The following is a 104,500-nucleotide window of genomic DNA, read 5'->3' on the forward strand; positions in this document are numbered from 1 at the left end:
GTTGTTTTTTTTTTTGTTTTTTTGTTTTTGAGACGGAGTCTCACTCTGTCGCCCAGGCTGGAGTGCAGTGGCGCAATCTCGGCTCCCTGCAAGCTCCGCCTCCCAGGTTCACGCCATTCTCCTGCCTCAGCCTCTCCGAGTAGCTGGGACTACAGGCGCCCGCCACCACGCCCGGCTAATTTTTTGTATTTTTAGTAGAGACGGGGTTTCACTGTGGTCTCGATCTCCTGACCTTGTGATCCGCCCGCCTCGGCCTCCCAAAGTGCTGGGATTACAAGCTTGAGCCATCGTACCTGGCCTGCATTTCTAGTTCATTGCTCTGAATCTATCACTTCCCAAATCAACACGGTTCATCAAACATCACACTCTTCATATGACACAACCTAGCAGAAGGTTTGATGAGGGCGCTGTGTTGCCTGGGTCAAGGGAGCTACAAGGGGTAATGAAAGCTGTGAGTAACGATACAGTTCTTCATGTTCATGCTAACTCTTCTTGTGGTCAAGCAAGATCCTGGAGTCAGTAGCTTGAATAAAAATGGTTAGAATGTGTGTGCTTTGGTGGATAAGGAGGCTGAGCACAGGAGGAAACTAAAAATTGTTGGCTACTCCCAAGACAGACTGTGTGTAAGTGGTTTGCTTATATTATCTCATTTGATTGCTACGACAATACTGTGAGGTTGGTAATAAGCCCATTGTTACAGATGGACAACTGAGGCTCCGAGAGCTTCAGTAACCCATGTCTAAGGCTGCATAGCCAATGATGGGTAAAATGGGGATTCAAACCTACATTTGAGCCTAAAGCTTCTTGTTTTCTTCCACCAAGTGAAATAAGACTTTGTAAAGGCAAAAATTCTGAACAGTGCCTCTTGGGTTAACAGAAATCATGATGACTTTGCCAGCAAAAGACTCGGAGGAACATTGAGTACACAGCCTCTCAGTTCTAGGTAGGTCATATGTGTCAGCCAGTAGGTTGAGTTTATAACAGTCACATCGTGACCTGAACACTCTCCCACTCCACTGCTGAATCAACTATATAGAATCTGGCAGGGATGACATATAACTACCTTAGACAGGTGTAAGGGAGGGGAAAATACAGACAAAAAGACAACAAAAAGGAAGTTTGCAAGAAAAACAAAAAAAACTGAACTAATCCCTAATGCATCTGATTGAGGCTTCTGCAAAACTACCAGATGCATTCAGATCAAACTAATTATTAAGAAATGCAAAGAATTGGATGCTCTCTTAGGCTGAAACAAAACAAAACAAAAAAGAAATGCAAAGAAAACTTAGCTCCTTGGAGCTGTCCTAAATTCATTTACCATGCTTGAGCTTGTAACATTGATCCAGGTGACTCCCAGTTATAGTGCTCACCTTGTTCCCTGTAGGTATGTGCCAGGTGATGAGGAGACATACTGTCTGGGCTCTTCAGACAGTCTCCTTTCTCCCTGGAACTCAGAAAATTCCTACTACCTGCAGTGTGCAAAGGCAGCTGGCCAGGGAAGGGTGCTGGCTCCAGGTCCTGGGGCCCCTCCCTGGAGGGAACAAATGCCTCTCGGATTGCAGCTGCAGAGAGAGGAGAATCGGGGAATGGGATGGTGTGCTGCAGAGGCAGTGGTTTGGACAGCGGCTGGGTGACTCATGCCCCAGGCAGCTTTTTACAGGAGTTGCAAATTCCAGTAATAGCAGATCAGGAATATCTCTCGAGGGACACCCTACCAATCGAAGGTGCCTCTTGCACCATCTTGGCAGCCCTGAGTGGGCATCTGAATAGCTTATCTATTCAGATCCTTTGCCAGATCCCAAAGGTTCTCCTTGCTTTGGCCCCTGGACTTCCTGAAACCGGGCGGTTATTCTCCCCAGAAGTTGGAGGAATTGGATAATATTGTCTACAGACACCACACCTGAATCTTATCCCTACTACTACAAACAGGGATGCTATTTTCTTGTCCTGTGTCCTGGATGGTGAATAGAGTATCTTGTGCCCTTCCAAAAGCCACTCTATGGGCACCTCCCCTCTGTCTTAGGTTCCTGGAGGCTAAAACTGTGTAGCCGCCATCAATGAGCATCCTCTCTCTGGCTTTTAGTTGGGTATACCCTACAGGCAGCCCCAGCAGGAAATAAAAAGGTGGGAGGAGAGTGAGGTCATTTCTCCTGGCTTTCTCTTTGTGGAGTCACCACAAGCTGACTGTGTCCCTTATGAGAATAATCCAGCCCTCTCTAAACAATATGGGTCTCTCCAGGTTCTGGTAGCCACTCTCTAGGTTCTGGTAGCCTTCCTTTGTCCATTCAGGCCCAAGGGGACGACATCTCCCCTGTTCCTAGTCTCCCCCTGTTACTAGTCTGTTACTAGTCTGTTACTAGTCTGGGGTACCAATATCCTCCTTGGAGTTTTCTTCAATCCTGTTCAATCCCTTTATTAAACCCTCTTCAGGCTGGACGCGGTGGTTCACGCCTATAATCCCAACACTTTGGGAGGACAGGCAGGAGGATCACTTGAGGCTAGGAGTTCCAAGACCAGCCTGGGCAACATAGCAAGACTCCATCTCTACAAAATATTTTAAAAATTAGCTAGGTATGATAGCGCACACCTGCGGTCCCAGCTACTCAGGAGGCTGAGGCTGAAGAATCACTTGAGCCCAGGAGTCGAAGGCTGCAGTGGGCATAATTGCACCACTGCATTCCAGCCTGGGTGGCAGAGCGAGACCTGATCTCAATAAATAAATAAATAAATAAATAAATAAATAGCAAGCCCTCTTCAAAGGACCCAATGTGGAAGCATATCATTTCCCCACTGCTGGACACCTGAGCAATACTAATAGTTTAGGTAGATGCAAACCTCACCCGCCTCTCCTCTTTCCTGCTATTGCTATTACCGTAGCTACATGAAGTAACAAGATTTAAGCCTTGTTAAGGAGAGGTGAGCAGAAACTATGTCATGCCACTTAGAATAAAACCCAAGTTCCTTACCATAGCTTAAAAGGCTCTCCAAATTCCTCTCCCTCCACACTCCCTCTGGTCTGTCCCAGACACAACTGGCCTTTTGCCATGCTTGAAGCCAAGCTTATAAGCTTATTCACACATATAAGCCTTTGTACTTGCAGTTTCTTCCTTCCCTCTGCGTGCTACTGGGTCCTGGGTGAGGGCTTATCTTAGGTTGTCAAGTTGAATCCTTCCTCCTGCAAACTCCCTGAGGCAGACTCTTTTTTCATTGTTTTGTTTTTTTTTGGTTTTTGGCGTCATTGTGTTCCAGGAGCTGCAAACTCAAGTGTCTTTGGAACATGACAGGTAACAGAAACAAGAGAAGGGGCCAAGACTAATAAAAATCATTCAGCCCTGTTGGTCTGGCTTTTGTTTTTCCCCTTTTGACAGAGACGTGGGAGCAGAGAAATATTTCCTTACTATAAACACTCACACACACACACACTCATTGACGTACTCATACACAGTGCAAAGAGGATGAGAATGGCAAGTGACAATTGTCACTGGAGCTGGAGAGCAAAAGGGACTGGGTGAGCACTGCAGCAAACCACACACCAGCCAATTTGCTGTTTTGCAGAAATCTGACCCAGGGTAACCAGATATTGCTGTTTTCCAAGAGAAACTGAAAATCTAGATTTTTATATGGTGTCTCCTAATTTTTAAATGTTGGCAATTTTTAAAACCCTCTGCAGGCCACATTAAGCATATCTTTGTGCTGGATTTAACGCAGAGGCTGCTGGTATACAATCCCTGCTGTATGTTCAGTGGGCTTAGCATAGTATATGCTCAATAATTATGTGTTGAATAAATGAATAGCCTTCCCAGTTGACTTCTCAGCATTTAGAAGTAGCTGACAGGTAGTTCACCTCCCCTCTGTTGGGAACATTTTTTAAAAGTAGATTCAGAACAGGAAGAAGCTTCTCCATTATAGCTGGAAGCTTTAAGGTATAGCTGCTCCTGGACTCAGACACAACCCATCAGAAATTTCTTGAAGATTAGATTTCTGTATCACTCAGACTGGGGCTGGTGTATGAATCAGTAAGTAATGACATGGCCATGTCTGTTTTTTACAGCCAGCATCCGTTCTGATGGTTGGCACCATGGTGTACAGATTGTTAAGTAATTGTAATATCACCCCCAGCTGGGTGCAGAAATGGAAACCTATTACTGGTCATAGTTTGTTACCACCAAGAAAGGCTCATGGAGGTGGGAAATGATGCGTGTTGTCAAAACAAGATCTAGTTCACTTAGGTGTTGAATTCTATTCCAGGTTTTATAGAGGGCTGATTCTCTCAAATCTCTTATTGGAATCTGGCCACGCTTCTCATTTCTATTTTTCCATCTGGGAGACATACAGGCTCTCACACCTAGTTTCCATGCCCAGCCAAAGCTATTGCAAAGCTCCTAGAGAACATGGAATGACTGGAGACATCCGGATAAAGGTCACGAGGTGGAACAAGTGCAGGGTGACCCAGTGGAAGGCAGTGGTGGAAACAGGTGATGGCTTTGGGAAGAGGTTCTAACTAATTCACTTTCCTCAGTGTATAAAAGCAAGCTTTTCCCCAGGCTTCACAAACAGCAGGCTCATGTCTAGCTCTACCTACTTGCACCGTAAGCAGGAAGTTCATCGTCTGTTCAAACGCTAAATAGATGTTAGCAGCACTTTATTGGATCAGCTCAAGGTGATTTCGATTTGTTCTGGGAACACATTCATCATCTTATAACACATGTGTGTGTGGCTCTGCTTTCTGGACAGATAGAATTACGCCTGTGTATGTGTCAACCAACCAAATTAAATCATGCAATGTGATAAACCCATTTGGAGGGCTATTCCCTTTCATTTATTCTAGGGAAATAATATTCTAGGCAAACTTATTCCCTAGAATTTGTGACTCAGGTTTAACTTCATGTTTCCCAGAGCAAAGCTTCCCAACTTTTATTTGGGGCAGTGGTTTACAAAGTTATTTTAGTCCTAGGATCTTTTATAATAGCTTCCAAATACAGAGGCCAATATATAAAGCTGAGAAAGGTCAAGCAGATCAGAGGGAAGAACTGGGAAACCTGGTCATTTCCTCTGCCCCTCTCTCATTGCCAACTTGCGGGGACTACCAGGAACCTCTGGAAACACACTTGAAACAGCTGCACTTGCAAATCTACAAATAGCTCAAGCTGTGTTGGAAACTCACAACTCAAACTTTCAAAAACAAAGGGTTAATTTTACCGTGTCAAATTGCCTTCTTATAATTTATAATCTCATAATATTTCCAACATTCCTTAAGAAAAATAGAACAAATATTTATGTACCCATCACTCAACTTTATCAAATCTTAACATTTTGTTTTGGTTATTTTTAAAGGAGTAAAATATTACAAATATTGTTGAAGCCCCTTTATGTGCTCCTCCCAAATCTCATTCTCCTTTCCTCCTTCCTTCCTCCTCAGAAATAACCACTACACTGAACTCGTATTGATCATCCCCATGAAAGATTTTTCCTATAAATACATATTAATATGTACATTTTCCCCTAGTGAGAATATGTATATATGCAGTGGCTCATGCCTATAATCCCAACACTTTTGGAGGCAGAGACAGGAGGAGGGCTTGAGCCTAGGAGCTTAAGGCCAGCCTAAGCAACATAGCAAAATCCCATCTCTACAAAATATCAAAAAATTAGCCAGGCATGGTAGCACGTGCCTATAGTTCCAGCTACTCAGGAGGCTCAGGTGAGCCCAGAAGGTTGAGGCTGCAATGAGCCAAGATCATGCCACTGCACTCCAGTCTAGGCAACAGAGCAAGACCCTATCACACACATACAAAAAATAATAATGTTACAAACATCAATCTGCAATTTGCTTTTCTAGCTCAACATTATGTGTTGGAGATTTATCCATCTTGATGCATTTAGCTCTGGCTCATGCACTTTAACTACTACGTCATATTGTGTTGTATGAATTTTTTTTTTTTTTTTGAGACAGAGTTTCACTCTTGTTGCCCAGGCTGGAGTGCAATGACGTGATCTCGGCTCACCGCAACCTCCGCCTCTGGGTTCAAGCAATTCTCCTGCCTCAGCCTCCTGAGTAGTTAGGATTACAGGCATATGCCATCATGCCCAGCTAATTTTGTATTTTTTTGTTTTGTTTTGTTTTTGAGACGGAGTCTCGCTCTTTCACCCACGCCGGACTGCAGTGGCGCGCTCTAGGCTCACTGCAAGCTCCGCCTCCCGGGTTCACGCCATTCTCCTGCCTCAGCCTCTCCGAGTAGCTGGGACTACAGGCGCCCGCCACCACGCCTGGCTGATTTTTTGTATTTTTAGTAGAGACGGGGTTTCACCATGGTCTCGATCTCCTGACCTCGTGATCCGCCCGCCTCGGCCTCCCAAAGTGCTGGGATTACAAGTGTGAGCCACCGCGCCCGGCTGCTAATTTTGTATTTTTAGGAGAGATGGGGTTTCTCCATGTTGGTCAGGCTGGTCTTGAACTCCTGACCTCAGATGATCCCCCCACCTGGGCCTCGCAAAGTGCTGGGATTACAAGCTGAGCAACCACGCCCGGCCTGTTGTATGAATTTGTGTGTGCATTTTCCTTTTTATGAATGCTGCCTCAAATTTTTCACAAAATGTTGCAACAAGCATTCTTGTGCATGTATCTACTCTGAAAACTTCTCTAGGACCCAGTGCAACACACACACACACACACAAAGTAAAACAAAGTTTCACAAAACAATTGTCTTACTACACTTTCAGAAATTTTCTCATAATGTATATCATAGTTCTTTTTACCAGGTTGACATATCCCTTCCATTCCTAGTTTGCTGAGAGTTGTTAATCATGAATGGGTGTTGAATTTTGTCAAATTCTTCTTTTTTCACAAATAGGACTTTTTATCTCCCACTTATTGTAAGTCCGAACTTTAAACAGATTCTTGGACTGGTGGTTCATATCCATCAGCTTGCTCATCTTTAGCATCTATCTTGTCCCCAGTGGCTTTTCCAGAACTACTTCCTTCACCATGAAGCTCCATGAGTTTTCTCAATTCATACTTGGGCTTCTTCAGCATTTTTCTTTTTTTTCTTTTTTCTTTTCTTTTTTTTTTTTTTTTTTTTTGAGACAGAGTCTCACTCTGTCACCAGGCTGCAGTGCAGTGGCATGATCTTGGCTCACTGCAACCTCTGCCTCCCGGGTTCAAGCGATTCTCCTGCCTCAGCCTTCCGAGTAGCTGGGACTACAGGTGTGCGCCACCATGCCTGGCTAATTTTTGTATTTTTAATAGAGACAGTGTTTCACCATGTTGGCCAGGATAGTCTCGATCTCTTGACCTCATGATCCACCTGCCTCAGCCTCCCAAAGTGCTGAGATTACAGGCGTGAGCCACCACGCCCAGCCAGCATTTCTACTTTTCTAATGAAAACATCATGGAGAGGATAGATTGGCAAGCCTTTTCTATGTCTTTTCCAATGCTGTCTGGAGTCTATTTATTGACTACTTCTTTCAAGTCATTAGTCTGCACCTCTCAGGTCATGATTTCCATCATCCTCTTCCAGATTTGGTGGACCTGTTGATGCTAAAGATAAGAAGTCTTCCATATTTGATTGTTGCATTTTTTAGTAAAACCAACACAGAACAGACATAGCAAGTAACCACTGGTAGTCTTGACATCAACATGAGCTTCAATCACTGTCTGCGATTTTTGACCATGGAACACATTTTGTCATGGGTAAGATCCATGCCGTGGAAGTTAGTTCAGGGCAGCTTTTGCCCTGAACATCTTCAGCAATCACTTGAATTTTCTAAATGCAACTTCGTCATTCTGCAAATCAGCAAAACTCACTTCAAACACATGACCCTTGAAGCCATCAGATGCAATTTTGGATCCTTGGGTCCTGGTGACTAGCGTCTTTCCTATATTTCTTATACTGAACATAGCAGGTGCTTTCACATTGTACAAATCTTCCTTAGAAAATGGATCAACCACTTTCTTCTTGGCTCCCTTTTTGCCACCTTTCATAAGGCGCTTGTTCCTGCCAACCGCCATGATGCTGCTCAGAAAGCCAAAAGGGGATTATAGGGGTTTTTAAAAGAAATTCTGTCAATAAGGTAAACTACGATAATTAATTTTCAAATGTTGAACCAACCTTGCATTCCTGAGATAAGCCCCACTTGGCCATAGGATGTTGCAATGAGTGCCAAGCTGCAAATATGAGGGCAGAGTTCTCCACAAGACTGCCCTCACTTCAGATACCAGCAGCACATCTAGGGGTCCCTAGGGCCATCCTCATTTCATACTAGCTGGTGACAAGTTTGAGCATCCCAAAAGACTTCCTCAGGTTTGATAACTCAGAAAAACGAGTCACAGAACTCAGGAAAGCAATATACTTACAATTACAGTTTTATTACAGCAAAGCATAGAAATTGGAACCAGCCAAAAGAAGACACACATAGAACAAAGTCTGAGAGGGTTTGAAACATAAAGGACACATTGATCTCTGGGCATCAAAGTGTGGCAATACTCTAAAAGTATGGCTAACCAGGAAAGCTTACCCAAGCTTCAGTGTCCAGAGTTTTTATTGTGGTTTCATTATGTAGATACGATTGATTGAATCATCAGCTATATCATTGAACTCAATCTCCAGTCCCCCTCCCTTCCCTTGAGATGATACCATTTAGCTCAAAGTCTCAGCCCTCTAATCACATGATTGGTCTTTCTGGTGTGGCCAACCCCCATCCTGAGTTATCGCATTATTACAAACCATCAAGTAGAGCCTGAGAGGTCTACCACAAATGCACAAATAACAAAGACACACTTATTATTCAAGAAATTATAAAGGTTTAGGGGTTAAGAACTGGGGACAAAGACAAGCTAAATTCTTCATTATACACACGTTATGTTTCCTAATGTTGCTTGACTTGATTAGTTATTATTTTGTTAATGATGCATGTGTCTGTACTCATGAAGAATATTAACCTGTAGCATGGTAGGTTTTGACAGATACCCTTTATCCAATTTTTTTAAGTTTTCTTTTCTTTTTTTTTTTTTTTTTTTTGAGATGGAGTTTTACTCTTGTTGCCCAGGCTGGAGTGCAATGGCGTGATCTGGGCTCACTGCAGCCTCTGCATCCAGGTTCAAACAATTCTCCTGCCTCAGCCTCCTGAGTAGCTGGGATGACAGGCGCCTGCCACCATGCCCAATTAATTTTTTGTTGTTGTTGTTGTATTTTTAGTAGAGATGGGGTTTCACCATGTTGGCCAGGCTGGTCTCAAACTCCTGGCCTCAGGTGATCCACCACCGCGGGCTCCCAAAGTGCTATGGTGTGCACCACCACACCTGTAGTGTGAGCTACTGTGCCTGGCCTAAAGTTTTCTTATATTCCCAGTTTTCTAGGAGTTTTAATCATAAATGGATGTTTGACTTCTGTCAAATGCTTTTTCTGCATCTGTTGAGATCATGGTGTCATTCTTCTCCTTTACTTTGTTAATAGAATGAATTCTATTAAAATACTTTCTGATGTTGAAGAATTCTACATTCTTGAAAAATAGTATTTAATGTGAATAAAATTTTTCTTTTATTTAAAATTTTTTTGAGACAAGCTCTCACTATGTTGCCCAGGGTGGTCTTGAAATCCTAGTCTCAAATAATCCTCCCACCTCAGCCTCCCAAGTTGCTGAGATTACAGGTGTGCGCCACCATGCCCGGCTTTAAAAACCATTTTAATATCACAAATAACATACTAATACTTATTTTTTAAAAGTTAAACTTACTTTTTAAAAGTTAAGCTATTTCCAAATATTTGCAAATGTAAAGCATATTCCTGAAAAGATGAATAAGAAATTTGTTATAATGGCTGTCTTAACTAAAGAAAACCAAGTGGTTGAGGGATAGGAGAGTGACGTGGTCCCAGCAACTTTCTGCATGTTGTTCCGGAGTATTTAAACACCATTGAAAATATTAAATTAAAACATCACAAAAAATGCTGGAGTTTCCCTTGCCTACTGCTCCCAATTCCTTGTTCCTTCTTGGTCCCCCCTGAAGTTACAACTCTTATGAATTTGGTATGCTTCCTCTGAGGGATATTATTTGCATTTATGAACATGTAATTATTTTGCATTTTATATAGGAGAACATACTAGTGTGTTCTTCTAGTGCTTTCCCTGCTTTTATATAAATACATGTGTATACCCACATGTGTACAGGTGTGTGCTATGTAGATAAAATCATACCACAATCATAATTCTGCTTTTTTTTTAATTTTTGCCCTATTATTTATCTAGGAGCTTTATCCACGTTGCTATATATACATCTAGCTCCTGCTTTTAATAGCTTCACAGTATTATGTAATATGAAAAAACAACTATTCTTTCATCTATCCCAGAATCCCTCTAGGTTAGATATAGCATAGCGAAATTGTTGGTTTCAGTGTATACACATTTGTTGTTGTTTTAAGGAATACTACCAAATTGCTCTCCAAAGTGATCATACCAGTTTCTTTAATGCACCCAAGCACATCTCCCACCCTCCCTCCCTCGCTCTCTCTTTCTCTCTTTCTTTCTTCTTTCAGAGAGTTTTGCTCTGTCACCCAGGCTGGAATGCAGTAGTGCAATCTCAGCTCACTATAACCTCTGCCTCCTGGGTTCAAGCAATTCTCTTGCCTCAGCCTCCAAAGTAGCGGGGACTACAGGCGTGCACCACCACACCTGTAGTTAATTAATACAAAAATTAATACAAAAATTTTTGTACTTTTAGTAGAGATAGGGTTTCACCACGTTGATCAGGATGGTCTAGGACTTCTGACCTCAGGTGATCCACTGGCCTCGGCCTCCCAAAGTGCTGGGATTACAGGTGTGAGCCACCACAGCTGGCCGCAAGCACATTTTCCACTGACTTGCTGCAACCTTGATTGAGCAAGGCATGTTTTCTCTCTGGGCTCCTATCTGTAGGAGGAGGGAGTTGAGTGGACCCCGTGAGGGTATGAGACGGTGTAATGATAGGTTGTGTAGTCTCAGAGTGGGTAGGATGACTGCGCTAAAGAAGGCAGCAAGAGCAGGAGGATGCAGGTGGCAGCCAAGCCGAAGGCAGGCAATTCAGATGCCCTTGGTCCTCCTCTCCGCCTGTCCATGAGCACAGTGACAATTTATCTGGAGCTCTCACCCAAAATCCCCCTCTGAAAGGCATGGATATCCTTTTCTGCAGAATTCACCTACTAGGGTCTCCCAGGGGTTGACAGAGGCCCAGGTCATTTCCATTTATTGAGACTCCAAGCTAATTAAAAAGATGAAGAAATAGTAAGCAAGGTTAACAAAATTGCGTGTATAGTAATATTGCCATTGAACAAATAAATACTAACAAATGCAGAGCAGTGGTCTACAGATATCATATAATCACACTGGTCAAGGACAATTATAGGATTAATAGACAATATTAATTCATAATACAGTACAGATAAGATGGTGCAGGAATGGAACACACATTTACAATATGAAAATATCTTTTTGGCCGGGCGCGGTGGCTCACGCTTGTAATCCCAGCACTTTGGGAGGCTGAGGCGGGCGGATCACGAGGTCAGGAGATCGAGACCACGTTGAAAGCCCGTCTCTACTAAAAATACAAAAAATTAGCCGGGCGTGGTGGCAGGTGCCTGTAGTCCCAGCTACTCGGAGAGGCTGAGGCAGGAGAATCACTTGAACCTGGGAGGCGGAGCTTGCAGTGAGCCGAGATCGCGCCACTGCACTCCAGCCTGGGCGACAGAGCGAGACTCCGTCTCAAAAAAAAAAAAAAAAAAAAAAAGAAAATATCTTTTTTTTTTTTCAAACCTGCCAGAATAATGCTGTGATAGAATGTATGAGTGCCCCTTTGGAGAATTCTAAGTTTGAGCAACTTTCTGAATGTGAGATGAATCAAATACCCCCCACCCCGTTTTCTCCACCCCATCCAGGCTCAACCACTCTTAGGCTGACAGTGAAGAGAGACATCCCGTTTAATGTTTCTCAATCAGATGCCTGTGTTGATTATCCACACTTTGAGCAAATTTGTGCATATTATGGTTTCCCAATGTATGTGTTTTGGTTTATTTTAGTAGAATAAAAGAGAAAAAATGTTCTTCCTCTTTTGGAGTTGAGAAAAGGGGAGAAATGACAGAGATGAAGTAGAGTCTAAGACATGGAAGAGGTGTATTCTGGGACATGGGAGAGGTGTATTCTGGGACATGGAAGAAGTGGGTTCTGGGACATGACAAACTGGGTTCTGGAACAGGGAGGAGGTGGATTCTAGGCTATCACAGCAGAGGCAGATTCTTAGGTCAGGGACCAGGTGGATTTTGGGACAGAGATGAGAGGTGGGTTCTGGGACATGGTGGAGGTGGCCTCTGGGACAGGGAGGAGGTACATTCTGGAACAGGGTGAAGGTGGCTTCTGGAACAGGGAGGAGGTGGGTACTGGGACAGGGTGGAGGTGAGTCTTGGAACAGGGAGGAGGTGAGCTCTGGAACAGGGTGGAGGTGAGTTCTGGAACAGGGAGGGGGTGAGTTCTGGAACAGGGAGGGGATGAGTTCTGGAACAGGGAGGAGGCGGGTTCTGGCACAGGGTGGAGGTGGGTACTGGGACAGGGAGGAGGTGGGTCTTGGAACAGGGAGGAGGTGGGTCCCAGGACAGGGAGGAGGTGGGTTCTGGGACAGGGAAGAGGTGAGTTCTGGGACAGAAAGAAGGTAGGTTCTGGAAGAGGGAGGAGGTGGGTTCTGGCACAGGGTGGAGGTGGGTTCTGGAACAGGGAGGAGGTGAGTTCTGGAACAGGGAGGAGGTGAATTCTGGAACAGGGTGGAGGTGAGTTCTGGAACAGGGAGGAGGTGAGTTCTGGAACAGGGAGCAGGTGGGTTCTGGAACAGGGAGGAGGTGGGTTCTGGGACAGGGAGGAGGTGGGTTCTGGAACAGAAAGAAGGTGGGTTCTGGAACAGAAAGAAGGTAGGTTCTGGAAGAAGGAGGAGGTGGGTTCTGGAACAGGGAGGAGGTGGGTTCTGGGACAGGGAGGAGGTGGGTTCTGGGGCAGGAAGGAGGTAAGTTCTGGAACAGGGGGAAGGTGGCTTCTGGATCAGGGTGAAGGTGGTTTCCGGAACAGGAAGGAGGTGGGTTCCCGAACAGGGTGGAGGTGAGCCTTGGGACAGGGAGGAGGTGGGTTCTGGAACAGGGAGGAAGTGGGTTCCTGAACAGGGTGGAGGTGCGTACTGGGACAGGGTGGAGGTGGGTCCTGGTACAGAAAGAAGGTAGGTTCTGGAAGAGGGAGGAGGTGGGTTCTGGAAGAGGGAGGAGGTGAGTTCTGGAAGAGAGAGGAGGTGGGTTCTGTAACAGGAAGGAGGTGGGTTCTGGAAGAGAGAGGAGGTGGGTTCTGTAACAGGAAGGAGGTGGGTTCTGGCACAGGGTGAAGGTGGGTCCTGGCACAGGGAGTAGGTGGGTTCTGGAACAGGAAGGAGGTACGTTCTGGAACAGAGTGAAGGTGGCTTCTGGAATAGGGAGGAGGTACGTTCTGGAACAGGGTGAAGGTGGGTCCTGGGACAGGGTGGAGGTGGGTTCTGGAACAGGAAGGAGGTACCTTCTGGAACAGGGTGAAGGTGGGTCCTGGGACAGGGTGGAGGTGGGTCCTGGGACAGGGTGGAGGTGGGTCCTGGGACAGGGTGGAGGTGGGTCCTGGGACAGGGTGGAGGTGGGTTCTGGGACAGGGTGGAGGTGGGTTCTGGGACAGGGTGGAGGTGGGTCCTGGGACAGAGTGGAGGTGGGTCCTGGGACAGAAAGAAGGTAGGTTCTGGAAGAGGGAGGAGATGGGTTCTGGAAGAGGGAGGAGGTGGGTTCTGTAACAGTAAAGAGGTGGGTTCTGCAACAGGGTGGAGGTGGGTCCTGGGACAGGGAGGAGGTGGGTTCTGGAACAGGAAGGGGGTAGGTTCTGGAACAGGGTGAAGGTGGCTTCTGGAATAGGGATGAGAAATGGATTCCGGGACAGACATGAGGTGGCTTCTGGGCCATGTTAGAGATACATTCTGGGACACAAGAGAGGTGGGTCTGGGACAGAGACAGATGGATTGTGGGCGGGCCATCCTACTCTATGCTCCCAGAACCCACCCATGCAGTTTCCCTGGAGCCCCTAACACATCCCGTAGCCACAGTTATCTTGTCTCCCCCAGGTCTTAGCTCAAACGTCACCTCCTCCAAGAAGCCTCCTTGGGGCCTCCATTCGCAGCTCATCAGTCCCCTGGTCAGACAACCGTCCTGCCTGTGCTTCCCCTCCTAAACCCTACCCGGGGGTGAGGGTCCCCTCCCGCTAGACGGTGGCTCATTGAGGGCAGGGCGGGCCTGAGCGCTCACCGCGCACGCTCAGCGCAGCAGGCAGGGACGGGGACCCAGGCTGGCCCATCATTACTGTACTGAGAGAATGAGTTTTCCATGAGACTAAGAATCCGGTTTGATTTGCGGTTTCATTCCAAGTGCCTGAGGGCCTCAGAAGTCCGTGTTGAGTCCATCAATAAAGGAAAGAAGGAGTTAGGGCGAGAAGAAGTGAGGTGGGGGGAAGTGAAAGAGAATGAAAAGGAGGAAATGGAGACGAGGGCGACTCAGGAACAGAGAGACAGAGGGAGGGAGAACAGAGAAAGATACAGCGAAAAACGAAAGAGCGAAGGAAGCGACGCGAGCCTTTCTTAATGAATGACTGCACGCCCGTCGCCGCCTGCGCGCACCCTCGGGCTGGGCAGGCGCTGCGTCTCGGGGCGCACTGCCAGGACCCTCCCGAGCGGCGGCGGGAGCGGCCTCGGGTCGCCTCCCGCACTGCGAGGGCAGGTGCCGGGTGCAGGGGGGTCCCCGGCCCCGCCCCGCAGGCCCCGCCCCCCCGGTGCCCCCTCCCCCGGCGGCCCGGCGCGCGCGGCATTGTGGGAGTTGTGGTCTTCGCGGCCCCGCGGAGCGCAGCGCGGCGTCGGCACCGGCAGGGGCACCGGCGCGGCTTGGGCTCGGGCTCGGGCTCCGGCTCGGGCTCCCGCGGCGTGGGCTGGGCAGCAGCCGGGCGGCGGCTCCGCGGCGCCGGGCAGGGGGCGTCCGCGGGTCCGCGCCCTCGGGCGGCGGCGTCTCCTGGGTCCCGGCAGCCGTCCGCGTGCCCGGGCGCAGGTAAGCTTCGTCTCCGGGGGCTGCCGGGGCGGGAGGGCGGCGCGGCCGGGCCGACCCCAGGACAGGGGTTGGAGGCGGGAGCCTGGCAGCTGCAGGCCCGCGGCCCTCCCTTCCCGGCGCCGCAGCCGCCGCCGCCGCCCCCGCCGAGGATGCTCCGGGACCCGGGCGCCCGCATCCCGGCCCGGCCGAGGCCAGCGCTCGTACGTGCTGAGCGCCGCCGCCTCGGAGCCGGGCATCACCCTCCCTAGACCTTCTCCTACTCCTCTTCCCTGCCCCATCGCGGTCCCTTCCTCCATCTCCCTCCTCCCCTGTGACCCCTCTTTCCTCACCTCCTGTCCCTTCCCCCAGCCCTCAGCATCACCCACTTCCCATATTTCACGTGGTGACCCTCCTCCTCTGTCCCACGAATTATCAGGCGCCATAAACCTCGTTCCACAATCTTGAGCTGATCGTCCACTTTTCCTGGCAACATCACCTTTCCATCATCCCATCCCCCTCCTCCCCTGACCTCCTGGTGGTCACCATCTGTGCTAACCCATCTTCAGCCCTCCTCTCTTTCCCACTCTCCAGGGCAGGTGGGTGCTGAGAAGCTGGCCAAGAGAGGGAAGGTCCCCAGATCTGCACCGGGAAGGGCTGGCCCCACGGCATCTCTTTGGCTCCTGAGTGGAGAGGGTGACAGGCATCACACACCTTGCCCAGTGCCGCTCACTGGGGTCTTCCAGGGTGACTTGGCCTCATCCTGAGGGTGAGCAGACACTCTTTGGCATTAGGCAGCCTCTGGGAATGGACATCTGAACTAGGCTGACCAGGTCAGGCCTGAGACCGGCTCTCCCAGGTGTTCATGGTGTGAGAAGTTGTCTTGGATTGGACTTGCTCTCCAACTGGCCATGGATTTGGACTCAATTCCCCAGAGCCAACTGAGCTGGAAGATCTGGGGTTGCATATTATTAAAGTGCAGAGCTGCAATGAGATGTCCCCATCCCTGATGAGGACAGAAATAACACAGATGACAATGAACAGATGTTGGAAAGAAGCTGGAAGCTACTGTGGTCACTGGGCAAGGAGCTGTCAGGGGAGAGTCCTCTCCCCACTGGGGAAATGGGGAGTTGTCACTAGGTAGCTGTGAGGATCAAATGTTTGAAGCAGTGCTTAATAAACTGCCAGTCACTCTGCAAATGTAAGTGTTTCTTTTATTGTCATAGTTCAGTTTTGAGCTTGTAAATCCACCTCTGGGTGCAGGGGCCTATTGGCATATTTTGGCTCAAAGTGACTGACAGGTATGAAAGGTCCTAACTTGAGCTCTCAGTGCTATTTATGATCTCGGGAGGAGGGTCGGAAGCTGGGGTTCAGAATCTTTTACATTCTTTTGCTTACAGCTCAGCCTTAGAGAGGGCTTATGGCTGGCTTAGTACAGAAGGAGGCTTTCCTGAGAAGAGTACAGGGCTGGGTTGTCCAGTGGAGAGGTTTCTCCATCATCCACCCTGTTTTCTGTGTCTGCATTTTGCTTGACTTAAGTGATTAGCAGGGCTGATGGGAACTAACACTTTACAGGTGCTTGTTAAATTATCACCATCTCACTCTTAGAACATTTAAGAAAAAAACCTTTCCTCCTGACAGACTCAGTTGAAAAGTTCCAGTTAGGGGTTTAGCTCAGTGATGGGGGAAATCCTTTTAGTAAAAGTGCTTGGTATCACATAGATGATTGTTTCACACTGAATTTCAGGAACTCTGGGATTCTGTTTGGGAGGTGGCTTGCAAACAAAACATCTTTCATCTGGATTTTCTTTCCTTTTCCTAAAGAGGTAACAGCTGCCAGTTTATGGTCTAACAAGGAGAGAAACAGGGGGATGAAGGGGTTTCTTAACCTCCAGTGAGTCATAGCCTTTTCCTCTTCTCCTGAATCTGAGAAGAAATTGAGAATGTGTGGGAAAGAAAAAAAAAACAAAAAACAACTTAGCTTCTAACCTCCCCACTCTTGTATTTTTCCTAGAAACATAAAAAATTTCCATGAATATTCAGCATGTGTGTTTTCGACTTACTAAACATTATAGTCAAGTGATTATTCAACCGAAACTGGGAAAAAGCAAGTAGGCAGTTAATGAGCACCTAAGGTTTCCCTTTCATTTTTAGCTTAGCAAGTCTGGGGACAAAAAAGCCACTCAATACATGAGTGAACAAGAGTGTCCAGGATTTACCCTTAACTGTTGGAATTCTGAGTCTTGCGATATCTTTCTCCCATGCCCCACCTTTGGAACGCTGGCTACTCATTATGGGATGCCACCCATCCTAGCCATCACCTGCATATATTGGGTGCTCATTATGACGTGGTCGTAAGTGCTGTCCATCCGCCATCATTCATCTTCATCCAGTGAGATGAACACGAACCCCATTTCATGGATAAAGAAACTGAGGCAGCCGGGCGCAGTGGCTCATGCCTGTAATCCCAGCACTTTGGGAGGCTGAGGTGGACGGATCACCCGAGGTTGGGATTTCAAGACCAGCCTGGCCAACATGGAAAAACCCCATCTCTACTAAAAATACAAAATTAGCTGGGCGTGATGGCGCATGCCTGTAATCCCAGCTACTCAGGAGGCTGAGATAGGAGAATCACTTGAACCTGAGAGGTGGAGGTTGTGGTGAGCCGAGATGGCACCATTGCACCCCAGCCTGGGTGATAAGAGTGAAACTCCATCTCAAAAGAAAAGAAACAGGCTTAGGAGAAGTGATCTGCCCAAGATTGGGATGAATCCTCAACTGGGCCCATCTCTAATTTGGCTCCTCTCTGCTACGATGCTGCAAGAATTTTCAGGCCAAATTTAGTCCCTGGGTAAAGGTAGGGTACAACTTTTCTATTTTTTAAGCTGTGAGAGGGTAGAGTACAAAAGAGATATTCGAAATTGTGCTCCCTGAGTATCAGACTTTTAGAAGCAGATACCTGGCTGTTCTCATTGTATTAGAAGAAGCAGGATGAACAAAAGGTTTTGGAGAATGCTAGGAAACACGGCTGGGGTTTGAGAGACTTAGGCAGCATGACATTCAGGCCCTTTTAGGTTATTAGGACAATGAGGGTTCCGGGCCCTGTCCCTAACCTCCAGCTAGGTAAGTGGCAAAGCACTTCTGGCTGTTTTGGAGATGCTGTCGGCTGTGGGAAACTGAGGCAAAGGCCTGGAAGGGCCTTTATTTTCATTCTGCTTCCCTTGTTTTCCTTTCATGACCCTATGGGTGAGGCCATAGGTAGTCTGCAAGTGGGTAGACAGAAAATGCCCTTTGTCTGCCACAGGCATGACCTCTAGAGTGCCTACTTCCTCTTCCAACTTGATATTAGCCCAACCTCTGTTAGAAGGGCAACAGAATGAAATAAGGATGATGAAATGCTTGCAAAGAGAAAGCGAAATGGAGAATATGCAGTTTTTAAGTCCCTTTGCCATTTTTAAGATGCTTTTGAGTCCAGGATTCTTTTGAATTAAAGGTACAGCGATTACAGGAGTATAAGCATTGATTAAATACCTATGATGAAATAGCACAGCAAAATGGATAGACATGGGCCTTGAAGTCAGATGGGGTTTGAGTCTCTGCCCTGGCTGTATAACTCTCGTGAGTTATGTAACTTCTCTGAGCCTCAGTTTTCTCATCTGTAAAATGGGGATAATAGCACCTCCTATGGAGAGCACAAAGCAGATGGGACCACTGTAATTATAAGCAGTACTTGATGCAGATGAAATACTACTGGCCTTTTGGGAAATGGGGGTGGCAGTAGAATGGGGAGGGAATACACAAGATTGCAAAGTGTGACCCCCACCAACTAGGATCCTACAGAACGATCTAACACTTTACATTTCACTTGAGGACTTTTCCAGGTGTAAAATTTATGTTGATTTTTTTTTTTTCATCCCAGGTTTGGTTTTCCTAAACAAATCCTTTCACAGGGACCGACGGCACTTGATAATGTGACAAAAACCAGCCTCTTCCACCCCACTGCAGTGACTTTTGCCTGAAAGTGGAGCAGTGGGCACGGCCAACCTTGTCGTTCATCAATGCCGCCCCTGGCAGGATCTGAGGATTGGTGGCAGCCATGCCTCCCCCTGCCCCAGCCGCTCCTTCCCCCCCACGCTAATCTGCATGGTGTGGGTGCCCTTGGGACCCCCGAGGACTGATTGTCTGACCTTGCTTCACACCCCCAGTAAGGACTCCCCCAAGATGTCGCTCGAGTGGCTGGTGGCCTGGAGCTGGTCGCTGGATGGCCTGAGGGACTGCATCGCCACCGGCATCCAGTCCGTGCGGGACTGCGACACCACCGCTGTCATCACTGTGGCCTGCCTCCTGGTCCTGTTCGTGTGGTACTGTTATCACGTGGGCAGGGAGCAGCCCCGGCCCTACGTCTCCGTCAACTCCCTCATGCAGGCTGCCGATGCCAACGGGCTACAGAATGGCTACGTGTACTGCCAGTCCCCCGAGTGCGTGCGCTGCACCCACAACGAGGGCCTCAACCAGAAGCTGTACCACAACCTGCAGGAGTACGCCAAGCGCTACTCCTGGTCCGGCATGGGCCGCATCCACAAGGGCATCCGCGAGCAGGGCCGGTACCTCAACAGCCGGCCCTCCATCCAGAAGCCCGAGGTCTTCTTCCTGCCCGACCTGCCCACCACGCCCTATTTCTCCCGGGACGCACAGAAACATGACGTGGAAGTGCTGGAACGGAACTTCCAGACCATCCTGTGCGAGTTTGAGACGCTCTACAAAGCTTTCTCAAACTGCAGCCTCCCGCAAGGATGGAAAATGAACAGCACCCCCAGCGGGCAGTGGTTCACCTTTTACTTGGTCAATCAGGGGATTTGTGTTCCCAGGAACTGTAGGAAGTGCCCACGGACGTACCGCTTGCTCGGAAGCCTTCGGACCTGTATTGGGAACAATGTTTTTGGGAACGCGTGCATCTCTGTGCTGAGCCCTGGGACTGTGATAACGGAGCACTATGGACCCACCAACATCCGCATCCGATGCCATTTAGGTATGTTGCAGGGACGGGGGTCTCCCGGCATGCACATTTGCAAGCTCAGCCCCTCTCCATCAAAACATTGCGAAAGCTCAAATGGTCAGAATTGTGCCTTTTCTCATTTTTCACTTTTAGCAAAAACCGATGAATTGCTTGTAAACAATTTTGACAGCAGAGATTGAGTCAAAAAGAAATCTTGTGATCAGTGCAAACCTAATTTCTGACAGCAGCTCTGTGCGAAGAACTTTCTGCAGTGACAGAAATGTTCTCCACCTTCATTGTCGAAAATGGTAGCCACTAGACACATGTGACTAATTGAGTGCTTGAAACGTGGCTCCTGTAACTGAGGAACTAAATTTTAATTTAATTTAAATAGCGGTGACACATACGGCTAGTGGCTACCGTATGGGGACAGTGTCATTCTAGAGCCAAAGACTTGTTAAAATGATTACCGAGCTTCATAATGATGTCCAGGAGGCTGTGAAAGATACTTAAGCATCTTTGCAGTCATCAAGGATGAAATGATCCTTGGTGATAAGCTTGTTTTACTCCGATTCTGAGAAAATTGGTCGTATGCGTACTGTGTGTGTGGCTGTGGTTTTGCAAACAAAGTCTGGAGTTAGACGGCCTTTGTTTGCATCTTGGCCCCACCACGAGCTGTGCTACTGTAGGCAAGTCATTTCACCTCTCTGAGCCTCAATTTCACCATTTGGGAAGTGGAGGTAAAAAGATCTTCCCCTAAAGAGTTATTCTGAGGATCAAATCAGATAATGTGTATTGTATATATGCACACAGAGCCTAAAAATGCACACAGGCTTAAAACAACTTGATCATGGAGATATTAGTTCCCCAGAATGCCTTATTCCTGGTGAGTGGCGATAAAAAGCTCGTCTCTGGGATGGTGGCATCACCGGTTAGCATCTCAGATTAGAGTGTGCAGAGACATCCTCGGTAGCGTCCAGCTTTAGAAAGTTCGCAACGCTGCCTCAGCTTCAGTAGGGAGGAAGGAAGAGCAGCAGAAGGAACCTGGTGCATGAATTGGAGTGGGAGTTTCATAACCATGTTCTGCAGAGGAGCCTCAGGGCTGCCTGGGAAGGAGCCGGAGCTGGGAGCCCCGAGCCCTCTTCACCCTCAGCAGCTCTGCTTCTCCTGCTGTCTGTGTGGGGGTTCTGAGTAAGATGTGGTTTGGATGGAGGATGTCACTGCACTAAAAAAAAAAAAAAAGAAAAGAAAAGAAATATAACTAGATTTGAGCAATTGACATGGTAGGAATTTCAAGAGTAAAGGGCGGACTGAGTGGAGGCTCTGGGGGAGGTGGCCTGAATTCCTGGCCAGCAATCAGCCGTGAGACTTCGAGCAGGTCACTGAGTCTCTCTCTGCCTCTTCATCTGTAAAGTGGGGAGATAGTACTTACTTCACAGGATTGTCGAGAGGATTCAATGAGTGGCATCTTACATGGCCCCTTGGCAGGGTGCCTGGCACGTGACAGCATTTGATGAATGGGAGCTAGTAGCTATCATCAAGGACTGTGTTGGACCATGTGAAAAATGATCCATAAGACATGGACCCTGCCCCCAGGAAACAGTGGGAAAGGAACAGGCTTTGGAAGCAAACAGATCTCAACTCAGGTTCTGGCCTCGCCCCATTTGCTGAGTGACCTTGGGCAGGGCTCTGAACCACCTTAAGCCTCCATTTTCTCCTCTCTAAAACAAAGATGATGATTCCCACTTGCGGGCTGTTTTGAGGAGTGGGAAGTAATATGTGTAAAATGCTTGGCAGGTAGAGGGCAGTGGACAGTAAGCTAATCTAAGTGATGGGATGATAATCCAGGTGATGGTCATTAACAAAACTGCTGTGTGAGGCCCCAAGCCTCACTCGGCTGCAGACAGGGTGCCCTGGGGAGGTAGGTCTGACACTGGAGGATCCCCACACAGAAATCAGGTGCCGCCAGGGTGGAGCGAGGGAGTGGAGTCGTCCCCTGGGGCTTGGGGAAGCCGGGTCTAGGCTTGCTGGGGAGGCCAGTAGTGTGGGCTGAGGTTGGACAGGTCAGGTGGGAGCAAACCTCAGAGGCCCTTGATGCCAGGCTTGAGAATGGAGGCCGTGGGCAATGGGGAGTGATGCTCTTCTTTTGAAAGGTTTGCCTTTATGTGTTGTTTTAAAACTTCAGAATGACATCTGGGGAAGGGCATTTGAGGACCGATGTGGCAGAATTTCAAACAGGTGTGAGTAGGAAGCGATGGTAGCAAGGAAAATCTGGGGTTTGCTTTCTGTAGATTAACGCTTGTTGTTCATCTGTATGATATGCATTCATGAGTGTGTGTGTGTGTGTGTGTGTGTGTGTGTGTGTGTGTGTGTAAAACATGCCCACGCTGGCTCACACTGTGGCCTGTGGCCTGTCATTCCCTTCTCAGCTCAGCTAGGTACTTGCCAGAAAAAGTAGGCCCTCCACGTTCCCGTAGATGGCAGGAAACCTTGGAAGATGTCCCACTGTGGTGTGGCTTGTTCTTCACGGCCAAGGCGAGCTCCCTGGTTGGGTTTTCTCAGCGTTTCCTTCTTTACACTGTCATGCCCACATTAATATCCACCCAGGAGGGAAACAAAGGTGTGTCGGATTTATGTGACCTTGTGTGTTGACAGAGAGGGAGTCCAGAGAATGAAGTCAGAAGCAGGATAAGCTTGGTGTGTACCTGGTGGCCACACCTCTGCTGGTTACCTGGCTGAAGGTGAAGGCACCTGCAGTTCCAGAACTGTGCTCTTGAAATGCCAGTGCTTTCGTTTCTTCTGCCTTCTGCCTGAGCTGTGACTGATGGAATGGTCCCTGTGGACCACTGAAGCCCCAGTCACCGCTCGTCACTAACACGGCCCATTTGTTTGAGACATATTTGCTGAGCCCTGCTGTGAGCTACTTCTAGAGGTGGCATCACCCAGTCCCGACTTCATATGGGACCACAGGACAGCTTCAGGCCCACCCCCCACTCAGCATCGTACACAATGCTGGGATATTCCAACTGCACTGCCACAAACTTCCAGAAAACCACCTCTGAAACTCCTCTGAAACTCACCAGGCAGATGTTACCAGGGAGGCAGATACTTCATGAAAATGCATGAATATGTTCAGCAAATTCTATCTAAAGAAGCACAATTAGGCTCTTCTGTTTCTTTTCTGCGTGTCATCAGATTTCTAGGTGGTCTAGCCAGGTGGTAACAGTAGATCAGCTCATGTTCCCCTTGCCCACCCTGAGTGCCCGGTTGCCAGCTGCCTGAAGTGGGGGCCGCTGGTGGACAGAGCCCTTTCTCTACCCTCCTTCCTGCCTCCTTCAGGGCTCGGTAGGGACAGAGCAGCAAAGCTTGAGCCATAGAGGAGCGTATGGGACTATCTGAAGCCATGTGTGGGACCTGTCACTGTCCCCAAGAGCCACTGGAATGATCTGTTTAGGGAAGAATTAAGCTCTTCTGCCAACTAAGCTGGTTTGTGGGCAACAGGCAGGAATGGGGGCAGGAGCAGAATGAAGGGGAGGCGGAGAACAAGAAGCAGGGGGGTGTCAAGCCAGCAGGCCAGGCCCTTTTTCTATCGCACCATGGCGCCTGGCGATGAATCATTTAGTGGTCCAGAGAAAGGGGAGCTTCTTTCTGAGACCCTGGGGTGGCTGTGCCTGCAGAGAATTGCCCATTCCTAAAGGCCTTTGCCTCCTGAACCAGCCGGTAGGGGCACACGCAAAAGGAAAACGTAGCCTCTGAGTCCCTCCATCTGGGCGTCTTTACAGCCCTGACTCCCCCAGCTGCTGTTAACCATAGCGGGAAATCATGGCTTCTGTCAGGATGAGCAGTCTCAGCTGATTTAATGAAATGTACTATTGAGAGTTGAAATATATTAGGGTCCTCTTAGAGGGACAGAACTAATAGGATATATATATAAAAAGGGGAGTTTATTAAGTATTAACTCACACAATCACAAGGTCCCACAATAGGCTGTCTGCAAGCTGAGGAGCAAGAAGAGCCAGTCAAGTTCCAAAGCTGAAGAACTTGGAGTCCGATGTTTGAGGGCAGGAAGCTTCGAGCACTGGAGAAAGATACAGGCTGGGAGGCTAGGCCAGTCTCACTTTTTTATGTTTTTCTGCCTGCTTTATATTTGCTGGAAGCCGATTAGATTGTGCCTGCCAGATTAAGGGTGGATCTGCCTTCCCCAGCCCACTGACTCAGATGTTAATCTCTTTTGGCGACACCCACACAGACACACCCAGGATTAATACTTTGTATCCCTCAACCTAATCAAGTTGACACTCAGTATTAACTATCACACTTGTTAACTACAAGAAAATCATCAATCAGGCCAGGTACAGTGGCTCAAGCCTGTAATCCCAGCACTTTGGGAGGCCGAGTCAGGTGGATCTCTTGAGGTCAGAAGTTCGAGACCAGCCTGGCCAACATGGTGAAACCCCATCTCTACTGAAAATACAAAAATTAGCCGGGCATGATAGTGCATGCTTGTAATCCCAGCTACTCGGGAGGCTGAGGCAGGAGAATCGCTTGAACCTGAGAGGCAGAGGCTGCAGTGAGCTGAGATCATGCCACTGCACTCTAGCCTGGGTGACAGAGCGAGACTCTGTCTCAAAAAAAAAATAATAAAGAAAAATCGAAAAATCCACAATCACTTTAATTCCTCTGTATTTAATAGTATAACAACTAGCATTTATATCATCATGTCCAGTTTTATAACAGCCTGTTCTTTGGAGTGGGGCTGACTCAGCAACACTAAATGGTAACTTTTTAGCAGGTCATTTAACTTCGCAGTTACCCCATCTGGAAAGTGGGTGAAGTGATGCCTGTTAAGTGTGTATTTAGCACAAAGCTGAGTAGGAAGACACAGTAGGTCTTCAGTTATTGGTAACAAGGATAAAAGTCCCATAGCAGCCCTGGAAGGTTCAGTATGCTAATGTCCCCTCTTTACAGGTGAGGGTATGGCTCAGAGAGGCTGAGTGACTTGCCCAAAGTCACACAGCACATAAGGGTCACAACCAGTCTTCTGTCCCCAAGTCCTCTGTCCTTCTCTCTCCTCCATGTGGCCTCTTTATTTGAATTATTACTCTGAACGTACTTCCTGGAACCATTATTTCTGGTTCAAAGAATACATTAAAATACTCTGGCTGCTGGAAGGAAAGCTATTTCATTTTTATGCTAAAGGATATTAAATCAGAGGGGAATGCCAACTTGCCCAGGGTCATTGTGGTCACAGTGAGTCACTGAAGACAGATGAGACCACCACCCATCCCAGCTCCTCTGCCACGACTCTGCTTCCCCCTGGGTGGGCCTTCCTGAGAGCTGTTGGGCTGACCGACCCCTTCTGAAATCATTAGACAGCCACAGTGGCCCCTTCTTTTCTGGACATCAAGGTAGTGATGGGGGCCACGTGTTTCTGCAGACCCTTGTGTTGGAAAGGGCGACTGAGGGTCACACATGGCAGTGTTCCAACCGGACCCCACTGGCCTTTGAAGCATACGGCTTCTTTTTTATTTTTATTTTTATTTTATTTTTGAGACAGAGTCTCACTCTGTTGCCTAGGCTGGAGTGCAGCGGTGCGATTCGCCCAGGCTGGAGTGCGGTGGCGCAATCTCAGCTCACTGCAACCTTCACCTCCTGGGTTCAAGCAATTCTCATGCCTCAGCCTCCCGAGTAGCTGGCATTACAGGCGTCTACCACCATGCCCAGCTCATTTTGGATTATTAGTAGAGAGAGGGTTTCATCATGTTTGAGACCAGGCTGGTCTCGAACTCTTGGCCTCATGCGATCTGCCCACCCCTCGGCCTCCCAGAGTGCTGGGATTACAGGTGTGAGCCACCATGCCCAGCCAAGCATATGGCTTCTTACAAAGCTGCCAGCCTATTTCCTCTTGAACCTAAGCCATTACCTTAGAAGTGCCCTCCAGTTTCCCAGAATGAGGGCAGACGAAGAGCACGCCATCCTCCAGCCTCAAAACAGATTAAAAGGCTAGAACCCAAGGAGGAGAACACTGTGTGAGCCTTTGATTCTTTAATCACAACTGAGATAGTCCTAGAGGGGAGACTACAGTAAACACAGTTACTGGGTAAGGCAGGGTTCTAAACCCAACCTCCCTGGATTTCTGGGGGTTCCCTGGTTGGGCTTCAGAGTGTAGTACAAATGTCAGTCTGTGACTTTCATCAAAGGAATCCATGACCCAGAATAGATGAAGCCAATGAAGGAATGAATTTTTGCCAAGAGCGCAGTGAGGATCTAGATGGTGGCTTATAAACAACAGAAATATAGAACTCACAGTTCTGAGGCTGGAAGCCCAAGATCAAGGTGCCAGCAGATTTGGCCTCTGGTGAAGGCCTGCTTCTGGTTCATAAATGACACCTTCTCATTGTGACTTCACATGGTGAAAGGAGGTGGCCAGGAGCAGTGGCTCTTGCCTGTAATCCCAACACTTTGGGAGGCCAAGGTGGCAGGATAGCTTGAGGCCAGGAGTTCGAGACCAGCCTGGACAACATAGCAAGAACCCATCTTTACAAAAAAAAAAATTTAAATTAGCTGGGCATGATGGTGCACACCTGTAGTCTCAGCTACTCAAGAGGGTGAGGCTGGAGGATCTCTAGAGCCTAGGAGGTGGAGGCTGCAGTGAACTATGATGGAGCCACTGCATTTCAGCCTGGGCAACAGAACAAGACCTTGTATCTAAAAAAAAAAAAAAAGATGTCAGGCCAGGTGCTGTGGCACACGCCTGTAATCCCAGCACTTTGGGAGGCCGAGGCAAGCAAATCACTTGAGGTCAGGAGTTCGAGACCAGCCTGGCCAACATGGTGGAACCCCATTTCTATTAAAAATACAAAAATTCGGCCAGGCGCAGTGGCTCACGCCTGTAATCCCAGCACTTTGGGAGGCCGAGGCGGGTGGACACGAGGTCAGGAGTTCAAGACCAGCCTGGCCGAGATGGTGAAACCCCGTCTCTACTAAAAATACAAAAATCAGCCTGGCGCAGTGGCAGGTGCCTGTAATCCCAGCTACTCAGGAGGCTGAGGCAGGAGAATCGCTTGAACCTGGGTGGCAGAGGTTCCAGTGGGCCAGGATCGTGCCACTGCACTCCAGCCTGGGCGACAGAGTGAGACTCTGTCTCACAAAACAAAACAAAACAAAACAAAACAATTAGCCGGGTGAGGTGGCGGGTGCCTGTAAGCTACTCCAGTGCCTCCCAGCTACTCTGGAGGCTGAGGCAGGAGTATCATTTGAACCCGGGAGGCGGAGGTTGCGGTGAGCTGAGATCACACCACTGCACTCCAGCCTGGGCAACAGAGAGAGACTCCGTCTCAGAAAAAAAAAAAAAAAAAAGAGAAAAAAAAAGATGCAAAAGGAGGTAAAGAAGCTCCCTTGGGCCTATTTTATAAGGGTGCTACTCCCATTTATTAGGACCCCGCCTTCATGATCTGATCACTTTCCAAAGGCCCCACCTCCTGACACCATCACCTTGGGGTCAGGTTTCAACATAGGAATTTTGCAGAGACACAAGCCTTCAGACCATAGCACGGGCTCCAGAGGGATGAGGCAGGTCAGTTGCTTTAGAAGTCAAAAACTCTCACTAAGGCAAATCACCCCCTACCTCCTGGCCTTCCCTGAATCTTGCCTGCCTTCACTCTCCTTTCTCTGGTTTTCCTACAAGGTCTGAAAACTCCAAATGGCTGTGAGCTGGTGGTGGGGGGAGAGCCCCAGTGCTGGGCAGAAGGGCGCTGCCTTCTCTTTGATGACTCTTTCCTGCATGCTGCGTTCCATGAAGGTGAGTGGCTGCCTTTCCCACTTCCTTTTTTTCAATGAATAGACTTATTTTTTTAGAGAAGTTTTAGGTTTCCAGAAAAATCAGGCAGAAAGGACCAAGGAGGCCCCTTCATATCACCCCATAACACATATTCACACACACAGTATTGACGCGTTATTATTACCTAAAGTTCATGGTTGACATTAAGGTTCACTCTTGGTGTTGTCCGTCCATTCTGTGGGTTTTGCCAAATGGATAATGACACGGATCTACCATGACAGTATCATACAGAGTAGTTTCACTGCCCTAAAAATTCCCACTTGAAGATCCCTCCGTCTCCCCATTTCCTTTTGTCCACCCTGCTTAGAAGCCCATGAAGCCAGGTTTATGTTCTCAATGAGAGAGGAGGTGGTCTGATCGGAGCCGAGGGACAGGATGGGGTCCCTGCCCCGAAGTTGAGCACATAGAGTCTAGCCCTGCCTGGATCCTGGGTCCTGACTCCAGGGTGGTTTGAACCTCTCCTCTCACCCCTCCTTCCCCCAACAGGTTCAGCAGAGGATGGCCCACGGGTGGTTTTCATGGTGGATTTGTGGCATCCAAACGTTGCAGCGGCCGAACGGCAGGCCCTTGATTTCATCTTTGCTCCGGGACGATGAGAGTATTTCCTGTGCTGGAGTCGGCGAGAAGGGCCGAGGCGGGGCCTGGGCAGACTGTGGTCCGGTCCAGTCCCTACCGGTGTTACGTTTCCATGCTCAGAAACCTGCCTCAGCGGAAAGCTCTTATTTGGGATTTTATATCATGTCGGGTCCCTCTTTCCCTTGGTTATTGTAAATGGAAACTTTTCAGCTTGTATTTCCTTAGATTTTTTGTTTTCCTTCCAATCATTTGCTTCAGAGACTCCTTTCTGGCCTAACAGCGCATTCCTTTGATTGGTCCTTGAGTGACCAGAGACTTAGTGCCCTTGTAAGTCTGTCTTCTGTTGCTACTTGGTTTTTTCAGTGCTCTGAAATAGAGTAACTAAATGGTTATTTGTCTGAATATAATAATGTAAAACTTCTTGTGGTCATCTTAAAAAAAAAAAAACTAAACTAAAAACTGCAAACCAGAGAGCTAGAGAACTTGGCCTCTGATGCTGGCACACAGGGGACCCCTCAGCCACCCGATGGCAGGAGGACAGTCTGCAGCCCCCACACCTGACTGGCTTCAGTAGCCAGGTGGAGAGGCTGCCAGACACGGTCAGAGCAGCGCACAGTATCCAGGCCCAGGGATACTGTCACCATCGCTCACCTCACCCTAAACCTTGTCAGGTCCCTGATGGCAAAAGCACTGGGCCAGCAGGACTGGAGGCTACTCTTTAAACACGGCTTTCCTGCAAAGCTGAAGCTGGTGTCCCCCAGCGCCAAGCTGCGGCTCACACAGATCAGCCACGGAACGTGTGATCCGCTTACCTCACTGCCTACAGAAGCCCTACTGCCAAACTGGGCCTGGAAAATTCCCAGTTTTAGCTGTTTTGAGTCCACAGTGATGAACGTTAAGACCACCAGGTTGGCTGATAGGAGCTGTAGGGGGATAAGACCATGCTCACCCAGCGACATTCGGGGAAAGCCTTTCTCTGGCAAAACTGGAATAATAGATCTGACCAAAGTTTCTGTTTTGCTTTGGAGTTCAGTTGCCTATTTTTTTTTTTTTCATTTATTTGTCTGTACATAAATGTTCAAACACTAGACTCGGAGATAGTGGAAGAGTTGGCCCTGTGTCTTTGTCACGGCACAAAGGTGTGCACTGCGTGACGATGACCCAAGCCAGTGTGTGCTAGTGAGACAGAGAAGACCTACATGCCCAGAGGACCCGTGGCCGTTGTGCTGGTTTTCTGGTCTCCTGTGAAGAACATGTGGATCTCTTCCCGAAGGAAAAGGTCCCAGGAGACCAGTTTGAGGCACTCAGTCTAGAAATAGCCTGTGTTAGCTGATGTGTGAAAGCGTAGCCGGCCAGCCACACTAGAGATGCCTTTTCTGAATAATGTATTATGAGCAGTGTCAGATTTATAAAGCCGAGGAGTGGTTTGGAACATACAGTTGGTCGCAGGTGCAGGTCCAGCGTTTAGATCCGAATGGAAAACAGGTACAACTGTCGCAAGAAAACACAATTGAAATGCACCAGGCAGGTACTAGCAAGTGTGCAAAGAGCACATGTCTACATTTGAGTAAAACGTCTACACAGATATTTGTCAGTGGCGAGAATGCAGGAAAAGGCAGACATTTCAAACACACCTGAAGTCTTTTTACTCATTAAGTATCTTGTTAAAGAATCACTGAGGTGCATGATTTCTACACATCCTGACTACTCTGCGTTTACGAAACCAACAGCCCGCACAGGTACCTAGCTACCTGCATTCATGTGACACATCTGGGGAACAGAAGATAAATAAAGGATCTTGCTAAAAACCAGAGTGAAGTGGTGAGGTCATCTGTTGTAAAGAAAGACTTAGGCCAGGCTCGGTGGCTCACGCCTGTAATCCTAGCACTTTGGGAAGCTGAGCGGGGAGGATCGCTTGAGCCGAGGAGTTTGAGACCAGTCTGAGTAATATAGTGAGGCGTTGTCTCTATCAAACAAACAAACAAACTAGCTGAGTGTGGTGGTGCACACCTGTAGTCCCAGCTATTTGAGAGGCTGAGGTGGGAGGATCACTTGAACCTGGGAGGCGGGGTCTGCAGTGAGCCTAGATCGCACCAGTGCACTCCAACCAAGATGACAGAACAAGACCCTGTCCAAAAAAAAAAAAGACTTGCCAGGCAGAAGGAGGCAAGTGACTTTGAGGCTCTTGTGTTTTGAGTCATGTCACAGAGACAGGTGGGTCACTAGAACTGATCGTGGATAGTGAATGAAGCAAAATGTCCCAAAGTAATGGGACTAGTGGGGTGGGGGCAACAAGAGCACATCTAGGGTATGTGAAGGAGCAATAGATGTCTAACTGGGCAAAGAACGAGGACTCTGGCTTCAGAAAAGCTGAAGATTTAGGACTCCGTGCCAGGAGTTTGCACCCTCGGGACCTTGGGCAAGTCCCTTAGCCTCTCATAGCCTCAGTTTCTCCTCTGTGGGTATGTGCAGTACCTGGCATATAAAAGGCACTGAACAGTCTTGTTTCCCTTTCTGCCACAGTGGAGTAGAGAAACAGGTGAAGAGGAAGGCTGCCAAACGGAAGAGATGGGAAAACACATCGGGACAGTAGTGGGTGTGGCCAGAGAAGCCAGTGGCTACTTTCAATCGCCTGTGTCTAATCACAGAGGAAGAAACATGTCCCTCAGTAGCTATGTTTTTCATGTTTTTCCCTTTAGAAGAGAGGGAGATGGGGTCTCCCAGCCAGGAGCCCTAGAAGCAGCCGGGCTGCCACGTGTTTTCACCTGCAAGCGAGGTTCCAGCCAGCCGTCCTGGCTAGGCTGCCACAGCGAGCGGAAAGGAAGAGCGCCACTCACCTGGGATCGTGATGTTTCTCACCCTCCTCAAGTGTGCATTGCCAACTAGGCATTGCTAAACTAATTTACATGTCGTAGCTCTGGAGGCTCAAGGTGAGAAAGGGGAGCCAGCCGGCTGCAAACAGGAATCCTGCCTTCCACCCAAACACAGCCTGGACTGGCCTCAAGCTCCCTCTGTTCCCACGTACTCAAGGCCAGACCAATTACTATTTGTACAAGGTCACACCCCACATCTTCTGATCCTAAACCCTTTCTCCCAGACGCCTGTTCATCAGCCCCTAGAGTCACCCAGATTGTCTAGGTTCTGTCCCTGGTGACAGCGACTAAACTTGTAACATTGAGTGCTCCATAGCATACCGTGGGGGAGAGGAGTGATCCTGGTGTGCTGGTCCTTGACTGTGGCTGCACGATGCAGTCACCTGGGAACTTGTTGGAAACCCCAAAGCCCACACCCCACTCTCAAAGCGTCTTTTTTCATTGTTCTGAGAGTGGGGTCCAGGCACCGGTCTTTGTTTTAAACTCATTTCCAGTCATGATTCTAATGTGTAGCTCAGGTTGAGGGTCGCTGCTGTGAGTAGCAAGAATGATAAGATCTTTGAAACCATTCAGCCTGGAGGTTAAAGTCTGAGCTATGACCCTGTGTAACACCGGGCAGGCCACCTAACCTTGGTCTCTAGAGGACAGTCACTGTTTTTTGTTGTCTGTTTTTGTTTTTTTGAGACAGAGTCTCCTCTGCTGCCCAGGCTGGAGTGCAGTGGCGCAACCTCGGCTCACGGCAACCTCCACCTTCTGGTGATTCTCCTGCCTCAGCCTTGTGACCAGCTGGACTTACAGGTGCCTGCTTCCACGCCTGGCTAATTTTTGTATTTTTAGTAGAGACAAAAGTTTCACTATGTTGGCCAGGCTGATCTCGAACTCCTGACCTCAAGTGATCAGCCCGCCTCTGCCCCGCAAAGTGCTGGTATTACAGGCGTGAGCCACCACGCCTGGCCGGCAGCCACTGCTTTTAACCCTATCCTGCCAACAGTATGAGCCCCTTGCAGGACCATAACATCCCCATGCTCAGTCCTTGGGTCTCCAGGGCTGGGCCCATGATCCAGATCTGACCAGTCAGTCTTCCAAACTCTGGGCTACTGAGAGATTGGGTCAGGGCTGGGCACGTGATCCAAGTTCTTTTTCTGGGACCACTGTGAAAGGCCACTTTTTATTAGGTGGGGGTGCTGGGGGGAGGTGAAGGGAAAGAGGCTGAGAGAGAAACCCACGGAGGCAAGTGGGGCCTGCGCTGGGGAGATCGCGTTGAGTCCTGAACGCAGCTCTGCCGGAAACCAGCTCTACCTCTGGACTTTTCTGTTACATGAGTCAATAAACACGCTTTTTATTCATAAGCCAAGTTTGGGTTGTGGTTTCTATCCTTGCCACCAACAGACCTAATCCACTCTGTGAGTGTCAAGTGAGGTTTTGGTAAGATGCTATTATGTCATGGTCTGGGTGGATGGGAGAGGTGCTCCATACACACTGTCAAGATGTAAATATGAGTAGCAGAGGCTAAGCACAAAATGAGGTTTTTGAGGACCGTCATGCCTGCTGCCAGCAACCTTCCATAACATTTAACTCCCCAGCCGAATCTTGCTAACCAGATGTAAACACAGGGAACAGGACGGAATAAGGCCACATATTTTAGAACTGCTGACAGATGGCAGGGAAAATACTCAAGCAGATTGCAGCATTAGGAGGCAGGAGGCAGCACACACACGGATTGGTCTACTTTCCGCCTCTTTCCCAGGCACACACGTTGCTTCTAACTTCTGGGTACCTGCCCTTCCCCATATCTCCCCACTTCCCACACATTAGCCACCCTCAAGTTCACTGAGGGCACCTGCTTCTTTGAGCATGGAGAGCACTGTGCACCCTACGAGGTTCCTTCCCCTACCTTATCCTTGTCAACTGCACATTTAATACATGAGAAAACAGGCTCAGAGCGGGCAGCTGACATGAACAAGGTCATGCGGCCAGCTGCAGGGTGAGCTGGAATTGGAAGCCGAGTATCCAGGCTCGCAGCACAGTGCATCTTCTGAAGTCTGGACACACATCCAGGCCTCCCTTCCTCAGCATGCAGAAGGACCACACCCCTCCGGCCCCCAGGTCCTTCTCCCTGTCCTGGGAGGCCATCTGCCTTCTCAGAACACTCAACAGGACCCTCAATTTGCTGAAGGCCCATGATAGGCCAAGTCCTTACATCCATTTCCTTCTCCTGTCCATTTTAAAGAAGAGGACACTGAGGCTCAGAGACAGAAAAGCAACTTGCCCTGATTTCCAGCAGTAAGTGGCAGAGCTGCGATTTGAACCCAGCTGTCTGACACCAAAGCCCATGTGCTCCTGCCACAGCCATAGGAGCCAGTCCAGCCTGGGTGGGGAGGAAGGATGCACAAGGTGCCTTTTAGCAGCACACTTGGTAGAGGACTTGTCTCCCTCTCCTCCCTATGGGTTTGGCAACCAGGGTCTCAAGCCCTTTCCTTGGGGTGCTTGACCCAGCCGACAGCGAGGCAGGGCAGGGGAGAAGGGTTGCAACTTTTCGGCTTGTACCTCGGCATGCACAGGCAATCATAAAACACCTCCCAGCTCTTGACAGGATTCCAAAGCACTCTCTGGGTTTTATTCTCAGGGGAAGTACAGCTAATTTCAGGTTTGGACATTTAAATCCTGGATCAACAGAGAAGGTGCCCTATTTTCACCTTGAAGCCCTTAGAATCTTCACTGTAAGCTTCCCAAACTCAACAAATACGCTGAAGAAAGAAAGATCTAGAGTATGTTTTATTTCTAAGCTAGGATGCTGAGCGTGGGTCTGACACCTGCCCTCCCCCGTCTCCTAACAGAGAGCCGGATGGCAGTCAGAATCAAGAAGCAAAGCAGGAGACAAGTGCTTTCCCACACCCACTGCCCTTTTCCCAGGAGCAGCGGTGGGTTCAGGGGTTGGGACAGGCGTGTGTGTGTCAGGAGCACAGGCTGAGAGTATTAGTGTGGGTTTCATGCTCACTCCCTCCGCCAGCTCCTTCAGGGCAGGAATCTATCTCCTTGGCTGCCTTCTCCACTGGGGCTGGCCCTCCCCGCCCCAAACCTAATCTGTGCCCAGGCTCATCTGCCCATTATCTGGCCTCCTCTCTGCTTCAGCCATTCCACTTCCCACCTGGACAACCACAGCCTCCTGGTGGTTTCCACTCTTGCCCAGCTTATCCCCTACTCAGGAGCTAGAGACCTTCCTCATGAGAACCAGCTCAAGTCACTCCCCTGCATTTTTTTTTTTTGAGACAGAGTCTCATTCTGTCGCCCAGGCTGGAGTGCAATGAATCTCAGCTCGGCTCACTGCAACCTCCGCCTCCTGGGTTTAAGCAATTCTCTTGCTTCAGCCTCCCGAGTAGCTGGGATTACAGGCAAGCGCCACCACACCTAGTTAACTTTTGTATTTTTAGTAGAGACGGGGTTTCATCATGTTGGCCAGGCTGGTCTTGACCTCCTGAGCTCAAGTGATCCACCCACCTTGACCTCCCGAGCTCAAGTGATCCACCCACCTTGACCTCCTGAGCTCAAGTGATCCACCCACCTTGACCTCCCAAAGTGCTAGAATTATACAGGCGTGACACTGCGCCCATCCCACTCCCCTACTTGAAGGCTCCCCTGTGCCCCACGCCATGGCAACCTCACGTGGGGCCCCAGCTCTTCTCACGCCCTACCCGTGCTCTGTGGCTCGGCGCTACTGAGAGAGAGGGAACTGGGCATCACAAGGAGAAAGTGAGTTTGCAGGAGAATGGAATGGATGTTTCCTGTGGCTGCTGTAACAAATGAGCACACACCTGGAGGCTTACAACACAAACCCACGCTCTCACGGTTCTGGAGGCCAAAGTCTGAAATCAGTTTCATGGGACCGAATTCAGTATGTTGACAGTCACAGTCCCTCCGCACACTCTAAGGCAGAATCCACTTCTTGCCTTTTCTGGCACCTGGTGGCTGCTGGCATTCCTTGACTGGCAGCCACATCACTCCAGTCTTTGCCATCTTCACGTGGCCTTCTCTGTGTGAGTAACCTCCCCCTGCCCCTCTCCTAAAAGCACATTTGTGAGGGCATTTAGGGACCACGGGATAAGCCAGGATCATCTCTTCGTCTCAAGATCCTTCACTCAACCACAACTGCAAACATCCGATCCAACAAGGCAACATTTACAGGTTCTGGGGATTGGGACCCGATCTTTGGGGGCCACCATTCAGCTCACTGCACACACAGGGAAGTGGCCTCTGGCAGGGAGGCTCACACCAGAGAAGGGTCTGCTGCTACTCACCCACTCCCAGCAGGGCGGGGTGTTAAGAATGCAGTAACCGGGCGGCATGGGAAGTACATCTTAGCCACATTGGAAAAGACCACCATATATGCAAGACAGACACCATGGAGGGCGACTTCAACAGAGCCCCTGGGCTCCACTTGCTACCATCCTCTGTCTGTGGAAGTGACAACGGCCCAGAAGTCTAGATGCTTCCCTCCAGGGGAGAGACAGTTTGATTAGGCTCAAACATCCCCTCTAGGGGTCCTTTCCCAGTAGGAATCTGATTGCCACTTGATATGGTTTGGCTGTGTTCCCACCCAAATCTCATTTTGTAGTTCTCATAGTCCCCATGTGTCGTGGGAGGGACTCGGTGGGAGGTAATTGAATTATGGGGGTGGTTACTTCCATGCTGTTCTTGTGATAGTAAGTTCTCGCGAGATCTGATGGTTGTATAAGGGGCTTTTCCTCCCTTTCACTCTGCACTTCTCTTTGCTGCCACCATGTGAAGAAGGTTGTGTTTGGTTCCCCTTCTGCCATGATCGTTAAGTTTCCCAAGGTCTCTCCAGCCCTGCAGAACTGTGAGTCAGTTAAACCTCTTTCCTTTATAATGTCTTTATTAGAAGCATGAGAACGGACTAACACACCACTATTAATCACTCATGCGACCTTTATCCTTACAGTTCACAGGTGACAGATGGCTGGCACAGACGGAGCCAAAACAGAGGCTTTTCTGCCCTCAAGAGTCACTAGAATCTGTGGTCCTGGATCACTGACAGTGGCACTCGGTGTCAACTAGGAGTCCAGGGTGGGCAGGCTGTCCTGCACACTGCCTTCCCTTGGGAAACGTGGCCATTAAGAGGTTGTGGTGCCCATTCCAGCAAGAACATGCTGCTTGGCTGTCCGTCGCTGGGCCTGTACTCTGGGGGTGCTAATTTTGAGGGGATGGGCCTGGGGCTGTGGGATAAACCGTGTCCTGAGTGACCCCTTGAAACCTCTGAAATATTAAAAAAAGGGAAAACAGCGAGCTAAGTGTTTCTTCTCTGCAGCCTCTGGGCCACAGTTACCAAGCTTTAGAGATGACGGTTGCAGCTGCCAGTGCCCTGGGGCTCTGAGCAGAACCTCCACTGCAGAAACTAAGCAGGATCAAAGGAGGAAAGAAAGGGGCGCACCTGCAAAGTAAAGTTTCAGGACTTTACTTTTTCTGAGTCAATCCAGGTGGATGAGACTTTTCCATATACACGGATAGGCTTTGTACGGTTCCATTTTGGGTCAGTGGAAGAATTTTCACAACACAAATGACATTATAAAGTTGTCTTCTCTGGCCTGGTACTGGGGACCACTGGTCAAAGACAACGTGAGACATTGCGGGGGCTTCCTGGAGCTGCAGCAATCACAGCAGAGAACTTGTAATGAATTTTTTCTGGGAGAACATAGGAGAGGAGTAAGACAACATCTATCCTAGCTTCGGATAGGATCCTCTTCCATCTAGGCAGATGGGATCCCAGAGACAGGAGAGATCCTGGAGAGAGGTGACAGAAGAGGGAGACACAAGCTTGGTGTATTGGATCAGCTGCAGCTGGTGCTCCCTGGAGCAGCAGGCTGCAGCCTGGCACCCCCGCAAACAGACGGTCCTTACCCAGCCACACTGAACCCAGGGAAGGAAAAGAGGGATGTGCCCACGTTACACACACACACACACACACACACACACACACACACACACACACACACAGACACACACTGTCTTAACCCTTACCTTTGTCACAAAAATTGCTGCCATTTAATTACTCAGAACTCTAGCATTTTTTGGCTATTTTATTTTTAGTCCTTGGAAGCTTGTTTCAAGAAAAAGACACCATATCATAAACATCAGATATCAGTTCACTGACATGAAATTATTAACAATACAACTCTCAAATGGAATCTCAAGTACTTCCAGTAAACATTCAGTTAAGATTTTGACAAATATTTTCATCCTGCAATCTGTCTCATACTGTCAAAAAAAAGTCTGACTATAATGTAATAGAACTGACGTTTTAAGTACCACACAAGTCCAGGAACACACAACTGAATGTCATTCCCTGTCACGCAGCCACCACTGAAAAGCACAGTTGCTTTTACCCCCAGACATCTTGTAAACTCCTATTTAGGGACACTCGCTCGAGAGGAACCAGCTGCACAGCCCACTTGTAGTCAAAGGCAGGGAGGTTGGTCCTGTTGTCACTGAATTCTCAGGGCTCAGCCCCCAGGGCTTTTATAAAGGGATCTCAAAAGCCCAAACTCCCTTCCATATTATTAAGGCTTGCCCCCATTGTGGGTCCAAAGAAGACGCCCCTGGATTTGAGTAGGGTTCCAACAGAATTCAACCAGGCGGTCTCCGTGTGCTGCCGCTTCCCTGCAGGAATGATCCAGACCTCCCAGCAGGACTGCACTGGAGAAACCTACCTGTGGCGTGGGCGTGGAGTCGGCCTGCTCACAGATCCGGCACCTCGCTGTGCAGTCACACTGCCTACCACCACCTGGTATGGGGGTTGAACACACACTCTGGGCTAGCGGCGATCAGGTTCTAGAAAAAATGCCAACTTGGAATCTTGTGGCACCAGTTCAAGCTGGGATGGAACAGCAGCAGGAGATAGGAAATACCTCAGGCTCAGTATGGCAGAGAGGGAGCCAAGCCTGTCCCGGCCCCAATACCACCGATGAAATACAGTTCTTTATCAAGTGCTCTGGGTCTGCTGACCTGAAGAACTAACCCCTGCCCCCCAAACACATCCCAATCTGCAAAAGGAATAATAAAAACTCAAATATCATTATGTTCCTAAAAAAGGGAATGTTTTCAAGAAAAATAAAATAGAGGGGCCTTTTCAATTATAAAAGGCAGAGCTTCCTTTGCTGGTTTTCTCCTTCCCAGTCACCTCCTGGGTGCAGTTCAGAGCAAGTTCACCCCGTGCTTCAGCAGCTTCTGCTTGGCTTTGCCGGAGAGGCTGAAGGCGCCATCCTGAGGGTTTGGGAAGCCGGAGCTCCGTGCTGCAGGTGCCAGCTGCTGGAAATACGTCTCCTGGATGGGGTTGCAACAGGCGTACACGGCCGTGGAGGCATTTCTGTTGGAGGAAGAAAGAAGACAACAGTCCGATGCTGCTGGTGCTAATCTCAGACTACACAGAGACCTCAGTAAGGTTCTTGTCACTGAGGACCCAGGATACCCAATGTGGCATGTGCAGCAGTCATGGCACGGGATTCTATTTATTCAGCTGAGTTTCAGACTTCAGTGCCAATACCATCTTTCCTTCCTTTCAGCTCACTAGATGCTGGAAGAGTCCGTGGCGGGACCATCCACAGTGGCAGCAGCCACAGAGCCTAGAGTTATAAGTACTGCATAAAGGAACTGTGGAGGGCCGGCTTTTTTGATATACTGGCAGCTATGCAATGTGCTCTGCATACAGTCTCTGCTTTGCCCCTCACATAAGCTCTGCAGTGGTGGTATGGTCCCGTTTCACAGACAAGGACCCTGAGGCTCAGAGTGAGTAGCTGGGGCTGCCCTGCCTCTATGATGAGGCAATGGCAGTGTCCAAGAAAGGAGTCTAGTCTGCTCTCCACACTGGGGGTGGCTGGATAGACTGAGGGGGAGTGAAGGACAGGAGTGGGACATGACATGAAGTGACAGGAAGCCTGTGGACACAGAGAGGGAGGAATGAGGGCACTACACAGAGGCGGAGCCATCTGGGAGGAGCCAACTCCAGGCCAAGGTAAACTCCCCTGGTTTCTGGATCCTGCCTCTCCAACTATTATGGGCCTCAGTTTCCCCCAAATCTAGTGAGAAAGGGTGGAGTCAGGGACTGCTAAGGCTCCCCTCACTCAATTCTCTCCTTCCCTGTAAATCCCACCCTATTCCAAGCTTCAGTGTCTCCTGCACCCACTGGCCCAGCAAGACAATCTCTTCTCACAGCCCTGGGGGAGGGCTCTGAGGCCAGGTGGTTATGAGCATGGACCTGGAGTCACACATACTCAGGTGCTAATCCCAGCCCTATTACTTCCTAGTGTCCTGGGCTGCTATTCAACATTTCTGAGTCCCAACTTTTTCATCTGTACAGTGGATGTTGCAACAGTATGTGCCCTCATTGGTGTTTTTGTTTTGTTTTGTTTTAAAGAATGAGATTAAGTGAGTGCTTAACACATGGTGAGTGGTTAAGAAATGGTAGCTGTTGTTTCCATTACTATTATTGAAATAATCTCTCAACAAATGCCTTGAGCTATGTATCTCAACACTAAACCCCTCTCAGCTCTAAGGAAGGTGACATACTGCAGGGCCACAAGGTGGTTGGTGGAGCAGATGCTGACATTTTACTTGTTTCCACCTCCCACAAAACAGACACACACACACCCCCAACACAGCCAGTTCCCAAACCAGTGACTGTAGATGCAAGTTGCCTCTGGGTTGCCAGCCTGGGGCAGCTGTGAATTAAAGCCAGAGAAGACACATTTCTGACAGAAAGATCTATTGAAATATTGGCTGGAGATGGTGAGAGGCAGCAGAACACCTGGTGCTCAAGTGTGGCGGGTGACAGGGCATCAGAACCATCCTAATCACCCACCCAGGCTCCCTGTCAGTCCACCACCCATGCCCCTTGCACTGGACCACACTGCCCTGACACTGAAATGTGTGTGGAAACGTCATACATGTGCTTAACAGTTGGAGAAAATGCTTCAAATCCTGGCCATGCCACTTAAGAAGAATATAACCCTGGGCAAGCTGCTTATCCTATTTGTGCTTCAATTTTCTCATCTGTAAAATGAGGATTTAAAAAATGCCCTTGAAGCTGGGCGCAGTGGCTCACGCCTGTAATCCCAGCACTTTGGAAGGCCAAGGTGGGCGGATCACTAGGTCAAAACATTGAGACCATCCTGGCCAACATGGTGAAACCCTATCTCTACTAAAAATACAAAAATTAGCGGGGCATGGTGGCAGGCGCCTGTAGTCCCAGCTACTCAGGAGGCTGAGGCAGGAGAATTGCTTGAAACCAGGAGGCAGAGGTTGCAATGAGCCGAGATTGAGCCCCTGCACTCCATCCTGGCGACAGAGTGAGACTCCATCTCAAAATAAATAAATAAAAAATAATGCCCTTGACCAGATGGTTCCAAGGGCTACGTGGACTAATATACACATTGCCAGCACTGCCCTTGACCTGCTAACTTGCTTTATTTTCTGTTACCAGTTGTCAGCCAAATTCTCAGGTCCCAGCCTCCTAAGCTTTTATAAAGTGATCTCTAAAGCCCAAACTCCCTTTCTGGTTTCATAAGAGAAGCATATAGAAAGAAAAAAACAAATTCGGTTGGTTTAATACTGTAAATTACAATAATCATTAATAGATCTATATTTCTTCTGGCATGGAGGTGTTCAAGCTATGCCATAATGTGAAAAAAGACAACTGTAAAATTGTACATTAGTAGAATCCTATTTTCTAGAAGACTTAAAATAATTAAAAATACAATTTATCTATATGTGCAAAAAATAAAAACCAAAAACCAATAAAACCTGGAGCAATATATACCAAACTGTAAAATGTAGTTATTTCTTGGTGTGTGATGGAGAGAGGAAAATGTTTTACTTGATAGATTTCCAAGCATTCTGCATGACTGTATGATCAGCATTTTTTTTTTTTTTTTTTGAGATGCAGTCTCACTCTGTTGCCCAGGCTGGAGTGCAATGGTGTGATCTCAGCTCACTATAACCTATGCCACCGGGGTTCAAGTGATTCTCCTGCCTCAGCCTCCTGAGTAGCTGGGACTATAGGTACCCACCACCCTGCCCAGCTAATTTTTTGTATTTTTAGTAGAGACAGGGTTTCACCAGGTTGGCCAGGCTGGTCTTGAACCCTGACCTCAAGTGATCCCCCTGCCTCCCAAAGTGCTGAGATTACAGGTGTAAGCCACTGTGCCCAGCCATATTACTTTTTAATTAGAAAGACAACAATATTTCAACACTGTTTCTAGCAAGGAGATGGAGCCGCCGTCCCTAGTAATGGGTGTAGCTCCATGATGGTGAGGACCTCAGGTTCCTTCACTGCTGGACCCCAGGCGTCTAAAGTAGGAAGGGAACCAGAAAGTCCATGGCACATGACTGCACAACAGTGGATGATGGCGGCAATAGGAACAGACAAAGGAAGGCCTTAAGGAGAGTAACTAGAATGTTTTTCATCTACTTAGGAATAAGGCGCTGCCTGGGCCCCACAGGTGGTTCCCATGAGCAGGACCGTGGAGAGTAGGTGGAGGAGCGACTCAGGGAGGCTCACCTGACAGTCATTTCATAAAGCGCGGGCAGCTGGGCAAACTCGCCATGCATCAGGCTGATGGCCTGGAGGAAGCGGCGATCCTGCGGGGTGGCCACCTGCGGCAGGTTTGCTTCCGGAAGAGGACACAGAGTTGTGAAGAGCAGACAGTTACCCTCCGCCCTCTCACCCCCTGAAGCCCGGTACCGAACATGGGGACTGAGCACGGCTCAAGGCCATGAGTGTGGCTGCCTGGGGCAGAGACAAAGGCCCGGGGAGTTGGGCTTCTGCTGCCGCCGCCATGCGATGCAGCACCCGGTTTCTGCGTGTGGATCTCAACATTCTGAGACAAACCTATCACAGATACATGAACATCAACTTCTCTCAAAACACTGGGAAACGCCAAAAACAGACACATGAGCAGAGAAGCGTCTGCCCAGTGAACGCCACACTCAGTGGGAGTGGGCTCCCGGTGAGGAGAGAGCCCTGAACGCAGGTCAGACAACTCTGTGCACAGCCGTGTCATGACCACGCTGCGGCTCAAGTTCTCACCTCCACCCGTCTCTAGAATCTGGCATCCCCGTCGCCCCAGGCCCCTTGGCTAGTTCTTACCCATCAGCAAGCTCTGAATGCGGTCGTAATGTGTGAAGTTGTAGGTGCTGCTCGTGGAGGCTGCCTCATCCCTGGGCAGCGTCTCTTTCAGGTGGACTTCCAGCCCATTCAGCGACGCCAGGCTGCTGTGGTACTGTAAAAGGGGAAAGGGTCATGGGCTTGTAGGGCTGACCTCAGCAAGCCTTCTGAGGGCTAGCTAACCACAGACTTAGTTAAAAAAAAAAAATCCTCCAGCCAGGCACAGTGGCTCACACCTGTAATCCCAGTGCTTTGCGAGACCGAGGCGGGAGGATCACTTGAGCCAGGAGCTCAAGGCTGCAGTGAGCCGAGACCGCACCACTGCACTCCAGCCTGGGCGATAGAGTGAGACTCTGTCTCCAAAAAAAAAAAAAAAATCATTCATGGAGTATCTTACTTCCTACTTGATCCAGCAAAATGGACTCTCACCAACATTTTTCTTTCACCCTTATGTTCTAATGTTTTTAAAATTAATGATATTGTAGGAGATTTAGAAAAGAGATGAGCAAAAAAATAAGAAAAACTACCCATCATTTCACCATCCAGTAACAGCCACTGTCACCACTGTGGTGTATCTTATTTTAACCATGGCTTTCCTACCCAGGCTGCAAGATTTCACAGTACAAACAGCCTGGGACCATCCCGCATTGTTTCTCACTGGCCCTGGGTACAGAAGTCCCTCACTGGATGTAACATGGTAACTTCTCTCTGCTACATCTAGCACGGTCCTGGCTTTCTTGGAAGGACTAAGTGTCAGTCAAACAGCTTTCTGCACTTGATGGTTCAGAGGAGGAATACAGTTGAGGACGACTGTCAAAGAGATGGGTTCAAGTACCTGTATTTTTACAAATCTCCAAGGAGATAAAGTTTAAGTACAATTGAAAACACTGGACTATACTGTTTTGTGTAACTTTTTCTGTAAAATAAAAATGAGATCAAATCATAAATAATGACTGATAGTTTTTTAACCCAACAACATAGCATGAACTGTTTTTCTCATCTTTAAATATTCTATCATATAATTCTTTAATGGCTGTGTGGTGTTCTTCAAGCTCCACTGAGGGCTTGACTCAGTAGGCCAGGCCCGTCGTAATAGGCTTGGTCTGAAATGGGGTTTCCTGGGCCTGCTTCAGCCACAAGAAAGAAGGCCACTGTCCCCAGGCATTTGCAGTTCCCAGGTAAAAAACATCCCAAGTTCAGCCTCTTCTTAGTCAAATGACCAGGAGCAAGTTACCAAGTTTTCTGTGCCTCATTTTTCTATTTATCTGCAAAATGGGAACAGTACAGGACTATTGAGTGACCTGAATGAAATGACACATCCAAAAGTCCTTTGCAAACTCTAAAGTGCTATCCTGAGGCAGAGTCTTTTTATAGAGTCAAGGAAATGAAAATAATCATATAAAAGAAATGGTATCTCTTTAGAGATCACAGATAATTTGTGGACTATTTTTCAACAGCTATGTAAGAAAAATAAGTGCATATAAAAAGTTCAGAGATGCAAACAGAATGCTTCTGAAGTAAATGTCATGAAGCTTACATGTTATTTTGGGAGTATATTGGTGTTAAATCAGTTTTCCTGTATGAAAGTCTCAGAAATGATATTTCAAGTCAATAGGTGTGACATACAAAGTTATTTTCTATGCGCTCAGTTTTGTATCTTCAATGCTTAGTAGAGTGCCTGACTCCTAGTAGGTGCTTAATAAATGAATCCACTATATGAATGAATAAATGAATACATCCAATGCCAAGCACTGCCAATTTATGAGCTATTTGGTTTAAACCAAGGGTACAGAGCTATGTAAAAAGATATGTGCTCAGGAAAGACAATCACAGTATCTCATGATCAGATCACTGAGAGAGCCTCACCAACACTGCGTTTAACACTGAGCCACTTATTTGAACAGATGTGTGTGTGTGCATGTGCTGACATATGCACGGGCACACATAAGCATTCACCTGAAGTCAAACCACAGCCTCACTGAAAGTTTTTGGACCTCAAGAACCTGCTAACGGTTATCCCTTCCATGCTGAGCTGGTGTCCAGAGGAGAAACAATAGGAACAGAGAGTGAGCCATGCCAAAAACTGTTTCCCCACAGGCACTGAGCTTTGTTTCCAGAATCTTCTGCCTAACTTGCACTCAAGATAGGATCACTTAACCATAAAAACACAGTTAATCACAAGATGCTATGTCAGATGATGTGTGGATAATTTTTTACTGATAACCAAGTGCTTTCATACATAGCAGGGGTCAGCAAACTCTAGCCTATAAACTAAATCCAGCCTGTTGCCTACCTTTGCCAGCCCTTTGCCTATTCTTTGCCTGAGACCTAAGAATGGTTTTTATATTTTTTTACATGGTTGGGGAAAAAGTCAAAAGAATAATATTGTAACATGCGCAAATTATATGAAGTTCCAATTCCATGTCCATAAATAATTACTGGAATACAGTCATACCATTTATATACTGTCTATGGCTGTTTTTGTACTACAACAGCAGAGCTGAAAAGCTGTGCAAAGCTGAAAATATTTGCTTTCTGGTCCTTTACATAAAACGTTTGCCAGCCCCCGATATATACTGCTACATAATGTGATCTCCACAACAGCCCTAGGCGACGCAGAGCTGAGGCTAATTCCTGGGTCCTCTGACTTCTAGTGCACACGAAAGCAAGTGGCACAAATGTCAGTGTGTGACACAGCGTGCAGAAGGAGCAATGCATGGAACACACATTCACTTAGAGATACCGGTTTCCCAGTTGGGGGAAGGTGTTTTTTCATAAAATGTTTTATGGCAACACTCTCACACTAACTTCAAGCCTCATGTACTGTACACAGAAGCTCTATGTCCTATTGTAGTGATAAATAATTAATCTGATCACTGTGTTTGAAGGTCAATGAGATTATCTTGGGGTTTGAGTAATGGACTATCAGCGGCTCTATGCTGCCCCCTGGTGTGAGCCTATTCCACTCCCTCTGAGGGAATTCCAGCCCCAACCCCAACCCTCCTGGCTGCTCCACCCACAGCTCCTTCCACCATCCCAAGCCCTGCTGCCCCTCACCCTACCCCCACTCCCTGCAGAAGCTGATCCACCCAAAGACAAGACAGCCAAATGACACAAGGGCAGCTTGGCAGTATGTAACATCATTAAGGAGCCCTTGCAAAAGGGGTGTGCTCACCATAACTGGGGGTATTTGGTTTTTCTAGACAGTAGCAGAGGGGCTGCAGGGAAATCAGATAAAGTATTTTCAAGGCTAGTCTGGGACAAAAAGGCAATCAAACACCTCTCCCAGATTATAAAACAGAAATCCTTTGGGTCTGATTAACAAACCCACTCTCAAACCAGTGGGCTGATCAAAGTTAGTCACTCCATACTAGAAAAGATTAGCTTTTCAGGGCTGGATGCAATCATGCCTATAATCCCAGCACTTTGGGAGGCTGAGGTGGGCAGATTACCTGAGGTCAGGAGTTTGAGACCAGCCTGACCAACATGGAGAAACCCCATCCCTACTAAAAATACAAAATTAGCCAGGCCTGGTGGCACGTGCCTGTAATCCCAGCTACTCGGGAAGTTGAGGTAGGGGAACTGCTTGAATTGGGGAGGCGGAAGTTGCAGTGAGCCGAGATCACGCCATTGCACTCCAGCCTGGGCAACAAGAGTGAAACTCCAACTCAAAAAAAAAAAAAGAAAAGATTAGCTTTTTTTCCTTCCATAAAACTGCAGTCTATTTCCCAGGGCCTAGCCAGCCTCAAACCCTGCTTTCCACAGAAGCCCATGGAGGCTGATGTCATGGGCTATTTTTTCCTTTTTGTGGGGGAAGGTAAAAAGAAAGGTATTATATCCACTTTATAGCATTCAAGCACTGGGCCCTTCAAAATGACATTTCTAAGGCTCGACACTGTGCAGAATAGACCATGAAAACCAAGGCATCGGCAGGGAGATGAGGCGTTTAACACTGCAGCCACAACTCCCTGCATTGCTATAAGAAGGAGACCGATAGTCACTCCTAGCTATGGTGAATGGAGATACAGGAAGCAAATGAGCCATAACTCAGTGATCCAGGGTCTGTGGAAAGGGGACAGAGAAGCCTGACAGCTCCAGAGAGCATTCTCTTGCCAGGAGCTCTGTGCAGGGAAGCTGCTGTGCAGTCTTATCTTTTCTTCTGTATTTCAAGGTGACTAGCTCATTTATGGAGGGTCACAAGCCCTGCATGATAGTCAGATCAGCTTAGAATAATACACATTTAAGAATAAAAACAAGGAAAGCCCCAAGACACCATTTACCCTGCAGCAATTTCAACCTGCTGTTCTTGCTGCTACCACTTTCCCTGCCTACTAAAGCAAGGCTGTTACTATAGCAACCGAATCTCCAGCGTGGGTCCCAAGGAAGGTCAGTTTACCACTCTAATCCTCTAAACGGGGAAGGGGCTGGAATAGTTTAAGAGCCCTCCAGAACCAGGTAAGATTTCAGACGTCCCAGCCTTCTAGGAAGGAGCTTCAGATCAGGTACGATGCTGGGGCTATGGAGGGAAACACTGGGTTTCCGGGGAACTCCCAACCCAGGCTATGACACACTGCAGAGGAGTCTCCAGCCGACACGGAACCTAGAGCTGTCCAGGCTAGGAAATGAGGCCATGAGCAGGGGCGGCACAACAGTGACCGTGCACATATGCATGCAGTCTCTGCCTGCATTATCTCACTGCATCTGGAACAGGAGGGTCTACCACCACCCCTATAGGACTGAGGAGTTAGCCGAGGCTCAAGGGGACAAAGGTCTGTGGGCAAGTTCACACAGCTAGAGGACAAGGGCCAGGATTCCATCTCAGGCCTTCCCTTCCTCCAAGGCCTGCGCTCTGCAAAACTAGAAGCAATGGAAGAAGAGAACCAACACTTGTTGGATGCCAATGCACCACCAGTGCTATGACTCACTCTTACCCCTCACAAAAACCCAGAGGGAGGTACTACCTCCATCGTCTAAACAAGAACGTCTCGCCCAGGGTCACACAACTGAGGGCTGAGCCTTTATCCCTTCCCTGGGTGTCGGCACAGTGCTGTGAGGGAAGCATAGGAGATCAGCAGAGGCCGCAGAGGGGCAGGGGAAGGTCTGAGGACACTCACCACTTCCTCTATGCCTGCGCTGTCTCCCAGCAGCGGCTCCTCAGCCAGCAGGGACAGCACCAGCCCCTTGATGCAGTGAGTGTAGAGATTCATCCTCACGAGCCCCATGCAGGACTCTGCTGGTGTCAGCCTGGAGCTGATTCCGTCTGCAGAGGGGCCAGCACCCTGAGAGTTTGCTGAGCCTGAACTGCATTCCAGACCAGGGGCTGCGTGGCTTTCACAGACCCCATCAACATCCTGATCCAGGCCTTGTTCCTCCGTGGAAAGCTTGTTTCCTCTCTGCCCTGGATCTAAGCGAGGCAGTACCAAGGGCCTGCGGGTCCCTCTGGGGAGAGGGTCTGCTCTAGGAATGGGGGCTTGGCTGCTATGGCCAGGATGGTCTTCGAGCTGCTCTTGGGCTCCACGCTGGGTGAGCATCTCAGGAGCAGACGGACGGCGCAGGCTGCTGACGGCTGTGTCCTCAGGAGGCGTGGGTTCCAGGCTGCTGGAGGTGCTGAGAGATGGCTTGCAGTAAGGAGCCCTGCCATCTGGAACAGGCACATGTAGGAAGGCAAAATGACCTGAGGCCGTTCCCACTTCCTGAGCCTCTGGAATGTGGATTTCAGACAAGTCGAGTTCCTCTTGGAGAAAGACTAGTTCCTTCCCCAGGGAGCAGCTGAGGCCAAGAACCTCACCCCTGGCAGTGTTGTGCAGTCCTGCGGGCCTGATGCTCTCCAGATCCTGGCCAGACAAGCATCCGTTCGCCTTCCTGCCATCTGGACAAGCTTCATCAGGGGATGTGGGCTCTGGGGTGGTCCAGGCCATGGATTCCACATCGCCAGTGGCGTTTTCTTTCAGGGCAGATGTGCTCCCACCCTTTGGATGGTGCTGGGCTGAACCATCCTGGAGTCCTGCTGGAGATGCTAGAGACCTGGCAAACAAGAGAGATGTGAGGAAGGGGCATGTCGACAGACTGCAGGACAAGTGCCCTTCCACAGTGAGGAGTAAAGCACAGGCATCAAGGACAAGGGGGTGCCTGAGGCCACAGAGCCTAAGAGGCCACCAGAGTTAAATCACAGGAGTAAAAATACAGCAACATCTGGCCCTCACGGCTTCACGTAGTGACACCAGGCTCACCTACTGAAAATGGCAGAGCCCACTGAATAAGACTGGCCCACATTTGGAAGGTCTCCTATGCCATCAGGCCCTGTACTAGGTGCTGTACATATACTATTTTCAAGTGTCACAATGAACTCATGAAAGGGATACTATTGTGTCTACTTTTCAGATGAAAAAACTGAGGCTCAGGCAGGGAATGGACTTGCCCAAGGTCCCATACTGGTATAAGTAAGAGATCTGGGATGTGAAAGCCAATGTCATCTCACTATGCCACTCTGTTTCTTAACGAACTCAAGATCCAGATGCTCCCTTACAAGACAGGGCGTGGCGAAGATGGAATTAAGGAAGGATGGGATGTATCAGAGGTTTGTTTTTCAACCAATCACACGATGGGGTCCCTCAGGTGTGGTGTAAGGTTAACTCTCTGTGCACTCCCTTACCTTGTCATCTGTTCCACTGGGAACTCGTGGAGACTAATGGCTTCCTCTTTGGTCACAAAAACAGGGATAATCTGGACATTCGGGGGCAATGCCGCTCCTGGAATTGCAAAGCAACATGAACAGGGCTTTCCCCGAGCCAGAGAGGGCAGTCGGGCAATAGCTGCGCTGGCGTGATGCATCCAACGCACATGCGGGCTCGGAAAGGGGTGCTGTGAGTGCATTCCTCAGCCAGGACACAGGTTGCCAAACTGCAGCTCGAACTCCTGGGCCCAGTAAGGAAAGAGTCCCTGCAGGCAACATGACTCCTAGCTTTGGAGAAGGAAGATGTTCGGGAGAGAAAAGTTGAAAAGCACTTTTACAAGAAGAAGATATAAGCTAAGAAAGGGATCTGCTCCAACTCAGGCTTCAGAATAAATAGAAATAACTCTCCTGAGGACGCCTCCACATCCTGCAAAAGGTCTTTCTGGCAGTCGCTGTTTGTCTTACCCTCTCCCAATCACAATCTCCTGGCACTTGACCGAGCAGTCTCACAGTATGAAGTTAAGGAGGGTCTGAAAGCAGGGATGTGACAGCATGCCTAAAATCATAGCTTTACCATTAGGGTTCTGGTGGGTAACTCGATTCTTGAAGCTCCATGACATCCATTTTCCTATTATGAGCAGAGGAAATAAACATGCAGATGGCTCGGCCCTTCACATAACTTGTACAGGGATAGGTGGCACAAAAGACTGCCATTCTCAAGAGGCAACCATGTGCCTCACTACTTACCATGTTCCTGTGGGGCATCCCCTCCCGTTGGGAGTCTCTGGAAACAAACACACACAGAAGTTGGCGCTGGGCACCACATTCTCCTCTTGACCTAACCATCAGGAATTTGCTGTGCCATCTGTTCATAAAACTTAGCCAGGCCCAGAAAGCTTGTCCCAACCACATGCTAAGAGCCAAGCAGATGGAACAGAAGCTCCCCCAAGCTGCTGGCTCCCACTATGGCTGGGATGAAGCAAGAACCTGGGCCCACACAGGCTGCAAGGCAGCAGCTCCACCCAAACTCACGTCACACTCTACGTTCTGATTTTCTCAGTCTCTCTCCCTTCTGGGAACAAAATTGAGGATTCGTGTTCTCTTTTACACCTTTGGGGAACTCGTATTCTAGAATACAGTCACATCTGCCACAGCCCCGATGTAGAATTCACATAAATTCCATTATAATAAAAATGTCAAAGTACTGTGACTCTCACTATAAAGGATTTGACCTAAACAAAATGCTATACCAGATCTCTCGTTTGTTCTGGTTCACAATCAGGGCCTGAAACCTGATTATTTTCTCAAAAAATGAAAACATCTCTTATCTCAATCTGAGGGTTCCAAAAGAACCCACCCAAACAAAACAAAACCAAACAAGAACTGCTCTTCTAGCCAAAATGACTTTCAATCTTAGAATGATATGGTGTTCTTTCTTTTTTGATGATTTTTTAAAAATTCATGTTTTAGATTACTAAGCCTAACCTCAATTTACCCTAGACAAAGCATTGAAAAAAAAAAATCACATACAATCCCTCACCCCCAAGCTAGTGCTATTAATATTGGGTATTTTTTCCTTAAGCCTATGCATTTTTTATACTTTTCAGACCACACTATATAAAATTCCATATTTCTGCTTAAAACAGTAACACGCAATTCCTGCCATTAAAACATCTTTGGCCATTTTAAACGGCTGATTAAAATTTTATGAAGGTTTCAGTGATCTGAGTAAATTAATCATTTACCTACCTTAGACCAGTAATTAGTAAACTTTCTGTGCCAGAGACGAGACAGTAAATATTTTTGGGTTTGCAGGGCATATGGTCTCTGTCCCACCTACTCGGCTCTGTTATTATAGCTCAAAAGCAGCCAAATAAGACTTCATTTGTAGGCAGGTGGCCCACAGGCCATAATTTGCCACCTCCTACCTTAAGCATTCAAGTTTTGTCTGATTTTTCACCTTCATAAAGCTTGTTGTGATCAAGTTTTGAGTATAAATTTTTTGCAGCAATTACATTATTTCCTTAAGATACATTCCTAGAAGTCAAATTATTAGGAAAAAAATAAAGGGCATCCTTAACGTTCTCATTATCCAAGTGTTTCCCAGAAAGGCTGCTCAAATTGACACCTATAGCAACAGTGGCTGAGGAGGCTGAATAGAGCCCCACCAGCATTTTACATGCCTGCTTATCTAATACGTGTAAAAAGAGAGCCTCATGATATACTGGAAACCATAGCTTCATACACAAAACAAAAAAAGGACTAGAAGGAGATATGCCAGATGCTGGCAGTGGTTATCCCTGTACAGTTCAAAGATGGGCAATTTTATTCTCAATGAGTATGCATGACTTTTTTTCAATATAAAAACAATTAAATAAACATAAAATGGAAGTATTTTAGAAGAGTTTGTTTTCCTTATTTTTTTTTTTATTTTTATTTTTTGAGACAGAGTCTCACTCTTGCTACCCAGGCTGGAGTGCAGTGGCACGATCTCGGCTCACCTCAACCTCTGCCTGCCAGGTTCAAGCAATTCTCCTGCCTCAGCCTCCCAAGTAGCTGGGATTTACAGGTGTGCACCACCACACCCAGCTAATTTTTGTACTTTAAATAGAGATGGGGTTTCATCATGTTGGCCAGGCTGGTCTTGAACTTCTGACCTCAAGTGATCTGCCTGCCTCAGCCACCCAAAGTGCTGGGATTACAGGTGTGAACCACCGTGCCCGACCCCCTAAATCTTTCTAAAGACACATCCTTTACAGTCTGTCTCTGAAAAGTCTAACATCTCTTTGACATAAAGAGACATCGAATTCTTATGGGAAGTCGAATTCTCACAGATTTACTTGGTTTGAAGAAAAAACAACTATCCAGGCCTAGCTTGTGGAAGAAAACATTTTCTTTCAGCCTGGCCAATGGCTTCACTATTGAGGAGAATGACACTGGAGGACTCGGGGTCCTGACAAGACCAAGTGAAACAACTGCTCCGCGGCCTCTGCTCCTGATCCCTCCAGCCTCAGGCTTGGTGACCGGTGCTCTGGGGCATGCCGTCCAGCCAGGTGGGTGGACTTTACAATACCTGCTCCTGAGGTGCTGTTCGGTGAAGCAGGACCTTGGCGGTAAGGGAGGGCGGGAGCTGGGTGCTGACAATCCTAGGAGGTCACACACAGAACAAGAACACCATGAGAAGAAATACACCAAAACACTCTGAATTTTAAAGGTGCCTAACAGCCCGTGTTGACGAGGATCTTGGGGACTTGGCTGGTGAGAGTTTCAACTGGTAAAACCCTTACAGAGGGCACTCTGGCAGTTCCTACCAACATTTAAAATATCCAAACCCTTTGACTCAGCTTGTACCAAGACGTATGCGTAAGAATATTCATTACAGGGAGAATGGTAAAAACAATTAAAAAATGAGTAAACCATCAAAATGTTCATCAACAAGAGAGTAAAGCACAACACAGCCAGAATCCCAAAATGTGTGCAGCCCTCATAAGAATGAGGTGGACCCATATGAACTGGTAAAGAAATCTTCACTGTATGCACTGAGAAACCATGTGATCCTATTTAAGGAGATAGCAAAAATAAACAAAATCAATATATGCATACATGTACCGGTGGGGACAAACACACAGAAAGAGCAAGATGCCCACCAAACTGCCAATGGTGAGGACAGGTTAAGAGTGAGGGGAGAGGCTGGGCACAGTGGCTTACTCCTATAATCACAGCACTTTGGGAGGCTGAGGTGGGAGAATAACTTGAGCTTAGGAGTTTGAGACCTCCATGAGCAACATAGTGAGACCCCATTTCCACAAAAAAAAAAAAAAAAAAAAAAAAAAAAAATCAAACACTTGGCCAGGTGTAGTAGCAAGTGCTTGTTGTCCCAGCTACGTGGGAGGCTGAGGTGGGAGGATCACTTGAGTCCAAGAGGTCGAGGCTATAGTAAGCTGTGTTTATGCCACTGCACTACAGCCTGGGCAACAAAGCAAGACTGTGTCTCAAAAACAAACAAACAAACAAAGAAAAAAAACAGTGAAGAAAGAAGGGGGGCTTTTAAATTGTGCTCTGTGTGTTCCTCTATTGATTGATTTGTTTACAGTGAAAATGTATTCATGTATTAGCTGTATAATTTAAATACAGGCTGGGTCCAGTGGCTCATGCCTATAATCCAAGCAGTTTGGGAAGCTGAGGATCGCTTGAAGCCAGGTGTTTGAGACCAGCCTGGGCAACATAGCAAGACCTCGTCCCTACAAAAAAGAAAAGAAATATATATATATATATATATATATATATACATTTAAGAAATGCAAAATGAGAAAAGGGGAAAAAAATACTCTCTTTGGTGGCTATGTTGCTGATGAACTTGGAAGTCCCACAGCTGATTCAGAACCACCATGATAAGAACCAGGGCAAGGAAGAAGAGTGCAAAGCCCACCAGGGTCTATGCTCGGTTCTTCTGCATCTGTCATCTCATTTCATTCTTCACAAGGGATGTCTATTTCCCAGAAGAGAAAATTGAGGCTAAGCAACTTGCCCAAGGCCACATGGCTGGCAAAAGAAGGCAGGATCTGGGGCCCAGCCTGTCTGGCCCAAGGGCCCCTGCAAGAGCCTGAGTGCTTCTCCAGTTGCACAGTAGTCACCTGCTCCTCAGGAAGCTCCCGGCACAGCACAATGGCCCTGCCTGCCCTGGGCTGTGACAGCAAACCCTCCATGAGGAGAGAGGCCTTAGATGACCTAGAGTGGCTCTTGGGCACTCAGATTCACGAAGAAGCCCTCCAACTACATGAAGAAGTGCAGTGAATTCTCAGAGGCCAACCAAGACACAGGCCCAGCCAAGAGGCTGGAAGGCAGCTGGATAAGGGCCTGTAAGGCTGCTTTGCAGAGCTGAGCTGAGGCAAGCACACCAGGGTCTCTGGGCAGCAGGAGGAGGGCCACAGCAGGCCCCTTCCATGCCTCTTGACTTACAGTGCTGGCTGCTGGCAACGCTGGGGACTCTGCATTAGCGTTTTGCAAACTGACAACTATTCCAGCATGCCCCATACTGAGAATTATAGGGATTCCTTGTACATTCTTAACTCTTTTCTGAACACAACTATTTCCAATTTCTCCGCTTTGCTCAAAGACAGGTACACACCTGTCTTTCTAAACTAAGTCAAATCTAAACTACCTGATACTTGCCAAACCAGCCCACTTGGAACTGGCCAGAGACTGGGCTCCCCACTGTGATCTGGAGGTGGCTGATGGTCAGTTGTGCAGCAGGAGAATGGGGCTGGAGGAGAGGGGTCTGGAGTTACTCACAGTCCTTTATAGAGGATGCAGCCAGCGAGAATGTGAGGCGAGCGCTGGCAGGTCTGCAGAATGCGGGCTGCCTTCAGCAACAACAGGGGCTCCACCTGTGCAGGGCAAGAGGCATCATGCCCACCCATCAGCATGCTCACAATCAGGAAGGGAGAAAAGGGGAAAGGGCTGTACAGAACAGCTGGACAGGGTGTAGCTCAAAGCCTGGAAAAGGAGAATGCGCCACACAGTGAAAGCTGTGCCACGGCTTGGGACTATTCTACCTCTCTATACTCAGAACTGCTGACACCACTAAATGCCAAATTCTTAGAACAAGGAGGCCTGTCCAGAAGCTAGAAGGTGCAGCAAATATGGCATATGGCTATTCAAAGGGGTCAGAGTAGATGGCCTGGGAGACCCTATCTACCCTGAGAATGCTAAGACCTGACGGCAGCAGAAGAGGAGGGTGTATCCTATCAATACATGTCATGGTACCAGGTCAAACCCACCTACCCTATCCTCCACCTTCCTTCTGAAGCACAATCCCCATGGTGATACAGGTGGCTTGATGTCTGAACCAGGTTCCATGACTCTATTCCATCATATAAAATGAAAACATCATGCTCTTTCACTCGGGGAAATATGCCTCAGTTCCAAATTCCTTGTATAGAGTCAGGGGCCTAGAAGTCCCTAAAAATACAACAAAAGCATCTGGACCTGGTCAGGAAGAGCCAGCAATAACCAGCAGCCTCCTCAGACTTCCACTTGCCAGCTAGAACCAGCAAGTATCCACCAGCTGTTAGAACTAGTGTTAATGGAGCCTCCGGAGCTGCTGACACATTAAGAAGTTTATTCTTCATAGCCTCAAGACTGTGCCGTCCCAGCCAGCCATTCTATAAAGCTTTGGGGCCAGCTACAGGAAGTTTTCCAGACTGGAGCAGGGAAAACCCTTCCCCATATCTGGTGGAGTCATGCTCTGTGAAGGCTGAGTCACAGCACCACACCCCTGCTACAGGGACACTATTTACTATCACAGTGAGACACAGGAGAGGGCTGTGAGTCAGGGCTCAGGTAGCTGGCTCTTAATGGGGCAGCACAGGTGGTCAGGCCAGCCACACAAGCAACCTAGGTTTCACTGAGTGCCAACCGCAAACAGAGCGGCTCAGAGATACAAAAACAGTTCCCAACCATTCTCTCTCAAAGACAGCAACCTTGTTTTTGAAATGTTCATGCTGGGCATTTTTGATGCTGAGAATAACTAGATCATATGATATGAATATCAAGAGGGGCGGCCTTCAGATTACTGAGTTCAACACTCCAGAGGCATGAATAAAATAATAATTCCCTTTACTGAGCATTTACTTGGTGTCATTTGAGGTACTGCTTCACTTGATCATCAAAACAGTTCTAGAAGAGGGCCGGGCACGGTGGCTCACGCTTGTAATCCCAGCACTTTGGGAGGCCGAGGCGGGCGGATCACGAGGTCAGGAGATCGAGACCATGGTGAAACCCCATCTCTACTAAAAATACAAAAAATTAGCCGGGCGTGGTGGCGGGCGCCTGTAGTCCCAGCTACTCGGAGGCTGAGGCGGGAGAATGGCGTGAACCCGGGAGGAGGAGCTTGCCGTGAGCTGAGATTGCGCCACTGCACTCCAGCCTGGGCGACAGAGTGAGACTCCGTCTCAAAAAACAAACAAACAAACAAACAAAAACAGTTCTAGAAGGCAGGTATGCTGACACCATTCTTTGGATAAGGGAAATGAGGCTGAGAGGTGACCTGCTGTGTCATGGCCCTGCCTGAGAAGTGACATTCTACTCACTTTTCCAGATATAGTTCACTTCAGGAATATTAAAATAAGTATCCAGAAGCCCTAGTCTTACATACAAAATGAATGAGGAGGATGAAAATGTTACTTTAGTTTGGTCCAAGTTCCAGAGGGAATTGAAAATCTTATGCAGATCACTGGTGTTTTTCAGAATTTGTTCGATGAAGGTGTCCCACTCCATGCTCAGTTCTTCCTGAGAACAGTTCTAAAACAGAAAGAGCCTCAGGTCAATATCTGAGATTTTGAGGGACAGACTCTTTGGCCAGAGTCCCAACTACCTCAAAAATTGCTCCTCACACAGGAAACTGACCGGAAGGGAGGACCTGTTTTAAACGTACCCTATCACAGATCCACGTCGCCTGCCGCATGGGGGTGGCAAGAAGGGCCTGCGCTTTCTAAACATCCCAGGAAGGAGATGGGGATAAACATTTGGAATAAATGTGACCTATGCCACTAGGCCCTAAGGCATATGAGGGGGCTCCAAGAGCTCCTGACCTTGTCCCCAGACACAATGTGTTTATATGAAGTATACAAGACCCCAGAGTAAGTGCTGCATTCTGGCAATATCGGTTTTTATAAAGAGGCCCAATGTAAGACTCCTCAATCCCATACTCGTACCTCATAAGCTAAGGAAACAGGTCCATTGTAAAAATTAAAGAATCCAATTAGCTGATCCAGAAACCGCTTGCAGCTGACATCAGGGAGCTCCACAGCACAGCCCAGCACCTGTAAAGAGAGAAACCAGGAAGACAAGCATTTTCCTTCTCTTTGAGTCAAAGCCCAGAATCCTGGCATCCAGGGCTCTCAATTATCTGACTTCACTGGCCCATCGAAATTGATCTTCTATTGTCCCTGAGTCCACACCCTCCATTCTGGCCAAGTTAATCTCCACGGACAAGTAAGTTCTGTACCTCAGTTCATGTTGTCCAATCCCAAATGTCCTATTCCTTATTGTTCATTCCCCAGAACTTACTCATAACCTTCAGTGCCCACCACCGATTTCAGTATCTCTATGAGGTCTGTTCTATTACCTCGAGCCAATAATGCTGACCTTTTTTCTGACCCTTGCATTGTTAGGACTGTTATTTGGACAGTGGATGTTTAATCTGGATTCCATTACAAACAACAGACAGGACTCAAACTCCTTCATGAATGGCCATCATGTCTCTCCAGCTGGATAGAGTGCTTTGGGAGCAAGAACTGACCGTGATCTTCCCAGTCCTAGATCTCCAAAATGCTGAGCCTAGTGATTAGTTCCACAGAAGATAAATACTTGGCCGGGCACGGTGGCTCACGCCTGTAATCCCACCACTTTGGGAGGTCAAGATGAGTGGATCACGAGGTCAAGAGATCGAGACCATCCTGACCAACATGGTGAAACCCCGTCTCTACTAAAAATACTGGGCGTGGTGGCGGGTGCCTGTAGTCCCAGCTACTCAGGAGGCTGAGGCAGGAGAATCGCTTGAACCTGGGAGGCAGAGGTTGCAGTGAGCCGAGATCGTGCCACTGCACTCCAGCCTGGCAAAAAGCGAGACTCCGTCTCAAAAAAAAAAGTACTTGCTGAGTTAGAAAGTAATCTGGTCATATGTTTAAAGAGCCTGAAAAAGTTCCTATTACTTGATGTAGTAATTCTCTAGGAATCTGTCCCAAGGGAATCATCAGATATTTAAACTAGTAAACCCTGACAGAAAACAAATAAACAAAAATTCCCTCTGAATGTAAGCTACAGTAGCACAAGGATCTTTGCTTTGTTCCCACATGTAATCCAAGAGCTTACAACAGTCTGGCATGTAAGAAGTGTTCAATTCTTCCAATTGATGAACAGACTGAATGCAATTCCAATAATAATCCCACCAGCTTTTCTTCAGAAACCGACAAACTGATTGTACAATGAAAACACAAAGAACCTGAAATATCCAAAGCTATCTTGAGAAAGAATAAGGTTGGAGGACTTATACTATCTGGTTTCAAGACTTACTATAAAGCTATAGAAATCAAGACAGTGTGGTACTCACACAGAATCTTCAAACAGATCTGTGGAAAAGCCGAAGAGAGTCCAGAAATAGACCCACACTTAAATGGTCATCTGATCTTTGGCAAAGGAACCAAAGGGAAATCCAATAGGGGAAGGAAAATGTTTTCAACAATGATGCTGGAAGAACTGGTTATCCAGGTGGAAAAAAAAAAAAAAAAAGATCCTTGACCTCTATTCACACCATTCATGAATATTAACCCAAAGTGGATTACAGATCTAAATTTAAAAGCTAAAACTATCAAATTCTTACAAAAATAAAAAAGGGAGACTATCTCCTCCAATGGAGTAGGCAGTGGTTTTTTCAGGCAAGACACAGACAGCAATAACCATAAAAAGATAAAATTGATAAGTTAGACTTCATTAAAATGAAAAATTTCTGCTCATCAAAAGACAACAAGAAAATTAATAGGCATGCCACAAACTGGGAGAAATTATTTTAAAAAGATGTATCTGACAAAGAACTGGTATCTAGGACATAAAAAGAACTACAATTCAATTAAAAAAATAAAACCCAATTTAAAAAATGGGCAGGGCTTTGAATGGACACTTCACGAAGGAAGATATTCAAGTGGTCATTAAGCACATGAAAAGGCCTCACTATCATTAGTCATCAGGGAAGTGAAGACTAAAACCACAATAACATACCACTGCACATCCAGCAGAATGGCTAAGATGAACAGACTGTCAATCTCAACGCTGATGAGGATGTGGAGTAACTGGAATTCTCATACATTCTTGGTAGGAATGTAAAATGGTACAACCACTGTAGGAATGTAAAATGGTACAACCACTAAAGGAAAAGGTCTAACAGTTTCCTATAAAATCCAACATACACCTACTCTATGACCCAGCAGTTCCAGGACTGGATATTTACCCAGGAGAGATGAAAACATGTGTTCACCAAAATACTTGTATAGGAATGTTCCCAGAAGCCTCATCCTTAATATCCCCAACTGGACACAGTTCAGATGTCCATCAAAAGAAGAACAGATTGTGATATATTCAGACAACAGAATACTGTTTGATAATAAAATGGAATGAACGCCGATAGATGCAACAATATGAACGAATTTCACAAGTGTTAAGTGGCAAGACAGACGCCTGTAAGGCATGTAACCACAAACAAACATTAAACCTTTTTTTTTTTTTTTTTTTTGAGGTGGTTTCGCTTTTGTTGCCCAGGATGGAATGAGTGCAATGGCGCGATCTCAGCTCACTGCAACCTCTGCCTCCCGGGTTCAAGCAAGTCTCCTGCCTCAGCCTCCCGAGTAGCTGGGATTACAGGCATGTGCCACCACACCCGGCTAATTTTGTATTTTTAGTACAGACAGGGTTTATCTATGTTGGTCAGGCTGGTCTTGAACTCCTGACCTCAGGTGATCCGACCATCTTGGCCTCCCAAAGTGCTGGGATTACAGGCCTGAGCCACAGCGCTCGGCCCCAAACATTAAATTTTAGTTGATGATATGCATGATAGAGTATCTGCATGGAGAGTACACTAATGTGTGCAACTTACTTTGAAAATTGTAACAAAATAATCTGGGGCTGGGTTACAGTGTTTCGCGCCTGTAATCCCAGCACTTTGGGAGGCCAAGGCGGGAGAATTCCTTGAGCTGAGGAGTTCAAGACCAGCCTGGGCAGCATGGTGAAACCCTGCCTCTAGAAAAAATTTAAAAAATTAGCTGGGCATGGTGGTACATGCCTGTGGTCCCAGCAACTCAGGAGGCTGAGGTGGGAGGATCGTTTGAGCCTGGGAGGCGGAGGTTGCAGTAAACCAAGGTCACACCTCGGCACTCCATCCTGGGCAACAGATTGAGACCCTGTCTCAATAAAATAAAATAAAAATAATTTGAATTAATGGGGGGATAAAGGAATGAATAGATAGGTAATAAAACAACTATAATAAAATGCTAATTGTAGAATTGAGGAGGTATATGAGTATTCACTGTAAAATTCAACTCTTCAGTACTTTTAAAAATTTTCATAATAAAATGTTGGAAATAGGCCGGGCGCGGTGGCTCACGCTTGTAATCCCAGCACTTTGGGAGGCCGAGGCGGGCGGATTGCGAGGTCAGGAGATCGAGACCACAGTGAAACCCCGTCTCTACTAAAAATACAAAAAAATTAGCCGGGCGTGGTGGCGGGCGCCTGTAGTCCCAGCTACTCGGAGAGGCTGAGGCAGGAGAATGGCATGAACCTGGGAGGCGGAGATTGCAGTGAGCCGAGATTGCGCCACTGCACTCCAGCCTGGGCGACAGATCGAGACTCTGTCTCAAAAAAAAAAAAAAAAAACAACAACAACAAAAAAATGTTGGAAATAATACTACAAAGGTGAATATAGCATCCCACACTTAAGCATCCCTTTACCTCAGGAAGCCTTAAAATAAATGTAGCCATGGGAAACAGCACTTTAGATTATATGCTACTATTAGAATGTAAAGGAGTGATTTTTATTTATTTATTTATTTTTTTAAGACAGGGTCTCACTCTGTTGCCTAGGCTAGAGTGCAGTGGCAATCATGGCTCCCTGCAGCCTAAAACTCCTAAGCTCAAGCAATCCTCTCCTCAGCCTCCCCAGTAGCTAAGACCACAGGCATGAGCCACCACACCTGGTTAATTTTTTAATTTTTTTTGTAGAGACGGGGGTCTTACTATGTTGCCCAGGCTGATATCAAACTCCTGGACTCAAGCAATATTCTTTTTTTTTTTTTTTAAAATGGGTTCTCTGAAACCTAACACATATCTATCAGTGTTTCCTCTGGGTCACTTACCCAGTAAGTGTAGAGAGCATGGAGAAGAAAAGATGATGATAAAAACTCAATTTACAACACAGAGTAAACAGAATTTCCATAAGTTGGCCTAAGTCTTTGAAAGGAAAGGAGAAACCAGCTGTGTGCAATGCAGGATATGTTAGAAATGTTTTGGAAAGCACTCGATGATGAGAACCTGCAGAGAGTACCACAGGAAGCGAGGGTGATTACTAAACACAGTACATGGATGAGGTTGGGGGGGGCAGATAATTCTAAATTCAAGACTCAGAAACAACATAACTTCCTAAACTTATCATTGCAACACTTCAGCACTGATTCCGTCATTCAACTTACCCAAAGGTAATCTCCATCAACTTTTATGGCAAACTTCAGTTTTCTCAGACGAACAAGAGTAGGAGGAGAGTCAGAAATGTCAGAAACACAGCGGACAACTCCAGCAATCTGTCCACAAAGCAACTCCTGTTGGTCAAGCACGGTCTGTGGGAAAGGAGCACATTCCAGGTAGGAAGCTGAAATTCTTGAACTCTTAAGTCATTTCTTACAGCATACTAAAGCCTGCAAGCCAAATCCAGTCTGTTGCCTGTTTTCCTATGGCCTGTAAGCTAAGAATGGTTCTTACACTTTTTAAAGGTTACAATAAAGAAGAACACGTGATTGAGACCTTACGTGCCTTGCAAAGCCTAAAATATTTACCGTCTGGCCCTTTACAAAGTTTGCCAACCCCTATCTGAGAGGACTGAACCCTAAGAGAACACCCAGCAGGAACACATGAGATGATTGCACAGAAGTGCATTTCTGTTGCTAGGATTATAGGCATATGCTTAGCAGAAGCATGAGCCTGTCACTCCTACTCAAATCCCCCATACAGAGTGGCCAGAGTGACGCAGATTAACCCCAACTATCCATGTCAGAGCATAGTCACAGGAGGGAATATACAGAATCTCCTAATCAACCTTAGCCTTAACTAAAGCACAGGACAGCCAGACAGTATGGGATGCACAGGAAATGTACACACCACCCATGAAGAATTCTTACCTAGAAAACTGAGCTTGAACCTAACCAAGACTCTAGATCTTACTACTAATGTAAAGGAAATACAGTGGATAGGAGACATTAAATGACACCACCATGAGGAACAAATCAGCCAAATCTAGAGTGTGGGACATTCTAACACTCTACCACACATATGACCTGGTTTCTTCAATAATTCAATGGCATAGAGGAGGGGGGAAAAGATGAGTGGCTGGGTGAGGACTGTTATTAAAAGGACTTAAAATACAAAATAACCAGATAGAATGTGTGGATGCTGTTTGGATCCTTATTAAGAAAAAGAAAAAGAAATAGAAGGATGGAAGTATGAGTGCATGGAAGGAAGGAAGAACAGAATAAGTAATACCCAAGACAATAAGGCAAAATTTGAATACAGTCTGGGTATCAGGTAATATTAAGGAATTACTGTTACTAATTACTGTAACTTTCGTTAGGTGTGGTAATGTTCAAAATAATGCCCTTTTCAGTTAGAGATGTTGCTTGATACTGGTGAGATGACGCAACATCTAGAATTTGCTCCAGGAAAAAAAAAAGAGAGAGAGAAGAGGAGGTTCAGACAGGTCATATAAAACTGGCAAAGTATTGCTGGGCGCGGTGGCTCACACCTGTAATCCCAGCACTTTGGGAGGCTGAGGCGGGTGGATCACGAGGTCAGGAGATCGAGACCATCCTGGCTAACACGGTAAAACCCCGTCTCTACAAAAAATACAAAAATTAGCTGGGCGTGGTAGCAGGCGCCTGTAGTGCCAACTACTCGGGAGGTTGAGGCAGGAGAATGGCATGAACCTGGGAGGTGGAGCATGCAGTGAGCAGAGATCACGCCACTGCACTCCACCCTGGGCGACAGAGTGAGACTCCGTCTCAAAAAAAAAAAAAAAAAATTGGCAAAGTATTGATAATTGTTGAAGCTACTGATGGCATATGAGGGTTCATGATACTTGCCTCTGTTTTTGTATATGTTTGAATACAAACTTATTTATTTATTTTTTTTGAGATGGAGTTTCACTCTTGTTGCCCAGGCTGGAGTGCAATGGCGTGGTCTCTGCTCACTACAACCTCTGCCTCCCGGATTCAAGCGATTCTCGTGCCTCAGCCTCCCAAGTAGCTGGGATTACAGGAGCATGCCACCACGCCCAGCTAATTTTGGGATTTTTAGTAGAGACAGGGTTTCATCATGCTGGCCAGGCTGGTCTTGAACTCCTGACCTCAGGTGACCCATCCACCTCAGCCTCCCAAAGAGCTGGGACTGCAGGTGTAAGCCACCATGCCCAGTCGAACACTAACTTTTAAAAACCGAGCTGATCAAAAAATCGGGGGTAGAGGGAGGCAGACAAAAATCATGATAGAAATAGAAAGCTAAAGACGATGAAAATGCTGAGCTGCCTGGAAATTTTAAGACCAGAACAACAAGAAATAGTACAACTAAGAATAAGACAGTAGAAATGTCATTGTCTGGATTAGCCAAACTGTCCTAATGTAAACCCTATACTTTTGAAAAGTCACCACTTGGAGGCACTGGGATCCTCACTGAACAATAAAATGTTGTGTGGCTTACCTGGGAAGGATAAAAGTAACAAATGCCAGCTCTTGTTGGATCGCCTTCTTCCTTTACCTTGGAACCATCATAAAGAAAAAAATAATTCCACCTGGCAAGAGAACAGAATGGAGCCATGTTTCCTTTAATCCTGTGATCACGGCATTTAAAACACAGCTTCCTATTTCCCAGCCCAAGGAGGGCTCATTACTGTGTTTGAAAGCCTTCAGGTGGCCCCAGAGAAGAAAGAACCCCAGTAGCTACAAATTAGATAAAACCGTTCTGTAAGCGCAGGAAATTCAAACTAAAAATATGCCTCTATCCAGCCGTTAGACCATCTGCTGGAGAAGACATGAGTAGCTAGAAAAAAAAACGAGGCGCCCACAATGACTGCTCTTATTTGAAACACTGAACCTTAACTATACAACCACATGGTCTGATACACTGTCTTTTAAGGCTCTGATAACAAAATAAATTAGAGATGTATTAGATGTACTCCTCATAAGTGATGAGCACAAAGATTTCCAGAAACAGCCCTTCTTCCAGGAATTCTTGCATTCACTTAAACATTTACTGAGGGCCCACAGTGTGCTCCGCGGTTGCTGAGCGAACGCACAGTTTCAATGCACGATAGTGAGTCCATAAGTCCGTAACAGAGAAAAAACAGGGGCCTATGAGAACTTACAGAGAAACTCTGAACTCCTCTCTACTATGCCAAACCTCACCAAGTATCACTCAAGCACACTTCCTCATTAACCATCTCCTGATTCCCTCGGCCCGGAGATATCTCTTTGTTCTGAATTTCCATGACCCTCTGTTCTTCCCCAAAGACTCTTACAAACTACACTGCAGTATAACTATATTACATAATGTTATTATCTGATTAGCTCTTTAAGACCATAAAACAAACACCTCAAAGGCCAGGCCTCGATTTTGTTTTGTTTTTACAGGGTCTCACTTTGTAGCCCTGTAGGCTGGAGTGCAGTGGTGCAATTGCGGTTCAGTGCAAACTCGACCTCCCAGGCTCAAGCCATCCTCCCGCTTCAGCCTCCCAAGTAGATGGGACTACAGGAGTGTGCTACCATGCTCGGCTATTTTTTTAAAAATTTTTTGTAGAAATGAGTCTCACTATATTGCCCAGGCTGGTCTCAAATTCCTGGACTCAAACAATCCTGCCTTGGCCTCCCAAAGTGCTGGAATTACAGGTGTGAGCCACTGCGCCCACCTGGACCTGTTTTACTTCTAAGTCTCTGAGAACACATTTATGAGGCTACAGCATAAAGCAGCAATGGGACCAATGTGCCATCTGCTCTCTTCCCTGGATCTATGCCCTCTCTGAGGCCTCCGTCCATGGCTCCCACCCTGCCTTCCTGATGAAAAAGCACCAACTTGGCTGGGCACAGTGGCTCATACCTATAATTCCAGCACTTTGAGAGGCCTAGGCAGGAGGACTGCTTGAGCTCAGGAGTTCGAGACTAGCCTGGGCAACACAGTGAAACCCCATCTCCACAAAAAATAGACAAAATTAGCCAGGCAAGGTGGGGTGTGCCTGTGGTCCCAGTTACTTGGGATGCTGAGGTAGGAGAATCACTTGAGCCTGGGGGATTAAGGCTACAGTGACCTGAGATCATGCCACTGCACTCTGGCCTGGAGGATAGAGCAAGACCCTGTCTCAAAAATAAATAAATAAATAAATAAAGCACCAACTTGGTCTCTGGCACTGTCCACTTTCCCAATACCTAAGGCTGGATGTACAACTGGCTGCAGGGTAAGCTCAGATCAAAAAGCCTCAAAAAAGTTTCAAAGCCAACTCAGAAACTCCAAGTGCACCCCATCCTCCCGTCCCCACGTTCTCTTGGTGAAAGCATCCCTGCTTGTGCAGGCACACGAAAGAAAACTTGGGTGTCATTTTGAACTGCTCCCTCCATCTTTCTGACTTCCACATAAATAATCAGTCACTAAATCCTGCTAATTCTAGCTAAACCTGCTTTTCACCTTCATCTCCTCCATGACTGATGTTTGCTAAACCTAATTATGGGAAAGGATTAACGCATTTAGGGTTGAGAAGGGAACTGGGTTTCAGACAGACATTGAGTAATGCCCTTCAATACCCAGTCTGGCCAAACCTCTCCTCATGGTGTAATTCTCAAATGCAAGCATACCTCATCTCTGCAAATTGAAGACTACAATACTCACATTATCATCAAAGCTGGCTGCATGATCAGGCTGTGGCTATCTTTTCTACAATCTCCCAGCAATGCCAGAGTCATTCAAACATTGGGAGAGGCTTACAAGGTTAAAACACATTAGCTTTAGAGAGAAAGCATGCTTGATTCAGCTGCTCTGAGGAAAATGGCATTTTTATTGTTACGTTAATAAAATTATCACAATCTGGCTGGGGATTTTCAATTAACCCCAAAACTCTATCCAACAGCCCAGCAAAAGCTATGCCATGGCAGGCCTTGCTACTCACCACGAGGCTGACTTTGTCTCTGTGGAGGTAGAGGTGGCCATCTACTTTGCAGTCATCCTCATTCTCTTCATTTAGGTTTTCTTTTCCAGTATCACTTCTTTCTTCCTAGCTGTGACCGTTCCTCTATTCCCCAATCCAGTGAATCTGGACGTGGTAGGTTTCAGTGTTTTCAGTCACAACTGCCACTTGGTTAGTTTTCACTCAGCATGGAAAGTGCCACTTCCCTTCCTTGCAGGTTCTTCAGTTTCATGTATATTTCTATGCCTCTTACAACTCAGGGAGAAACCATAACAAAGAGAATCTTAGCAGAAAAGTCAAATCCATTCCTCTGGTTTCCTGAGTGTCACTGTGGCTGTCTGCAGAACCACCTCTTCAAGCTCCTCTTCAGGAAAGCCAAAAATGGGAGATGCATGCTGGAGCTGGTGTTCTAAAGAAATTTCTAGCTTGTCTAGTTCAAACCCATCCTGAAGACTCTTATTAAAAGTTTTGAAGTTTCCAGTTCAAACATCAGTGCCTTGGCTCTGAAATAAACACAAGGAATAGATATTTCAGAAACTCGTGAGAGAGCATGTGACCCAGCAGGATTAAACCAATGGTATATTTGAAAAGAGCTTTCTGTGAGGGTGACAATCATGCTTCAAAATCAAAGAGGGAGGCTTGCAGAGACTTCAGAGTAAGGGCTTTAGTTTCTCGAACAGTTAAGGGAAACACACCACAAGCTTCATGGAAGATAAAATCAAATAATAGGGTGAAAATGCTCTAGGTGTGGACAGCTATACAAATAAACCAGTTGCTGTGGTAATAATGGAACCCAAATTAAGGAACTGTCATCTTGACAGTCCAAAAGTAACCCGAACATGCAGAATTCCAGAGAGGGGCAAGTTTCTAAAAAATCAAGAGAACTTTATCAAATGGCTTTCGAACTTCCACGAGAGAAAGACAGCTCAGTGTATCATGGAATTTCAGAGTCGGAAGGAACTCTGGCATCATTTACTCTACTCTCCTGCACTCTTTTCCAAAAATTACCTTGGCTGTCTCTGCTTTACACCCCCCAGAGATACGTGGTTCACTATGTTACATTTCTCCTTCAAACAAACTAAAATCTGCGTTCCAGATTTTACATCTGCCTCCCACTGGCTAGTCTGGTTAACGCTCTGCAGGAAAACACAAAACAAGGTCTAATTCTTCCATGTGACAACCTCTTGGTCACTTCAAAACTACTGTCTAATTCTTACTGTCACTTTCTCCAAGCTTAATGCTCTAGCAACATGGTCTCAAATGCTTGCTCACCATTCTGCAATCTGCGGGTACACAATACGGTTTGTTAAAAGTCTCTAGAGACGACCCCCATTGAATATTTGACGGCCTGTAAAATCTCTATCTCTTCTCAGCTCTAGATATTTTGGATTTGGCCTCCATAGGAACATACTCATTGTATTCTATGGAGCATATTTGGGTGCCTGTGGAGGGGGTATCTCTGTTCTGGAACCAAGGACAGCAGCCTAAAACTCCCCATCCCTTGTTCCCAGAGGACTGGGCCCTACACTACCGAGGTCCTCTCTTATCTCTGAAAGGTCCAGAAGAGACCAATAATGGCCCTGGCGTAGGGACAGACGCCGGAACGTGAGCAGAAAAGGATCTGATAGCCTGGGAAGTAACAGTAACAACCTGGGGGAGGGGCTGGTGATAGTGCTGTGGGAAGGGGCCTCAGTGAGGCAGCAGGGCTGGAAAACGGACGCTAATGGCTGGAGAAGGGCCAGGAAGCTGCTGGGCACAGCCCCCGGGGCGCAGGCAGCGATTGGTAACAGCACTAGGGCTGTGCGGTGTCTGGCCCCAGCTCTAGGGGACTGGGAAATGGTGGGCGTAGGCCTAAGGATCAGGCGGGGTCGGGTCACGCTCTAGGCTGGGAGCCCGCCCCTCGGTATCCCCACGCTCCGAGCACCGCCCACCCACCGGAGTAGCCAGGTATCCCAGTGCTCGGGGTTCGGGACTCTGGACCAGAAATGTGGGCGGCAGCTGTGCACCTGCGACTTCGGCCCCGTACCTGCGCGCGCGGCAGAGAGGGCCCAGGTCACGCGCCGCCCTGCCTACCCCTCCTGCTCTTGGCGAGCCGGCGCGCGGCGATGATGTGCCGAGGGCGCCGCGCGCCGCTGACGTCAGAGACCAATGGCTGCGGCCACAGCTGCGGCGCTGGAATCCTGGCAGGCGGCGGCTCCGCGGAAGAGGCGCTCGGCGGCTAGACGGCCGCGGCGGAGGGAGGCGGCGACCCGAAGCCCCGAGGCGGAGTTCGAGTCTGACAGCGGAGTCGTGCTTCGTCGCATCTGGGAGGCTGAGTGAGTGCGGGGTCGGCCCTGATGGAATCTTTGCGCCCGTGGGCAATTCTGAGCCACAGTCTCCGCATCTGTAGAGTGGCGATATAATGCACACCCTTTCAGGTGTTATTGTGAAGATTTAACGTAGGTAACGAGCTCATTAAAGATCTGGATTATAGTAAGCGCTCAGTTAAAGGTTGTCTTCCCTGTTATTACGTTTACAGCTGCATGACCTTGAACAATTTATAATCTCTGTGCCTCAGTTTTCTCATCTGTGAGATGGGGATGAAAATAGTACATACATAGGTTTGTTTTGAGGATTCAATGAATTAGTAAACGGAAACCATTTTCTGGCACGTGAAAAGCACTGTGCCAATGTTTGCTATTAATATTATGCCGATGTTGGTATTATTGGTGGTGGTAACACGAGGGCAGCAACATGAACAGGTGATTGCTATCATCAGGCAGCTGCCATGTGCCTGACATTAGCTTAATCATTCTACACACTTTATGTTAAACATTGCAGGCACGCTAGGACCCTGGTAGCTCACTGATTCTCAAAGAGACAGAGAAAATGTATGGAACCAGATTTCAAACCCAGGTCTTTGTGACAAAAACCAGTGCTTCCACCTCTCCATTATGCTGGTTGCTTATCCCAGGCCAGATTCTCACATACCTTGCTCCGTACCTTAGAAAGTACGTAGAGAGTGCCTAATACAGAGGAAGCACTCAATAAATGTTACCTATTATTGTTATTTAGTATTATTATCTTTATTTGCAGTTCTGTTTAGGCTTAATAAATAACAGCTTTAGTTAACACTTAAGATCAGCATCTGAAGGGCCATCACAAGGGGAGAAATTAGATTAATTTTGTATGCTCCTCTCCTCTAGAATTAGGGTCAAGAGGCAGTAATGTCCCAGAGTTTACCTCTGAAGAGAAAGTTGCTGATCAATTGGCTGAGCCTAAATAAAAAGCACTTGGGATTCTTTTTAAGCTCTCAGAGGGTGCCAGTGAGAGTGAATGTGCCTGGGTGTTTGGAAAACTCAAGGCATTTTTCGTATCCCTTGACATTGTCACGATTTCCTCAACTGCTTCAGTATTCCCCAGGAGCTACTTGCTTCTCCCAACACCCAAGTGTGGTGCAGTCACCATCACTCTGAGTAGAGATTGGGCCAGCATTTTACACGCTTATCTATGTATGCATTTGCCAGTTCATAAAGCATTCCTGTGTGCATCAGCACTCTCTCCTTTAACCTCTGTGAGAAACGTGCCGCAGCCTCTGGGCCGACTTTCAATTCTCTGTACTCCTTTCTAAACCCCATAATCACTGTCTCTGGCTGTGGCTTGTCAGTTCAAATCCAGTTCATTTTAATTCACTGTTGACTTTGTTTTGCTCTGGGTCTGTAAAACCAGTTGACTTGAATAAAGAAAGCCCAGACACTTGGTTTTGTCTCTTTACTTTCCCCTTAGAACTATTTATAATAACAAATACCATTTATTGAGTACCTGCTATGTGCCAGACACTGTGCTAAGAATGTTAACCCATTTTATGCCTCTAAACTCCTCCGTGTTGGGAATGATTTTTATCCCCATTTTAGAGATGAGGAAACTAAAGCTCAGAAAGGCTAATTCTGAGCACTTAACAACCATTTATTGAGCTGCAATTCTATACTAGGCTCTGTTGTAGACCGAGAATAGACCTAGACCTCTCTCTGGGAATCAAGGACCTCCTCCAGCATCCTCTCTCCTGCAGTCTCTGAGCCCCAGTAGTATGTGCTCTGGCTCTGGACATATTCAACATATATCCCCCTCCTATCACTTGGTAAGGGTGGGCCCTGCATTGCAGGGCACCTCATTCTCTATGCATTCGGATCATGATCAGGAAAGTTACTGTTGGGGCAGCCCTGAAATGGGTGGGACATGACTGTGACATTTTTTTTCTCAACAGGAAGGACCTGTTTATCTCTGATTTCTGGAGTTCAGCACTAGGTGGGTACCACCTGGCCAAGGGTAGGGATCGCGGGGCAGGAAAGAGAATCAGTCCTCATTTGAGGACATTTTGCTTCACAGAGGGATAACTTGCTGGGTTCTAACGCCCCCTGCCTCTTACAGCTGTGTGTCTTTTGGCACTTAATTCTGACCCTCAGTTTCTTTATCTGTGAAATGGGGATGTGTATATCCTGTAGTTTTGAGAATTGAAACTGTTTAGTTAAATGCTTGCATGCTGTATACAAGGCAATAAATGTTGTGATTATTATTGCTGAAATTTATATTTGTCCTGTTCCTTTTCCATGATATTACAATGTAGCCTTTTCCTCATGCAGTGATAATCTCTTCCTGAACATAGCATGTGGGTGGCAACATAATATTTATGCATGGAGTGGACCTACCATAGGTATCATTTTTATTGTGAGACATTTAGTTTTCTTCCGTTGTTTTTCAGTTATTATTTTAGGACAGGGTCTTACTCTTCACCTAGGCTGGAGTACAATGGTGCAATCATAGTTCACTGCAGCCTGTACCTCCTGAGCTCAAGTGATCCTCCCGCCTACAGCTTCCCAAAGCGCTGGGATTATAGGCATGAGCCACCACAACCAGCCTTTTTAAGTTATTATACATAATTTTGCAATGAGCAACTTTATGCATAAAGCTTTTACCAAACTTAGGATGATCTTCTTAGGATATATTCCCAGAAGTGGAATTAAATGAAAGGCGGTGACCAACTTGATATCTATTGTCAAGTTATCCAGAAAATTTTCACCAATTCTTTTATCAAAATTGACCTGAAGAGCCAGTTTTTCCTGGCCTGGGGTCTTGTTTAAAGATGTCTTTGCTGCTTTCTTTTTTTTTTTTTTTTTTTTTGAGACAGAGTCTCACTGTGTCACCCAGGCTGGAGTGCAGGGGTGTGATCTCTGCTCATTGCAATCTCCACCTCCTGAGTTCAAACAATCTTCCTGCCTCAGCCTCCTGAGTAGCTGGGACTACAGGTGTGCGCCACTACCCCTGGCTAATTTTTGTATTTTTGTGGAGATGGGGTTTCACCATGTTGGCCAGACTGGACTCAAACTCCTGACCTCAAGTGATCTGCCTGCCTAGGCCTCCCAAGGTACTGGGATTACAGGTGTGAGCCACCATGCCTGGCCCTTTGCTGGTTTCTTAAGTAAAAAATTGGTATCTTACTGGAATGCATGTTTTTTTTGTTTTGCTAAATTCAGTACCAGTACAATAAAAGGAGAGACAAGAGAACCTACCTCTACATGAGAAGACTTAAACAGAGTATAACTTTATTTTATTTTTTTGAGATGGAGTCTTGCTCTGTTGCCCAGGCTGGAATGCAGCGGTGTGATCTCGGCTCACTGCAACCTCCACCTCCCTGGTTCAAGTGATTCTTCTGCTTCAGCCTCCCAAGTAGCTGGGACTACAGGCGTGCGCCAGTACGCCCGACTAATTTTTTGTATTTTTAGTAGAGACGGGGTTTTGCCATGTTGGCCAGGCTGGTCTTGAATTCCTGACCTCAGGCGATCCACCCACCTTGGCCTCCCAAAGTGCTAGGATTACAGGCATAAGCCACCGCACCTGGTTTGTTACAACTTTAAAAGTATGCATTTCAGAGCATAGTCGACATTTACTAGGAGCCTCTTGTTAAATTAGAATGAGTTCACATTAGAGGTTTAGATGGAAACTGCCCTTGAGTGAAACCCAATTTCTGCTTGCAACATGCTCTTGGGTTTTGGACCATGGGAGTCCAGGGACTGGGACAGTTTGTCAGTTGGTGGTGAATGTGACTGTATGTCCAGGCATGTTTGGGAATGAGGCCGGCAGCTTCTCTCTCTCTGAAGAATTGAAACCTTTTACTGCCCTGATCTCTTTCTCCCCAAATGTGTGAACTTCTTTTGTGGATGATTTGGTTCACAGGGTCAGAGCATGACCTCTAACTGCATTTGGGGGCCTGCTCTTTCAGAAACCATCAATAGATGTCTCACAAAACATCTGGAACAACTGAAGGCCCCTATGGGGACTCTTTCGGACATCTTTGGAAACCTGCATCTTGACTCATTGCCAGAGGAGTCAGATGTGGCCCCTGATTCTATCCCAAGAGAGACCCTAGTCACAGGAACCTGCCATTTGAAGTGTGTGTGTTACGGCATTGGGAACTTTGCCACCTGCATCATAGCTAGAAACCAGCTAACGTTTTTGCTGCTTTTGTTGGAAAAGTGCCAGGTACATTTTTGGATTCATTTTCATCTCCTCCTCCTCTGGTCCTATACATGGGTGCACACAGATGTTTGGGTTGAAGTAAACAACTCATTCTTCCCTTCTAGATTCCCAGAAGTCACTGTTGGGTATATGACCCTCTGTTTAGCCAACTTGAAATTGAAGTACTTAACACCCTTGGTGTGACTGTTCTCAGTGGGAACGAGGTAAGTGGTGTAAAGGGGAGAAGACAGAACTGTAAAAATCCTGACCAGACTCACCCCAGGCTCTGCCTGTGGACACCAGCATTCTTTGCAGTGGCAGCCATTCCTCTCTTACCGCCTGCTCACTTTTGTAGTGCCTGAACGATGTAACCAGCCAATCAGTTACCTAAATTTTGGCTTGTGTTGTACCCATCAGAAAAGAATTACACAGATAGCATGAACCAGAACATGTTAGGTCTGCACCGCTTTTGTGAGAATTACTTGTCTGGAAATTATGCTAACTTGGTATTTGCTGTTGCTACTGAAACATAAAAGTCTAGGTGCCTCAAGCAAGGTCTTTGTGGTTGGTTTTTACCCTGTCCCAGGGAGGTAATAAAAGGGGATGCAGCATTCCTCTTTGATGCTATAACCTAGTCAGACCCATAGCACCTGGCTGTGAGTTGTGGATTAATTCTCTGCCCACATTTGCACCCCCCAAAATAGCTGGGATTTGACATTTCTGAGACCTGTGGAATAAAGAAATGAATCCCTCAAGCACAGGGCCAAAGCCAGTATGAGCAAATTTCTCCGATTTCGGTTTTGTATTGTCTTGGGGATTAGAATCATTTGATTCCTGTGTGTGTGCTGAAACTGCCATCTTATTGCTTATTATGTATGAAAATTTGGCTCAGTTGAGAGAAGAGTCATTCCCTGATAGTGGCAAGGTCCTAACACTGTCACTCAGTTCAGATCATCTTTCTGGGTGCCTGCTCTGTGCTAGGCAGGGAGCTTTGGGGAGACCAAGAAAAATGGGAGCCAGTCCCTGTGTTCAGGGAGCCCATGGTCACATCAGGGCATGTGACCTGTAAACAAGTGAATGAGGAATGAAATAGTGAGGCAGAACCTTGTACTAGGAGCTGAGACAAGAGAGGTGTTTGGAGGGATGGAAGAAGGATTCCTGGGTCTGAGCTAGGCTTTGAAGGTCTACCAGGAGTTTGCTAGTGGGACAGAACCAGGATTGCAGGTAGCTCTGTAGTGCTGGCTGTTCAGGAAACCACTGCCAGTTTGTTATTAACACAAGGGAAGCTGCAAGGAGAGGAGAGGCAGGCCAGAGGTGGGCAAGGGTCAGACAGAGGGCCTTATGTTCCCTGCTAGAGTTTGGCAGTAGAGCAGTGGTTCTCAGGAGGGGTGATTGTGCCTCAGGGACATTGGAAGAGGACTTAGTTATGCAGATCTGCAGGAAGTGACACAGGAAGTGTGGATTACTGAACATAGGGGAAATATGTGGGGTAAGTAACATCACTATTCCTCCTGTTCTTGCCGTCATAGACCCAGGAAGCCCCTCCGTCAGTGCAGGGCTTTGTGTTCATGAGACACACATTTGTTAAGTAAACATGAGTTCTTTCAGGACATCATGATTTCCTGACTCTTTAGTCCTGTAACTGTATAGATTTCATATACGAGTGTAACTGTTCCACAAAATGAGCTTTTCTCCATTTGATCCTTTAGTTTGTCTCATGATTATCCCCATCCTTACCTCTCCCTCACCTTCTGTAAAGAATAGGTTGTGGGCATGTTTACACCTGTGAATATCGTATCCCCAGGAAGGGAAACGGAGTATTCGCGGGGAGCCTACCATCTTTTACATGGTCCATTGTGGGACGGCCTTGTACAACAATCTTTTATGGAGTAACTGGTCTGTAGATGCCCTTTCTAAGATGGTCATCATTGGGAACAGTTTCAAAGGACTTGAGGAGAGGTAAGTCTGAGAATGCTGAGATTGTGTCGGGCCCTGAGGTGAAGCCCGTACCTCAGATTGACCCACATGCAGAAAATGTTTCCTTGACGATTCCATACTGGGGAAATGCTTTTCCATAGGGAACTGGATGAAGGCTTAAAGACAGGAGATGTCAAACCCTGATTCGAACTATGAAGCAAGTTAAGGAGTCTTTTTGCCACGAATTCCTCCCTTCCATTATGATACACAGAAATGGTTTTGAAAACAGGGAAAAGCTATTTGATTCCTCTGCCTACAGCTCCATATCCTCATTCTGTTTCACGTGCTTAGGAGTCTGCTCAGTCATTTCTCTTGATGAAATGGGCACAATTACTGGAGTATTTGCTGGTTTGTTTTTTTTTTTTTTTTTTTTGAGATGGAGTCTCTCTCTGTCCCCCTAGCTGGAGTGCAGTGGTATGATCTCAGCTCACTGCAACCTCCCTCTCCCAGGTTCAAGCGATTCTCCTACCTCAGCCTAATGAGTAGCTGGGATTACAGATGCGCACCAGGACGCCCGGATGATTTTTGTATTTTTAGTAGTGATGGGGTTTTACCATGTTGGCCAGGCTGGTCTTGAACTCCTGACCTCACATGATCCGCCCGCCTCAGTCTCCCAAAGTGCTGGGATTACCCGCGCCTGGCCCACGTTTTCAACTATTTAACTGGTTTACTCCACATCTTGAGTTTTTTCCTGAATTCTTACTATGCTTCAATCATCTTGCTCTTCTATGTGTCTTAAGTTGAATGAAACTATCCTCATACCTCCTAATCATTTTTTTTTTTAAATTTCTAGGTTGTTGGCAAGGATTCTGCAGAAAAATTATCCCTACATTGCCAAGGTATCTATCTGAATAAAGGGGCTGGGATGGAAAAGGATGTGAAACTGTGAAGAATTCTATCTTTACAGGCGTTAGGAGGAAACTCACGGGCTAAATGGCGCTAGTGTACTGTCAGCTCTCTCCATGGGTCTGTGTTCCAGAAAGCTATGACTCTTTAATGCATCTCTTAGTTTTTTCCTTATTTCCTTTATTCTCAGTATCACAGTCCGTGATATCCACTGTCCTTGGGGCACCCAATTCATTGTGCAAAAGCATTTAAATCAAAATACCCTATGTGTTATTTTTTTAAAAAGGAAAGTGGGGATGACAAGTAAAATGGAAATTTATCCCAGAAGAGGGGATACTGTGACTATCTAAAGTTTTTATACTTGAATTTTTCTGCTCAGATTTTAAAAGGACTGGAGGAGCTTGAGTTTCCTCAGACTTCACAATACATGGACATATTTAATGATACTTCTGTCCACTGGTTCCCTGTGCAAAAGCTAGAACAGCTCTCCACAGATATTTGGGAATTTCAGGAAGAACCAGATTATCAGGACTGTGAGGACCTAGAAATCATCAGGAACAAGAGAGAAGATCCTTCTGCTACTGACTGAACTCGCTATGAGGTACTCAGTGTTGGCTGAGGTAGAAGCTGCCACCGGAGACTAAAGGGAAGGCTGCCATGGAGGAACTACAGAGAACTCCTTTGCCAGGAAAGAACATCAACTTGGCTGTCCTGTTTTGAGGACGATACCCCACATGAGGACTTGGTATAAAGATTCCTGCACTAAGTGGCATCGTCCCGTTTTACATCCTTCCCTCGTGACCTGGCCTGATGTGGAGTAGCTCCTGAGTAAAGAAGTTACCCTTTTGAAGGTGATCTAAAATACTATTTATTTACAATACATCCCTCTCAGGGGCAAGTCTCTGGCTGGTTCTGCACCGGCCACAGTTCACTTGGCCATGTCGATCAGGCTCTGCAGTGAGGTGGGCACCCACGTCTTCTCGCCCTGGACAAAGACCACTCCCCGGTCGATGTAGATCACAATGCGGCCAAAGGTGTAGAGCTGCTTCCCTTCGTGTCGCTTCCCAATGACGGGCATGAAGACAATGTTGTGCTCCTCAGCCTTGGTCTCAATGAGGTCCTTAAAGTTCATGGGCACAGAGCTAGCGGCCACGCCAATGCCCCTCTGAGCCATGTTCTCAGCCTCCCGCCTCTCCTGCATGGCCTCGTACTGGAAGTCCTTCCTCCGCTCCGTGTGGGTGAGATAGGCAATGTTCTCCCGCGCTCCTGGCTGCATGTAGGCACCTAAAAGATACAGGAGGACAGGGCGGTGAGGAGAGGTGTTTCTAGGTGTATGGAAGTTGACACTGTGACTTGGCTCAAGTCTTGGGTGTGCCAGAATGCTTGTGACTCACTGAAGGGCAGCTCTGCCTCAAAGATACAACTTTGGAGGAAGTTTAGACAACTGTCCAGTATCACATAAAAACTGTTCAGAAGGTTCCTGGCTAGTATCTAGTAACCAGATTATTAATATTCAACATTTTAAAATGAAGTATCTGCAAGTGATTTCTTCTTTCAGAGCTGGAAACATTAACAGAGAGTCCTCAGCCACTCTTCTGTTCCCACCTTGCTCTGTAGAGTTTCCACTTCACACCACCAAGGAGGCAGATTTTAGTACCTTGAAAACATAGGGCCCACACTGGCTTTATTTTTAACCTACCCACACAGGCCCCCCATCCTGAAAGAAGTTCACATATATTTAGGGAGCTGAAATGGGTGTTTAAAGGATAATACCAAGACCATAAATGCTAAGTGCTAATTGAGGGGTATATTCAGGGAACAGTTTTGGAAACATGAGGCCAAGGGTAGCTAAGGAAGAGTTTTTAGAAAGAACTTGATAATTACAGAAGCAGAGAAGTATATTTGCCTTATTACTTAATCTCTGTTTTCACAGAATAGGCTATTTTTTCTTCTTTTTTTTTTTTTTTTGAGACCGAGTCTTGCTCTTGTCACCTAGGCTGGAGTGCAGTGCTTTCAATCTCGGCTCACTACAACCTCCACCTCCCAGGTTTAAGCGATTCTTCTGCCTCAGCCTCCTGAGTAGCTGGCATTACAGGCATGTGCCACCATGCCCAGCTAATTTTTGCATTTTTAGTAGAGACAGAGTTTCACCATGTTGGTCAGGCTGGTCTCGAACTCCTGACCTCATGATCTACTCGCCTTGGCCTCCCAAAGTGCTGGGATTACAGGCGTGAGCCACCGCGCCTGGCTTAGGCTATTAAATAACAAAAATTAAAGATTCAGGAAATAGAAATTCCAGTTCTAACTGCCACCCTTTAACTATGTGACGCTGAACAGGCTCTTAGCCTCGCTGGGCTTATCTGTAAAACACAGACTAGATGGTCCCATTTCAATGCTGTGAATCGGCTAATGAGCAACACTGGAGCACAGGACTGGTTGAAATAGGCTCCCAAATGTAGAAACATAAACATTCTCACTTATGATCTAGGCAGAATGACTTAACCTAGAACTTGGAAATAGATATAGTACACGAACAGTGAACTGCCTGTTTTTGACAACACAGACACTACCTATTGAAGGCTATACACAAGCATGAACTCAATCTCCCTTTTAGCCTATGAAGTAGATCTTACTGTTTAACAGGTAAAATGGGGCTGATTAAGGCTGAGCCGTCACCAAGTGTCAGACCATGTGCCGAACTCCACACTGTAAGATATGTCACCTGAGCAGCATGCTCAGGCCTGAATGAGCCTTAAAAGGCCACACAGCACAGTGGTTAAGAGGGCGGGGCCTGGGGTTAGACCAACATCATCTGAATCCAGCTTAAGTCAGTCTCCACTCAGGGAAGATGCCCCTCTCAGTCATTGTAGACCTGGGCAGTGGGTGCCAGCCGACCATGGACCGCAGTCAGCAGGGTGAGAGTCTGTTGCTATGTGCAAAAGTGTGACCTAAGGTTTAGGCTGCCTACAGGAACCAGAAAACTCTGATTCTGTGTCATTTACATGTGTAAAATCTGAAACTCAGGGCCAGGACATCCAAAATGGGAATCCTCACTTACCAACGTTGGAGGACACCGCCCGGTTCATGATATCAAGTGCCTCATTAAATTTGTCCTTGACAGATGGATGTGCCAGCACTTGGTCTGAGAACATAGACTTCCAACCCAGGTACCACTTGGTGATCTCCTCATAATTTGGGCTGTTACTGAGCCAAGAGCACAGCACCTGCCAAAAAGAAAAATTACTTGCATCCATGGTGGCAACAAATGAAGGCAAGATTTCTGAAGGGGCCATTTGTTTTGTTTTGATCCTGGTCCTGCAGGCTAGTGACACCACTTTACAGGGATTTATAATAGCTAAACAGTCTAGCACTTATGAATATGGATTTTGGAGTCAGCCTGGTAGCTGCCCTTGCATGTAAAATCTCTGAGCCTCAGCTTCCATGTCTACACAACAGGGATACCATATCCCCTACCCCATAGGGTTGCTGAGAGGAGCTGAGATAAAGCAAATAAAGTGCTTGGAACAGCTTCTGATACATGGCAAATGTCCAATAAATGGTGCCCACTAGGAAGATGACCTAACTCATTCCTACCCCACCATGTAATTTATTTTCATTATGGAATTGCACCTACAGTCAGGCCTTGGCAGAAAATTAACTTAATCCCCACCCAGATCCCTCCCCCAGAAAGCCAAGCAAAACAAAGTGTACCTGAAGCCACTTGGGGAAGAAGTGCTTTTCAAGAAGTCCCACCAGGCTAGAGACAGAGATCATCCCTTCCCAGTCAATCACCCAATAGAATGCATCCATGTGCTGCTGGTGGGGGTTAATGACTAGTTCACCAAGACACATCCCTGGAAGAGAAAACTGGTCTGTAAAGGCACAGCTTTAGTACTGGCAAAGTCACAGAAGCACAAAGAGCAAAGACAATGTCCGTTTTCATCTCAGCTCACAGCAACCTCCGCCTCCCGGGTTCAAGTCACTCTTGTGCCTCAGCCTCCCGAGTAGCTGGGAGTACAGTTGTGCACCACCGTGGCCGGCTAATTTTTGTGTTTTTATTAGAGACAGGGCTTTGGCATGTTGCCCAGGCTGGTCTCAAATGCCTGGTCTCAGGTGATCTGCCCACTTCAGCCTCCCAAAGTGCTGGGATTACAGGCATAAGTCACGGCTCCTGGCTTTTTATTTTTTTTTTTGAGACAGGGTCTCACTGTTGCCCAGGCTGGAGTGCAATGGCAGATCTTGGCTGACTGCAACCTCTGCCTCCCAGGTTCAAGCCATCCTCCCGCCTCAGTCTCCCTAGTAGCTGGGACCACAGGCACCCACCACCACACCTGGCTAGTTTGTATTTTTGGTAGAGATGGGGTTTCACCATGTTGCTCAGGCTTTAATCTGCTTTTAAAGGTCAAATTTAAGCTCCCGACATAGCAATTCTTAAAAAATTTTTTTTTTTTGCTAACCCGGAAATAACTCCCTGATAATTTAGAGTAAAATACCACAAAAATTTCAGAACTCCAATGGCTGTCCTATTACCAGAAGCCAAAACCAATCGGAAAAACCACAAGGCACAGAGTCCAATATTGTCACTGTCGACTATTAGTCACTGTTGTAAATAAACAGTGGAAAGGACCCAAGTTACATTTATGTTCAGCCTCTGAACAAAATGGTACCTTTTTCACAGCAAGGAATATTGTGTACCCAACACTTTAATGAACACAAAGGCTACGCTTTAAGTCATCCCCGCTGACCACAGAAACCAGGGCACCGAAGCCGCTGGGCTTGGAATGCATCTTCCCCATATCCTTACCCAGCTTGGGCACTATGTTTTTGACCATGAATGCTTCCCAGGAGCCAGGAGTGAAGACATCCTTCCAGGGCTGGAGGATGAGCTTGGCAGAGGAGTCACTGGGGTGCCACTTCTGCAGGGCGCTGGACAGCTTGCTACGGATGGGGGAATAGAGTGGCTCCAGCCGTGCCTGCATAAGGGGCAGCCATGGGTGGATCCAAGAGTGGATGGGAACAGTGTCTGTGAGCGGGTTCCAGTTTTCCACCTGCGAAGTGGGGAGAAGAAACAGTTCATGTCGCCTGTGGGGCAGTCACATAACACCCCTGTGTGGCTAAAGGCAAGAGCTGCCCCTGGAGGAGGCCCTGTGCTCTCCGAGGCCCACGGTCCTCTGTACATTGCCAAACAAATATACCCATTCATTTGATTACATATCAGAAATAGCACAATTCTAATTTTAGGGATGAAGTCAAGAAAACGAATTCCCTCTTGAGGGTGGCTTGGGGGAAAAAGTGCTGAGAAAAAGGCTGGAATTAACACTATGGGTCAATAGTGGTGTTGACAAATTCTGTTAATTCCAAGCATTTTAACAGCACTGAGATAATGAGACATAGACTGAACAAGTCCCTGTGGTTAGTGATGACAGCTGTTTCCCATGACTCTCATCCCACCTCCTTTTGCAGCTTGGGAAAGATGAGTTGGTCCAGTATGTTATCTAAGATCCACACAGGAATAATGTGCACCCAACTATCCAAAAAGTCCACCATCGGGTCACAGTTCCTTGGCTGCCACTGGGTGACAATATTTCGAACAAAAGGCATCCAGACTTCCCATATCAACCTATGGGAGAAAGGCAGAGGACATGCTGGTTAATTACACTGATTGGTTTCAAAGTACACCACCACCACCCGCCTCTCTAGAATCAGGAATAAAAATGCAACAGCATGAAAATCCAATCAGAGGAAACCATCAGGCCAGTCACCATACTGGCCAGACCTGAGCCTGCCTCTTCCTTGTTCTCGTGACTCTCCTCTCAATCTGAGGCCTTGGTCTCCTAGGTAGTGCCCAACCACCTGGCAGAGCTGCTTTAGGGTCACAGGGGCCTCTTCCCAGGTATCAAGTGCTTTCCCACCTGTGGGCTTCTATCCATGAGCTGACGCCTCTCACCCTCTTATCACAGTTTCAACGTCACCTCCCCTAAGACCTCTGTGCCAACCCCCATTCCAAGTAGGTCACTCCTGCAGTTCTCTATCGCTGTACTTGCTGTGCATCCTGCCTTTATTTGTTCACTACCGTATTTCCCATCTGTCTTTTTTGCTGTACTGTAGACAGAGGCTGTCTGCTGTACACCTAGGGTAAGCCCAGCACCTAGCACAAGCATGATACGCAACAGACATCTGACAAGTGTCAGCTGAATTCATGGCCAAATGTAATGGTACAACCACTATGGAAAAGTGTGGAGATTCCTTAGAGAACTAAAAGTACAACTACCATTTGATCCAGCAATCCCACTACTGGGTATCTACCCAGAGGAAAAGAAGTCATGGCTGGGCATGGTGGCTCACGCCTGTAATTCCAGCACTTTGGGAGGCCGAGGCGGGTGGATCACGAGGTCAAGAGATCGAGACCATCCTGGCCAACATGGTGAAACCCTGTCTCTACTAAAAATACAAAAATTAGCTGGGCATGGTGGCGAGCGCCTGTAGTCCCAGATACTCGGGAGGCTGAGGCAGGAGAATCGCTTGAACCCGGGAGGCAGAGGTTGCAGTGAGCCAAGATAGCACCACTGCACTCCAGCCTGGCAACAAAGCAAGACTTCATCTCCAAAAAAAAAAAAAGAGTCATATACGAAAAAGATACTTGCTCACACAAATTTACAGCAGCACAATTCGCAATTGCAAAAATGTGGAACCAACCCAAATGCCCACCAATCAACGAGTGGATAAAGAAACTGTGGTATAAATATAATGGAATATGACTCAGCCATAAAAAGGAATGAATTAATGGCATTCGCAACAACCTGGTTGGAATTGGAGACTATTATTCTAAGTGAAGTAACTTGAGAATGGAAAACCAAACATCTTATGTTCTCACTTATGAGTGGAAGCTAAGCTATGAGGACGCAAAGGCGTAAGAATGACACAATGGACTTTGGGGACTCGGGGAAAGGGTGGGAAGGGGGTGAGGGATAAAAGACTACAAATTGAACCAGGCACGGTGGCTCACGCCTGTAATCCCAGCACTTTTTTGGAGGCTGAGGCAGGTGGATCATGAGGTCAGGAGATCGAGATCATCCTGGCCAACATGGTGAAACCCTGTCTCTACTAAAAATACAAAAATTAGCTGGGCATGGTGGCGTGTGCCTGTGATACCAGCTACTTGGGAGGCTGAGGCAGGAGAATCGCTTGAACCAGGCAGTTGGAGGCTGCAGTGAGCTGAGATCACGCCACTGCACTCTAGCCTGGTGACAGAGTGAGACTCCGTCTCAAAAAAAAAAAAAAAGACTACAAATTGGGTTCAGTGTATACTGCTCAGGAGATGGGTACACCAAAATGTCACTAAAGAACTTACTCATGTAACCAAATACTAACTGTTCCCCAAAACCCTATGGAAATAAAACATTTCAAAAAAATAAAATAAAAAGAATTCATACCCAAATGAATTTAAATTCCTAAAGCAGTGTCAGCATGAGCAGAGAATTAATCAAGGCCAGCACTGCTGCCTTCCCCCACCTTCAGCAATCCTTCCCAACCCCCCAGGAGAAAGGAGCTGGGGTGCAGAGCCCTGCTCTGTGGTACCTGTGAAAGGCATCTGCCGAGAGGTCCTGTCCGCCATGGGACAAGAGCTGGTCATTCTCCAGGAGGCTTTTCCACTTGGAGATGATCTCGGTGCCGTAAGTGCAGTCCTGAGGAGAAAGGCGAGCAGCTGAGGGGCAGCGGGCTCTCCAGCCCTCCCTGCCCATTGGACCAACTCATCAAGCAAGGGTAAGCCCAACCGAGGCAGGGATAGGTTGATTTTCCCAACAACTCACTTTGAGGGGATCCCACTCCTTGAAGTACTCCTTCATGAGTGGATAGACGATGGCCACAGCGAGGTCCACACGGTCGGACATCCTGTACTCCTCATAGTACTTGTCCTGTAAGGTTTCAAAGATGCGGGCACACTCGTCCAGGGTGAGGGGGTTGCTGCAGTCGGGCTGCATCCGCCGCTCGCACTCCTCCACCATCTCCAGGACCTTGCTGAGGTTGGAGATGACCCGCTCCTCGTGGTCCAGGACCTCGGTCATCTTCTCCAACTCGTGGAAGAGGTTGACCACCATGTCCCGCTCATACTGTAGCTGCCGGTCATTCTGGATGATCTCCTGCTCCGTGAGGTCAATGAGCAGCTGCAGGTTGTGCTCTAGCTCGGGCAGCGCAAAGCCCGGGGCCTTGGCCTCTTTGCCAGACTGTGGCAGCTGTTGGGACTGCAGTGGCAGCCCATCATCGGGAACATTGTGCTTGTGGCTGATCTGACTGTAGCTGTAGTAGACCTTCTGCTCCCGGCCTGTCATGTCTATGACCTTGGAAAACGTAGAGGGATGAAGGTTAACACCGCTGTAGCCCTGTTAAACACACAGCTAAGCCCAGGGGAAGGCCCCATGACAGGGGAAGTGTGTAGAAACCACATTATTCAACATAGCTGGAGAAGGGCAGTGTTGTAAAGTGGGAACCACACTGTCCTAGCCTAAAGGAGACTCCAGGGACAAAATCAGATGCAGCGAGCAGTTCTAGGTTGGATCACTGTGAACAAGCCAGATGGAGAAGACTTTTTAGGGAAACATGAAATTTAAATAGGGACTGAGTATTAGTAGATGTGAAAATTTATTTTAATGGAAAGGCACAAGCTGTACTGATCAAAGAAGGTAACATACAATCAGAATATCATATTTTGATTAAAAAAATGCACATAAGCATAGAAAAAGATCTAGGATGTATAACAAGATGTTAACATTTGGTAATCTTGGAAGGATGGAAAATATTTTCTACATTTTTGCCTATTTCCTAATTTTCTAAAATGTACTACACACTGCTATTGTAATAACAAAGTTTTTTTAATTAAATTAATTAATTAATTAATTTTTTTTTTTTTTGAGACAGAAATCTCACTCTGTTGCCCAGGCTGGAGTGCAGTGGCGCGATCTCAGCTCACTGTAAGCTCCGCCTCCCGGGTTTGCACCATTCTCCTGCCTCAGCCTCCAGAGTAGCTGGGACTACAGGCACTCATCACCACACCTGGCTAATTTTTTGTATTTTTAGTAGGGATGGGGTTTTACTGTGTTAGCCAGGAAGGTCTCAATCTCCTGACCTTGTGATCTGCCTGCCTCGGCCTCCCAAAGTGCTGGGATTACAGGCGTGAGCCACTGCGCCCGGCCTTTTAATTTTAAAACAAAATAAAATATACAAAAGGCTAATTGAACAAAGGCAACCTAGACAATGAGCTAATTCCAATATTTTAGGAAAACAGGAAATGTGAATACGGACTGCACTTGTGAAACAGAATGATTCATCACCACTTTTTAAGTAAGAGTGTGATCCATGAACCACCAGCTTTAGAATCACTGGAGGAAAAAAAAGAGTCCTGAGGTTCAGTCTAGACTCAAAATTCCTGGGAGGCACCTAGACACCCATATTTCTTATCAGGTCGTCCAGATAACAGCACATGTTTGAGAACCCCACTAAAGGCTTTCTTTGAGGTCTATGACACACTACATATCCTACAGCAAATGACAACAGGCAACTGTCACCACTGTTCTTTGACTACTTGGAAAAGTAATGGAAAACTTTTTTTTTTTTTTTTTTGAGACAGAGTCTCGCTCTGTCCCCCAGCCTGGAGTGCAGTGGCACAATTTCCGCTCACTGCAAGCTCCGCCTCCTGGGTAAATGCCATTCTCCTGCCTCAGCCTCCCGAGTAGCTGGGACTACAGGCGCCCGCCACCACGTCTGGCTAATTTTTTGTATTTTTAGTAGAGATGGGGTTTCACCATGTTACAGGATGGTCTCAATCTCCTGACCTCGTGATCTGCCCACCTAGGTCTCCCAAAGTGCTGGGATTACAGGCGTGAGCCACCATGCCCAGCCAAGTAATGGAAAACTTAATACACTATATGCACATAACAGTGGCTAAAAATTTAATCTATCTTAAAAAAAGAAAATACTCAATGCTGGCTAAGGAGCCCTGGGGACTCTCTCCCGCCCTCCTGTTCAGAGAGAGTTAATACGACCTTCTGAGTATTTAAATGCCTTAAGTACTTTTGTATTCAACATGGTGATTGCACATGTACATGTCTATTCTTAAAAAATGTCTGGGCCGGGCGCGGTGGCTCACGCTTGTAATCCCAGCACTTTGGGAGGCCGAGGCAGGTGGATCACGAGGTCAGGAGATCGAGACCACGGTGCAACCCCGTCTCTACTAAAAATACAAAAAAATTAGCCGGGCGTGGTGGCGGGTGCCTGTAGTCCCAGCTACTTGGAGAAGCTGAGGCAGGAGAATGGCGTGAACCCGGGAGGCGGAGCTTGCAGTGAGCCGAGATCGCGCCACTGCACTCCAGCCTGGGTGACAGAGCGAGACTCCGTCTCAAAAAAAAAAAAAAAAAAGTCTGAAACAAAGACAAACTTTCATATACAAACTAATCAGCCAAAAACCCAAACTAAACCAGATAAAAGCTAAACGTCTAACAACGGAGGTAGGATCAAATAATACAGTACAGCCACTCTCTGGAATTACGTGCTCATTATAAACACTTTGCACTGAGTTTTTAATAACAAGAATGTTATTAAATTCACTGATGTAAGCTCCAGAAACACAGGAACATCATTTGGTTTGCCAGTGTAGTGCCGTGAAGAGTGCCTGGCACAGAAGGAACTTGTAACTATTACTAAATATGGGAGTGTAATGAATAGGAACATATTAATACTATGTGAGCATGTTCCTATTCATTACACTCCCATAAATAAGTGAGAAAAGCAAGGTACCAAAAAAAAAAAAAAAAAAAAGAAAGAAAGAAAAAGCCCAGCTAAAAGATCCAAAAAACCCTAGAACATGTTCAGTGATTAATTCTGGGGTGTGGATCCTGTACCAGGTGTCCAAGGGCCCCTGTACCTTGACTTGAGAAAGTTCCTTCTGGGGAGCAGTGAGCTTCTTGCTAATCCTGCCCTTGGCCTTCAACTCTTCCACAGTCTTGTAAGAGTATTTGGGCTTCTTCTTGCTTCCACTTGGGTCTTTCCTCCACTGGCTCAGCTCCTTTTGAAACTCCTGAACCAGAATAATACAGTTAGATGCAGCAAGGAACAACCACTTTTTACAACAGGTGAGGTAGCTGAGACCATTAGCAGATATCACCATTCACTGTCTTAGATTTATTTACAAGCTCTATATGAAGGAAGGAAAGGATGCACCTGCAAGACACCAAAACTATCTAATGATACTCCTTGACCCCCTTCGCCCTCTTACAAATAATGCGGTTCAGAAGGCAGGTGCACCAGATGGGAGGGAGAAACAAAAATAAAGGAAACAACATTTATTGAGCATCTACTATGGGCAGGCACTATACTATTAAATGTACCTCATGTAAAACTTAGAAATGCAATGTAAAGGATTTTGTAAGTACACAAATCCTCGTTTCTAACTTTAAAATGAAGATAAATAAGCAGGCCTTAACTCTCAAAGCAAAGGTATCTCTTATAATCAGGTTCCGCAAAACCTTTCTACAGGAGGAGCTAAGGCAAGCTTGTCCAACCCGCAGCCCAGGACGGCTCTGAATGCGGCCCAACACAAATTCGTAAACTTTCTTAGTGTGACAGTAGTAGAGTCCAGCCCACAGAAGTTGGTTTTGGGGTTGTCATTATGTTTTTCTCATACTGGTTAAGACTTGTCATTTTTTCTCTAAAAGTATCTAGACATCTGGCTACTTTGGGAAAATCAGAGGATCAGGCAATACTGAGCCCACATCCTCATAAGCAACAATCACTTAGAGCTGAATAAAGATTTACCTTCTAGACAGACTACAGCCTCACCTCTGTGCCACAGTCTCCACCACTCTTTATTGTCTAGCACCTAGCTCATCTTACTTGCTTCTGTGGTGTGCCTGGCACCTGTAGGCTTCTAAGTCTGAGAACCCCTGACTCAGAGTGGTCAATCCCACATTTATCAAATGATTCTTTCATCAAAAGATCAGTGACATGAACAGTAACATGTTTCTTTGCAGCATCCTGCTTTCCCCCATAAATTCAAATGGGAAAAGAGTAATACTTCAATCAAGAGAGCTGGCCCCTTCTATCACTGGGGAAAAGGGACGCACAGCTGCCAGCAGATGGCGCCCTGCTGCACTTGGGATGAAACCCGAGCACCTAAAAATGGCTGTCATGTGGACCACCCACCCCTCTGAATGCACTTCCTTCCCCTCTGCTTTGTGTACCACCCTTCCACCACAAGAGCTTCCTTTATGGTTTCTTAACCACCAAGCTCAGAGCCTCTCAGTGTCCTCTGGCTTCTCAGCTCACCCTTCTGCCAAGTCTCAACTGAAATGTTTCCTTTCCTAAAAGGTTTCCCTGACCAGCCTATTTATAAAAGTAGGTCAACACCACCTCCCAACCCCCAACCTTATTTTCTGTCTAGGCAGCTCCTAGCACCTTCTGCCATTTCAACTGCCACTTCCACACCGTAGCTGCTGGTTTACTCTCTGGCCACCCTAGCCCTCTCATCATGGTGCACCTAGCCTTCAGCCCAGTACCTGGCATATGGTACGTGTACAATAAACATCTGAGGACTAACAGAATGAAGGGATAAATGAACAGCCATTGGAAATGGACAGGACACCATCCACCCATGTCTCCTGACTTCCAGTTACCTCTTCAGCTTCTTCCTCTGAGTCAACCACAGGGAAGTCTTGCATGGACTGAGTGGTGCGCTCGGATCCATAAGCCCCCACAGCACCTTTTCCCTTTCTCTGCTTGGCTTCGATTGGGTTAATGATACCTGAGGAATTTCAGCAAAAGATAAAAAGAGAGTCTTACGATCACAGCAATTCATGTATGTGAATCAGCCACTCAGTGAAATGACAGTTTCTTGGTCCTTCCACAAAATAACATGCTACACAGAAAGGAGAGCTATTCTCTGCCCTCAGAACACTACTCTTGTCCCTTGTGATTTGAAACTTATGAGCATTTATGCTACCACAGAACAGTCTGCTGACTAGTTTATTTATATCCCAAATAGATTTCCATTTCCACTTGGATTGTTTAGTGGACAGGAAGAAAACAGAACACTACATTGATAACTGAGAACTCCAGCATACTAAACTCGACGCTTCACTTCTTTGGAAGCCTCTATTAGGGAAAATGCAATAATTCCGATATTATATTGATTCTGACTGAAGTGAAGCTGCAATTTAACATAAGACTCCTTACATATTTTACTTAGGAGTTCCTATCTCCTATGTTTAACTTTTTTATAACTCTTGTTTTATAAATGTTATTTTTCTCATAAAAGAGTTTACGAATAGGACCACAACATTTCAATGAAGATGTTCCGCCGACTCCAAATTTTCCATCCCTGCCTCCCTTCCATTTAGTTCCACTGAAGTCTTAAATAAAAGCTATCCCTGGGCCAGGCGTGGTGACTCATGCTTGTAATCCTAGCACTTTGGCAGGCCAAGGTCTTGAACCAGCCTGGGCAACATAGTAGGACCCCATCTACAAAAAAAGAAAAAATTAGCCAGGCACGGCAGAGTGTGCCTGTGGTCCCAGCTACTTGGCAGGCTTGAGCCCAGGAGGTTGAGGCTGCAGTGGGCTATGATCATGCCATGCCATTGCACTCCACCCTAGGTAACAGAGTGAGACCTTATTATCAAAAAAAAAAAAAAAAAGCAAAAACACTATCCCCTCATTCTCATTCAGTGTATCTTTACTCACGTTCATGTATTTTTCATGTACCTAATGTTTTCAACACATAAACTGGATTTCACTTTAATAATTATTTAGAGGCTGGGCACAGTGGCTCACGCCTACAATCCCAGCACTTTGGGAGGCCGAGGAGGGTGGATCACTTGAGGTCAGGAGTTCGAGACCAGCCTGGCCAACACAGTAAAACCCCGTCTCTACCAAAAATACAAAAATTAGCTGGGCATGGTGGCAGATGCCTGTAATCCCTGCTACTCGGGAGGATGAGGCAGGAGAATCACTTGAACCCAGGAGGCGGAGGTTGCAGATGAGTTGAGATCGTGCCATTGCACTCCAGTCTGGGCGACAAGAGTGAAATTCTGTCTCAAAAAATAATAATGTTATTATTAGAGACTGGAATCTGAATATGGAGGATATATTTGATTATATCTACCTGGCAGTCATGCATAGGAAATAGCTCAAGAAGAGGGGAAATGTTCTGTAGGAAGAATCCAACTGTTTGGTTTGAGAGGCTTTGGTCTCAAGAAGGTAAGAGTGTGACAGGGGCTGTGTCTCAGTGGGGCTGGCCATGAGAAGACAGGAGGAGACTGGGCTACTAGAGGAAGATGGAAGGAACCAATGGAGGATTTGCTCAGCCAGTTTTACAGCCATATGGCTCTAGCTATTAAAAAAAGCTATGCACAATGTTTTACTGGTATTCCTGAAGGACAAATAACCATTTCCGCAAAACTATAACCCTTGTGAGTAGGGATGGCGAACTCAAATGACTGTGGGACCAAGAAAAGTTCCTGTGGGTTGGGGTAGAAGACAACAGGAGGCCGTGGAGACTGCCTCCAAGAGAAGACCATGTCCATCGTCCCAGGAGCAGCTCTCACTTGCCTCAACTAACTACTGCCAGGCAAAATCTGGAATTTTAGGTGAAATTGTCTGTTTTTTAAATATTAGCAACGAATTCATTTTTGTTTTTATTTACTCTATTTATTTATTCTATTCTATTCTATTCTATTTATTTATTTATTTATTTATTTATTTATTTATTCATTCATTCAGAGACAGAGTCTCGCTCTGTTGCCCAGGCTGGAGTGCAGTGGCATGATCTCGGCTTACTGCAACCCCCACCTCCTGGGTTCAAGTGATTCTCCTGCCTCAGCCTCCTGAGTAGCTGGGATTACAGGCGCATGCCACCGCACCCAGCAGATTTTTATATTTTTAGTAGAGACAGGGTTTCGCCACGTTCGTCAGGCTGGTCTTGAACTCCTAACCTCAAGCGATCCACCCGCTTTGGCCTCCCAAAGTGCTGGGATTACAGGCGTGAGCCACCACACCCAGCCTCATTTTTGTTTTTAGAAGCACTGGTCAGGACCAGAAAAAAAGCCTGTCTTCAACCTGTTTGCAGCCTGTTTTAGGCCCTAACCCTTTTCTTCCTGTTGAAACAATTACTTATTTAACTTGAGCTTTGATAAAGCAAGGTAGCTTAGGAGCGCAAATGTCTTGTGCTGGCAAACCAGGCTGGAGAGATAAAGTGCTTTTAAAAGGGAAAAGCAAACCTCCTCTCCCAATGCCCCTCTCCTTCCCTCTGCCTGCCCTCCTCCATCATGCAAGACGACAAAGGTGCAATACCTTGTGCATTCTTCCCGAGGCCCCGTCCAGGGACGTAGCCCATCTTCTGAAGAAGCTTCTGTCCAATTCCTTTTGTGTGTCTTTCCCAGCTGCCGAAGTCCATGAAAGATTTGGTTCCTCCTGCAAAACCTTTCTGGCTGGGCTTAAAATTGCCACCCTGCAAAGAAAAATCAAAGCTTAGTTAATAGAAAACAAAAAGAAGAAAAATCTAAGAAAGCTTGGCCAACAGGAAAATGGCCTAAGTTATACAGCACTACGAAAAGTGTCATATGAACCAAAAATGTGTGTTAGGAAGGAAGAGACTGCACTACACACTTCACAACTCACAGAAACCTGCCACCAAAAGGAGACATTCACAAAATGCATTCCAGATGAGTTTCTCCCTGGCTAGAAAATGCTTGGGCCACAATGACCTTTGAAGGATATTACTAGGGTCACAATCCTGCAATAAAGACTCTACCGTTTTTAACTTCTTTGGTCCAAAATCCTTAGGAAAGTCGTCCTGCTTAACAGGTTTCTCTTCGTCATCAGAATCTTCCAACTCTGCCTCCTCCGCTGCCCCTTTCTTGAGCCCTGCGCTGATGAAGTTGACTGGCGCAGAGTAGTCACGGGCCCTGTAGGCACAGAAACAAAGCCCCACGGGGTCGGTAAAGAACTCTTTTCTCTGCAGCAATCCCTTTGCAGAAACTACATGCTTGAAAACTCCTTAGAGTGAATCTCATGGGAGGTTTTTTAAAAAAGTAACACATTTTTTAATGTGTCGGAAAAGCCAAAGGACCCCAGATTTGGCTTCCTGTAGTCACACTTAACATTTTACCTGACATATTCCTCTACGGCTGAAGAGTTACCACATCAACGTAGCGTTGATTACAAATTCAAAATATGATGTGATAATACAATTTTCCTACATTTTAAAAATTAATTTATCATAAAAAGCATTTGTTTTGAAAACTATTTCAAGTACAAAAATCCAACAGGAGCAGAAATTTTGATGGATAATCATAAATAAAACCCATTGAAAGATTATATGAATGTAAAGCATGTAACAATTATATTAATCCAACTCAGAAAAAGCTCCTAGCCATTAAATTTATTTGAATGTGAAAATTTCCAGCCAGGGCAACATGGTGAGACTTCATCTCGATAAAAAATAAATAAATAAAAATTAGCCAGGCATGGTTGTGCAAGCCTGTGGTCCCAACTACATGGGAAGCTGAGATGGGAGGATTGCTTGAGCCCAGGAAGCTGAAGCTGCGGTGAGCTATAATCACGTCACTGTGCCCCAGCTTGGGCAAAAGAGTGAGACCTTGTCTCCAAAAAAAAAAAAAAAAAAGAAAAGAAAGAAAGAAAATTACACTACAGTTCCCTAAGAAATAAGAAATTAACTCTATAAAATGAAATATATTGATTTAAACTCTAACTGCTTCAAGCACTTACATTAAGCCATTAACCTCAGGTCCTTTTTGTATAAAATAAAATTGATATATTTGTACTGTGTGGTTTAAAAAAGAAAAAATTACAATAAAAAACCCTGGAGCCGGGTACAGCAGCTCACGCCCATAATCTCAGCACTTTGGGAGGCTTGAGGCCAGGAGTTCGAGACCAGCCTGGCCAACATGGCAAAATCCCATCTCTAATAAAAATAAAAAAAATTAGCTGGGTGTGGTGGCACACGCCCGTAATCCCATGCCACTCAGGAGGCTGACGCATGAGAAACACTTGAACCCAGGAGACAGAAGTTGCAGTGAGCTGAGGTCACGCCACTGCACACTCCAGCTTGGGCAACAGAGACTGTGTTTCGAAGAAAAAAAGAAAACCTGGGAATACAGCAAATAAAGTGATGCCTTGTAAAACGACCAACCTAGTAATTCAACATCCTCAGGGCACCAACAGAATTTAGGGAGTTTTTTTCCTAAAAGTGTAATAAAACTTGGTGATTTAGATCCCAAACTCTAAAGTCAGATAGGTCCAGGTTCCGATTCTAGCTTAAGTCTCTGCCTAGTTGTATGACTATTAGCCTCAGTCTCTTAATCTGTAAAATGGGGACAATAATGGTGCCTTTCTCATAAGGAAAATTAATCCAGACTTGTGAAATAGCCAGAACAAGTAAGCAGCCAAGAGATGTTAGCTATTATTATTATCTTATGATTATGGAATTCTTATTCCCTGATCTATTTGTCATCCACTTTCAGACTTCCTTGTGGATGAGAAGTTTGGACTAATCTCTATACTCTTTCTCCCCCAGCCTCCTTTGAAAAAGGCACATTCTCAGCTGGGTGTGGTGGCTTACACCTGTAATCCCAGCACTTTTGGAGGCCGAGGCAGGCGGATGACAAGGTCAAGAGATTGAGACCATCCTGGCCAACATGGTGAAACCCCATCTCTACTAGAAATACAAAAATTAGCTGAGTGTGATGGCACGTGTCTGTAGTCCCAGCTACTTGGGAGGCTGAGGCAGGAGATTCGCTTGAACCCAGGAGGCAGAGGTTGCAGTGAGCCAAGATCACACCACTGTACCCCAGCCTGGCAACAGAGCAAGACTTCATCTCAAAAAAAAAAAAGAAAAAGAAAAAGAAAAAGGCACACTCTCAATAGGATGGAGCCTAGAGGCCACGGGGGGGCCATGGAGGAAAAAACCCCCAAGCCTGCACACCCTGGTCAAGTGAGGTTCAGCCAGGGCACACATAACCTTGTGCTGGGGAGGAGACGTGCAGCCTGAATCCTCATCACCCACCACTATCCTAGACCAGGCCTCCACTACCTGTGCAGGGACCACTGGCTTGGGCTCCTTACAGTCTTCCACTGTGGCTCCATGACTATTGAGCACACCAGCAAAAGGGTCTTCTCAAAACATAACCCAGCCCCACATCACACCCTCTCTATCACACACACTATGCTACCCTTCCCCCTCTCTGCTCCAGCCCCCAAGCCTTTCATATCCTTGTGAATACCGTGATGCTTCCCATCAAAGGCCTTTGCATATTGGAACCTCTTCTACCACCCTAGTTACCTTCTACTGTCAGTCATATCAGCTTAAGGGTCACTTTTCTCCACAGACACCTTCCTTGACCTCTCAGAATAGGTGAAATGCCCCAAAATGTGTTCTCCCTCATGTCCTCATGTCCCTCGTGTCCTACATCATAGTTACAAGTTTGATTGTCTGAATTGTTAATGCCTATTTCCATCTTCTAGAGTCTGGGCTCCAGGAAGGCAAAAATGGGTTTATTAAAGCACAGGCCTAATACATAGTAATCGCTCAATAAACACTGATAATTAAATCAGTGAGGCCAGGCGTGGTGGCTCACGCCTGTAATCCCAGCACTTTGGGAGGCTGAGGCAGGTGGATCACTTGAGGCCAGGAGTTCAAGACCAGCCTGGCCAACATGGCAAAACCCCGTCTCTACTAATAATACAAACATTAGCTGGAGGTGGTGGCGTGTGCCTGTAATCCCAGCTACTTGGGAGGCTGAGGCATGGGAATCACTTAAACCCGGAAGGTGGAGGTTGCAGCAAGCCAAGATCATGTCACTGCACTCCAGCCTGGGCAACAGAGTGAAACTGTGTCTCAAAAAAAAAAAATAAATAAATAGAATAAAATAAATCAGTGAAAGAGCAGCACTCTAGCCTAAAGAGGAAACCAGACCTCTCGAGATGATGTCACAGCTAACAGTCTCAACAAGGCCAAGTGAGAAGTATACTTATCAGGGTATCTCCTCCACTCCCTGTCCATCTTCCCCCTCTTCCCTAAAGCAAGGTGAAGCAGCCCCCATGCCACGCAATACCGTTTGCCTCCAAAGCTGGGCCTCTCATCATCCGAGTCTCGCTCTGCCCACACCCCGTAGGTGGCTTCTTCCTTGGTCTGCCAGTGGCGCTGTCGGTTGGGGTTGAACTCATTCTGGAGATCCCAGTCAGTGATCTCAAAGTTCTCCCGCTCGTCATCATCATCATCAATGCGGCCTTCCCCATCCCGGTATAAGTGGGACAATGACATGGCCAGTCACTAAAGGAAGAGACAAAAAGAGCACAGGCTGTAAGTCCTGGGGGCAGCAGTAGGAGGATTCCTTGTGAGTCTCTATTCCTTGCTGCCTTCAGAACTTTCTCCAAATTCAAAGTCCATTAAAATCGGCATTACTATTCAATAAAGAAGATATTAAAAACCTACTTTTAGATAACAATCAGTACTAAAACAGGTGAACAAAATACTACTCCCAACAGTCTATGATTCTTTAAAAGTACGTATTTCCTTGTCCTAGTCATAAATATCACACATATTCACACATACACAAACCACACAAAAATAACTAAGTAGGTTATTTTGTACATTATTACCTTAGAAAATGAGTAGATATCTTCTTAGATCCCAGATCCTTTTTTCTATTACTGAGGAAAGAATTATATCTGGATCCTTGGTGGTCCTAGGAGAGTGATTTTTTTAGAATATGCTTTTTGAAATACATTACTTGATGAAACAAAATTTTCAGTTTTCCTCACAAAACATAAATTTCTTCTGATGAGCTGAAAGACTGTAGTAATTATGAACACTATTTTAGTAGTCAGATGTCCAGGGATTGATATATAGAATCTACCTCACGGTAGCTGGGTGACCAGATTCAGTTGTCTTTCTTAAATTGGGATAAACTACTATACCAACCTTAGAGAAGGCTTATAAGGCAAATTCAATGAGTTCAAAATAAGTGCTCAAGAAACGATAGCTTCTACTTTAGTCCCATGATTAGGTTAATCATTGTATTAGGGTTCTCTAGAGGGAAAGAACTAATGGAATAGACATAATATATATAAAGGGGAGCTTATTAAGTATTAACTCACACGATCAAAAGGTCCCACAATAGGCTGTCTGCAGGCTGAGGAGCAAGGAGAGCCAGTCAAATTCCAAAGCTGAAGAACTTGAAGTTCAATGTTCGAGGGCAGGAAGCATCCAGCACGGGAGAAAGATGTAGGCTGGGAGGCTAGGCCAGTCTCTCTTTTCACATTTTTCTACCTGCTTATATTCTTGCCGTGCTGGCAGCTGATTAGATTATGTCCACACAGATTGAGGGTGGGTCTGCCCTTCCTCACCCACAGACTCAAATGTTAATCTCCTTTGGCAACACCCACATTAGTCACACCCAGGATCAGTACTGCGTATCCTTCAATCCAATCAAGTTGACATTCAGTATTTACCATCACAATCATCATTATTATTATGGGACTAGGGAGTAAACTTAGCAAAGTGACTGCAAAATCAGGCACGCTAAAATCGAAGCCTGAGTTCAAATTCAACTCTATCAGATACCCAGTGTATGAGAATTAAATGCACGTGAAGCGCCAAGCATGGTGCACTACACAATAATACACTCAACAGGTGACAGCAATTGTGATTCTTGTCTTGCTGAAAGCAGCCTTAAGGCACACGGAGTTTACTTCCACAGGCAGTGTCAAACTCTGGTCACCTCAGGCAAAAGGTTATCTCTGCCTTCTTCTACTCACTGGTGCACTGGTTGGGTGCAGCGGGTCCCAACCTCTTCCAGGAGTGTTCAGGACAGAAGGGTTTTCAGAAAAGGTGGGGAATCTCAAATACATATGGTTAAATAATACCACTGCCTCTGTGGGCATAGTAAGTGGTAATAAGCCCTTCACAAGTTATGAAGCCCTCATCAGCAGATGCTAGGTACATGCTGGTCGCTTGAGACCGATTATCAACCGTCTACATCAAGACACTTCTGCAAAGTAGGTACCGTTAGTTTTCATGCTTCAGATAAGAAAAAGGAGGTTCAGAGAAGTTAGTAACTTACCCTAGGTTCCACTGCTCATAGGGCTCAAACTCAGGAGTGCTAGAAGTCAGGCCTCGGGCTTGTCTCTCTCTTGCTGTCTAGGTTTGGCGAAGGAGGCTCAGGTTCTTAACTGAACCCAAGCCCTAAATCCCAGTTGACCCCAAGCAGCACCGCCCCTCTCCGTGCCTCGGTGAGCTGTCTACGAAATGGATTCCCCTCCCCACACCCCAACGTCTGGGACCGAAGCTCGCCTTCCCTGAGCCTGCGTCCCTATTCTCACTGGCGCTGAGGCCCCTTGTGGCCAGCGTTGCTCACCTCTCCGAGGGTCCAGCGAACCAAATTCAGCTTCACAATCCGCGCGAGAAGACCGCCGCTCCTACACCAGAACCCGGATGCACCGTGGCCGGCGCGCCGGAAATGACGTTGGTCGGCAGCGGATGTCTTGCTGGCTGCCAGGGCATCGTGGTACGCTACGGCGGATATGGCTGTAGAGCGGCCGGTTGGGGTCTTAGATAGGAAGGGTGGATTTGCAAGGCCTAGAATAGCTGGGGAGTGGTTTCCCCGCGGAATCGGCCTCCCTGCCGCGCCCGCTTTGTACTGTGACGCTCAGCCTGTGATGACTGGTGTGGAATCCGCTGAGCTACCTTGGCCTAAGGAGACTTTGCCACTCTGAGATTGTAAATCCGTAAAATAGAGATGTAGGATTAGCCCACAGGGTAGTTGTGGTAAATACTGTGAGGCAATAGGGGGCCTGGGACACAGCATTCAAACGGGAATAATGAAGGTCAAGACTCTGATTCCTGTATCTTTGACGCTGTCGGTGTAAGCACCGTCGTGGGCACAGGGCAGTGGCCTGTATGCAGGAGTTTAAGAGGGAATGAAGGAATGAATGGGCAAACTCTAGAGTTCCTAAGTATTCTATCCAGGAGCTGTTTCCATTCTTTTCGTTTCCAGCAGGTTGGTAAATTAATTAATTTATTCATTGATCTAATTAAAATATACTGAGTGCCCCTCACCTGTGCTAGGCCAATGTGATACAATGAGCAGAACAGTCATGGGCCCTCCCTGGGAAGCCCTCACTAGCCCAAGGACTGCTTGTAGACATTTAAGTGTCCACAGGCTCTGGAGTTCCAACCTTGACTCTGCAATTTAGCAGCTGTGGACCTTGGGCAAGTCATTACATCTAAGCCTGTTTTCTCTTCTGCAAAATGGTTAAGGATTCAATAAGATAAAACTGTAGGCAATGAAAACCGTACCTGGTAGCAGTAGGTGCTGAAGAAGTGTTAGCTATTAATTTTTGCTTAATTTTTCTCTCTCTGCTCTATGTGATGAAAAGATTCAAGAGGCAATTGTTGGAATGTAAAAAGAGCACGGGACTTGGAGTCAAATACTTAAGTCTACCATCAAGTAGTTGTTAAGAATTAAACAATAATTTTTGTGTACCCAGTTAAATATGGGCTGCATAGGAATGACGACTGTGTCTTAATGATCTCTGTATTCCTAGTGACATGTAGAATCATTGTGCCTGACACATAGTATGTACTCAGGAAAGAAATAGAAAATGTGGTTTTAGCATTGAAGGCCGGGAGAGAGGGTCTAACAGACTACAAGCCCCGCCAGGAGCAGAGTAAGGGAAACAAAGGAGAAAAAAGTGTTTTTAGTCTGTGCCTGAATGTATTTACATCTGTTTGTAGCCCAAAAGCCAAAAGCATACATAAGCTTGGCTTTTTTGTAGCTATGTTTATGGCTTTACAGCAGATTTTATGGAGCTGCAATTACTTTGATCATGAGGGCCTGATGCTAGTGGATTTACTTCACCAAATGGAACTCACTCTGTGGCTTCTGAAGAAGGGACCTCTGTGGACTGTCATGGGGTAGTTAAGAGTGCAGGCTCTGATTTAGTGATCAAAGTCTCCATTGTCAGGAATGGGACAAAGTGAAGTTATGTGGCACTTGATAGGATGCCCTGGGAAGATTGCAACATCATCCCTGTGATATTCCTGCTAAAGATCCATAACCTGGATGTAATCATGAGGATACATCAGACAAACCCACATAAAGAGACATGCTGTATACAAAACTGTAATCTTAGAAAGTGCCAAGGTCATGAAAATCAAAGACAGACCCTGGAACTGTTCCAAACTGAAGGGTACCAAAGAGGCATGACAACTAAACACATGATTCTGAACTTGATCTTTTTGCCTGAAGTTACAGAGACAGTTGGAAAAGTTTAAATGGGACCTACGATGCCATGGTAATGATGTGTCCATGTTAATTTCCTGATTTTCGTGGTTGCCTGTTAAGTACATCAGAGGATGTCCTTGTTTGTTGGAAAGTAAATCAGCGTGTTTGGCAGGGGATAAGGTGTCAAATGGTCACCTTAATCTCAAATTATTACGGGGAAAATGTTTCTCTCTGTACTTATAACTTTTTTGTAATTTCTTAAAATGAAAGCTCTGGAGTAAAAACTTCAAAGATCCGAATCTCCACTTTGCTACTTCTTAGATGTGGGCCCAAGGGCAGGTTGTTTCACCTCTCTGCACCTCAGTTTTTCCATCTGTAGATTGGGGATAATCACAGTACTGCTCTAAGAGAGTTGTTTTCAGAAAAACACAGAAAGTGATAATTAGTGCATGTAAAGCTCCTGCCATGGTAAGAGCTTTCTAAATGATTGTGGCTATATTCTTATTTATTTATTTATTGAGACAGAGTCTCACTCTGTCGCCCAGGCTACAGTGCAGTGGCACAATCTTGGCTCACTTGCAACCTCTACCTCCCAGATTCAAGTGATTCTCATGCCTCAGCCTCCCAAGTAGCTGTCTTTACAGGTGCAGCTGTAGTGATTCTCATGCCTCAGCCTCTCAAGTAGCTGGCATTACGCCACCACGCCCAGCTAATTTTTGTTTTTTTATTTGTTTTAATTTTTTTTTCCCCCAGATAGAGTCTCACTGTGTCACCCAGGCTGGAGTGCAGTGGCATGATCTCAGCTCACTGTAACATATGCTTCCTGGGTTCAAGCAATTCTCCTGCCTCAGCCTCCAGAGTAGCTGGGATTACAGGTGTGCACCACCATGCCTGGCTACTTTTTGTATTTTTATTAGAGATGGGGTTTCAACATGTTGGCCAGGCTGGTTTTGAACTCCTGACCTCGTGATCCACCTGCCTTGGCCTCCCAAAATGCTGGGATTACAGGCGTGAGCCAGTGCTCCAGCCTTCATTTTTAAAAACCCAATGTCATACCCCTTTCAGTCTCAAAAATCCATGGTTTTTCAGGATTTCTGGGATCAAATGCCCAGCCTTTGAAAAACAAGGAAAAGTTTTTACAAGGCAACCAGAGCTTTAGGTTCAAGGTCTCATATCTATCATGATCTCCTGTCATTTCCCAGAGGGGAAAAAAAAACAAAAACGTTGCTTTGAGATTTGGGAACATCCACACTCATTTCCACATTCCCAATGAGGGGCTCAGACATGTGGCCTTCGCAGAAGGGGTTGCCAAGCAACAAGGCTCTTTGGGCAGAAGGAGTCTGGCAGGGCCCTCCAGCACTTATGGGTCTATACCTCTCCTTTCACAGCTGAGGCAGTGGGGGAGCCCCTGGCAGAGGGGAGGTGCCAGCACCACACAGTGAGTTTAAGGACAGGGCCAGGCCTGAAACCCAGGAGCTCAAACTCCCAGGCAGGTGCTTACTTTGCAAAACCATGCATAGGGTCCCACATCATGATTCCTGTGTGTTCAGGGCCACAGAGCCAAACTCTGCAGACATCACGTCTTTGATTCTTCAACATTCTAAGGTAGTTTGTTATAACCCCCGAGTCCACATTCCTAACCTCTTATTTCTACAGCCTCTGCCATACAGCACACTTTCCATATTGCCTACAAAAGATTTGGGGAATAAAAAATCCTTGCTCAGTTACAACTTTAAATAGGTTGGTACCATAGAAACAATCCATAAGTGGCATTTCAAAGCTGATATATTTAAAGACTAGCACATGTACTTTTTCTAGGACAGTGACATTATACACTTGCACATGGCTTATTCTTATTTTGCATTTTGTCCCAAAAATATATATGGTGTCCTGAACTTGGCAGAATTGAGAACCCAGATCAGCTGAGATTAGCAATTTGATTTCCCTCTAAATGTTTCTTACAGATGGTTTCTACCCTACTTATCTTTCGAGAATTCGTGAAGACTCTATCCTTGTATGGAAAGCTGAAACATGAGGTTCCTTAGGTTCGGGGTGTTATCTGTAAGTTAAATATCCGCAAAACACAGTAAGGGAGAAACCACAGCCTTCATCATTCATTTATTCATTTAGTCATTAACAAATATTTAATGAGTACCTATGTGTTATCTATTGCAGTGTAACAATTACCTCCAAACGTAGCGGCTTGCAACACCAGTAAACATTATCTCAATTTCTTTTGGTAGGAATTTGAGAGTGGCTTAGCTGGGTGGTTCTGACTCAGGGTCTTTCATGGGGTTGCAGCCATCTGAAAGCTTGACCAGGGCTGGATGACCAACTTCCAAGGTGCTTCTCTCACATAGCTGGCAAACTGGTGCTGGTTGTTGGCAGGTTTTGGTTTCTCGCCATGTGAGCCTCTACATATGGTTACCAAGTGTCGTTATGACATAGTGGCTAGCTTCCCTCAAAATGAGCAAAGCAAGAGAGAGCAAGGCAGAAGCCACAAGGTCTTTTATGGCCTAGTCTTGGAGTCACACTGTCATTTCTGCAATATCTTTTTTTTTTTTTTTTTTTGAGTTTTGCTCTGTCACCTAGGCTGTAGTACAGTGGCGCAATCTCGGCTCACTGCAACTTCTGCCTCCCAGGTTCAGGCAATTCTCCTGTCCTGAGTAGGTGGGACTATAGGCACATGCCACCACACCCGGCTAATTTTTGTATTTCTGTTAGAGACGGGGTTTCACCATATTGGTCAGGCTGGTCTTGAATTCCTGACCTCAGGCGATCCACCTGCCTCGGCCTCCCAAAGTGCTGGGATTACAGGCATAGGGCACCACGCCTCGCCCATTTCTTTATTTTTTATTTTTATTTTTTGAGATGGAGTCTTGCTCTGTCACCTGGCTGGAGTGCAGTGACACAATCTCAGCTCACTGCAACCTCCACCTCCCGGATTCAAGCAATTCTTCTGCCTCAGCCTCCTGAGTAGCTGGGACTACAGGTGTGCATCACCATGCCTAGCTAATTTTTATATTTTTAGTAGAGATGGGGGTTTCACCATGTTGGCCAGGATGGTCTCGATCTCTTGACCTCGTGATCCACCCACCTCGGCCTTGCAAAGTGCTGGGATTACAGGCGTGAGCCACCGCACCCGGCCGCGCCTGGCCCATTTTTGCAATATCTTATTGGTTACACATTGAGCCCTATATAGGGTTGCCAGATGTAATAAATAAAAATACAGGATGCCCAATTAAACTTGAAGTTTAGATAAAACAATGAATAATAGTATATGTATGTCTCGTAAAATATTGCGAAATACTAAAAAAATTATCTGAAATTCAAATTTAACCACCATACTGTATTTAATCTGGAACCCTAACCCTATTCAGTGCACAAAGGAAAAACATGCCAAAGTAGGTGTGAATACCAGGAGGCCAGGTTCATTGGGGGCCATCTTGGAAGCTGGCTTCTACAACCTTAACATGCTAGGCATGGTAGACTATGGGGATAAATGGTAAACAATGAAAAAATGATTCCTGTTCTCATGCAGTTTGTAGCCTGTTGAATAAAATCAACTTCAATCAACCCAGCAGGAAAATAAATACAAAACCTTAACGATTATAAAAATGGTTCAGAGAGAAATAGCTGATGATTGGGACAGCGATGGGGTCCTCATCAAAATAGCCACTTTTTCTTTTTTTTTTTTGAGACAGGGTCTTGCTCTGTCTCCCAGGCTGGAGTGCAGTGGCATAATCATAGCTCACGGCAGCCTCAACCTCCTGGGCTCAAGTAATCCTCCTGCCTCAGCCTTTCGAGTAGCTTGGGCTACAGGCTGCAGTAGCCAAACTCAGCTAATTTTTTAAGATCTTTTTGGGCTGGGCGTGGTGGCTCATGCCTGTAATCCCAGCGCTTTGGGAGGCTGAGGCGGGTGGATCACAAGGTCAGGAGTTCAAGACCAGCCTGGCCAAGATGGTGAAACCTCGTCTCTACTAAAAATACAAAAAAATAAGCCAGGCTTGGTGGTGGGCACCTGTAATCCCAGCCACTCAGGAGGCTGAGGCAGAGAATTGCTTGAACCCGGGAGGCGGAGGTTGCAGTGAGCCGAGATCGCGCCACTGCACTCCAGCCTGGGCGACAGAGCGAGACTCGTCTCAAAAAAAAAAAAAAAAAGATCTTTTTGTAGCGATGAGGGCTTGCTATGTTGCCCAGGCTGGTCTTGAACTCCTGGCTTCAAGTGCTCCACCTTGGCCTCCCAAAATGTTGGGATTATAGGCGTGAGACACCTCACCTAGCCCACTTTTGCTTTATAGATTTGAGTTTTTACATGTGATTTGATTTGTCTCTATGGGCGTATAAGGGGTATATGGAGGGTTCTGTTGCTAAAAGGAAATAAAACCCTGAAATGCAAGGTTTTGAACCTTAGCAAAATCCATAAGCACACACAAATGAATGCACGTAAACAAGGCAAAAACTGAATAGGGTCTGTAGTCTAGTTAACAGTTTTTACTAATGCTAATTTCCTGGTTTTGCTATTGCACTACAGTTGCATCAGATATCAGCATTGGGGGAAGCCAGGTGAAGGACACATGGAACCCTTTGCACCACTTTTTCCACTTCACATAAGTCTATAATTATTTCAAAATAAAAAGTTAATAAACAACCCATTAAAAAAAAAAAAGCACCGGTTGTTTGGAAATGGAAACAAGGTTAGATCAAAATAATCCAGACTTGGCGGGGTGCAGTGGCTCATGCCTGTAATCCCAGCACTTTGGGAGGCCGAGGTGGGTGGATCACCTGCGGTCAGGAGTTCAAGACCAGCCTGACCAATATGGCGAAACCCCATCTCCACCAAAAATACAAAAATTAACTGGGCGTCGTGGCATGTGCCTGTAGTCCTAGCTACTCGGGGGGCTGAGACTGGAAAGTTGCTTGAATCCAGGAGGCAGAGGTTGCAGTGACCTGAGATCTCGCCACTGCACTCTAGCTGTGATAGAGCAAGACTCAGTATAAAAAAAAAAGATCCAAATTCATGAAAGGACTGGAGGAGGGCCTGATGGGTGGAGCCAGGGGTTCCGTCTGAATAAATCGAATTCTTTTTTTTTGAGATGGTGTTTCGCTCTTGTTGCCCAGGCTGGAGTGCAATGGTACAATCTCAGCTCACTGCAACCTCCACTTACCGGGTTCAAGCCATTTTCCTGCCTCAGCCTCCCGAGTAACTGGGATTACAGGCATGGGCCACCACGCTCAGCTAATTTTGTGTTTTTAGTAGAGACGGGGTTTCTCCATGTTGGTCAGGCTGGTCTTGAACTCCCTACCTCAGGTCATCTGCCCACCTAGGTCTCCCAAAGTGCTGGCATTACAGGTGTGAACCACCATGCCCAGCAGGAATGGATTATTGTTAATTATCCTGAGCAGTGTTGGTTTAGAACACAGAATGAGGCCAACTTTGAGGATAGGGGTAAGAGGTGTCCTCCTGATTCTGGGCCCAGATGTGGGGTCCAGAGAGGCCTGGAACACTTCCATTGGTAGGACCAGTTGTCCCTCGTCCCAAGGAAGAGGCTGGGGAAACCCTCAAAGAAGCCCGGGTTTTTTGGTGACCTAGCCTCTTAATTTAAATAGTAGATGAAAGAAATGTTTTCATTTTCTACCCCAAAATGAAGAAAGGGAACATTCTGGTGACATTGGTGTATCCCAGAGATCTGAAAGCCATTTGC

The 104,500-nt window shown here is 46.7% G+C and overlaps 4 protein-coding genes and 1 pseudogene across 13 annotated transcripts; 2 read left to right on the forward strand and 3 right to left on the reverse strand.

Annotated features, from left to right (window-relative positions):
* Positions 1 to 7,444: 7,444 nt before the first annotated feature.
* Positions 7,445 to 8,008, reverse strand: LOC100604734 (annotated as a pseudogene).
* Positions 8,009 to 14,882: 6,874 nt separating this feature from the next.
* ASPHD2 (aspartate beta-hydroxylase domain containing 2) lies at positions 14,883 to 30,305 on the forward strand. 2 transcript variants are annotated; one of them, XM_030816015.1, is made up of 4 exons: positions 14,883 to 15,104; positions 19,000 to 20,109; positions 27,764 to 27,877; positions 28,403 to 30,305. In XM_030816015.1, the coding sequence occupies exons 2-4, from the start codon at positions 19,224 to 19,226 to the stop codon at positions 28,510 to 28,512; spliced, it is 1,110 nt and encodes a 369-aa protein (XP_030671875.1). In that variant the 5' UTR covers positions 14,883 to 15,104; positions 19,000 to 19,223; the 3' UTR covers positions 28,513 to 30,305. The 2 variants fall into 2 exon arrangements, with proteins under 2 accessions (XP_030671875.1, XP_003277775.2); XM_003277727.2 differs by lacking the exon at positions 14,883 to 15,104 and having other exon boundaries at positions 17,791 to 20,109.
* On the reverse strand, positions 28,780 to 68,310 carry HPS4 (HPS4 biogenesis of lysosomal organelles complex 3 subunit 2). Of its 6 annotated transcripts, XR_004030984.1 has the most exons (16): positions 68,216 to 68,310; positions 66,172 to 66,692; positions 63,720 to 63,810; positions 61,448 to 61,591; positions 56,927 to 57,034; positions 56,397 to 56,513; positions 54,504 to 54,598; positions 52,285 to 52,357; positions 49,959 to 49,995; positions 49,191 to 49,287; positions 47,653 to 48,562; positions 42,521 to 42,653; positions 41,933 to 42,041; positions 38,088 to 38,743; positions 37,399 to 37,477; positions 36,256 to 37,161 (listed from the first exon to the last, which is right to left on the reverse strand). XR_004030984.1 is itself a non-coding variant. In XM_030816014.1 (15 exons), exons 2-15 carry the CDS (start codon positions 66,210 to 66,212, stop codon positions 38,572 to 38,574), a joined length of 2,181 nt encoding a protein of 726 aa, XP_030671874.1. In that variant the 5' UTR covers positions 66,213 to 66,692; positions 68,216 to 68,305; the 3' UTR covers positions 37,422 to 38,571. The 6 variants fall into 6 exon arrangements, 3 of the variants coding, with proteins under 3 accessions (XP_030671874.1, XP_030671873.1, XP_003277774.1); XR_004030986.1 differs by lacking the exons at positions 36,256 to 37,161; positions 37,399 to 37,477 and adding an exon at positions 28,780 to 28,859; XR_004030985.1 differs by lacking the exon at positions 37,399 to 37,477 and having other exon boundaries at positions 36,822 to 37,161; positions 68,125 to 68,310.
* A 19-nt stretch (positions 68,311 to 68,329) lies between these two features.
* SRRD (SRR1 domain containing) lies at positions 68,330 to 76,359 on the forward strand. The gene is made up of 7 exons (XM_003277732.3): positions 68,330 to 68,504; positions 70,433 to 70,473; positions 72,446 to 72,705; positions 72,807 to 72,905; positions 74,486 to 74,640; positions 75,452 to 75,497; positions 75,884 to 76,359. The coding sequence occupies exons 1-7, from the start codon at positions 68,338 to 68,340 to the stop codon at positions 76,091 to 76,093; spliced, it is 978 nt and encodes a 325-aa protein (XP_003277780.1). The 5' UTR covers positions 68,330 to 68,337; the 3' UTR covers positions 76,094 to 76,359.
* TFIP11 (tuftelin interacting protein 11) lies at positions 75,664 to 97,008 on the reverse strand. 4 transcript variants are annotated; one of them, XM_030816011.1, is made up of 15 exons: positions 96,927 to 97,008; positions 96,633 to 96,695; positions 95,170 to 95,255; positions 94,623 to 94,840; positions 91,301 to 91,454; positions 90,841 to 90,997; positions 88,170 to 88,297; positions 86,423 to 86,575; positions 83,316 to 83,843; positions 83,083 to 83,189; positions 80,956 to 81,124; positions 80,309 to 80,552; positions 79,216 to 79,358; positions 78,563 to 78,728; positions 75,664 to 76,788 (listed from the first exon to the last, which is right to left on the reverse strand). In XM_030816011.1, exons 4-15 carry the CDS (start codon positions 94,829 to 94,831, stop codon positions 76,433 to 76,435), a joined length of 2,514 nt encoding a protein of 837 aa, XP_030671871.1. In that variant the 5' UTR covers positions 94,832 to 94,840; positions 95,170 to 95,255; positions 96,633 to 96,695; positions 96,927 to 97,008; the 3' UTR covers positions 75,664 to 76,432. The 4 variants fall into 4 exon arrangements, with proteins under 4 accessions (XP_030671871.1, XP_030671872.1, XP_030671869.1 ...); XM_030816012.1 differs by lacking the exon at positions 96,633 to 96,695 and having other exon boundaries at positions 96,927 to 97,003; XM_030816009.1 differs by lacking the exon at positions 96,927 to 97,008 and having other exon boundaries at positions 96,633 to 96,916.
* Positions 97,009 to 104,500: the final 7,492 nt, after the last annotated feature.

This window comes from Nomascus leucogenys, chromosome 7b, assembly GCF_006542625.1.
Source record: "Nomascus leucogenys isolate Asia chromosome 7b, Asia_NLE_v1, whole genome shotgun sequence".
NCBI lineage: Eukaryota > Metazoa > Chordata > Mammalia > Primates > Hylobatidae > Nomascus > Nomascus leucogenys.

Bases quoted from the DNA above. Each gene is read 5' to 3' on its own strand.
- ASPHD2 (XM_030816015.1), top strand. From the start codon at position 19,224: ATGGTGTGGGTGCCCTTGGGACCCCCGAGGACTGATTGTCTGACCTTG. The intron at 20,110-27,763 runs GTATGTTGCAGG...TTTTCCTACAAG, and splicing joins CCGCATCCGATGCCATTTAG to GTCTGAAAACTCCAAATGGC. The intron at 27,878-28,402 runs GTGAGTGGCTGC...TTCCCCCAACAG, and splicing joins GCATGCTGCGTTCCATGAAG to GTTCAGCAGAGGATGGCCCA.
- HPS4 (XM_030816014.1), bottom strand. From the start codon at position 66,212: ATGGCCACCTCTACCTCCACAGAGACAAAGTCAGCCTCGTG. The intron at 61,592-63,719 runs GTAAGCCACACA...CCTTTCCCACAG, and splicing joins GTTACTTTTATCCTTCCCAG to ACCGTGCTTGACCAACAGGA. The intron at 54,599-56,396 runs GTAACATTTTCA...TGCCCTGCACAG, and splicing joins GGAACTTGGACCAAACTAAA to GTGGAGCCCCTGTTGTTGCT.
- SRRD (XM_003277732.3), top strand. From the start codon at position 68,338: ATGGCTGCGGCCACAGCTGCGGCGCTGGAATCCTGGCAGGCGGCGGCT. The intron at 72,906-74,485 runs GTAAGTGGTGTA...TCGTATCCCCAG, and splicing joins CTGTTCTCAGTGGGAACGAG to GAAGGGAAACGGAGTATTCG. The intron at 75,498-75,883 runs GTATCTATCTGA...TTTTCTGCTCAG, and splicing joins ATTATCCCTACATTGCCAAG to ATTTTAAAAGGACTGGAGGA.
- TFIP11 (XM_030816011.1), bottom strand. From the start codon at position 94,831: ATGTCATTGTCCCACTTATACCGGGATGGGGAAGGCCGCATTGATGAT. The intron at 86,576-88,169 runs GTAACTGGAAGT...ATTCTGGTTCAG, and splicing joins CAGAGGAAGAAGCTGAAGAG to GAGTTTCAAAAGGAGCTGAG. The intron at 83,190-83,315 runs GTGAGTTGTTGG...CTTTCTCCTCAG, and splicing joins AGGAGTGGGATCCCCTCAAA to GACTGCACTTACGGCACCGA.